This window comes from Chiloscyllium plagiosum, unplaced genomic scaffold (assembly GCF_037043375.1).
Source record: "Chiloscyllium plagiosum isolate Xiang-an unplaced genomic scaffold, Cpla_swu_hap1 HiC_scaffold_17, whole genome shotgun sequence".
NCBI classification, from domain to species: Eukaryota; Metazoa; Chordata; class Chondrichthyes; order Orectolobiformes; family Hemiscylliidae; genus Chiloscyllium; species Chiloscyllium plagiosum.
The window spans coordinates 64,842,690-64,973,794 of NW_028270155.1; the positions used below are offsets into that span (position 1 = coordinate 64,842,690).

A 131,105-nucleotide genomic window follows, 5' to 3' on the forward strand; every position below is an offset into this window, starting at 1 on the left:
GTGTAGTGGACAGTGAAGAGGGTTACCTCAGATTACAAAAGGATCTGGACCAGATGGGCCAATGCTGAAAAGTGGCAGATGGAGTATAATTCAGATAAATGCGAGGTGCTGCATTTTGGAAAAGTAAATCTTAGCAAGACTTATATACTTCATGGTAAGGTCCTAGGGAGTGTTGCTGAACAAAGAGACCTTGGAGTGCAGGTTCATAGTTCCTTGAAAGTGGAGTCACAGGTAGATAGAACAGTGAAGAAGGTGTTTGATATGCTTTCTTTTATTGGTCAGAGTATTGAGTACAGGAGTTGGGAGGTCATATTGCAGCTGTACAGGACATTGGTTAGGCCACTGCTGGAATATTGCGTGCAGTTCTGGTCTCCTTCCTATCGGAAAGATGTTGTGAAACTTAAAAGGGTTCAGAAAAGATTTAGAAGGATGTTGCCAGGGTTGGAAGATTTGAGCTCTAGGAAGAGACTGAACAGGCTGGGGCTGTTTTCCCTGGAGCTCTGTTTTTCCTGTTTTCCCAGTTGGAGGCTGAGGGGTGACCTTATAGAGGTTTACAAAATTATGAGGGACATGGATAGGATAAATAGACAAAGTCTTTTCCCTGGGATCGGGGAGTCCAGAACTAGAGGGCATAGGTTTAGGGTGGGAGGGGAAAGATATAAAAGAGACCTAAGGGGCAACGTTTTCACGTAGAGGGTGGTGTGTGTATGGAATGAACTGCCAGAGGAAGTGGCGGAGTCTGGTGCAATTGCAACATTTAAGAGGCATTTGGATGGGTATATGAATAGGAAGGGTTTGGAGGGATATGGGCCGGGTGCTGGCAGGTGGGACTAGATTGGATTGGGATATCTGGTCGGCGTGGACAGTTTGGACCGAAGGGTCTGTTTCCATGCTGTACATCTCTATAACTCTGACTCTATATGAACCTGCACTCCAAGGTGTCTTTGTTCAGCAACACTCCCGAGGACCTTACCATTAAGTATATAAGTCCTGCTAAAATTTGTTTTTCCAAAATGCAGCACCTCGAATTTATCTAAATTAAAGTCCATTTGCCACTCTCTGTCCATTGGCTCTCCAACACTAACCTCTGTCTTCCACCTTTGAGCCAGTTCTGTACCAAATGGCTCATTCTCCCAGTATTCCATGAGATCTAACCTTACTAACTAGTCTGCCATGGGACGCCTTACTGAAATCCATATAGATCACGTCCACCACTCTGCCTTCATCAATCTTCTTTGGTACTTCTTCAAAAAACTCAATCAGGTTTTTGAGACATGATTTCCATGCACAAAACCACGTTGATTATCCCTAATCAGTCCTTGCCTTTTCAAATACATGTAAATCCTGTCCCTCAGGATTCCCTCCAACAACTTACCCACCACCGACATCAGGCTCACTGGTCAATAGGTCCTTGGCTTTTCTTTAGCACATTTCTAAATTGCGGTACCACGTTAGCCAAGCTCCAGTCTTCCAGCACCTCATCTGTGACTATCGATGATACAAATGTCTCAGCAATCCCTTTCCTAGCTTCCCACAGAATTCTAGGGTACACCTGATCAGGTACTGGAGACTGATCCACTTTTACACATTTTAAGACATTCAGCACCTCCTCCTCTGTAATATAGACAGTTTTCAAGATGTCACCAACTATTTTCCCACATTCTGTACCTTCCATGTCCTTCTCCACAGTAAACACTGACACAAAATACTCAGTTAATATCTCCCCCATCTCCTGCGTTTCCACACAGAGGCTGCCTTACTGATCTTTGAGGGGCCCTATTCTCTCCCTAGTTACCCTTAAGTCCTTAATATATTTATAATAACACTTTGGAGTCTCCTTAACTCTATTTGCCAAAGCTATCTCATGTCCCCTTTTTGCCCTCCTGATTTCCCTCTTAAGTATACTCCTACTGCCTTTATACTCTTCTAAGGATTCACTAGATCTATCCTGTCCACACCTTACATATGCTTCATTCTTTTTCTTAACCAAAACCTCAATTTCTCTAACCATCCAGCATTCCCTACACCTACCATCCTTTCCTTTCACCCTAACAGGAATATACTGTCTCTGGACTCTCGTTATCTTATTTCTGAAGGCTTCCCATTTTCTAGCCGTCCCTTTACCTGCAAACATCTGCCCCCAATCAGCTTTTGAAAGTTCTTGCCTAATACCATCAAAATTTGCCTTCATCTAATTTAGAACATCAACACTTAGATCCGGTCTATCCTTTTCCATCTGTATTTTAAAACAAATAGAATTATGATTGTTGGCCCCAAAGTGCTTCCCCACTGACACCTCAGTCACCTGCCTGCCTTATTTCCCAAGAGTAAATCAAGTTTTGCACCTTCTCTAGAACGTACATCCACATGCTGAATCAGAAAATTTTCTTGTACATTCTTAATAAATTCATCTCCATCTAAACCCTTAACATTATGGCAATCCCAGTCTCTTTTTGCAAGTTAAAATCTCCTACCATAACCACCCTATTATTCTTACAGATAACTGAAATGTCCTTACAAATTTGTTTCTCAATTTCCCGCTGACTACTGGGGAGGCACGGGGGGGGGAGGGTGGGGAGGGGGGGTAGTGGGTCGATAATACAATCCCAATAAGGCAATCATCCCTTTCTTATTTCTCAGTTCCACCCAAATAACTTCCCTGGGTGTGTTCCCAGGAATATCCTCCCTAAGTACAGCTGTAATGCTATCTCGTATCAAAAATGTCACTCTCCCACTCAGCATTTGTATCCTGGAACATTAAGCTGCCAGTCTTGTTCATCCCTGAGCCATGTTTCTGTGATTAATATGATATCCCAGTCCCTGGCACCTAACCATGCCCTGTGTTCATCTGCCTTCCCTGTTAGTCCTCTTACATTGAAGTAAACGCTGTTTAATTTTTCAATCCTACCTTGTTCTCTGCTTTGTTCCTTCTTGGCCTGACTGTTTGACTTGTTCCCTTCCCCAACTGTACCAATCTCAGACTGATCTCTTTCCTCACATCTCCCTGGGGCCCTCCCCACCTGACTAGTTTAAATCCGCCCAAGAAGCTCTAGCGAATCTCCATGTCAGTATATTAGTCCTTTCCAATTCAGGTGCTTTCCATCCTTCTTGTTCAGGTCACTTCCACTCCAGAAGAGATTCCAATGATCTAAAAATGTGAACCCTTCTCCCATGCACCAGCTCCTCAGCCACACATTCATCTGCTCTATCCTCCTATTACTACCTTCACTAGCTTATAGAACCAGGAGTAATCCAGGTATTACCATCCTCGAGGACCTTTTTTTTAAATTCCTCCCTAACTTTCCATATTGTCCCTTCAGAATCTCATCCTTTTCCCTTCCTATGTTGGTTCCAATGTGTACAATGACCTCCTGCTGGTCCCTCTCCCCCTTTGGGTCATTCTGCACCCTCTCTGAGACATCCTTGATCCAGGCATCAGGGAGGCAACAGATCACTCTGATTTTTCACTGCTGGCTGCAGAAACGTCTGTCTATACCTCTAACTAGAGAGTCACCTATCAAAATTAATTTCTTGGAACCCTCCTCATTACATTAGAACCTATCTTGACACCAGATACTTGGCTGTTCGTGCTACATTCCCCTGAGGGTCTGTCATCCCCTACATTTTCCAACACAGCATACTTGTTTGAAATGAGGATAGCCACAGAAGATTCTGCACTATCTGCCTACCTCTCCTACCTTTCCTGGTGTTAACCCATCTATCTGACTGTATCTGCAGCTTTTCTCCCTTCCTATAACTGTCATTCATCACACCCCCTTGCTCTTGTAAATTCATCATTGCCTATAACTGTCGCTCCAATCGATCCATTCGATCTGACAGGATTCACAACAAAAGATATTTCCTGCAGACATAATCCTCAGTAATATGTAAACTCTCCCTAAACTACCACATCTGACAGGATGAGCATTTCGCTCTATTAAAGGCCATTTTTGCTCCTTCACAATCTACAGACCCAGAAAATAGCACCGTCATGTTTCTCTAAAAAAAACACTGCTCCAAACTAGCTTAATACTTATATTTTTAAAATTTAATCAAGAGACAGATCTCAATCAAACATATAATCAAGAAAAAACCCACTCTACTCATTATTGTAGACTTACAGGAGGGTTACACTTAAAAAGCATGCATTAATCTGTTTCTGTGCTGTGAGCTCTCCCACACAGGTTTCTCCAAGATCGGTTGTGAATTTCACTGTTTGTTAAGTTTTCCTAGGCACACTCCGATGTCCAGAGATACATGAATTCAAACAGCCAGGCAGTAACTGTGCAGATTCACTGCTGTGTCATTTAGCAATGTGGGTTTCTTTCTCTCTCTCTCTCCTTCATTGACCACGTGCTGCCTATTGTCTGTCCTTCTCTCTTTTAAAAGCTGTTATAGAGTCATAGAGATGTATAGCATGGAAGCAGACCCTTTGGTCTAACTCGTCCATGCCGACCAGATATCCCAACCCAATCTAGTCCCACCTGCCAGCACCTGGCACATATCCCTCCAAACCCTTACTATTCATATATGCATCCAAATGCCTTTTAAATGTTGCAATTGTACCAGCCTCCACCACTTCCTCTGGCAGCTCATTCCATACACGTACCACCCTCTGCATGAAAACGTTGCCCCTTAGGTCTCTTTTATATCTTTCCCCTCTCACCCTAAACCTATGCCCAATAGTTCTGGACTTCCCGAGCCAGGGAAAAGACTTTGTCTATTTATCCTATCCATGCCCCTCATGATTTTATAAACCTCTATAAGGTCACCCCTCAGCCTCCGACACTCCAGGGAAAACAGCCCCAGCCTGTTCAGCCTCTTCCTATAGCTCAAATCCTCCAACCCTGGCAACATCATTGTAATTTTTTCTGAACCCCTTCAAGTTTCACAACATCTTTCCAATAGGAAGGAGACCAGAATTGCACGCAATATTCCAACAGTGGCCTAACCAATGTCCTGTACAGCTGCAAAATGACTTCCCAACTCCTGTACTCAATACTCTGACTGATAAAGGAAAGCATACCAAACGCCTTCTTTACTATCCTATCCACCTGCGGCTCCACTTTCAAGGAGCTATGAACCTGCACTCCAAGGTCTCTTTGTTCAGCAACACTCCCGAGGACCTTATCATTAAGTGTATAAGTCCTGGTAAGATTTGCTTTTCCAAAATGCAGCACCTCACATTTATATAAATTAAACACCATCTGCCACTTCTCAGCCCATGGCCCATCTGGTCAAGATCCTGTTGTAATCTGAGGTAACCCTCTTCGCTGTCGACTACACCTCCAATTTTGGTGTCATCTGCAAACTTACTAACTGTACCTCTTATGCTCACATGCAAAACATGTTGGTAATCACTGGTTGGTAATCACTAATTTTCTAATCTTTAAGCAGTCTGAATCACCCCTCGATCCCTGGTTCTGGACATTGAACTGATGTGAAATGAGGAGGTAATAGACAGATATTTCGGGTCAATAGAATCTCTGCTTTTATTTAAAATACAAAAGATAAGTATAATACAAGAAAAATAGGCAATGTAACAAAAGAATGAAATTGAGAAACAATTAATTATACAGAGAACAGTAGTACTTTGAATTACACTATAAACTAGATTAACACATTTACAACCATATCCAACTGACATGCACAGAAAACAACAGTGTAAATTTCAGAGTCTTCAATCAGAATTCCTAGTCAAGAGTGTGGTGCTGGAAAAGCACGCCGGTCAGGCAGCATCCAAGGAGCAGGAGAATTGATGTTTCTAACATATGCTTATGTTGATTCTCTTGCTCCTCGGATTGGCTGTGCTTTTCCAGCCTCGGAGCACTTCAACCCCAGGGCATCAATGTGACTTCACCACTTTCCTCATTTCCCCTCCCCCACCTCACCCCAGTTCCAACCTTCCAGCTCATCACCGTCCCCAAGACCTATCCTACCTGGCTATCTTCATTTCCACCTATCCACTCCACCCTCCTCTCTGACCTATCACCTTCATCCCCGGCCCCATTCACCCATTGTACTCTTTGCTACCTTCCCCCACCCTCCTCTCTGACCTATCACCTCCATCCCCCACCCCCATTCACCTATTGTACTCTATGCTACTTTCTCCCCACCCACACCCCCCTCTCATTTATCTCACCACTCTGCAGGCACCCTGCCTCTATTCCTGATGAAGGGCTTTAGCCCGAAACATCAATTTTCCTGCTCCTCGGATGCTGCTTGACCTGCTGTGCTTTTCCAGCAGCACTCTAACCTAGACTCTGGTTTCCAGCATCTGCAGTCCTTGTTTTACCCTGTGCTTTTCCAGCAGCATACTGTCGACTCTGATTTCCAGCATATGCAGTCCTCACTTTCTCCCGATCAGAATTCCTATCCTGGAGGTCCTAGTGCACTGTCACCACCCATCTTCCCCTCCCTACTAGCTAGTTTGGAACTTTGGGGTCTTGGGAGTTTAAGCTCAACACTGAGGAACAGTTTTGAAGTGCACCCAATTGCCGAGGCTCTTGCCGTCAGCTGTCTTGGTTCGGAACTTGGTTCGTGTTTGGAAGCTCTTGTTCAGAAAGCACTTGATTGGGTCTGCCCTCTTGGCTGTCCTTTCTTCCAAAGATGCTCTTGATTCAGCTTTCCAATTTGGCTTCTCTGTTCAGCCCCCTGATCCAGCTTCTCTTGGGCCTCGCTTCGGGAGTTGCTTGTTGGGGGTGAAACCCTGTTGGGAAGCTGTTTGTGCAAATGCTTGTTGTTGAGAAAGGCTGTCACTCCTTAGGTGAGATCGGGGCTGACAGTTATACTGACTGTGTGAAAGTGAGGACTGCAGATGCTGGAGATCAGAGTTAAGATTAGAGCGGTGCTAGAAAAGCGCAGCAGGTCAGGTAGCATCTGAGGACCAGAAATATCAATGTTTCGGGCAGAAGCCCTTCATTAGGATGAAGGGCTTTTGCCTGAAACATCAATTTTCCTGCTCCTCGGATGCTGCCTGGCCTGCTGTGCTCTTCCAGCACCGCTCTAATCTTAATATTGACTGTGTGCCCCATTATCTCCCCTCAAATTTGTAGTTTTCTTTAGGCTCTTGATGTTCTCTTCTGAAGTTAATTGGCGAAAGATGGTTAGAGCATGTGTGAATGGGTTTTGATCGAGGTTGTATGTCCAGTATCTCTGCACGCCTCATTCCGTCCGCACTGTGTAGCCCAAGGTGTAAAAGTTTCCTCAGGCTAGAGTCTGTCAGTTTCGGTTGATTGTCCTCCTGGAGAGTAACTGTAAATTAGAATTCAAGCTGAACAATAGTCCCAGATAGCAATCTCAGCTTTGTGATTTGTGTTTGTGCATTCTCCAGCATTCATTTTCCTTTTAAAGTTTTGAAAAAATCCAGGTTTTTTGTCTGGTATTTTAGACATTGGAAAAAGGCCAGGGTTTTGTCCAGTATTTTAGATACTGGAGAATTTCCCTCCATCCTACTGTATGTTGATGGACGAGCCCACCCAGCAGAGCTGATATGGCATGGTCCTTGCACAATATTGGTCACCTTCTTTAAGGAAGGATATAAATGCATTAGAAGCATTTCAGAGAACATCATCAGACTAATAACTGGAATGAGTTGAGGTTTGGGCACTGTGATTCACTGTGGTTCTTCTAAAACAACAAGTTTTAGAAGATTAAGAGGCAACTTGTTTGAAACATGTAAGATCCTGAAGGGTTTTAATAGGGTAAATGTGGAGAGAATGTTTCCTCTTATGAGAAAATTTAGAACTGTTAAAAAATCAGGGATCACCCATTTACAACAGAGATTAGGCAAAAAAAAAATTCACAGGGTCCTGAGTCTCTGAATGTCTCTTCCTGACAAGATGGTGCAAGTAGAATCCTTGAATATTTTAAAGACAGAAATAGATAAATAAATTTTCAACCTTTTGCTTAAAAGTATCAGCAGTAAGAGGGAATGTGGATTTGAGGATGGATCAGCCATGACCTTGCTGAATAGCAGAGCTGGCTTGCGGGTTGAATGACCTGTTCCTGCTTTTTGTTTTAATGTTCATATCTAGCCTGTGTTACTCATATGTTATACCAACACATAAAAATCAAAAGACATGGAGGAGTTCTTGTGGTGCAGTGGTAGTGTCCCTACTCCTGGACTGAGAGACCCAGGTTTAAGTCACACCTGCTCCAGAGGTGTGTAATAACATTTTAAAATCAGAAGATTCTAATTAAGGGAAGTCTATCTCTCTCACTCCATTGTTTACATCAATCACCCTCTCATCACTTCCTGCCTTATCATTGGTTTTGATGATTGTAATATGCAACCTGTGTCCTTTAGATTCACACAGGGTTCAAAGTTGGCTTGGAGTGTTGTCCTGATGCTGTGGTCAAAAGGGCATTAGGTTTTGATTGATGCATGAGTTGATCTCACGCAACAACCTAAGATGAGCTGCTTGACAAAATATCAATGTACTATTGCTGCACAGCACAGAAAGAGTAGAACCACATGGCCTGTTACTCGCAGCTAAAAAGGGTTACTGACTGGGTTTAATCTTACTTTACTAAAAGGTAGAAATACTGGAGTTATACCAAGATAATACTTCCTAGGATCCATCTTCAGATGCCACGCTACAGGAAGGGCTAGACTGGCACCCTTCCTTATGGAATAGCTATGAAGAGAGGTTGAGTAGGTTAGGTTTATTTTCATTAGAAAAAAAGAGATTGAGGGGGGACCTGATTGAGGTTTACAAAATCATGAAGGGTATAGACAAGGTGGATAGAGACAAGCTTTTTCCCAGGGTGAAGGATTCAATAACGAGAGGTCATGCTTTCAAGATGAGAGGTGGAAAGTTTAAGGGGGATACATGCGGCAAGTACTTCACACAGAGGGTGGTGGGTGTCTGGAACGCGTTGCCAGTAGGGGTGTTAGAGGAGGCACGGTAGATTCATTTAAGATGCGTCTGGACAGATGCATGAGTAGATGGGGAGCAGAGGGATACAAACGCTTAGGAATTGACCGACAGGTTTAGACAGTACATTTGGATCGGTTCAGGCTTGGAGGGCTGAAGGGCTTGTTCCTGGCTGTAAATTTTCTTTGTTCTTCTTTAAGCAAAAGAGTTGCCTGGAGAGGGTTGCAAGAAGTTAGAATTATTCTTCATGTTGTGACCAGATTCTTGGAACAAGTGTGAGAAGGCAATCAATCACTGAACTCCAAAGAGTAGCCAAAATGTGTTCATACTTAGAGTCCTAGAGTCATACAGCATGAAAACAAACACTTTCGTCCAATTCGTCCATGCCAACCAAGTTTCCCGAACTAAACTCATCCCCTTTGCCTGCATATGGCCTACATCCTTCTAAATGTTTCCTATTCAGGTAACTGTCCAAGTGTCTTTTCAACTGTCCTCTGGCAGTTCATTCCATATATGAACCACTCTCTGAGTGAAAAAGTTGCCTCTCACATCCCTTTTAAATCTTTCTCTTCTCACCTTAAAGTAATGCCCTCTGGCTTTGAAATTCCCAACCCTAGGGGAAAGACCTTTGCTATGGGCCTTACAACGCATCTTAACAGCACTTACCTGTAAACAGGTTGAGCACCACAGAATGCAAACATTAGCCTAAACACACTAGATTAGATTAGATTACATTACAGTGTGGAAACAGGCCCTTCGGCCCAACAAGTCCACACCGACCTGCTGAAGCGCAAACCACCCATACCCCTACATTTACCCCTTACCTAACACTACAGGCAATTTAGCATGGCCAATTCACCTGAGCTGCACATCTTTTGGACTGTGGGAGGAAACCGGAGCACCCGGAGGAAACCCCCGCAGACACGGGGAGAATGTGCAAACTCCACACAGTCAGTCGCCTGAGGCGGGAATTGAACCCGGGTCTCTGGCACTGTGAGGCAGCAGTGCTAACCACTGTGCCACCGTGCCACCCTATTGTAACAATCCTAAAATGCCCAAATTGTAACACTGCACTCCATTGGTTCATGTCAATGCGTTTGCCCCATAATCTAATGATACAGACGCTACTTCCACATTGTTCAATGACTTAGGTAACATTTAAACGATGACTGTTCCTGAACAGGATGTTTAGAGTTGCTTTTCTTTTCTACAGCCAATTCAATACTGAGATAATCCTCACTAACCGTCACCCAACCACCACCCAATTCCAATGAGCATAATCCTTCCAGTTCATTAATATTGGCAAGAATCTGATTAAATATTTGCAGGTTAATGACTTAATAACTTAATATGAATAGTCTGAGAGGTTGAATATGTTTTTTTTAAAATAGAGAAAGAACTAGACACCAAGAAAGGATGGAAATTGAAAGTGTGGATGAAAACGTACACATGGAATGAAGCCCACTCCCAGGATAAACCTCGCTGGAGTCACAATAACCCCAGGGCTAGCTCAGCAGACACTGACCTCACAGCTTGGTTTATTTCATAAGAAACAGAATAAAAGATAGAAAGGTCTGGAGGCATTCCAACCTTGAAAATTGATAAAGGTTAACAATTCAAAAGCAGCCCTTGGTATAGTGACTCAGTGCCTTATTATAATGAATGTGCTGTGAGGAACCAGCTTGTCACAACATAAGCTGCGGAAACATACAGTCTTCCAATAATTGTATATCGGAAGATTATGGCTAAAATTGCTGGATATGTTCTTGGAATCACTGATTATTTAAATGACAAAGGTTGTTCAGAAGAATGTATATTTTATGCAGAATATTTAAGCACCATCTTTGAGGTAAGAGGCATGCCATTACTATTATGGGCAAAAACCAAGAGGAGGTCAGGGACTGTTATATTTCAAACTAATCTTTGATCTAGGTTTAGGACACCTGGAAAAATAAACTGAAACTCTCTTTGACCTTTGAACCCAGACGCAGCAAACGCATTCTTGATACAATTATTGCTTCTTAACTGTCAAAGGAAACCACAGCTGCTGTGAACCACAAAAATTGTCCACCTGCCAACGTTGTATAATGGAAAAGCAGAGCAGCTGTTAGTTAATACTTTAAATACAAGACTTGCCTGAAATAAAGCTTTGAGATTTCAATCACCATTTTCTTTCGAGTTTTCTGAAAGAAAACCCAAGTAAGCTAACAAATCCTTACATTGTGAGCTTGAGGCATATTTCTGCTTTAACTCAGACACATGCTGATGCATGCTGGGGATCTTTGTCATGCTCAGAATGCACAAATGTGGTTGGAAATTTTAGCCACATTCCTGGGGGAAATGTGCAGTCAAAGCTTTAATTTGAAGACAGGATGAATCTTGTAGTGAAAACTAAGTACAGCTTTAAAAAGCTGAAATGAGGGTGGCAAACCTAATGAGGTTATTGTGAAATAATTCCTCTTCTAAAATTATTCTTATTGCAAGGACACACTATAAAAGTTAGAACTTTCCGTTACTGAGAAAAGATGGCAGACTTATTTTTGCAAAAATGTGTGTCATTACAAAAGTTAACTTTTTACTTTTCTAAACATTTCCTTTAAGTTCTTGGTAGGTTTTCCTAATTGGTCATTCAGACTTATTTGTTTTCATAAATCTTTAATAGTTCCTCATTGACACAGTCTCGTTGGCTTCCACTATATTGATGGACATATGTTCTGTACCAGAAACTTCTAATTAGAGAAATATGTTGGCATGGAAAAGATTACTCAAAATCACGGCAGATGTAAGGTTAATGCCATATTGTTGAGATCATTACTGTTTTTCTTTTTTGTTATTTTTGGTTTGCAACTGTGAGCTGAAGTTGAGAATTGAATTTTGCACTTTGATCAGCAGCTTGTTTAAAATAAAAAGAACAAACCAACTGAGGTTTGCACAAGGAAACTGGCCTGGAAAGGTAACTGCAGGATAAATATTGTTCTAAGAACACTGAAGAATATTTCAGCACTATGATGTGTTACCCTTAAGGACTGGCAGCTAGTCAGATGTTGTATTGGTCAATCAAGGGGAGGCTCGTGCTGGACAGTGAATCACAGAGAATGTGGAAAACGAAAGAAAAACCATAGATTGAACTGGTTTTCACTAGATATTTTTGGGTAGAAGGTGTATTGCTTTGAGAGACTGGCTCCTGAGTTTTACTGTCTCTAGTTTTGTATCCTTTTAAAGGATTGTTTAATACACTGAGAAAGGAATTCTTTCTCAATAAATGAATGTTCGCTGCAGCCTGCTGGAAGCTGTTTGCATTAACTGGTGACTTCAGAATTCAAGTAAGATAAATCCTATGCTCCTGTAATGCAACACATCATTCAATGATTCTATAAAGACAAGGTACTCACCACTGAAATGGTTATCAAACTGGCAAATTACAACTCTTTTTTTTCTTTATGATTTGTCTCTTAACTATGTCTGTCTGTCTATTTGTGAGAGTGAAGGTTACAATCAAAGGAGATTGAGCTTAAATCATAGACCTTAATTAGATTACCTTATCGTTTAGCTTTGCACTGTTTAAGGTAAAGTATTTATAATAAATTGTTACTTGCTATTTAAGTTATAAACTTGATGTCTGATATCTGTTATTTTTACAGTCTGGTTAGGAAAAAATGGGCAATTTTAAGGTCATTGATTTTTTTTTATTTTCACAATATTCCAACTCCAGTGACAGTGAGGCTGATTTAGTTTGGCTTGCTCTCTCTGTGACATAACAATATGCAACAGCCCTATTGTGTTATAAGTAGATATTATTGTATCCATAATGGTGAAGAGTATATTGAACATGTAAAGACACTTAGAAGATACCTAATGTCTAGAGATGCATAAGACAGATGAAGCACATGCTTATGTCAGCTCTCCACTTTTTTCCCCTGGAACAGATCCCTAGCCTGAGGCTCAAAGGGCACAATTCTGCATCAAGCACTGGCTAACCATCTCTCCTGCACTTACCATCTGCCACAGGCACACTGGAAGGATTTGCAGATGACAATCAATTTATTTAGACATATTATGAATGGCCATTTCAGGCTACCAAGTCTTGGCAAGGGACTAAATCCTGGAGATTTTCACTCAGCGATGCAGATGCTACCCACTGCTCCATAAGACCTCAACCATCATGTAAAACTCACATCTAAAGGACAAAGACCAAATGAAAAAAAATTACATTTCTGAATCCTTTAACTCTACTCACTTCTCTCTGCAGATACAGCTTGGCCTGTTGAGTGCTCACAGCACTTCTATTTGTATAACTTTTCACTTCTTTATCTCTTGTAGTATAGTCACTTGATGCTGTGCTGCAAAACGTAATTCAGTGTTGGACAGGATTGTGCTGGAAGATGCTCATACTCCTGTAATACCATTGTTTGCCACAATGGTCACCGCTGAATTATAAAATACCTATATGCTGTGTCATTTCACCATCTGGTGGCAGAGAAAGACGACTGCAGAACTACATAACATTGCAAATATTAGCAAAATAACACAAATGTGAACTAAAGGGAACAAAACTAGCACAAACCTGAAAAACAAACCCAGGTTTATCATTTCAATCCTGAGATAACGTGGAGAAACAATTTTTATGGCGGCACATTGGCTCAGTGGTTCGCACTGCTGCCTCACAGCGGCAGGGACCAAGGTTTGAATCCCACCTCTCATCTAAAGGATAAAGACCAAATGAAAAAAAGAGATTTGGTCCCTTGCACAGACATGTGATTGTCTGTGTGGAGTTTGCACATTCTCCCCGTGTCTGCATGGGTTTCCTCCGGGTGCTCTGGTTTCCTCCCACAATCCAAAGATGTACAGGTCAGGTGAATTGGTCATGCTAAATTGCCCATAGTGTTAGGTGCATTAGTCAGAGGGAAATGGATCTGGGTGGGTTACTCTTTAGAGGGTCAGTATGGACTAGTTGGGCCGAATCGCCTGTTTCCACACAGTAGATAATCTAATCTAATCTAAAAGGCAAATATAGAATGCTGGTATACAATGCTGAAATTGAAAAGATTTGCATTTATGAAGCAGTTTTCACAAAAGGATGTGTCAAAGTGCAAAGTACAGAGGTCGGAAGTACTTTTGAAGTGTAACATAGGAACACTGGAGTCAATTTGTGAATGGCAAACATCAACTTAATGAAGAACCAATTGTTGATCAAGTTATAAATATTGGTGAATTTTCCCTGCTAGCATTGTCAGGGCAAGCAGGTCCTCTTATCCAAGAGAAAAGTACCACCAACAGTTCCTCTTGGTATTGCAAAGGAGCACTGACCTCGGGTTTTTAGGTTTAAGTGTAGAAAACTACAGGCCAGTTAACTTAACATGGATCACAGGGAAAATGTTGGACGCTATTATGAAAAAAGTTACAGCAGGGAACTTAGGTACATTCAAGGTAATCAGGCAGAATCAACATGATTTTGTGAAAGGGAAGTCATGTATAATCGATATGTTGGGCTTTTTTGAGGATGTAACATGTGCATGGGGAAAGAGGAACCAGTGGATGCATTGTACTTAGATGTGCAGCAGGCATTCAATACGGAGCCACATCAAAGTTTATTATGGAAAATCAAATCTCACGGTGAGAAGTGTAGTATCTTGGCACGGACAGAAGCTTGGCTGGCTAACAGGAATCAATTAATAGGTGTAAATGGGTCTTTTACAGGTTGGAAGATATAAGAAGTGTTGTGCCCCAGAGATCGGTGCTAGGATCTCAAACACTTATAATCTATGTAAATGACTTTGATGAAGGGACAGAAGGTATGCTTGCCAAATTTGCTGATGACACAGAGGGTGAAGGTAAATTTGCCCTTGTCCTACCAGATGATCAAGGTGGTGTCTCAGTGGAGAGAACTGGCTAGTGATGGTTTAACCTGAGGATCACCACAACTCAGACAGGGGAGTGGTTGAGAAGGAGACCTCTCATGGTAACCTCGGCTTGTGAAGAAATAGAATCCATTGGTTGGTGTCACTTTGCATTGCAAATCAGCTATCCAGCCAAAGGAGCTAATTAACCCACAACAAAGATAGACAGGAAAGTAAATTGTGAAGTGGACAGAAGGAGGTTACAAAAAATAGGTCAAGGATTGAGTAAAGATGAGGCCAATAGAGAATAATATGGAAAAATATTAAATTGTCCATTTTGGCAGGAAGATTGAAGAAGAAGCATATTAGACTATAAGACCAAACGAAATGGGACCAGAAGTAGACCATTCAGCCCATCAAGTCTGTTCCACCATTCAACGAGCTCATTACTGATCTGATAGTCCTCAATTCCACTTTCCTGCCTTTTCCCCAGAACCCTTAATTTCCTTACTGACTAACAATCTATCTCGGCCTCGAACATACTTCATGACCTAACCTCAACAGCCCTCTGTGGTGAAGAATTCCACAAATTTACTATTCTCAAAGAGGAAATTCCCCCCTTCTCTCTGTCTTAAATGGGTGATCCCTTACTCAGTTATTATGCCCTCCGGTCCTAAATTCTCTCACAAGCAGAAACAACCTCTCCGCAACTACCCTGTCAAGTCCCCTCTTACATGTTTAAATAAAGTTGCCTTTCATTCTTATAAACTTCAATGAGTACAGTCCAACTTAATCTTTCTTCATATGAAAATACTTCCATATCCAGAATAACCTAGTGAATCTTCTCTGAATTATCGATAAGTACGTCTTTTTTCTGAGATAAAGGGACTAAATCTATTTACACAATTATAGGGGTGATCTAATAAGTGTCTTGTACAGTTTTAGCATGACCTCCCTATTTTTACATTCCATTCTCTTTGAAATAAAGGCGAACACTCCACCTCCCTTCCCCAATACCTTCTGAACTTGGAAGCTAGTTCTTTTGTGATCAATGCACAAGAAACCCCAAATCTTTCTTCACTGCAGTTTTCTGCAGTTTTTCTCCATTTAAGTAATATTCAGATCCTCCATTCAGACCCTCTGCCTAAGTGCATAACATCACATTTTCCACATTATATACAATCTACTAAGAGTTTTGCCCACTCATTGAACCTGTGGAGTACATAAACTCTTTGTATCACCCTCAACACTTGCCTGCCCACCCATTTTTGTGTCACCCACAATTTGGCAATACTGCATTCACTTCCATCAACCAAGTCATGAATACATATTGTAAATAATTGTGGCCCCAACACTGATCCCTGTGGCATGATGCTAGTTAAAGTTTGCCATGTTTAAAATGCTCCCCAGTATCCAAACTGTCATCTATTAGTTAGCCAATCTTCTACCCATTACAATATACTATTGTCTAACCCAACAACTACTTCCCATGTTTTCTTTTTGACTGAATACACCCCCAATGTCTGTTTATGGCAAAGGCTTCAAACTGGAAGTTAATGAAGCAGCACATTAATTGATATGTGTAAGAACTCTCAGCAGCTTCACTCCCATGAACATTACCCAAAATCCTGAGCTTTTTTTTATTAAGTAGATTTATCTATAGGAGTCAAGCGATGCAGCAAACTTAATTCCACTCTACTCCATTCTATTGTGTGTCACATTGTCCTGAAAAGGAGAGAGCAGAATATCAATTCAGTGTGTCCCTGTCCACAGGCTTCACTGAGATGACCCTTTGGGCTTGTCATATGCTTCTCTTTGCTCTGTCTTTTCCAGGTACTTCCACATGCTCGCATATGGGGCAATTGGTTCACAATTTATTAAGCTTCTGACTTTTTGGTTTCAATAAATACCACAGCTTACAGCAACAAATGAGTGGGAAATAAACTGGCTGGCTTTATAATTAAGGTGGTTTCAACTGCAGAGAAAAGGGACAATTCCTTTCCGCTCAGAGATCCAATGGCGTCTCTCAAACATTCACACCCATAGGCTGTCCAGCTATCTGGGAGCCATTCACGTAGTTGTTGGCAGGCAGAAAGCTTGTGTCACTGACAACTAGCCACCATTTCACAGACCAGTCGGCGACTTATGGCTGGCTGTATCTCCATTCATGCGCAGCCCTTAATTCCAGTTCATCTATAACTAGACTTCCTGCACTGCTTGAACTGATCGCTGTGTAAGCAATACTCACACTGAGTGTTAGGTGGCATGCTTTTGAAAAATGCAGAAACCATATTCCTTAGTTTTTAAAACAACCTTTTTTTCCCATTTCAGACCACGATCAGAATACAGAAAAATAAAACAGCTCTGAAAAAGGGTCACTCAATCTGAAATGTTATCTCTGATTTGTCTCCACAGATGCTGCCAGATCTGCTGAGCTTTTCCAGCAATTTCTGTTCTTGTTTTCTGATTTCCAGCATCTGCAGTTCTTCCAGTTTTTAAAATGGTAAGCTCCTTACAAAGCACTCGCTGATCTTAAACATCCATGTGAGGTCAATACATTTTTATCTCTCTACTGCCAGTCGGAGGCCAGAATCCAGGAGTTCTCTAGAACTTCAGATGTCACACAACACCAGGTTACAGTCCAACAAATTTATTTGAAATCACAAGCTTTCGGAGTGCTGCTCCTCTGTCAGGTGACATCACCTGACTTCATGTAAAGAAGGAGCAGCACCTCGTAAGATTGCAATTTCAAATAAACCTCATAGAGTCATTGTGATGTACAGCATGGAAAAAGACCCTTAGGTCTAACTCATCCATGCCAATCAGATATCCGAACTTAATCTAATCCCATTTGCCAATATTTGGCCCATTTCCCTCCAAAGCCTTCCAATTCATATACCCATCCAGATGCCTTTTAGATGTTATAATTATACCAGCCTCCTCCACTTTCTCTGGCAGCTCATTTCATACACTCACCACACTCTGCATGAAAAGGTTACCCCTTAGGTCCCTTTTAAATCTTTTCCCTCTCACCCTAAATCTATGATCTCTAGTTTTGCACTCCCCCACTCCGGTGAAAAGACCCTGGATAATTACCTTACCCACGCCCCTCACGATTTTATAAAACTTTTATAAGGTCACCTTTCAGCTTCTAACACTCCAAAGAAAATAGTCCAAGCCTATTCAGTCTCTCCCTGTAGCTCAAACCCTCCAACCCTGGCAACATCCTTGTAAACCTTTTCTGAACCCTTTCAAGTTTCACAACATCTTTCCTATAGCAGAGAGACCAGAATTGCACACAGTATTCCAAAAGTGGCCTAACCAATGTCCTGTACAGCCACAACGTGATCTCCCAACTCCTATACTCACAGGAAAGCATACCAAATGCCTTCTTCACTATCTACCAACCTGTGACTTCACTTTCAAGGAGTTATGAACCTGCACTCCAAGGTCTCTTTGTTCAGCAACATTCTCCAGGACCTTACCATTGAGTGTACAAGTCCTGCCCTGATTTGCCTTTCCAAAATGCAGCACCTCATATTTATATAAATTAAATTCCATCTGCCATTCCTTGGTCCATTGGCCCATCTGATCAAGATCCCATTGTACTCTGAGGCATTCTTCTTCGCTGACCACTACACCTCTAATTTTGGTGTCATCTGCAAACTTACTAACCATACCTCTTATGTTCACATACAAATCATTTATATAAAGGACAAAAAGCAGTGGACCCAGCACCAATCCTTGTGGCACACTGCTGTGGCCATGCACTGGAGTAGTTTTGGCCTTGATGATTCACCGAAGACAACGCAGAAGGAGACAGTGATTACAGCATCTCCAGTAAGCTCAGCAAGCTCCAGCAATGACTGCACAGTCTCCAGAGGGAGAAGGAGCAAGTCAATATCTTACCAAGGATGATACCCCGGACCTACAGGTCTTGATGTCATTTTCTTCAACTGTTGAAAAAAGAAGTCCTGCTCCAACATGGGCGGCACGGTGGCACAGTGGTTAGCACTGCTGCCTCACAGCGCCAGAGACCCGGGTTCAATTCCCGCCTCAGGCGACTGACTGTGTGGAGTTTGCACGTTCTCCCCGTGTCTGCGTGGGTTTCCTCCGGGTGCTCCGGTTTCCTCCCACATCACAAAGATGTGCAGGGTCAGGTGAATTGGCCATACTAAATTGCCCGTAGTGTTAGGTAAGGGGTAAATGTAGGGGTATGGGTGGGTTGCGCTTCGGCGGGTCGGTGTGGACTTGTTGGGCCGAAGGGCCTGTTTCTACACTGTAATCTAATCTAATCTAAAAAAAAACATCACTGAAGTATGTATGGCTTATCCTCAGCTGTAATGATGTGTTGAATCAGGAGGGTTTACCCACTGAGGTGAAAGTTGCAGAGCTGGTTGAGAGTGCAGGTGAACACATGGTCAGTGCATCCTCTGATACTTCACTGGCTTTCTCCTCACAGGTTGAGCTGAAGATCTTTGGGGCTTATTTTTTTTTCTTGTGGAGGTGTGATGGGTGCCACAAGTATTTGCATAACAGAACAGGGAATTAGTTGAAGAAAATAGTTAAATTCTGTGTGAAAGAAGAATGAGTTACTGCTAGGGGTAATGTGAGAGCACTGCCACACAATGATTCTCACCAGATTGACTGCTCATTGGCAGCTCCCCATCCCCATAAGTGGTCCTGCTTGTCACCAGTCAATTCCACTATTTTCTCCTCAAAGGGAGTGAGAAGCTTGTAGCCCAAGTGGGGCTGCCAAGTGTTGTGGTATGTTCCTGCATCCCTCCAACTGATTGATTGTTGACCCGGTGTGGAGTTTTATGCCTTTGGAGCAGCAATTCAATCGAAAGGTGCAAACAAGATTCCAGAAAACCTCAGCTGTTGTGAATTTGACAGGCAGTTAGGAGGGATAATGTTCAACAATTGAGAGATCGAATGTACCACACTTCCATCAAGGCAATAACAGACCAGCCAGCTAGACTCCTGAGTAGAAAGTGCTTCCACTTAATGAGTGTCCGCCTGGTTTGTGATCACCTCTGTGATATGGATTGAGGGATAACTAATGTTACAAGATGGCGGCAGAGCAGGGTTTCTAAAACCAGAGCTCATCCACTCTGCTCATTTCTTTTCTTTTTTTTTCCTTCTTTCTTCTTTTTTCTCTCTACCTACCTCCATTTCCTGGATGGACTTGATGGACTCCAGGCCTCAAGGAAGCCCAGCATGGTGTCATGGACTCCAAGCTTCGAGGAAGCCCAGCGTGGACTCCCTGCTTTAAAAATTTACAACTGCAATGCTGAATTTTTGCTTTTATTTCTTTATTTTTCAGATTTATAACTAACATTTGTACCTAGGTATTTTTTGTACCCAGCTTTATAAGGCCAGTAATGATCATCTTTTAACTTTATTTCTTCATTTTTCTAATTTATACCTCAGCTTTATAATAATCATGGGCGGCACGGAGGCACAGTGGTTAGCACTGCTGCCTCACAGCGCCAGAGACCTGGGTTCAATTCCCGCCTCAGGCGACTGACTGTGTGGAGTTTGCACGTTCTCCCCGTGTCTGCGTGGGTTTCCTCCGGGTGCTCCGGTTTCCTCCCACAGTCCAAAGATGTGCAGGTCAGGTGAATCGGCCATGCTAAATTGCCCGTAGTGTTAGGTAAGGGGTAAATGTAGGGGTATGGGTATGTTGTGCTTTGGCGGGGGCGGTGTGGACTTGTTGGGCCAAAGGGCCTGTTTCCACACTGTAAGTAATCTAATCTAAAAAAAGCTTTACTTCTTTGTTTTTCTAATTTATACCTCAGCTTTTGTACCTAGGTATCTTTGTACCTAAGTTGCCACCAGAGGTGGTGACTTTGTGCACTTTTTGCTGTAATCATGTATACCTGTACTTGAGGACACGTGACAATTAAACCTAATTCTAACCAGGTCAATTGATGAAAGAAACATAAGAACACTGGGGTTTAGATCAGAGTGGTGCAAGAAAAGCACAGCAGGTCAGGCAGCATCCGAGGAGCAGGAAAATCGACGTTTCGGGCAAAAGCCCTTCATCAGGAAGCCCTTTTCCTGATTTTCCTGCTCCTCGGATGCTGCCTGAACTGCTTCCAGCACTACTCTGATCTAAACTCTGGTTTCCAGCAGCTGCAGTCCTCAATTGCCTAGTAAGAACACTGAGGTCCATTATAAAATGCAGCTACCTCGAACAGAACTAAGAGATGCCAGTACAAATGGATCACATGCTAACTCTGCATTTTTGCTACATCCAGTGATATTTGGTGGACGATAAGGGACACTGCAGCTAAAATCAGTTCATGTATGCAGTTGGAAGTTTATAACCACAATGGTCTGTTGCCCTTGAAATCTATGTGTCTGGGCATAAATGTGCAATGCACTCCTTTGTGATCTGGCCTAAAGAGGTAGCTAAACATTTGTCAAACACGTTTGCAAACGTTTGTCAATAAAGTTCTAACCTTTTGTAGTAAAAAATAACTACCTGAAGGAGGATATTCCACTCACATCCCCACCCACCTCCTCTGTATAAATGCAAAAGACAAGTCTCAACTATTTAGAACCGTGGAATGGCAAACTGTACAGTTGTTTAAATCGCCTTTAAAAAAAACACAATGTAGGATTAAATATGGATTTAAAATTCACAGTTCGAGGTAGAAGAGAAACTAGATTTAAAATTCAGATTGGAGTGGGGAATATAATTAAAGGTTTGAATTTGAAATTCGGGTTAAGGTGGGAATTTCGGAGAAAGAGCTCGATCTAAAACTGGGCTAAAAAGTCGGATTTGGGATTTGAATTCAAGGCTAAGATTTAGGGTTGGAATGAGTGAATGAATGACCGTGGAGGGGAGTGTGCTCGGGGTGGAGTTTGAGTGAGGGTTCACTCTGGTGCCGCGGGGCTGGGAAGACCTGTGTCGGGAGCCGGCGCTGGCTGTTCAAGCGGGATCCGCCGGGGGCAGCAGAGAGCCGGCAGCAGTGACAGGAAACTCCGCGGCTGCTCTTGGCTTCCTGTTTACGCGGGCCAAGCCGAGGCGGACCAGACCGGAGCGAGCCAGAGCCCAGCAACCGACAGGCGGCGGCGGCGGTGGGGAGGGGGAGGGAAAACAGGAGTCAACGGGGGGGTTATTCAGAGCGGCTCGACCGACACCTTGAAACGGCTTCCCCCGTCCCCAAGTCGAGGACGAGAGAGAGAGTCAAGAGACAGGAAAGGCCGAGGCTCGGTGGGGGCGAAGGGCCTGGGCCTGGGCCTGGGCGGCGCTCGGAGCCCGATCTTGCCCCCTCGCATCCACAAAAGCTTTTCACTGAGCCTCGGTACACGTGACAGTTCAGTCCAGTCCAGGTACCGACAGGGGCCTCGTACCGCGCGCGGGGGTGGGGGCGTGGGGAAAACCGGCGGTTCTCGGCCGGCAAGAGGTGGGAGGCCTTTGTCCTGGGCCCGGCGGAGGTGGCGCTGCCCAGGCCGTCTGCCGAGGTGGGGCTGGGGCTGGGGGCTGGGGGGTGGTACACGGCTGAGGTGCAGCCGATGGGCAGCGGACCGCCCCTTGGGAGCGGGCCGGCGTCGCCATAACTGCACCGCACTGCAGGCCATGTGCCAGCAGCTGCCTCGGTGTAACCTGAGCCCCATGTGCCCAGAGCGGTGGCCCCGAGAATGACTTGGCTAAATGCTGTAGCTCCATGATCATTGGCACTGCTGTGTAACCATTGCATCTTTCATGCTGTTGCCCTCAGTCGTTCTGCACTGTTGCTTCTCTATGTTTGATACTTCTGCTTTGTATTGCTTCTTGATCCATAGCACCTGAGCACACTATTGTCTTTCAGTTCCTGACATCTCTGTTGTTATTATCCCTCAATATCTGTCAGTCTTGCACACTGTTGTCCCATCTTCTTATTAAATTTAATCTCTGGCAGCTATTTGCTATTGCCTTCAATCCTTGACACATCTGCAATGTATTGCTATTCAAACCTCAGCACCTCTACTATTTTACTTCAACCCTGGCACCTTTGTGCACAATTGACTTTCGATCTCTGGCAACTAAGCACTGTTACCATATTCCTTTACTATGTATTGTCAGTAACCCACAATCCCAACAAGAATTGAGAATTTTTTGAGTACTTGACAAAAGCACAAAAAGCCTGTTTACAATGAAGTTGAGGAAAAATGGCCCCATTTTTTAAAAGTTGTGGTTGCAGAAGTAAATTGTGTATATAATACTCTTTAAAGTCAACTTTTTGTGTATAGTGTTAATCCCTATACCCCAACAATGAAAATACTTTTATTTCTGTGTTTATATTTATGGTTATAATTGTGTTTCCTTAAATTGAAACCTTGTTTGATACACCAGCAGGTAGGAAGCATTCCATGTGTGACCTGAGTTATCTACTTTGCCTCCTCATAGTTGTCTATCATGTTTATTTCAACTCTCAGGAAAATCATTTGTTGGCAAATGTAGAAGTGGTAACCATCCCCATCCCAGTGTTAGCCCGTGTGTGAGATTGTTCCCTCACTGTGTTTGGTTTCCATTTATCAAGAGTGGGACACAACTTTTGTTTCTGCTGCTAATCCCACTGTTCAATTACTTGTCAAAAGCTGTTGCACACTGGGGTTCTCTGATTTGCATTCACTTCCAGTCACGGGAAGGTGCAAATCAGTGCTTGATTGAGTAGCAGCTAACAGAAGCAGGAACTGCTGGTTACCTTATTTGACTCAGCATCTTCCAACTGGCTTTCATAACCTGCTTTGTGACCAGTAAATAATATATATATAACTCTTTTTATAACAATGCACTCTCCAAATGTGATCTTTTTCTGCTTAAAAAGTTGAACAGATAAACAGAAATATGTCATAGCATTGAAGTTAGAGCCAAAGAATCAGGTATTTTGAATTAGTGACTGCACTGAATCTACAAGAGATATGGTAACAAAATCCCATTTGAAATGAAACTCTTTAGAGCAGAATTAGAAACTTTCACTTCACTTCTACTGCCCCCCTCCCCCCAACCAAAATAAACCTAAGTGATGTAATTCAGGCTTCCTCCCAGTAGAAGGACATGCATCACATTAGATCTTGTTTAATCATTAGGCAAATTGAGTTTCAGAAAACAAAGAACTAGTAATAAATGCTTTTGTTCTCAGAGCAGTTCAGAAGGTCTCACTGCCTACAGCTCCAAGCCCCACACAATCTAACTCTCAGAATAATTTTATTGCTATAGGACCAGCACCCAAGTTGGCAAAGATGACAGTAGTACAATGGTAACAGTATTACATGAGCAACCCAAACAAACACAAATTTAAGTGTCACCTTGCCGACCAAGATATGGATTTTAAGGAATCAGAGTTTGCGGTTTTGTATCGGAATTGAAGCTGCTAACGTGTGTGTATATATATGGAAACTCAAGTCATCTATTCATGTCCTTTAGGACTTAGCACCCTTATCCAGTCTGGCCCATCTAATTCTAACCCACATACTGTTAATCTTAAGATCATTGCTGTGAGTAAATGTTCAAGGCAGTTGCAGTAGGGCAATAAATCTGTTCTTGCCAGTGTCACTGACATTCAGTGGTGTTAAGGGAAGTATTTCCAAGAAATAGATTTTACTTTTTTTTCTCTTTGGATTCAGAACTGCTCTTGTTAATAAGCCAAGAATCAGATATACTCCAGTGTTGTTAGTAACAGAAGTAAACTTTTAATACAGCTGACCATGGGCATTTTAGCATTAGTGAGATTTTACATAAAGGATGTAAATGTTTCACACCGTAAACTATTAACTCGAAAAACATGCATTAGTAAAGTTGGATTCCAATCAGTTACACAAATGGAACATTAATAGATGTTGGCTTAAAATATGTTTTCCAATGGCTCATTGGTATTAATATGCTATTGGGAAGACTCTGTGTAAGCCACTAAATCTGATGCTAATACTGCAGTGAGTTTGAAATTGAAGTGACAATTATGCAAGGGTGTGTTCACCTATTTTTCTGCACTTTAGGTTCCAGGACTTTACCAGGAAATGGTTATCTCCTTCAAAGTCCACAGAGGCAGCCGTAGAGTAGCCTATATGCTATACTCATTGAAGCTGATCTTAATCATTCTTTCAGATGCCTGCAGTGCAGTTGTTGCTTGCTTAATGCTTCTGGCCAGCGGAGGAGTCAACATCTCATTTTCTTAATTTTTCACTGTACTTTGAATAGAGTTATTTAAATAGGGGTTTACTGAAGCACATACAGAACTGCTTGCACCAGATTTTCAAGCTTTTATTCATCATTCTTTATATTTTAAAGAACACAGTCACATCCTTGTTCATTTTTTTTGTCCATTGAAATCAATGTAAACAGTTGGCCTTCAAGGACCAAGTTCTGGAACCAGTATATTCCCATTTTTCCTCCACACTGCATATTCGTTTGAATGTAGGATGTCAAACTATTCCAAATATAATCAAACCAGTAAGTTAACTAAGGTTAAAATAATCTAACTAGTTACTAAAACTTTGACATACGACCCCATTGGTTGAATCATCTTGGTAACACCTTCATTGTTGCAATTTCTTGAAGTCATTATTCCTTTAATTTAATGTCATCATATTAGGATGATGATACTTTGAGACCCCTCCCACACCCCATTGAGGAATTGTATTTAATAGAAACATTTGGATAGCCGGAGTCATTTGACACTGTTCAGTTTGCCCTCTTGCTTTCCTGTTGATATTAATGCCATGCCTGGAGTGATTGTTTGGTATTATTGAATATCATTGACTTATAATTCCACTGTCTTCCTTTATCAAACTGCCATGTGACTTATCAATTTAAATTGCATTTGTTACCTCTACACTTGCAGCATCATACAGTACATTCATAAGAGTTAGTGCAATTGGCTGGCTTTGGGCAAATTTAGATCAAGGATCTGACTGGATTTTAACCATAATGCTGACTCGCCTTATGTGACTGGCCTGTGAGGTGTTCTGGATTATGCAAAGTCAGAGCTGTATCCTGGAATGAATGCCAACTTGCTGTAATGGAGCATCTCTTCAATATCTAAACTCCACTGCAGTCACGGTGTTTTGAAATGCTACAACTAGATTACTCCCAGCATGTTGCTCTATGGAGTCATGGAATGTGAATACAATCTTAGGTATAATACAATCACAGCCCTTCTACCATACTAGATGGTAACATTTAATTACTGCCATATTATCAGGTTGGTGGACAAGGGGTCACCCTTTTACCTGTGCAATGATTTGGTAACCAATAGGTAAAATTGGATCTGTACAGTATTCATATGGATGTGCTTGATCACTAACATTCTAAACTGTTTTAAAAAAATGAAATAAGGCTGCAAGAACATTGATTTACTGCATATTTTCTGTGCAGTTTCTGGACCGACTGTTAACTTTTTGTTGAATGAATGAAACACCATTACTTGAAGTTGTTGTGGGTATGTTTGCTAAGCAGGGAATTTGTCTTGCAGATGTTTTGTCCCCTTTCTAAATGACATCCTCAGTGCTTCATGAACATGAAAGCCACTAAATGCCACAACCAGGTATCCTTAGTATCTATACACATAGACAACAAGGACCACAAATTCGACTGGGGCAACACAGCAGTAATAGGACAAGCTAAACAGAAGACAGCCAGAGAATTCCTAGAAGCTTGGCTCTCATTCACAGACTTTATCAATAAACACATTGACCCAGTCTCAATACCGACCACTGCAACGAACAATCAGAACTGGCAACTGCAAGCAACGGGAACGAAACCAAATACATTCCAACTGACACAGTACAGCAGTGCTTCACAGGAGGCTCCACAGCACTGACAATGTCACCTAGAAAGGGGATGAACTGCCTGCAAACCAAATCTCCAGCTCTGTGAACATACCCACAACAACTGCAACCAGCACCCGGGCTAGAACTCTTTACACAAACCTTGAACCATTGCTTTAGAAATCAGCTCCTGGTCCAAATTGAATTTAAGCTGGCAGTGGGGATGTTTTGTAAACTGTTGTGGACCTGACGTGAAAATACAAGATTTGCTGAAGGACATTACACTGTGATAATCCATCAGTCATGACAAGACAGGTTTTTCCAGAAGAATGGGTGGTGATCTTATTGAAAGTCATCCTCTGAGGAAACTTGACAGGATAAATGTTGAGATAATGTTTCTTCTCAGAGCGTGTAATCGAGAACTGGGGGACAGTTTAAAAATAAGAACTCCTCAGTTAAGATGGAAATGAAAATTCTTTTCACTGAGGGTCATTAGTCTGTGAAATTCTCTTCACCAGAGATTCGACATTAGTATATTCAGGGTTGAAATAGATTTTTCAATCGACAAGTGAGTTAAGAATTATTGATGGGGTTAGGGCTGGCAGCAGCCAGTAAATTGAGATCTCGCTCAGATCTGCTATGATCTTATCAAATAGCAGGACACAATGGTCCATTTGTGTTCGTAGTTCTTATATTTTGCAAATGGACCATCTGCACATATTTCAGTATCCATCATTTGTCGTCTCCTTCACTGAATGCTCCCCCCCACCACCACCCAGAATACCTCTTTCCAACTTACTCAGTTTGGTCCTTATTTTCTGGTTTTTCTTTCCTACCCTCATCTCCTTTTGTATCGTATTTTGTTTTTCAGTCTGCTCCAATTTCTCTGTTAACCTGCCAGGATCTTGTATATGCGACAATGGAAGACATAATCTGCTTCCCAAAGTGTGTTACACCTCCATTATAACTGTTGCACTTTACTTATTTTTACATGCATTCCTTTCATGCGTTTGTAGGTGTATTAAACACATTGCTTCATGGACAAATGCAGTGAGAGCAGTTTGGGTTGTTTTGTAAAATAAATTCAACTTTTTTTTCCAACAGATAAGATCGACCAGTGCTCTTTGCTCTGTGTGGGATCAGCGAGAGGCCTCCATTGTTTCACCCATTTCATCTTGGGAAGTAATTGTTTTCCAATGTGAGTCCATTCAACATGACAGAGTGTTGGGAGGAACACCCAGCCGCCGCACCTTTGGTGGAGAACTGCATTCCCCAGACCACTGAGCGTGCCCTTGAGTTTGCAATTGTGTTCCCTACTGATGGAGCCCTTCAACAGCACCAGCCTGTATCGGCCGAGAGCTCCCAAAAATGCAACATGTGTGGCCAGACAATCACACAGCTGTCAGAACTCCAACAGCATCCGTGTTTTGTTAACATGAACCGCTTCTACCAGTGCGCCCAGTGTCAGAAGACTTTCAGCCACTCTAATGACCTGCTGCAGCACCAGTGTGGCCAAGTGGAGGAGAAGCCCTTTATCTGCCATGTCTGCAAGATGGGTTTTTCCCAGTTGCTGGGACTGGTCCAGCACCAGAATGTCCACAATGAGAACAACCCCTTCAAGTGTACTATCTGTGGTGAGAACTTCCAGCAGTCATCAGAACTTATCCTGCACCAGCGGGTTCACATCGAGGATCAGCCCTTTGAGTGCACTGTCTGCAAGAAGAGGTTCAAGGACTCGTCAGAGCTGGTGGCACACCAGCAGTTCCATGCACCCGAGAAACCCTTCAAATGTAGTGTGTGCCAGAAAGGCTTTAAGAAGTCATCGCAGCTAGTCCGACACCAGTACATCCATGGTGAGAAGCCCTTCAAATGCTCAGCCTGTGAGAAGTCTTTCCGCCACGCCTCTGAGCTGCAGCGACACCAGAGGGTGCACACCGGAGAGCGGCCCTTCAAATGCAACCAATGCGACAAGACTTTCAGCCAGTCCTCTCACCTGGCACACCACCAGCGTATCCATTCGGGCGAACGGCCCTACGACTGTGGTGTCTGCCACAAGAGCTTCAAGCACCGCTCGCACCTGGTGCGCCACATGTGTGTCCATGCTGGCGAGGACATGTTCAAGTGCGTTATCTGTCATGTTGGCTTCAAGCAGCCTGGAGAACTGTTGCAGCACCAGTGCACAACAGAGCCTGAGCGACCCTACAAGTGCGGCCAGTGCAACAAGAGCTTCAAGCGCTCCTCCTACCTTCAGCACCACCAACGTGTGCACTCAGGGGAGAGACCCTTCAAGTGTACTACCTGTCAGATGAGCTTCAAGCAGCTTTATGCACTGGTGCGACATCAGCGCACCCACACTGGCGACAAGCCCTACAAATGCACTGTCTGTGACAAAGGCTTCAGTGAATCCTCACACCTCCTGTACCACCAGCACATTCATACTGGAGAGAGTGTTTTCCAATGCACAGGGTGCCAGAAGGGTTTCAAAGACTCATCAGAACTCTTACGTCACCGCTGCGCCAGGGTGGAGGGAAAACCCTTCAAGTGCACTGTTTGCCAGAAAGCTTACAAGCGGGTTTCAGCCCTGCAACTCCATGAATCGACCCATGTGGAGGAGAGGCCATTCAAGTGCAATGCCTGCGAGCGACGCTTTGCATGTTCCTCTGAGTTGGTGGATCACCAGTGCCGGCCTGCCAAGGAGAAGCCGCTGAAGTGTAGCGACTGTGAAAAGAGATTCAAATATTCCTCAGACCTGGAGCGTCATCGGCGCGTTCACACAGGGGACAAACCTTTTAAATGCATCACTTGTGACAAGGGCTTTAAGCAGAAGGAACACCTGATAAAGCACCAGAATGTCCACGCCAGAGAGAGTCAGTGTAAGTGCACATGGTGTGGTGAGAGGTTTACAGAGCTAAGCTATCTACAGGAGCACTGCCTTCAACACACCGCGCAAAACTCCTATGAAGGTTCTGCTTGTGGACAGTAATTTTTATTTTCTTTACAAATTTAGTCTTAAAAGCCTGATCTTGGTTAAACTTGTACAAACTGTGGCACAGAGAGATTTGTACAGGTTGACAGGCAGCGTTAGCCCTTAGAGCAAGGTGTCCAAACTTCGTGGGTGAAATGTGATATAATACCAGCTCACCCCCGAACCCCATCTGCATTGAATTTCATTCCAGTTTCCCATCAATGCTCTGACACCAACAGGTCATTTTTTTTCCACTTTAGGTACCCCAACCTCCAGGTCCACACAGTCAAAATGGGACAAAGCAGAAAGGATGGCATTTCAGTGCAAATAGAGTTGTCAGGCCATGTAGATCACGTTGTCAAGATTAAAAGGATGCACGTGGTCGGATTTTAAATACTACCCTGACAGAGTTACACTCCAGTTTTGACACAGCCAGTTCCACTGAGCTGTAAGTTCCACTTGAGTGACTTGGATTCTTCTTCAGTCACCTATGACTATGTCCTGTTGAGAATGTTCAGGTTTTTTTTTTGGCTGAAACTTACACCTCAGTGCACTTTCTTTTGTGTGAGTTTCATCACCAGAGAGCAATTTCCCACTTGCTTGCGCTTGCCATAGCTTTGAAAGTGATCTCCCAAGATAATGCAGGTGTACCCCTGAGTATTGCCCCTTTCACCTTCCAACCTTCCTGATCTTCTGTCATACCAATATCTACAATGTGACCAGGTAAGGCATAACAATAATACAATTGGTAGTAAAACTGATCTGAAATTTGAGGCTTATCTACTTTGTTGAAATAAAGCTCCAAAGTAGAAAGAAATATTTGTGTTTTGAGATCATGGCGTTCTGAAGTGTGGGGATATATTTTAGTGTCAGTGTTTTCCTGCAATGGTAGCAGTGCCATTATTTCACATTGTGATGTTTGATAGACTTTGCTCTGCAATTGCGCAGTTGTATTCAATAGGGTAGAGAAATACATAACTTTACTTCAGTTCCCGCTCACCATTGTAACTTCTAGAACTGTGCTCAGTTCTAATCCCATGATCTCCCGTTGTCATTTGAAATCACTGCAGAGTACAGCAATCTACTGTTTGGATGAAAAGTTGATTTATCACAACTGTTGTTTTAGTGAAAAGAAAAATAAAGAAATAGGATGTATAGGTAATATATCGATAAAACAACCTGATCTTGCAAACCATTCAGTACTATGCTAACTTTGTCTGTTCCATTCTCTGTCCTCCCTGTCTCTTGGGCCAGTCCTGAGGACTTTGAGATCGATGCAGCATTTTTGTCCCCGGCATCTACCAAGTATTTGGCTGTTAGAAAGTGCATGAATCTGGTTTTGGGGCATTATTTTGTCTCTTGGCCTTTGCACTTACTCAAAGCAAACAGCAGTGAGTAAATGTATAAACCACATTGCCTAAGCCAACAAGGCATCTGGGTTATGTTGTTATTAGCTGCACCTTAAGATTTGTAGATGAATCTCAGCCTATTTAATAATTCACAAGCAAATACAGTGGGAAATGCTTAATGGAGACATTTCTTTTGGAAAGGGATTGGATTCTTAGACTAGACAATTGACTTGGGAAAACATTGGCTGTGGGCTGAATATTTTATTAAAACCTAAAACACAGGGAATATCCTTTTTGATCAGGTTTTGCATTGGTACTTTAATCAGGAATTTTTGATCCATTTTGCTGCATGGATTTCCATACCAAGGCAAAAGCTGTGACCCTTAAGAGAGCCAGTGAAAGTTATCCCACCTCCCTAGACCTGCAGTCGTTAAGAATTTGTGAATTATTTTCAGAATTCTGTTGCAAATGTGTAATTAAAGTAGGGTTTAATTTATGTCTTTTGAAGTAGCATGAACTCCAGGTCTGCATTTTCACTGCTGTGACCTATTAGATTGCCAGTCCTGTTTTGTTTTTTTTTGTGTTATTGGTTTCAATGACTTGACAGGAAGATGGTTTCATAGCGTGAGTCCTTTTTTTTTAAAGGCAATACTTTTAACAAAAATGTTTGATATAAATGTCCTCATGTCATTTGTGGAAACGGAACCATGAACAGTGTTTTTTATGGGTTTTTTGCCATTTCAACGTCTACAGTCTTGATATAGAACAGGATGAACTGAAGATGCGGACACAGCAAAGCTCGCCTGGCAAGCCTCCTTTGAAAATGAACCTGCACCATGGAAGTTTGGGCAAGAAGTCAGCCAAATCACATCCAGTCTAAACCTTAAATACTGCGGTCTTTAAAAAGGTGGACTTTTGATGAGAAAAGTGGTATGTTGTTGCCAGTTGAACCAAGGGTGGTGTTGTTTTGTGTCATCTCCATTTTGTAAGCACTAACAGTTTGCTAATGCAGATGCTAAAAATGAAATGCAGATTAATTTTAAAAAATGTAGGATTAATACTGTCATATCGAAATAGTCCTCAAGCTGCCTATAGGATATCTCCAAGGTTACCAGTGTTTTTTTTAGGAATGTAAAAGAGCTGTCTTTCTGCTGCTGTGCATGGCTAATTGCAAAAGAAAGGATTGTGGTTAATCTACATCCTTGCTGAGTGTAAGTAGAGTGTCTAATTGTAAGCCATTGAATGGGGAACTGATTGCTCTCATCAGTGGGACCTACATAATTCTTAGCATGTTAATTCTCCATTCAGTTGGCTTACCATTGAATATTCTCAAACCACGTGTGTGATGTGTTTTTTTAAAAAAAAGTGTCACAGAAGAAAGTTTTTATTTTATTACAAATCAATTTTATTTTGTTTGGGCTACCGTAAACACCGGTACAGTAAGATGGTGAGCAATTTACTTTCAGGGTTCAGATGGCTGTACCGTAAACCCCACGAGCAATTTATTGATGTAATCAGTACCCAGAAAATGAATTGCAACCTTCATACTTTTGCCACCTGTAATTTTTTTTAATATACATAGTCTTAATAAAGTTAAATCAATGCTAATGAAAGTTAACTTGTCCTGACTGTTGTGATAGCTGCAGAATGGCATCTGCTTTATCGAAGAACATAATCCAGTTCTCAATTAGAATTATAAGGAAGTTAAAAGCAATTGTGTTGTTGGTATTTGCCACAGCTGTGGAAATAATTTCTTTTAAATGGACAGTGTCAGATTTGAACCATCTTATGCTTTTTAATAAAATCTCTGCCAGAACTATCATTAGCATCAGCTTTGTATATTCCTAATTTAATACAAATGTTCTAGAGACATAGTTTTCATCTGTAGCCTCTCACTGTGTTGATCTTTGATGGTTGCTTATTGATGTCAGTATCACCTTGATTCCTTTCTTTCTATTCCTACTTGAAGATGTTATTTCAGCTGGCTTTTCTTTATATGTAATCTATTATTCAGTCCTGATATTAGTAGGTTTTCCTGCGTTGCTGTATCTATGTTTTTATTATTCATAGAAAACTCTTAAATCACCCCATATTTCTTGAATTTAGTTTTCATATTCAGCTAGTTTGCAGAATGACACCTTAATTAATGAGCCAGGCTCTTAGCTGTATACATAAAGCTGGCTTATATAATGCAGTGATTATAAATGGCCTATTCCCATCAGACACCCAGATTGTTTGTTTGCTTGTATATACGTTTTGTTTTAATCCGATTCAGTTTAAATTATTTCTCTATTGCCAGGAAGCACTGTTTGAGGAAACTCAAATAATTGAGAATGTATATTTTGAAGAAATTGCTTCACCAGCACGTTCAGAAGTGTGGAAAGTTAATCCTCTTTTTACAGAAAGAGGAAAAATGAAGAGCGGCCTGCTGCCATTCACATCTCTGAGATAAATGTATGTGAAGAGTTTGCATGCTATGGAGACTTGTTGAATCCTCATGCTGATCTTTTCCATCGCCTACTGCATTTCCAGAATTCCTTCACTTTTGTGCACCTACTCCCTAGCCCAGTGTTTATAAATACAGAAATGTAATAGTTGTTGGAAGTTTTGTTTCATTTCCTTTGACACAGATCCCACCTTACATGCCTGAAGTCTGTGAAGTTACCTGGACAGAGATGGAACATAACCATGTCAATTAAAAAGAAATCTACTGATCAAATATGTCAGATGTGATTTATTTTTAAGATTGTGCTAGAGTTTTCAGTAGTTGCATGCAGAGGCCCTGGCCATATTTTAATAGTCAAATAGGTGTGCAAGTACCTGTAGAATCAAATCAAATTGCAATCTTTAGGCTGAGTTTTAAAAATCCCCAATATATCTATAGGTGCCTGGATTAATGAAGCTGATGGGAAGGTAATCATCTGTTCTGAACACAAAAATAGGACTGTATTATTATGCAGATAACAGCAGAACAATACATTTTTTTAAAACTATGCAGACATGTCAAATGAAATTTAATTTTAATGTTACATTTCACAGTTTGAAAAATAAACATAATGTGTGTACATATAGTCAGAACAGTCCACACAAGTTGTTCACAATATCCTTGTCAGACCACAGCTGGGGCAGTGTTCATATTTTTTGTCACCATCACACACAATCTGCTTAAAAAAGGATAAAAAGAGTATAGGTAAAGAATAACTTGAGTAGTGTTAAGGCTTTACTGTCCACAAGAAAGTGGAGGATGGAGAAGAAAAGGCTTAAGTAGAAAATATTAAATGAGATATCTAAGGTCATCCTACAGCTATAATTAATCATCAAGTTAAACCAAAATGCAGAGAAATTAAAATTTAAAATACTTTGGAAAAATTATGGATGAACAAATTCTGACCAAGTAATTGAAATTCTGTAGCAAGCAAAAAGTAAAGACTTCTTTTAAAAATATAAAATGCTTAAAAACCACAAAGGAAAATGAACTTAATCCAGAGGGGGAAAGTTTCATTTAGGTCCAAGAGTCCTACATTCAAATTTCTATCCTATTTAAAGTAGCAGAATAGACTTAGGCAAATAGGAGAAAGTTAGAGCTGGAGATCAGAGGCGAGTGTGTGGTGCTGGAAAAGCACAGCAGGTCAGGCAGCATCTGAGAAGCAGGACAATTGACATGTCAGGCATAAGCCCATCACCAGGAATGAGGAAATCAGCAAATAGAAAAAAAAACTTTCCATAATGCACTCAGGAAAACTCAACAAAAATGCTTACCAACCAATAAATGTCTTTAAAATGTTAGTTATTTGGTGAATGTAAGGCCCCCAAAGTCAAACAATTGCCTTCACATTTGGTGAGGTGTAAAGTGATTAGTCCACCACTTAGTCTGTAACAGTGACGGTCTTCAGTAATGTGGAATACTGGTTGTATCTCTTCACAAGTGTGGAAGGGGTTTGTACTGAGGCTTCAGTGGTGGTTGGCTACGCAGATACCCTGTCCAATTCGGAACCGATTTAGGAAAGACCACTGTTGCTGATGCAAATCTAAGTCTGCCTTTTGGTAAATTAGACTAGTTACAAGAAACTTGTTAATGATTAATTACCTATGTTTCCCATTCCTTGATCTGGGAAGGGTGCTAGGATGTGTTTCATTGCATTCAGTTAAAATGATGTATGTATAATGAACTATACCAGACAAATGCACAGTATTTTACTACAAATACAATAGGGCAAGTGTTGAGTTCCCAAATACTATAGGAGCAGTGGCCCATGTAGAAACAAAGTTTGGTTTCTTGGTTGTTTTTGGAGAACAAGATCCTGTTCGAGAGTGACTCTCATGTATGTTAAGTTTGGATCATGCTTTCGTTCTAACCATTAATGGAGATATGGTGGTTTTAAAGGAATTCTTTGAAATACAGTCACTACATAAATAAGGTGAGCCTGGAAAGATCCTATGAACAGTAAAAGAGGTGAATTTCTGAAAATGCAGTGAGGAAGCAGGAGACCCACTCCCAACTTGAACAAAGGCACAGTTGCAAGCTCACACTGAAAGAATGGTATCTCTTTTGAGAGACATGAGAGTGCTGACCTGTTGTTTGAAATTAAAATTCCAGTAATCCAGGGTTAGAAGTTTTTGCATGATAATAAATGATAGCAAACCAGCATATATCACGCTCCAGCCCAGAATATCATACCATATCAATTTGCTATAGTTTGGAAGCTTGCAATGTGCTTTTGAGGCAAACAGAAATCGTAAACAATGTACAAGGTTTTACCGGGGAAACACAAATTTACATAATATTGGGAGGAGATACTAAAAAGGAGCAAAAGCTTTTAGATACAAAGCACGAGAAAGAAAGGCCATTGGTACAGCATACACTGTCAAGATAAATGTTCTAGTCCGTGGGGGCAAATTACTGCAGATGCTTGAAACTACTGAAAAAATGCTGGATATCACAGGAGATCAGGCAGCTTCATGTAGAGAGAGCAAGCTAATGTTGAGTCCAGATTATTCTTTCCCCAGAAGAAAGAAGAATGGAGGATGACCTGCTAGAGATCTTTAAGATACATAAAGAAAACACATTTCCATTGGCAGGGAAAAGCAGAACTTGGTACCAATAACACATATGAACGTTAACATTAGGAGCAAAAGTAAGCCACAGCCCTTTGAACCTGTTCATTCAATAACATCATGGCTGATCCGATTACTCCATGTTCCTGCCTTCCTTGATTACCCATCACCCTCTTGCTTATCAAGAATCCATCTACTTCTCTCTTTAAAATATTCAGATTCTACTTCCACTAAGGAAGGCAATTCCAAAGACTCAAGGCACCGAAAAATATTCTTTTTTCCATCCTAAATGACAAATCTCAAATAGTTACCAATGAATCAAAAAACACATTAAAAAAAATGTTAAATGGAATCCCTACAGTGTAAAAACGGCATTTGACCCAACAAGTCCACACCGACCCTCCGGAGAGTACCACCCAGACCCATTCCCTTATCCTATTACTTTACATTTCCCTGACTAATGCACCTAACCTACCCATCCCTGAACACTGAGCAATTTTGCTCAGCCAATTGGCCTAACCTGCGCATATTTGACTGAGAGGGGAAACCGAAACACCCAGAGGAAACCCACACAGACACGGGGAGAATGTGCAAAATCCCCACTGACAGCTACCCGAGGCTGGAATCGAAAACCTTTGCTGCTGCCATTCTGCCAATTGGTCACCAAAGCACACGAGAATGATCCAGCACCTCAAACAGTAATACCGCCCTTTACCCTGAGACCTTTGTTTATTAGCTTTCTGACAGAAATTGCCTCACAGTGGAAACTTTCCTTTGATTCTTCATACAGGCAGTATGAAACTTACTACCACCTGGTGAATAGTGTAGGTGCTTAAGAGAAAGCTAGTAAACACATGGATAGAAAGGATACAAAGATATTTTGATGGAGTTAGATGATGAGGGTTTGAAGGAATATCATGTGAAACCAAATAGGCTGTTTCTATTGCCATTAGTACTTTGTAAATGCACAGTATTACAATGAAGTATCCAGCTAGACGGTTTTCTTAATGCCTGACTTAGGACTTGAACCCAGAAGCCTGACTGAATCAAAAGTGCTTCAAAAGGAGCTAAACTGGCACTCAACATTAAAAAGAACTGAATATGCATCTCTTTAAGCACAAGAGGAACAGATGACCATTACCATTGATACAAATGACCAAATACTCTTTGAGCTTATCTGCTTCAGGCAGATAAGACAAGGGTAATTACCTGTACAGTCCAGTTGATCAAGTCCGACATCTTTTGTCAAATTTATGTTGCTGTGATTATGACACCCACCCCTTTCTCCAAAAATGTAGTTCATATTATATCATAAATATTAGCTCAGATAGTTCAAGGAATGCAGCATGTTATGCCGGTAAAGCAAACAATTATGAAGGCAAAGGGCATGTTGGTCTGTTTTCAAGTAGATTGGAGTGCAAGAATAAACTAGATTGTATAGGGCTGTGTTGAGACCAGATCTAGAATACCATTTGAAGTTTTAGTCTTCATAACTTAAGAAACATATACTTGCACTGAAGCAGTATGTTGAATGTTCACTGAATGAGTTTCTGGGATGAGAGGGTTGGTTTATGATAGACTATAATCTCAGAAATTTAGAGGAATGAGAGGGCATAGATTCATACATCACAGGAGAAGCCCTTCAGAATTTGAATCTATACTAATCGACACTAATCTCTCTTTCCAGCAGTTGGCCCATAGCCTTAAATGTTTTGACATTTTAATACTCAACTATGTACTTTTTAAAAGGCTGTGAAGTTTCTTTTCACCCTCCCAGATAGTGCATTTCAGATTCCCACCACCTGCTGGGAGAAAACATCTTGCCTCAAATCCCCTCTAAACCTCTTGTGTTTCACCTTAAAATTATACCCATTACTGACCCTTCAATTAAGGGGAATATCTGCTTTTTATCCATCCTGTCATACCCCCTCAATCTTATACACCTCAAATCAAATCACCCCACAACCTTCTCTGCTCTGAAGAAAACAATCCACACTACCCAGCCTCTCTTCATAGCTAAAGTACACTAACCTAACCAATGTTTTGTACAGGCCCAATGTAACCTCCCTGCTCTTATAATTCATGGCATACTGATAAAGGCAAGTGCCCCATATGCTGCCTTAACTACCCTATATATCTGTCCTACCACATTCAGGGATCTGTAGACAAGCACCCAACATCTTTCTAGTTCTCTGAGCTTCTGAAAGTCCTGCCAATCATTGAGTATTCAATTGTCTTGTTACTTCTGTCAAAGTGCATCATCTCTCACTTTTCAGGATTCAATTCCATCTGCTACTGGTTTGCCCATCTAACCAATCTGTCTACACTCTTCTGTAACGGGAGACTTTCTTCCTCACTATTAACCAGCCAGTCAACCATCATGTCATTCTCCAAGCTTATTTATCATTTCCCTAACTACATATTCTCATCGGTAGTGTTTATATGTATCACAAACAATAAGGGATCCAGCAATGATCCCTGTGATACACCACTGATCATCCTCCAGTCTTACAAACAGCCTTTTATCACCACCCTCTATGCCACCTTTGCTAAGTTACTCTGGATCCCATGTGCTTCTACCTTCTTTATCAGTCTCCTACACAGAATCTTGTCAAAGGTTTAGTTGAAATCCATATAAGCTACATCAACCATACTACTCTCATCCACACGCCCAATCACCACCTTAACATGGATCTACTTGAAACGTACAAGATTCAGAAGAGGCTTGACAGGGGGGGTATTGAGAGATTAATTCCTTCCTGGCTGGGGAATCTGGGACATGAGGCACAAATAACTGCCAGAAGTTTTGTACATCACATTGCAACAATAGCTTTTCCATTAAAGAGTTAGCCAGGATTTAACTTCAACTCTGTCACTTCCACTCCATTTCAGAGACATTTTAAAATCTTTGATCGGATTGGTTTTCGAACACAGAAATTGACATTATCAAGGCCGATTGATGGAGTGAAAAAAATGAGTATATCTTGTCAGTTTCATATATTAGCTTATGGGAAATAGACAACGTGCTCCTTTAGAACATTTACATTCAGTTTGATATTGCAAAAATAGAACAGATGACTACAGCCATTACTGCAACACCTATCAGTTAAGATGAGATGGAGCTTGATGGCTTGTGTCTCATTTTTAAGCAGAAAAGTGAGCTGGAGAGTGCAATGTTATACTGATGGCTCATTTGATCATTTGAACTTTGAAAGGTCATCAACCTGAAAAGTTAATTTTTTCTCTCTTTGCTAGGTCTGCTATGTATTTGCAGCATTTTCTCATCCACTTATGGAATTTATTACCTTGGGTTCTTGTGTCAGAACAAATTGGGAAGGGTGCAGAAAGACAGACAGTCTCCTTCATTTGAAAGGAATTTTCCCAGAAATGCGACTACCTTCTCAATTCAGCAGTACTGTACTGTCAGCAAGGAGCTCTTCGCTCAGGGATCACTGCTTTATTCCCCAGGCAAAGCTTTCTTAAAGTCAGAGCAGGAAATATTATACTCAACAGTGTTCTTGTCTCCAAAATAAACAATTACATCATCAGCAATCTTGGATTCTTGAACACATTTCTCTAAAAGCAAGTTTCAAGTAATACCAGCCTTGGGCTGGAAGATTGTACATATTTTAACAGTGACCCAAAGCTATTTATCAAAAGTATGTGAGGCTCATTGTTCAGGAAATAAGATATCAGTACAAGCTTGCCCAGTCTGGTTTCAAACAACCAGAATGTCAAATAAATTGCTCACTGATACAATAGTGGCTGGCATCTTCATCTGGAGCTTCACGGTTCACTTTATCTGAACTATTTTGTCTCATTTACACTGCTCGTGCAAGATTATCATAGGCATTGGGTGGCATGGTAGCATTGCTGCTTCACATTGTCAGGGACCTGGGTTCAATTCCACCCTCGAGCAACTATCTATATGGAGTTTGCACACTGTTTTTGTGTTTGCATGGACTTCCTCCCAGTCCAAAGGTGTGCAGGTTAGGATGGATTGGTCACGCTAAATTGCCCATATAGTGTCCAGGGGTGCACAGGGCAGGTAGATTAGCTATGGGAAATGTGGAGTTATCGGGTTAGCTCTCGGTCTTTGGAGGGTCAGTGTGGACTCAATGGGCTGAATGGCCTGTTTCCAATTTGTAGGGATTTTATGATTAGCTTTTCCAATCAGAAACAATCACTTCCAGCTTTAATAGAATTCTTTTTCCTAGAACTGCTTGAATTTAAATCTGATTGCTTTGGGAAAGTTTAACTTAATTTCTGTAGTTTTTGAGCAGAAACACTACATTTGTACTTTCTCTGGCGATGGCAAGTACTGTATTTTTAACAAAAGGACATCAAATAACTGAATCACCTTCAAATGACTTCCTAACACCATGAAACTAAGGAGTTCATGTAAAATCCTGTAGGGACTCTATTCCATTTTCCCAAGTTCCTCCAGCTCTGTCATATTAGTTCTGATGATGTAATCAGTGCTTCTGATCAATATCTTCATATTCAACCAATCTGCCGTTATCATCCACTTTCTGCCACTATCAGCATGATGCCATTAATAGGTATATATTTTGCTTCCCTTTTCCAAAGGGATATTTCCCTCCATAATAACCTTGTTTGCACTGCAAGTGGCTCCAATATCCCCTCGTACCTTTTCTTAGAACCTTTCCATGCCAGCACCGGAGAGACGACACTTACTTAAAAAGGGTTTGATCGTAACTGCCTGAACCTGTCAGTATTCAAGAGCAATATGAGCAATTGGTTTCCAATTACAAACCTTATCACAATATTGCTCTAATTCAATATTTCTTTATTACTGCCTATTTTAACCCTTCTGATATCCAGCACGTTGGATCTCTCAAGGCTACTTTGTCTTGCTGCCTTTCTTTAATAAATATTGTAATTGCATCATGATATGCTTCTCAGTTTGTTTTAAGATTCCTGAACTGCCAATCATCACTCAGTTGAGTATGTTTTGCTATGGGACATTATGGTGCATCCATACTGTATGTTTAAATGGCAGTACAAAGCCAGTTTGGCTTCATTCTGATGTTTAATTTGTCAAAGTAAATAAGGTGTCATGATTGAATTGCCTCCAAAGTGAAAAGGAGTGAGATTACCTCCTCCATTCTGCTTTAGTGTGGATTGTGTACCAATGCCAGTTGTGTTTATGGTGTAAGTCTTCTCTTGATGTGAAATTATTTGATTTGATTTATTGTTATCATGTGTACCTATGTACAGTGAAAAGCTTTGTTTGTGAGCAATCCAGACAGATCATAATAAGCAAGGACATACAGATCACAGGGTGCTTAGAGTGAGGCATGCACGTTACATTGTACAGGAGGTGAATGAAGCAAGATCAACAATATTTGAAGTTATCAGTCTAATAAAGGCAGGGAAGAAGCTGTTCTTGAATTTCTTTGCAGCATAAGTGTCAATGCACACTTCATCTCCACATACATATCCTAGCTTATCTCAGAGACCAGAATCATCTTTTGCTGAGAATCAAATCTGCTTTCTTTTTGAAAAATAGAAAACATATGGCCTAAAAGGAGGTTACCTGTGTGTCTGCCTAGACAGCCTAGTCTCACTTTCTAGTTTTTTGGTTCATAGTTGACATTTAAGGCATATATCCAAGTACATTTTAAATGCAATGAGGATTCTGCTTTGACCACCACTTCATACTGAGATTGCTTACACATCTGTGAAACATGGGTTTAATTCCACATAATAAAAATCTGCTTCAACTTTTTTATTGAATGTGTAAAGATTTATCACAATAGCTTGATCAAAAATACTTCAAGTGCAGTATCAATACATCAAACCCAACCCTATCAAGCCCAATGCAAGGTATATAGATTGGAAAAGAAAACTGCATGTTTGTAGTGTAGTGTGCTATAGTATACACATATAAAATTATTACTGTTCTTTGGCCATAGATGTATAACACAAACATTCTGAACAGAACCTTAAAAGATCAAATTACACACAAGGCAAAAAGTAGTTGTGGACGAGATCTCTGTGCTGCTGCACAAAGCCATCACAGGCTAATTTCCTCTCTGCAGAGGATTCTTAGTACACCACTTCACTTCCTGGCTGAACTGACTTAACCAGCCTGTCGAAGTGCAAGAATTCATCACCTCCAGCCTCCTCAATATGACCGATTAAGGCAGAAGGACAAGGGGGAGAAAATGACAAAGAAGAGAAATGGTTTCCTTCAGGCAACGTCAGTGGAATCGGCAGGTGAGCAGGAACCCACAATTCTCAGGATTCTCTAAAAGGTTCACTTTACCTTTTAAGTGTAAATGCCACAGCCAAGGCATATGACTCTACCTTGTTGTGACTTGTTGCTTGGGTCCAGTTTTTCTCAGAATTCCTCCTGCCCGATATTAGTATCTGGGAAATATGTACCCGTATCCTCAGTGAACTCATAAAGGGCTGTATCGTGGTCTAGGCTGGAGAGTTCGTGATTCATTGGAAGATGTGGCTCTGGAAGAAAATCCTGTGAAGCTTGCTGAAGCTGTGGCTTCCCTAGGAATAATTGCAAAGAGATCAGAGTTTCACCAACCATTTTTACACGATCCTAAACAACCACCATATAACTGGCCACCAGTAACTGGAGGAGAGTGGGGAACACTTCGAATTATAAGTGAACATGTGGAGATATTACTTAACTTCACAGCCAAATGATGGAGTACTACAAAGAAGGAACCTGTCTCAAAATGGGATGGATTTTACTAGTCCCCTAGGAATGGGTTTGGAGGTGTGGGTCTCTGTAAAATGGGAAGAAAGGCAGGGATATGGGATCGATCATCTTTCTGCTGCTACGTCAATGGCCTAAAAAATGCGAAGGAAGTTCCTTCCCACCAAGAGGCTGACTGCAATCGAAGGCCTCATCCCATGGCATTTTACCAATAACAGATGGGCCTTCCAATATATATGGGAACCACCACATCAACTCTGCCAGCCTTCCCTATAGACTGAAAGTGTGGGATGGCTGTGTACGTGTATCAAAAGGGGAACTCTTCTATTTGGACACTCCCCAGTGACATGCTTTCATAGCAAGTGCAGTACTGGCAGCAGCCACTTCAGCTGGTGGCACTGCTGAGATATGCTGTCCCTGGGGCACACATGGCAATTCTTTAAAGGGTCAGCAGTCACTAGGGCTATCATTTGTTTGCTTCACTGGCCATGGGTCAGGTGACTGGCTGACAGGAAACCCCAACTTTGCAGCGCATTCTTAGCTCCCTCAACGTCTGAGTAAGATTCCAGCCTAAAGCTGGACATAACATTAAATTACGAGTTAATAAAATATGTGCACTTGAAAATTAAAAATAGGAATCTATCAAACAAACAACACTTTAAGAGGATAAATCCCTGGTCCAGATGGATTACACCCTCCCCATTTTAAAAGAATCTACAGAACAGATAGTAGATGAATTACCATACAAATATAACAATCCATCAGAAAATGTGTAATGCAAGGTGGCTGGGTAGAAATCTAAAAAATATCTTTACTTAAGAAGTGAATTATAGACCAGTCAGCTTAAGATCAGCAGCGAGAGAGAGAATATTGAAGTGAGAGATGTAATAGCATGGATTTCACGAAAATCTTGCTTGACCAACCTTATTGAATTGTTTGAAGTGGTAGCAGGGAGTAGACAATGGTAATGGTTTTAAAAGGCTCTTGAGAAGGTACTCCATAAGATGAATATGGTCAGACAATATGGGAAAGCACAGTGGTTAGCATTGCTGCTTCACAACACCAGCTAGTTAGGTTCGATTCTAGACTTAGGTAACTGCCTGTGTGGAATTTGCATGTTCTCCCCGTGTTTGTGTGGATTTCCTCCCACAGTCCAAAGATGTGCAGGTTAGGTGGATTGGCCATGCCAAAAATTGCCCTGTAGTGATCAGGAATGTGCAGGCGAGGTCAGGTTACAGGCATAAACTGGAGCTGGGTGAATGCTCTTTGGAGGGCCAGTGCAGACTCAATGGGCTGAATGATCTCTTTCCACACTGTCAGGACTCTATGCAGAATCAGAGGGCAAGTGGCAGAATGGATTAATCATTGGCTGCCAGGCAGAAAGTGGAGTGTGTAAATAAAGGACCGTTATTCGGAGTCCCTCTGACAGCTCATACACGCACCACCCTTTGCATGAAAAAGTTGCTCCGTGTAATCCCACTTCTTGTCATATATTCAGTGCATCCTTGGACCTTGCTCTCTCTGCTGAATGATCAGTGCTGAGCAAAGAACTCTGTTTTATTCCATCACAAACCCACCTCAGTGAATTCCAGGCACAAGACATTGAAATCTTCTTCAATGCCTTTGCCTCTGTACCCAATTATTTGGACAGGAGTCCTCTTCCTGCTTCATGGATACTTCCTTCTCTTTCTCAACTCTCCCTTCACCTGTCTGACCTACATTCCATCTCTTCGACAACTTTTGATGTGACGTTGACTACCTTACGTTCTCTGCTCTCCTCAGCCTCTCTAACCAGTCTCTCCCTTCGAACTTGCTGCACTTTGTTCTCTCAGGCCAAACCCTGACTTTATGATTAAACCTGCTGATAGGTGTGGTGCTGTTGTGGTCTGGCCTAATCGATACTGAGTGCCTCTTCTTAGACATGTGCTCCTATCTCCTCCTGGAGCAAGAACCCCATCAGTTCTGAAGAGGACTCCTACTGGGCCGGAAACATTAATTTTGATTCTCTCCACAGATGCTGCCAAGACCTGCTGAGTTTCCCTAGCACCTTGATTTTATTTCTATGAAAAATTTACACTAACAATTTAGAATCAAAACTTTTGGATATGCGGACAATACAAATTCGAAGGGGGTAGGGCTGGTAATAGGAAAGCTGCAATAATACATTTACAGAACAGGCAAATAATATAGTACACTTTGGCAGGAAGAAGAGGGACATCACTTATTATTTGGAAAATGAGAGCTTAGGTGGGTTCAAAGAATAAAGACAAATTCACCAATGACTAAACATTGTACCATAGGTTAGTAAGCTTGCAACAAAAAAAAACATAAACTAAGCACCAGGCTTCAGCTGAGGGAGGAGAAAACAGAAAAATGTTGCAGTTACGATCACACAGTGTCAAACGTTGTTTAGCCTATGACGGAAAGCATGGCTTGTAGTCAATTCACCATAATTTAACAAGGATGTAAGGGTATTGGAGGTTGTGGTGCAGTGGTAAGTGTTCCTACCCATGAATCATAAAACAGGGGTTCAAATCCCACCTCCTCCAGAAGGGTATCATAGTATCTCTAAACAGGATAATAGGGGCAGAGAATATTTCCAAGAATGCTACCAGAAATGTACAAACACACATATCAGGAAAAGATATGCCGACTGGGACTCTTATCTCAAAGTCAGAAGGTTGAGGGGTGACCTAACAAAGGCCTTTAGAATTAAGAAAGGTTTCAACAGAATTAATATCGACAGAATGTGTTCAGTCGAGAACAGCATTAGAAAGATAGTTAACAAGAAATCCAACAGAGAATTCAGAAAAAATGTCTTTTAAGAAGAAATGAAACTCCATTTTACTCCAACTTCTGCCTGTATCTACCTTGTAGTGAGACTTGAATCTGCTAACCTGACTGGTTCAAATATTGAATGATCTTCTAAGTTATAAACAGCTTCCTGCTCGATTCCCCAATTCTTGTGATCACAGGCCCTAATATTCTTTCAATAACTTTATTACTTTAAAAAGGAAGACTGCAGCAGCCACAGTGACAATCATGCTGCTCTGGCAGGAGATCAAAAAAGGGAAAGAAGCCCGAGGACAGTCTTAGCTTCCTCACACATTGCTCTGTCAGAGCAGTCTTTCTGTTCATGCGAAAAGAGGCAAAAGTCCCAAGAAGACCCAGTTGTCAAATATTTAAGTGATTTATTTTTAATGCTAACATAGCACAGATTGCATGGAAGGTTTAAAAGGGACCGAAGGAGCAACTTTTTCATGCAAAGGGTGGTGCGTGTATGAGCTGCCAGAGAAAGTGGAGGAAGCTGGTATAATTACAACATTTAAAGGGCATCTGGATAGGTTTATGAATAGAAAGGGTTTAGAGGGATATGGGCCAAGTGCTGGCAAATGGAACTAGATTAATTTAGGATATCCAGTCAGTTTGGATGATTTGGACTGAAGGGTCTATTTCCATGCTGTACAACTCTATCACTCTATGACTGTAGCTCTTGCAAAGTTCTTGCATTGATAATATTTGATGTTTGCATTCTAAAATTGAGAGCTCTTGACCATGTTGCCACATATTAAATCTGGAGGCTAGTTAATGGTGATGAGAAGGGCATTCTAGACTTAAGCCTGTTTATTTTCTGAAGTGGCTGTACTCAGGGTTTAAAGAAATCACTGATTTACCTGAGCTTTCTCCAGTTTTCAGGGCTTTGTCGGACGGTTCAGTCGGCCTCAGCTCTGGATCCACAATGAGTTTCTGAATCTGGGAAATTACAAGGAACAGACGAAAATCAGAAAGCTGGTTTCCCACTTGGGAAGGATGCATGGCACCTTTTAGGCAAACGACAATATGATTATTGAATCTTACGAGAGGTAAGAGCCATGTTTTGCAACTGGTTAACCAATTCTTGTATCAGAGTGCAGTAGCCTGGCATTAATTGCAATGCCAATACCATCCATCGAACCATGCCAGCAGTGTTAGGGATACAAACATTCTCGGTCAGTGGACATGATAGAAGCTGTCAGGGCACTCCCATTGCTTGTTATTTTAAGATTGAACATCATAGAGGTGGCTTTCTTTTTTCGCAGACCACAAAAAAGTGAAAAACTCTCAAAAATGGATGCTTAACAAAAAACCCAGAAGTGGGGGCTAATGTCTATATTTTGTAATCTCCTCCAAGCATGGTTTGTTATACCTTAACGAGCAAATACATTTAATTTCATTCATGTGTGGTGAAATCCTGCAAAGCAAAGATTTGCAGAGCAATGGGGAATGAGAAGTGAAGTGAAACAAACCAGATTGCTCTTTCAAAGAATCAGCACAGGATTTCCATTGTGTCATATTATTCTAAGATTGTTTTAAATGTAGAGAATGCTTCGATATTTAATCAGTAACGTAATCTTTCTCACCCCTGAAGAAGTGAGGATGGGTTGTCTGTTATCTTATAAATGCCCTGATAAACTATTAAAACAAGCCCTGTTCAGGTCCTGTATATAATTTAATATAACATTATAATATTGTGCTCCTGTTTGGTATTTTTAAACATCAAATTGTTAGCCAGTTCCAGGCCAGCTAAAATTCCGTTAGAAGCTAATTCGTGGATTCAAGTGTCAGCATGTATGTTTGTTGAGTGATCCTTCACTGTTGTATCACTGGTGCAAGGTGTATCCTGTATGCTGTCCAGCATCCTGAATTTTGGAAACAGAGGTGGAGGGCAACAATGCAAGGAAGTTAGATTGAAACCACTAAACCCTCCTTCCATCTCAAGTGCAGTATTATGTCACTTCTGAGCACAACACTTTAAGGATGAGGATGCTTTTGAGAAAGTGCACGAAAGCTCAATCAGAACGGTTCCAGAATTGTGGGACCTCAGTTACAGTGGACAGGTAGTTAACAAAATTGGAGATTTTCTTTCTACGAAAAGATGAAAAGAATAGCAAGAGAAATTATTCTCTTTTGCAGAAAGAGTTGATACAGATTTGAAGTTTATGGCAAAAGAGCAAACGGCAACATGAGGAAAATGTTTTTACACAGAACTGGTTCAGAAATGGAATATATCGTCTGAGAGTGTGGTAAAGGCAGATTGAATATTGGGCTTCAAGAATTAATTGAATAAGCAGCATTTTTTTTAAAGAAAATATTGCAAGACTCTAGGGGAAACAATAGAGTGGGATTAACTGGGTTGCAATCACAGAGAATAGCAGGGATATAGTGGGCTGACTGGCCTCCTTTAAGGTTACAGACATTCTATGATTCCCTAGTGGTCACTGAGCTTTGGGACCAATCTCAGCAATCACACGTTAAAGGTGCATCAGAGAAGGTCATTGGATTGATTTAATAAAAAACAGATATACCAGATAATAGAACCATAAAAGATTCTAACCATAAAAAGGTTATGAAAATCCAACTGCTGCTCACAAAAGGAATCTTGACATTCATATACAGCCTGGTTTACAGATTTCCCGAGTTCAGAATACTTGTCTACTTGATTAAAAATCACACAACACCAGGTTATAGTCCAACAGGTTTAATTGGAAGCACACTAGCTTTCGGAGCGTCGCTCCTTCATCAGGTCACTACCACCTGATGAAGGAGCGACGGTCCGAAAGCTAGTGTGCTTCCAATTAAACCTGTTGGACTATAGCCTGGTGTTGTGTGATATTTAACTTTGTACACTCCAGTCCAACACCGGCATCTCCAAATCATGTCTACTTGATGACCTCTCTCACAGAGCGAGTTGCCACCTTCACAAGGCAACTCAGGATGAGTGTCAAAAGTAGATGCTTAGTGAATATTAAAGAAAAAACCCTCTTTTTCAGGACTTTGGGGCGTTCCAAACACTTCTTAGCTAATGAAGAACTTTCAATCTGCATTCAGTGGTATAAAGCAGAGAAACCAGCAGTCAAAGTGCATACAGCAAGCTCCGGCATGTAGCAAAGTGTAAATTCTCAGATAAACTGTTAATTGTGTAGATTGAGGGATAAATGTTAATCAGAATAGCAGCAATAACTGTCCAACTCTTCTTTCACATCATGAAATTTAATCTTTTTTGTCCATCTCTGAGGATAGTTGCTTCAATTTCAAAGGTTACAGGGAGAAGGCAGGAGATTGGGGTTGGGAAACTTATCAGCCATGGATTGAATTGCGGAGCAAACTCGGAGGGCTGAATGGCCTCATTCTGTTTTAAATCTTATGGTCTAATGTCTCACCTGAGAGACAGCTCTCCCAACAGTGAAGCACTCCTACATTGTCGAAAAGTGTGGTGCTGGGAAAGCACAGCAGGTCAGGCAGCATCTGAGGGGCAGGAGAGCCGACACTTCAGGCATAAACCCTTCATCAGGAATGTGAAGGGCTTATGCCAGAAATGTCGACTCTCCTGCTTCTTGGATGCTGCCTGACCGGCTGTGCTTTTCCAGCACCACACTTGTCGACTCTGATCTCCAGTATCTTCAGCCCTCACCTTCTCTCAGCACTCCTACAGCAAATTGCTGGCCTGGAATTTGATATTAAGTGCTGGAGCTGTACTTAAGCCCACAATTTTGTGAATGAGGGGCAAAAGTATTTTCTAACACTATTCCTGACCAGAGGGGAAGAAAGGATGAATGCTTAACTGTTATTCTCCTTACTAGACCCTAGATTACTGAGATGGATTCATACACGTTACAAAGATTGAAGAGGGAGGAAATTGAATGCAAACCGTGATTTTTTTGCTTCTATGTTTCCACAAGATATTTGTTCCACACCTACCCTTACCATTGCAAGATTTGCCTCCATGTCAGTCAGGTTCAGCTCATTTACAGGAAGATTTGGATTGAAGATCTGCAGGGCAATGAGATCACTTTAGAAAATGAAGTTATCTATCCATTCATTCATCTATATTTACTTTTCTCTTACTGTGATGCCACACAATCAGGAAATCAGTGAAACCTGGCAGACTGCATTATTGGGGGGTTGGGGGGGGTCATTATTACTCGGCAACATATAAAGCATTGAGAAAGGGACAGCAAGAACAGACATTGAGGTCCAACAGAAAAATCTGCTGATGTCACAGGATCTAGTGTCTCCAAATCTAGGCAGACTGAAGGAACCAGGCATCAATTCTTCATGACAACGATGGCCTATTCCAGCAGCATCCTACCCAGGACCTGAATTCAATGTAAGAAAGGCTTCACCCGGACAAGAGCAACAAAGGTGAACACAACTTGCCACTTCTCCATCCCTTTTCAATTGAACCTGACTCACCACCCCTCCCTCCCCTGACACTCAGATCAATGTCCTTCTGAGTTGCTGATTTACTAATCCCATGGGCACATTTTACCATCTCTTACCTAATCAAACACTTGCTGTCTTCATGGTAACCATTAACAAAACTGAGTTCTCACATATTCACTTTTTATTCCCACTAGCCTCTCTACCTGATGTGGACCATCAATGAACAGTTCCCCTCATCCACTGTTGTCCATTAGGCCCATCTGCTGCTCTTTCTGGATGCTGCTGCTTTTACTTTTGTTCCTCTCCCTCCATTCAAAACACTGAAGCAGTAATGCAATCCGTGATTAATCTCTGGGTGCTTGTTCATCATGAGTAAGGCAAGAACAAAAATCAGGAACAAGCAATAATAAATGTTCAAAAACCTCATGCTGTCCTGCAACTTCCAGAACCTGACAGGAACAAAGTTGGCAGATGCGTGGGAGACGTGTGATGCCCTTGTCCATCTAGGTGAGATTTAGAGACCGCTTAGTGAGGTTCTACTGTGGATTCTGCGGTCAATGTGCATCAGCACATCAGTGGAGGAGCAGCCGGACTTGATTTAGAGTTAACCAGCACTTCAGTTTTCAGGAAGAAATATTTCACAATATTTAAAGAACATTTTAAAATCCAGTTTTGAATGCTATTAGTGTGGTGTGTTCGCCCAATACTTACATGCATAATGCTCGAATGCTCCAGGCTATACTGCTGGCTCCCAAGCAATGAATGCAAGCCATCCAGGTTCAACTCAATGCTCGGCATGTGCTCAGGCAACTCAGTCCTGTAAATCCAAAATAATTCTTTACAAAGTGTACAGTGAACTTATTTCCAATATTTGCTTCTGTTTGATTATCCATTTCCCTTTGTTTTCTTAAAATCTAAAAGATGTAGCAACCATTGCATATTGGATTTTTACTGCTGCACAGATAAAGGCTGTTTAAACCCCACAACGTGCAGGGCATGTTATAGCCCCAAGCACTGTTTCAGGTCTGTGATACATCAGATTCTGGGGTTTTTTATTCCCCATTGCAACTTGAGTGGAGGCTGTGCACATTTCACACTGGGGAAAAAATAATTAGGGAAAAGATATTTCATTTACATCTTATGGTGGCTGCACAGTGAAACATTGATGGTATGTCTTCTACTGATCATAATCACTACAGACGCATACAGAGCGAAAACAAAAAACATGGAGATGGAGGAGGAACACGTGAATAAAAGAAACAAGATATTAGAGGTGTTGTGTACATGGATTTACATTATTAAGGGATGCAGGTTAAAACAGTATGGGAGTGTTAATTAAAGTAATTTAATATAGTGTTAATATAGTAATTAAAAGATGAAGGCAGTCGCCACTGCCTGGCCAGATCATGTAACTGCTCTCTCACGAGAGAGATGACTGGTGGTGGTTTAACCTGAGGGTCACCATGCCTCAGCCCAGGGGAGAGGTTGAGAAGGTGGGACGTTCACAGTGACCTCAGCCAGTGTTGGAGTTGAACTATTAGCGTCACTTTGCATTGCAAGCCAGCTGTCCAGCCAACTGATCCCCAGGAGAAATTAAAGTTTAGCTCCACCAAGCACAGCATTTCCATCTCTGGCCATGAGTCATTTTTAACATTATAGAGTCATACAGCATGGAAACTGACCCTTGTGGTCCAACCAATCCATGCCAACTATAAACCCAAACCCAAACCCAAACCAGACTAGTCCCACCTGCTTGTGCTGGTCCATATCCCTCCAAACATTTCCTATTCATGTATACTACTGAAATAAAATAACTAAGAAATCTAGAGGTAAATCTAGAAAAAAGACAATCTCAGCAGCAGCTGCAAGATGCACACTATCCTAAGTCCACTATTTTATAATCTGACACAGTTTGACAGGTCCCACTGCATTTGAAACAATGGGCTTTAATTTATAGCAATGACTTAGCTGAAAGTATTGAGAATTGCTTGTGCACTTTCCTTGATGAGGCAAAATTTTAAGATGTTGATATTCAGAGAGATTTGTGTCTCCTTGAACAAGAAACACAAAGTTAGTATTCAGGTAACTCAGAAAATAGGAAAGCAAATAGGACATTGTCCTTTGTCTAACGGAGGCTAGAGTACAAGAATAAGGATTTATACGGGTCTTTGATGAGACCGCACCTAGAGTAATGTGTACTCCTTCTACTTCTCTCACCTTGCCTTGCCTTGGAGGCAGTGCCGTGGAGATATAGAAAATTGACTTCTGTGATCAAAGGCTTGTCATATGGTGAGACGTTTGAAAAGATTGGGCTAAATTGAGGGAATTTAGAAGAATGAAAGGGGATTTCATTGAAACTTAAGATTCTGAAGGGGCTTGTCAAGAGTTGTTGTTCAACAAAAATGCCTTCATTTAGAAAGTTGTCAATCATTGAAATCTTTGGCCTGTGGAACATACCAGCAGGAGTAGGCCATCTGACCTGGCCCCCATTCAATACAATTGTGTCGATCAAACACTTCAATGTCTTTTACGTACATTATCATTGGCATACAAGGCTTTGGGGATAATCAGAAATCTATCAATCTCTACCTTAAATATATGTTGTTTCCACAGCCTTCTATGGTACAGAATTCCAAAGTTTCACAATCCTCTGAGTAAAGAAATTCTCATCTCAGGCCCAAGTGGCATCTCTCTTATAATTAAATTGTTCCCCTTGGTTCTTGACTCCTCAACCAGGGAAATATTTACCTACATCAACCCTATAAGTATATTGTAGGTTTTCAATTAGATCACCTCTCATTCTTTAAAACTCTAGAGAAGACAGAGCCAGTTTACCCAATTTCTCTTCGTAGGACCAGCCTGCCATCCCAGAAAAAAATCTGGTGAACCTTTGTAGCACTCCCTCTGTTGCAATAATATCCTTCCTGAGAGAAGGAGACGACAAAGTGCACACACTACTTCACATGCAGTCTAAACACTGATACTAATGAAGCAAGACCTCACAACTCCTGAACTCAAATCCTCTTGCAATAAATGCTACCATTCCATTAACTTTCCTAATAGCTTGCTTCACCTACATGTTAGCCTTCAGTAACTTATTGACAAGAATACCTCGGTCCATTTTATGACTAAAAACTTTCCAATCTTGCACCATTTAAGAAATACTCTGCACATGGGTTTCTTCTCCCAAAGTGTAGAACCTCACATTTTTCCACATTATATTCCATCAACCGTGTTCAAATCCCAAGCCTGTCGTTTTCTTCACTTTACATCTCCCTCACAACACACATTCCCACTTAGTTTTGTTAATTCTGCAGATTTGGAAAGATTGCATTTGATCCCCAACTCCAAATCATTGATATATATTGTGAATAGCTAGCACTGAAGTACTGATCCTTGGAAGATAATCACCAGTGCATTGACTATCTCTACCCCTCTCATCTATCTCTATCATCACCTCCTTCAACACATTAGGAGGTGGATCATCTGGTCCTGGGGATTGATTGGCTTTCGGTCCCAATAATTTCTTCAGTAAAATCTTCTTCTAATGCTAATTCCCTCCAATTCCTCGTTCACCCTGCCATGGAATTAGGGAGATTTCTGATATCTTGCCCTATGAAAACAGATATAAAATTATCATTTAGCTTCTCTACTACTTCCCTATACCCCCAATGTAAATTATCCTGATTCTCTCTTTAATGGACTTAGATCTTACCAAACATTTCCTTTTTATGAACCAACAGAAGCTTTTATAGTCTGTTTTTGTGAGATTGCATCACTTCATATTCTGTTTTCCCTTTCTCATCAGTTTCTTAGTCTCCTTTTGATGTCTGTAAACCTTTCAATCCTTTTGTTAATAGCAATTTTGTAGGACTTTTCATCTCATACAATCTCAAACATCTTTTGTTAGCCATGTTATTCAAATTTAACACTCTTGTTTCACAAAGGGACAGCAAACATTGGATTGGAGTCACTTACAGGCCACCAAATAGTAGTGGTCATGTGGGGTGTATATCAATCAGGAGATGAGAAGCTTATAGCATGTGCAACACAGTTACCGTGGTGATTTCAAACCAACTGAGCACTGGAGCTGTGGAGGATGAATTTCGGGAGTGTATTAGGTTTGGTTTTACCTCGAGGACATGCTATTTTAGGTGTTATATTAAGTAATTAAATTGGAGTAATTAATAATCTTGTTTGTAAAATAACCTTTAGGGATGAGTAAACACAATATGATGGAATTTTACACGATGCTTGAAAGTGAGGTAATTCAGTCCGAAACAAGGCTGTTAAATTTGAATAACAACAGATGGGCATGCTCATGTGGATGTTCAACTATTATTCCAGGATATAAGACAAATAGATACATTTTTCAATCTAGGGGATTCAAGGGATTGGGGAGGAAAGATGAATTCAAGTCTTAAATCAGCAATGATGTTATCATTGGAGTCCTATTCCTGTTTTTTGGGTCTTATGAAGGGGGCATCTTTTCTGTTGTAACTTTACAATATATGTTAATAATTGTAGCGAAATGCTGGCAAAAGGACAACGTTTCACTCTGTCCAATGCCATTCAAAATCTCAACCACTGAGCAAAGCCTCACCTGTCTAAAGCAGCCATCCTTCCTCTCTTATCCAGGTGCTGCACTGTGTTGCAAGTGGGCCTGCCCTCCAAAACAGACTCCACAACAGACACTGGTAAAACTGGAGGCTCCAGACATGCACTACATGGGTTCCCCGAAACCACAGTGTCTGCTTGGACCTGGACTCCAACCGCTGGACTGGCTGGCTCCTCCTTAATCACCATCAGGCATTTCTCCCTACATAGCGAGACATTGGAAAAGTTGAGTTCAGGATCCCTTATTTAATCAGCAACACAGAAATCAGCTTACGGGCCATCAATAGCAAATAGCAGTTCTAGAGGAACTATTACCCCATCCTTATTGTGTCACATGATAAATGTCATTGTGATATAAAAAGCAGAAACTTTAATTCTATTTCAGAAGATTCAGCTGGAGTTTCATAGAATCCCGACAATGTGGAAAGAGGCCCTTCAGCCCAACAACTCCACACTGATGCTTTGAAGAATATCCCATGCAAACCCATTCCCTTACCCTAATACTCTACATTTACACATGACTAATGCACATAACCTACACATCCCTGAACACTACGGGCGATTTAGCATGGCCAACTCACATGAACTGCACATCTTTGGACTGTGAGGAGGAAACCGGAGCACCCGGAGGAAACCCACGCAGACACGGGGAGAATGTGCAAACTCCACACAAACAAACAAACAGTCGGTCGAGGCTGGAATCGAACCTGGATTCCTGGCGCTGGGAGGCAGCCGTGCTAACCACTGAGCCACCGTGCTGCTCCAAAAGTGTATGCTGCATCAGCCAGGGCTTGAAACTTATATGGCAAAGCCAGGAGGCAGGGGTTTTGTTCCCTGATATTGGTATATACAGAGATAGCGGATGTGCCAAGATCTGCACTGGCACCAAGATTGCCAATACCATCTCACACACAGGGCATTACCCTGAATCCAGGATAGCAGTCAGCAGGGCTCCCTGCCTGTAAACGGTGGGTAACTCCCCTCTTAGCCACCTGAAATGACATCCTGAGCCACACACAGATGGCTTCAGATCAGCTAAAATTTAAATAGATGGCAGAACAGGCTCAAGGAGCTAAATAGCTTGCTCCTTTTGGTATAATCTGCTGTATCTAGATTCCCTTAAATGTATATCTGTGCAGGAGCTAATTGGACCCCAAATACAGCCTAAGACGGATTGTATATTTGCATTGAAAACAATGCATGAAGTTGAAGATGCAAAAAGGCAGATGTAGGAACATAATTTAATTTTTTAAATGATTTTCAGAAAAAAAGCACTGTAGCATTTAGACCACAGATCACATGTAACCCTCCCCTTCCCACTTTCTGAATGGTCTGTTCAACTTCACACAGAGTTCGAAATCTTTCAGTATGCTATTAAAAACACAAACAAATCAATATTACAACAACTCCCTTACTTTGTTACATTAGTAAAGCTCAGGATAGAACTAATGAGAATCTTCTAGAACTTTGTCAGTTTTTAACCAGCACTTCACATAATATTCCCTGGAGCAGTGATCACTAACAGTTTGTTACTGCAGATGTTTTTTTTTAATAAGAAAGACTTGCATTTATGTAGCATCTTTTCTGACCACAGGATGTCTGTAGGTGCTTTACAATCTATGTAATCACTGTTGCAAATTAGAACATAGAACAAGAAAATGTGGTAGCCCATCTGCACACAGCGAGCTCCCCAAAGCAGCAGTGTGAAAGTGATCAGATAATCTATTCTAAGTTTTGTTTGAGGGATAAATATTGGCTGGATATTAGGGTCACCTCCTAGTTCTTCTGGAAATTAACATCACGGTACCAATGACTTCCAGCTGATGGTAGATAATGCCTAATTTGAAAGAGAGCCATGCACAGTGCAGCACTGCCTTGGTATTGACTGTCTAGATTGTGGTCCACTTTCTGGAGTGAGGCCTGAACTAACAACCAAAGCTGTGAATTCCCATTGTGTAATGGCTCAGAGGCAACAGTGCTACTACTGATCCAAATCCAGTCCCTAATTCTCACACAGGGCTTTCATTGAGTGAAGAGGAAAGGGATATTCATCCCCCCAATTTTCATCCTCCTCCAGCAAGTGCGGAACTCAATTTGAGTGTGTTTATGAGCTTTTCCATGCTGCTGCAGTGTCCATATTTCACGTCGGCAACCAAATGACCAATCTGAGCTAAGGTGCCTATTTCCATTCACAGAAATTACAAAGCAGCGCCAATGGTGTCTTCTTGAGTGCATGTTTCCACTGACTCACCTTTGCTGCTCTGTGCCAGATGCAATGGTTGCAGAGCTGGTTGGGGGCAGCTCTGTGACATCAGAAATAATTGGACCACCAGGAAGAGGACTATTGGTGTAGGTATTGGAACAGGAGGCGGCTTCTGTGGACGGCTGGGAGTAAGCAGAGTGACCAATGTAACAATATTAGTACAAATACGACATTATAGAGTCATAGAGATGTGCAGCATGGAAACAATCCCTTCGGTCCAACTCGTCCATGCTGACCAGGTATCCCAACCTAATCTAGTTCCACTTGCCAGACCCAGCCCATATCCCTCCAGACCCTTCCTATTCATATATCCATCCATCAATATTGCTAAAACTGCTATCACCAAAATAACCAGAGCCTCAGGCATGACCAAACATTATTGAGAAGGGGAACTGAAGGCTGCCATAAAGTGAAAGTGCATCCATTCAACTAAGAATGTAATCGGGTTTAGATGTGTTGTAGCACACACAGTTCCTCATTATCTAAGGTCACACAAGAAGAATAGAAACCTGGGTGCGGTAGCAAAGGACTTTTAATAACTTTTAATTCCAGCAAGCATAAACACTTTCAGGAGAAAAGCAGAGACATGGGACAGAGAGAAATTTCAATTGTTGTATAATGCAAGTCTGAGAGATGTACAGGTATATCAGGGACATATGCACCACAGTGTGTTATCGTTGTCCTTTTCAAAGAACCCCTTTGGCCAGATTAAACAGAACCTCCACACTCAGATGACCAGGCTGTTACCAAGCAGACTTTGTAATGCTGTTGCCTTGATGCCAGCCACACTTCACTTACCGACTGAATGAAATAGGTGTCCTGAAGAGGTTCTATTGATAGATGTCGAACGTATTTAGACACAGGAGGAGGAGAACTACCATCATCCAACATCAGAGGCCTATTAGAAGAACAGTAAAATTGATCAAACCCATGGTTTTGGACTGCTAGGGAGTATCAGATTGGTACTTGCACAAGCAGGTGATATTGTTTATGTGGAGGGCTATATTAAAGGGGAGAAGGTTGCCACTTTAGCATGTTCAAATTACATAACAGATACTTGCGCAAAATCCAAATTCATAATTAGTTATCCAAACAGCATAGCAAAATCACTAGTTGAGGCAATAGCTGCAGTACAAGTTGTCAAGGTACAACCTATACTTTTGCAAATAATATATGTTGGCTCCTGTAATGCTCAAGTGTGGCTTCAGTGCATCATCACACAAGGTATCACTTTTCCAAAACGCCCAACATAGTTAGAATCAATAAGGCACAAACTACTTTACATTACCAAGCTAGCAACTTCAGTTCAAGTTTAAGTTACCAAGACACAGTAAGCTCATAGTTCCTTGAAAATGGAGTCACAAGTAGACAAGGTAGTGAAGAAGGCGTTTAGTAAGCTTTCCTTTATTGGTCAGAGCATGGAGTATAGGAGTTAGGAGGTCATGTACAGGACATTGGTTAGGCCACTTTTGGAATACTGCATGCAATTCTGGTCTCCCTACTATAGGAAGGAGTTCAAAAAAGATTTACAAGGATATTGCCAGGGTTAGAGGGTTTGATTATAGGAAGACGCTGAATAAGCTGGGGCTGTTTTCCCTGGAGCATCGAAGTCTGAGGGGTGACCTTATAGAGATTTATAAAATCATGAGGGGCATGGATAGGATAAATGGACAAGGCCTTTTCCCCAGGGTGAGGGGAGTCCAAAACTAGAGGGCATAGTTTTAGGGGGAGGGGAAAGATATAAAAAAAGAGACCTAAGGAGCAACATTTTCACGCAGAGGGTGCTGAGAGTATGGAATGAGTTGCCAGAGGAAGTGGTGGAGGCTGGTACAATTATAGCATTTAAAAAGGCACCTGGATGGGTATATGAATAGGAAGGGTTCAGAGGGCTATGGGCCAACAGCTGGCAAATGGAACTAGATTAATTCAGGATATCTGGTCAGCATGGACACGTTGAACCGAAGGGTCTGTTTTCATGCTGTATGACTCTATAAATGGTTGTTACATCAACATGTTACATTTTAAGTGTTTCACGTAGATATAATTATGGTCACCAACAATTTCCAGTCTACTTTTACTCTTCTACTTTTCGATTTTTCCTACCAAAGTAGTAAATGTCACATTTCCCATTATGTTCCATCTGCCATCTTAACAGTCATTTAACTTATTTCTTTTTGTAGCATCTTCGTGTTCTCCTTGATACTTTGCCACCTACCACTGAATTATCAGTAAATTTGAATAACATTGCACTCAGTCCCCTTATCCAAGTCATTGATACAGATTGGAAACATTTGAGGCCCAAGTTCTGATTCTTGCAGAACCCGGACAGCTGCAGCCTGCCAAGGACAGTTAGGATTGGGCAGTTGTTATAACCATCATAACCTCTGTCATCTATGGATTTTTTTTTAAAACGAAGAACACAATCAAAAGTTGACTGCAGATATAAATTCAGTGGCTGCCTGGAGAGTGGCACTCTGTATGTCATACTTGATGAAGTGACAAAGAAAATGCTTATAAATTGAATTTATAATCTCTTAGTAGTCTGCCATACTTAAAATGAAGATTACCAACAGCAGTCTGGGTGAGAGAATTATTTGAATTTACTCTCCTTTTCAAGAATACAAAGGGAGCGGGTTAAAAGTGAACTTCAATAGGGGCCTGTGTGTGTCGGTAGTCTGACATCCCTGATGTGTAGACTCTTGTGTTAGGAGGGTCTCAGCTCCTAGTAAATACCCCTGCACAACAGGTAAGGCAAAGGGAAAAGTCTCTCCCTTACTCTGAGTGCTGACAGTCAGCTACTGTCAAAAGGAATCAGGACAAGAGAGTTTCAATAACCTACAAAACCAAAAGCCTTGAAACCAACTGTTGAACTACTAATAGCAATCCCACTGGCAACACCATTGCAACATAGAAGTTCAAGAAGGTAGCTCTCCACCAGTAACTCAAGAAAAGTTAGGCCCACATCCCACAAAACAGAATTTTAAAAAATTAACTGTTAGTAATGTGCAAGGTTTCCCTGATGTGAGCTAATTCTACCACCCAGAGTTGGGAGCCACAGTGAAAATTTCACCTGGAGCTTTCCAGCTCCTGTAGATAGGGACATAGCTGCACTATGGAAGATGTCGTATTTACTCTGTCGTTGTGGAACTACAATATCCAGAATGCACTATTCCAGGATTCTGGTACGTGGGAATAAGGGTGGGTCGAGAGAGATGCATAATACTAGATGGCAGTTTAGCACTAGCAGTAAGTTTCATACTGCTTCTGAATATCATAATATGATAAAAGATTAAAAGTAAATTAGTTTTAAATCCTCGTTAAAGATATTTTTAATCAGTTTGCTCACACCGCTGGAGCAGTTAGGATGTGAACTTTCTGAAATCAGTGTTACCAGAGGTAGGGACGCTACCACTATGCCACAAGAGTCTGTCCTTAGTATTATGTACTGATTATCTATTAAACATAAACGGTGTTTACACAGAAACAGAAAATAGGAACAGAATAGGCCATTCAGCCCTTCAAGCCTGCTCCATCATTGAAAGTGATTACGGTTAACCATCCAGCTCAGCATTCTGTTTCTGCTTTATTCCCATAACCTTTGCTTCCTTTTAGGTCCAAGAACAGTATCAAACTCCTTCTTGAAAACATTCAGTGTTTTGGCCTCCAATGCTTTCTGAGGCAGAGAATTTCATAGGTTTAGCACTCTGTGTGAAGGAATGTCTCCTCATCTCGGTTGTAGATGGCCGAGCCTATATGCTTAAACTGTAACCCCTGGTCATCAGGAACACCCTTCCTATGTTTAACTGGTCGAGTCTTGAGAATTTTGTACATTTCTATGAAATTCCCCCTCCTCCTTCTAAACTCCAGTGAAAAACATAGCCCTAACTGATCCAGTCTGTATGAGATTAAGGAAGAAAGAATAAGTCATTACAATAATATAATTATTCATAACTTAAACAAGTTTTCAAAAATGGTCAGGAAATACTACACCGATGAACATGATAAGGTCTGTCACATTTTTATTACAAATCTGTTGCATAATACGTTGGTGTTAATTTTAATGCAACTAGTCAACTGACAGCAATGGGAGCAGGGTTTACACTGGACTCCTGCCTGCTCTATTGCATTCATGTAACACTTTTATGTTTTAAAACAGCCTAAGCCTCTTCATTGGAAGATCATCAACACTTAACCACATAGAGAGTGGTTAGGACAGGATCAGAAATGCAAAGATGAGAAAGTTTCAGATGGGAATTCCCAGAGTTTAGCACTCAAATAGCTGAAGGGCCATCACTAGTGCAGGGATTAAAATTGGCGATACACAAGAGGCCAGATTGAGGGGAATATAGAGAACACAGGATGGTGTGGGGAGGCTGTAGGCTCCAAAGGAAAGGGGGCATAATTTCACAGCAAAGACATGCCAGCCATAGGGTGCGTACATGGTGCTGAATCACACCTAGTATATGTGTTCAAACTGGTCAGCAACAGCCAGTGGCAGCCAGGATCTAAGGCTGGGGTTATCCAGGTAAGTGAGCTCTCCTTTACTAACTAAAGGTTCACTGTGGGCCAGATAGAGCAGCTGAACTCATCCAGACCCCTCATGGACACAATAAACCTGCACTATCACAGATGGTTCCAGCCCTCCTGAATGCAGACTTCTCGTTCCCTCACCCCATCCTCGATTCCTTATCCACCTTTTCAGGGACCATGTCGGAAGTCATGTATACTTCTAGAGAGTCAGTTCTGTGCAGTGTTCCCATCTGGTGATTTCAGATGCAGCCAGAATAAAGCTTGTATAATCGATCACCATCAGTGGAATATCAATATTAAAGTGCATTCTTGAGGTTGTTCGCTACCTTCTATTGCTTTCAATTATCAAAGTTAAACATCACACAACACCAGGTTACAGTCCATCAGGTTTATTTGGAAGCTCAGAGCAGTACTTCCAAATAAACCGGTAGGACTATAACCTGGTGTTGTGTGATGCTTAACTTTGTCCATCCCAGCGCAACACTGGCTCCTCTACATCATTTCAATTATCACAAAATTCCTATTCCTCTACATCCATGAAGGGAGATGGCTGCATTTTGCATTATCTTTTGCACGTCCCTGACAGATTGCTGCAGACAGGATGTGCCAGGATATTCCGAGGGGAATGGAGGAGTTTGCTAGATGGAAAGGTCATGGTTCTCGGTGAATATTTGTAACTCACTCGCCGCTCCTCTCCTCTGGGAGCGAGAAGCAGGAGTTGGAACCATGTCAGAGTCCTGTGGCGGTACCTGGGGCAAAGAATTACTCTTTGGGATTTTCACAGATCTACCCCTTTAACTGGCACGGAGACAGACTCTTCATCTAATTGGCTAGGGAGTGGGGGGTGGGGGTGGTGGGAGTGTGGGTTCAGATCCTCTTGAAGCTTTATGGTCAAACAGCTTGCACTTTGAGAGATTCTTCATGCTGTAGGGGAAGGGAAGTAACTGACAGAATGCTTCATCACAGACATTCACTCTCACCGTCCTTTTCAAATAAGGAGTGGCTCTGGCAGCAGTCTCAACTCTGTGTGGGGAGGGATGTGGTTTGGGGTTGCAGGGATGGAGGAGGGAGAATCCCTCAACACGGCGGCCTCGTATCCGAGCCCACACCCAGGGAAATGTGGGAAGGCCCCCGGATCTGCCTGAAGCATTGGCTACTGGGTTTGGAATGGGAATAGGTTTGAGGATGGGGGTTAGGGCATGGGGGTTAAGGGCTGAAGCTGGGCAGGGTATCAGGGTGTTGGCACACCAGCTGACACTATAAACCCCTTCCATTCGTCCCTCCTAGCTTACATTCCTGCCAGAACATTTAGCCCCAGGCTTCTCAGCGTTGGGCTCTGGCATTTTAATTGTTGATCTAATCTCAAACATCACTGCTTCAAAACACAACTGAAGTAAATTGATGAGCCTGCAGCATTCGGTTTCTGAATTTCAGTACACACTGCCTTCCTCCTCCCAATACTCTGGCCGGAATTCAATAGGAAACAAAAGTTCCTCTTAACCTCAGCCCCAAGTCCCTGAAACAACAGAGGCTGAGTTAGCAGGGTTTATTGTATAACACACTGATATCTGCTCACCACAGCAGCCAGAGCTGAATGAATTGGGTCATCAGCTCTTACTCAGCGTTCTGAATCTATTCACTCAGTGTTCACATGGTAACAGGTCACCTGATTATTCAGAAGCAAGCCTGGGTCCAGTGAATGGGAATCAGTCACACTCTGCTACTGCTCTCAATACTTACAGCTTTCTCTTCAGCCCGATTGTGTTGTGGTTCGATTGGAGCTGGCTGAGCAGGAACTGAATCAGCTGTTAACAGAGATCAGAGGCAGGTGTTAGCACAGTGAGTCAGCAGATCATGACAGGGCAGGTCACAACGCCACATTTTCATGAGCTCAGGTTAATCAGCAGGGCACGGGGAGGTCAACTGGACAAATTCTGCCTCCAACCACGTACGCTTAACCAACACTGCAGTTACCTTTCCTTCCAAAACCGCCATGTGTCTCTTTTGGTTAGTTCTTTAGTCACCTCTCTTCCCCTAAACCACACACCTCAAGGAGCCCTACAGTGTGGAAAATGGCCATTTGACCTATTAAGACTGCACTGACCCTCTGAAGAGCATCCCACACAGATCCAGCACCCCCCACCTAATCTACACATCCTTGACACTATGGGGCAATTTAGCATGGCCAATCTACCTAACCTGCACATCTTTGTGACTGTGGAAGCGGAGCACCCGGAGGAACTCCAAACAGACTCAGAGAGAATGTGCAAACTCCACATAGACAGCCCCAGGGTGGAATTGAACCCAGGCCCCTGACGCTGTGAGGCAGCAGTGCTAACCACTTTGCCAAATGCCATCCTCAATCACATTTCCCCTGCAACTAAAAATAAAGGTAATGTTACCATTGTCTCAGTGGAGCACAGGGCTGCTATCTCATTGGAAAGAGTGCAAGAGTGCAAGATGACTGCTGGTTGTTTAACCGGAGGGTCGCCACACCTCAGGTGAGGGGAAAGGGTGAGAAGGCGATTCATAGCATCTCTGCAGTGTTGAAACAGGCCATTCGGCCCATCACTTTCACATGAACCCTCCGAAGAGCATCCCACACAGACCCAGTCCCTCAAGGTGACTTCAGTTGGTGTGGGAATTGAACTCGCGTTGTTGGCATTACTCTGCATAGCAAACCAACCATCCACCCTGCAACTACACATCTATCAGAGACAAATCCAGTCATCTCTCGGTCTTGATAATCTCTCTCAAACAACCTCTGTCACCTCTTACTAACTATCCAATCACCCTTCAAACAAACAGTCTCAGCTGCCTGCGTTTGCAAGCACAAACATAACCTTTGACATCACTGTACAGCATAAATAATTTTCCAGGTAAAATTACAGGCAGATTTCACAGGCCTCTGCCAGCATTAAAGGTGAAGTTGTGGACTCATATCATGAAGGATAAGGATTTCTGGTGGGAAGCTTCTATTTAACCAGGCCCCCCCCCTCACCAGCTATGAATGACCTGATTGGTAATGATGTCGTATCACCCAGTTTTCTCAGCCTGATCTTTAATAAAAGATGGTTTTACTCACTTGTTAAATTGGTAAGGTGTTACAAAACTGGGGCACAAACACAAGCCATTAAAAATCTTCATACCATTAAGTGACAGAACCACTGATGCACACACAAAATACATATGCTGTTCCAAAGGGGCACAGCCGGGATATAAGTTCAGGGAAAGACTGTGCTGGGGGGGCATCAGTCCTGGATGCAATAACTTAATTCAGAAAGATAGGGTCTTTGCAAAATACCACCACCTTCCTCACTCAGCATAGAGTAACTTCCAAGACCTCCTGTCTGGCTTTCCCCATGAAGTCCTCACCACCCTGGCACATCAGTCTCGCCATCTTGGTTATCCTTGTGTTGGTACTGCCAGGTCCAAAAGCTGCCTCACTGAGCAGGACCTGTGCACCTGGCACTTGACCTCTAGAGGAAAGGCCATTGCTACTCTCCAATCTGCCTGATTGGAAGAGTCAACATAGGTATCCCCAGCCCCTTTTGAACAAGGCATCCGACAAAACAGAAGATTCAAGTCTCTGTATTCCCCCTCCTATCTGGTTTTTGGAGACGGATTTTCAAAGATGTAGGAGCAAGTGCCTGACTAATTTTCCCAAGCCTTTATATAGCAGAGAAAGCAACAGCATTGAGAAATTGAACAGGATCGCTCACCTTGTTAATCACCTTCTGCTGCTGCATGTGTTTCTGTCGAAGAGAGACAACCTCCCGCCATAGCACTTCATTCTGACTGAAGACAAAGAGAGAGAGAGAGTGTGTTAAAGAGCTGCCAGTGGTAAAACAGCTCAAGCTAAATAAGGAGATTCTCAATGAGAGCATCTACCATCGGCCATTGCAACAGTAGAATAGCATCATGACTGCTACACTGGGTGCTACTTTTTCAACACCCAATGCCTGCTCCAGTTCACTTCCAAATGTTCCCAATGTTTTTTTTTGGGAGTAATTAGGTGAGGATACGTACATGTTGCACACAAAAAAGGATTTTACTGCTTTTCCCTTCATTGTCACACTAAACACCTCTGACATAATTAGCAAATAAGTGTCAAATTCAGGTGGACTTCCAGAGTGAAACCATATCCACTTGGGTTCAAATGAGGATTTCTCAGACACATCCCACATTATGTTTGGCAGGGAGATACAATAAGACTTGAACCCAGCACAATGTTTACCACCCACTTTGCCCAGCAGCTGGATTGAAACAGGTTTGACTCCATGGTGCGGCAATCTAGCCAATACATTACAAAGCCACCCATAGGAGCGATACTGACTGTTTCATGTCTTTCAGCCGACAGTCCATGCTCTCCTGGTGACCTCGCATCAGCTGCATGTCGTAAAGCAGTTTGCTGACATCTTCCTGACGTACTTTGGTTTCCTCACTCTTCATAACTGACACCTAGTGACGGAGAAAGCAGAGACAGAGCTGGTGATGTTCTGAACCAAAGAGCAGGAGAAAGTGAGGACTGCAGATGCTGGAGATCAGAGCTTAAAAATGTGTTGCTGGAAAAGTGCAGCAGATCAGGAGCAGGAGAATCGACGTTTCGGGCATAAGCCCTTCTTCAGGAACGAGGAGGGTGTGCCAAGCAGGCTAAGATAGAAGGTAGGGAGGAGGGTCTTGGGGGAGGGGTGCTGGGAATACGATAGGTGGAAAGAGGTTAAGGTGAGGGTGATAGGCCGGAGAGGGGGTGGGGGCGGAGAGGTCGGGAAGAAGATTGCAGGTCAAGAAGGCGGTGCTGAGTCTGAGGGTTGGGACTGAGAAAAGGTGGGGGAGAGGAAATGAGAAAGCTGGAGAAATCTGCATTCATCCCTTGTAGTTGGAGGGTTCCTAGGCGGAAGATGAGGTGCTCTTCCTCCAGGCGTCTGTGTTGCCATGGTCTGGCGATGGAGGAGGCCAAGGACCTGCATGTCCTTGGCAGAGTGGGAGGGGAAGTTAAAGTGTTCAGCCACGGGGCGGTTGGGTTGGTTGGTGCGGGTGTCCCAGAGGTGTTCTCTGAAACGTTCCGCAAGTAGGCAGCCTGTCTCCCCAATATAGAGGAGGCCACATCAGGTGCAGCGGATGCAGTAAATGTTGTGTGTGGAGGTGCAGGTGAATTTCTGACGGATATGGAAGGATCCCTTGGAGCCTTGGAGGGAAGTAAGGGGGGAGGTGTGGGTGCAAGTTTTGCATTTCTTGCGGTTGCAGAGGAAGGTGCCGGGAGTAGAGGTTGGATTGGTGGGGGGTGTGGATCTGACGAGGGAGTCGCGGAGGGAGTGGTCTTTCCGGAACGCTGATAGGGGTGGGGAGGGAAATATATCTTTGGTGGTGGGGTCTGTTTGGAGGTGGCGGAAATGACGAAGGATGATCCGATGTATCTGGAGGTTGGTGGGGTTGTAGGTGAGGACCAGTGGGGTTCTGTCCTGGTGGTGATTGGAGGGGCGGGGTTCAAGTGCGGAGGAGCAGGAAGTGGAGGAGATGCGGTGGAGGGCATCATCAACCTGAGGGGAAATTGCGGTCTTTGAAGAAGGAGGCCATCTGGGTTGTTCGGTATTGGAAGTGGTCCTCCTGGCAGCAGATGCGGTGGAGGTGAAGGAATTGGGAATATGGGATGGCGTTTTTACAGGGGGCAGGGTGGGAGGAGGTGTAGTCTAGGTAGCTGTGGGAGTTGGTCAGTTTATATTAAACGTCCGTGTTGAGTCGGTCATCCGAGATAGAAATGAAGAGGTCTAGAAAGGGGAGGGAGGAGTCTGAGACGGTCCAGGTAAATTTGAGGCCGGGGTGGAAGGTATTAGTAAAGTGGATGAACTGTTCAACCTCCTCGTGGGAGCACGAGGCAGCGCCAATACAGTCATCGAGTGAGGACCAGTTCGACTGACTGAACTGGTCCTCACTCTGAACAACTTCTCTTTTCAATCCTCCCATTTCCTCCAAACCAAAGGAGTAGCCATGGGCACCTGCATGGGCCCCAGCTATATCTGCCTCTTCGTTGGATATGTGGAACAGTCCATCTTCCGCAGCTACACTGGCACCACCCCCACCTTTTCCTCCGCTACATCGATGACTGTATTGGCGCTACCTCATGCTCCCACGAGGAGGTTGAACAGTTCGTCCACTTTACTAATACCTTCCACTCCGGCCTCAAATTTACCTGGACCGTCTCAGACTCCTCCCTCCCCTTTCTAGACCTCTCCATTTCTATCTTGGACGACCGACTCAACATGGATGTTTACTATAAACCGACTGACTCCCACAGCTACCTAGACTACACCTCCTCCCACCCTGCCCCCTGTAAAAACGCCATCCCATATTCCCAATTCCTTCGCCTTCACCGCATCTGCTCCCAGGAGGACCAATTCCAATACCGAACAACCCAGATGGCCTCCTTCTTCAAAGACCGCAATTTCCCCTCAGACGTGGTTGACGATGCTCTCCACCGCATCTCCTCCACATCCTGCTCCTCCGCCCTTGAACCCTGCCTCTCCAATCGCCACCAGGACAGAACCCCACTGGTCCTCACCTACCACCCCACCAACCTCCAGATACATCGGATCATTCTTCGTCATTTCCGCCACCTCCAAACAGACCCCACCACCAAGGATATATTTCCCTCCCCACCCCTATCAGCGTTCCGGAAAGACCACTCCCTCCGCGACTCCCTCATCAGATCCACACCCCCCACCAATCCAACCTCCACTCCCGGCACCTTCTCCTGCAACCGCAAGAAATGCAAAACTTGCGCCCACACCTCCCCCCTCACTTCCACCCAAGGCCCCAAGAGATCCTTCCATATCTGTCAGAAATTCACCTGCACCTCCACACACATCATTTACTGCATCCGCTGCACCTGATGTGGCCTCCTATACATTGGGGAGACAGGCTGCCTACTTGCGGAACGTTTCAGAGAACACCTCCGGGACACCCGCACCAACCAACCCAACCGCCCCATGGCTGAACACTAACTCCCCCTCACACTCCGCCAAGGTCATGCAGGTCCTTGGCCTCCTCCATCGCCAGACCATGGCAACACGACGCCTGGAAGAAGAGCGCCTCATCTTCCATCTAGGAACCCTCCAACAACAAGGGATGAATGCAGATTTCTCCAGCTTTCTCATTTCCCCTCCCCCTACCTTTTCTCAGTCCCAACCCTCAGACTCAGCACCGCCTTCTTGACCTGCAATCTTCTTCCCGACCTCTCCGCCCCCACCCCCTCTCCGGCCTATCACCCTCACCTTAACCTCCTTCCACCTATCGTATTCCCAACGCCCCTCCCCCAAGTCTCTCCTCCTTATCTTTTATCTTAGCCTGCTTGGCACACCCTCCTCATTCCTGAAGAAGGGTTTATGCCCGAAACGTCAATTCTCCTGTTCCTTTGATGCTGCCTGACCTGCTGCGCTTTTCCAGCAACTCATTTTTAAGCTCTGAACCAAGGAGCAGCCAACATTTTGAAATGACAGCCATCTTGGGACAAAATACTCATTATACACAACCCATCCTGACCCAGAAAATGTTGTTTGAATTCTGCTTTTCATTTAAAGCCTGAGAAAATACTTCTTCATTTGCTTTGCTCTCCGTAAATGGTGTCTTTTCTTTAAAATAGCAACCTGTATTGTCAGGTTGTTCAATTGCAATAAAAGCTGCAATTTGGGTACACCTGGACTTGATCAGTATTTTTGTAATTCATTAATTGTTCGGTGCAGGCTTTAATTGTTGCCCCTCTTCTCATGAAGGTTCCCAACATTCTAAGAAAGACAGAGTCATAGAATCATTCAAACCCTTCGGTCCAACCAGTCCATGCCAAACATAAACCCAAACAGAACTAGTCCCACCTGTTTGCTCCTGGCTCATATCCCTTCAAACCTTTCCTATTCATGTACCCTTATCCAAATGTCTTTCAAACTTAATTGTGCACACATCCACCACTTCCTCAGGAAGTTCATTCCAAAATGAACCCCCCCCTGTGTAAAACATTTGCCCTTCAGGTCTTCTTTTACATTTCTCTCCTCTCACCTTAAAAATGTGTCCCTTGGTCTTGAAATACTCCTTCCTAGGGAAAATACAACTAATATCTATACACCTCATTATTTTGTAAACTTCTATAAGGTCGCCTCTCATCCCCTTATGCTCCAGCGAAAATGCCTTTCTATACAACTCAAACCTTCTATACCTGACAACATCCTGGTAACTCTTTCCCGAACCCTCTCCAGTTTAATAATATCCTTACTATAATTGGGCTACCAGAATTTGACACAGTATTCCAAAAGAGGCCTCACCAGCGTTCTGTACAATCTCAACATGACTTCCCAACTCCTATAGGAGAAAGTGAGGTCTGCAGATGCTGGAGATCAGAGATGGAAATGTGTTGCTGGAAAAGCGCAGCAGGTCAGGCAGCATCTAGGGAACAGGAGAATCGACGTTTCGGGCATTAGCCCTTCTTCAGGAAGAAGGGCTAATGCCCGAAACGTCGATTCTCCTGTTCCCTAGATGCTGCCTGACCTGCTGCGCTTTTCCAGCAACACATTTCCATTTCCCAACTCCTATACTCAAAGCACCGAACAATGAAGTGCGCCAAACATCTTTTTAACCACTCTATCTATATGTGACACAAACTTCATTATTTATACAATGTGCACAGTCCACTCAGATATTCCAAAAAGAGTTTTAAAATCAATGAAGTATTTGGAAAGTCAATTGTTACACACTTCAAAGGTCCAACAATGAAATAAATATAATATTTGTAATAATGAATTTGTAATTTGAAACAAACATTATATTGAAATAAACATAAGCATGAATAAAAAGCTTCTGCAGTGACATCAGTGGGCATTACCTGCCTCTGATGTACATTCAGGATTATGAAACTTCACACTGTATTCAAACATTAATCTTTTCCTGCAGGGTTAAGGTATTGTCTGCCTTGGGTGCCATACAGTACTCACAGGGAGTCTGTCTCAGTGCCTGATCAAACTAAACTAGATTAAGCCAACCTATTTACACAACAAATGATGTCAAAATCACCATCAGACATTTCCCTAAGGGCAATGAGTAACACCATGTTCTCCTTCAGTGGCTTCATACAATAACCTCCAATCAGGTATCACACAAGTCAAACAGAGCATGGAACTCCCTTTGTCCAGTCTGTCTGTCTTGTATCCAATCCTTGCACACATTCTGGCAATTTCCAATTACCATAGCTGAATGCCTTCATTGCCATCTTCAGGAGATCACCCCAACCCCACTAACTGCGTTCACCTCCCCAACATCCCCCACAGCCCTCCCCCCAGCGCCCTACTTCTCAGTCCCATCCCAATGTCACAGTCTCTGTGGGTTCACACCAAGTTCAAACTGCATTTAAATCTTTCATTCCTTCATCTGGAGATTATTCTAAATCACATTTTGGTTCTTCCACCTATCAGTTGAAGAATATCCACGTGTACCCTCTCCCACAACACATTGTACAAGAGCTTGATGCTGGTCTACTGTGAATGCAAACTCCGAGTACTGATTGCTGTTGTTCTGGGGGGTGGGGAGGATTTGGGAGCGAGGGAAATGTCCCACCTTTCTCTTGATGTGTTCCAGTAGGTGCTCCTGACCCCGCAGGAAATACAAGTGCTGGAATTCAGTGTCATCTCGTTCCGGCTTCACCAAACCACTTTGTTCAATATTCACCACCTTCCGGAAACCATCTGGCCAAACACAAGAAGAAGAGAATTAAAATTCTACTTAATTGAAATGGCTTTGAGTCTTTAAATCATTTTGTTACTGTTATCTCAAAGGACGAGCAACTCTGCTCCACCGTCCTGTGTCAGTTTGTAATCACTTGCAATGATCAATGCAGTGGAATGACCCAAGGGGTTTTACCTTCTGATTCTGAATCGCGAACAGTTAAGAACCTCAACTTAACCGTGCCTGGACTGTACAATAGTGACATTGTGTGAAAAATCACTGGCAAATATCTCACTCCAGAATGTAACCATTGGATCAACTTCTAAACTATTGCACATTCGTCTATCATCATTCACTTTCTTTAATTCAATGTGGGGATAAAAATGTTAGATTAGATTAGATTAGATTTCCTACAGTGCAGAAACAGGCCCTTCGGCCCAACAAATCTACACCGACCCTCCGAAGAGTAACCCACCCAGACCCACTGACCTACTCCCTACTAATGCACTTTTCACTATGGGCAATTTAGCATGGCCAATTCACCTGACCTGCACATCTTTGGACTGTGGGAGGAAACCGAAGCACCCGGGGGAAACCCACGCAGACACGGGGAGAATGTGCAAACTCCACGCAGACAGTTGCCCGAGGTTGGAATCGAACCCAGGTCCTTGGCGCTGCAAGGCAGCAGTGCTAACCACTATGAAACTTGAAAGGGTGCAGAAGAGATTTTTAAGGATCTTGCCAAGGTTGAAGAATTTGAGCTAAAGGGAGAGGCTTAAAAGGCTGGGGCTATTTTACCTGGAGCATCGGAGGTTGACGGGTGACCTTACAGAGGTTTATAAAATCATGAGGGACATGGATAGGGTAAACAGCCAACGTCTTTTTCCCCAGGGTAGAGGAGTCCAAAATTAAGGGGCATAGGCGAAAGGTAAGAAGGGAAAGATTTAAAAGGGACTTAAGGGGCAACTTTCTCATGAAGAGAATAGTGCGTGTATGGAGCCAGAGGAAGTGACGGAGGTGGGTACAATTACAACATTTAAAAGACATTTGGATGGGTATATGAATAGGAAGGGTTCAGAGGGATATGGGCCAAATGCTGGCAAATGGGACAAGATTAGGTTAGGATATCTGGTCAGCACAGAGGAGTTGGACCACAGGGTCTCTATCCTGCAGTACATCTATATCTCTACAGGTTTCAAAATTTAACTACAGCTTTACGAGTTAGGCTTTTTAAGAATTTGCCCAAATTAACCTTTTGTAAAATACTATTTGAACTGTAATTTAAATCTATCCTTAATGTGAATGGGACCTGGTTGGTGGAGTAAGGAAAGAACTGCAACAGGACAAAGCACCAAGTATAACAGGAAAGCATATAGAGAGAACATGAAGGATGATGGGACAGACCTTTCCTTGTTTGAAAACAGAAGGATAAATAAACCGAGTGATTAGATGTGGATACAGTTCAGTTTTGATTGATTGAAGGTGAAGAATTAAATACGCTGAAGGTTTTCTGACACAGGGACCATGGTTACCAATTTCAAAATGGTTTATTTTCAGCCTCACTGAAGCAAGAAAATAGCTTTGGTACGTTGGCAAACAGAACTTTCTACTCCTGACATCAATCATTTCTCGAGGAAAGAAATATTGTAATTGACTTGCGCAGTACAACTATTCCCATGCTGAAAAATCACTTGTTTAACACACACATGGGATGTGGGTATCACAGGCAAGGCTAGCATGGAACTGCTTGGCTCTCTGAACCAATGTAGAATGCAGTTAAGATTCAAATCACATGATAATGAGCTAGACTGGACTTTTTACAATCATCGACAATACTGAATTTGGTCCTGCCTTTTAATTCTAGGATTTTACTGAATTCCAATTTCACCAATGACCATGGTAGGATTCAAACCCATATAGAGTCAAAGAGATGTACAGCACTGAAACAGATCCTTCGGTCCAACCGACCAGATATCCTAATCTAATCTATTCCCATTTGCCAGCACTTGGCCCAAATCCCCCTCAACCCTTCCTATTCATATACGCATCCAGATGCCTTTTAAATGTTGCAATTGTACCAGTCTCCACCATTTGCTCAAGCAGCTCATTCCATGCACACGCCACCCTCTGTGTGAAAATGTTGCCCCTCTTATATCTTTTCCCTCTCACCTGAAACCTAGGCCGTCTAGTTATCCCAGGGAAAATACCTTGTCTGTTTATCCTATCCAGGCCTCTTCTGATTTTATGAACCTCTAACAGGTCACCCCACAGCCACCGATGCTCCAGGGAAAGCAGCCTATTCAGCCTCTCCCTATAGCTCAAATCCTCCAATCCCTGTAATCTCAAGAGCATTAGCCTAGAATGCTGGATTTCTGATCCAGTAACATTATCACTTTGTCACTACATCCCAAACAACATTGTGGCTCTACCTACAGCACATGGACTGCAGATCAAGACGACAGCTCACCACTACCTTCTCAAGGGCCACTAGGAAACAGGCAATAAATCCTGGCCAGCCAACGATACTCATGTCCCATGAGTGAGTAAAAACAGGCCTCCTTATTGTTAAGCTACACGTACAAAAGCTTTTGGAAATTACTCCAGTTTATACCAACACAATACATATTCAGCAGCAGGTTACACATATTGCAATCACTACATTGATCATGACTGTAATTGCTATGAGGTCAGCCAGGTGGACCTTACAGAAAATGAGTTCTCTGATTGGACAAGGTTAACAGCTCCAATCAGGGAGACCTGACTGACAGATATAAACAGGAATTAGCAAATTTTGACAAGATTTGTATCTCAGGTTGAGGTTCTAGATGTAGATTAGATTAGATTCCCTACAGTGTGGAAACAGGCCCTTCGGCCCAACAGGTCCACACCGACCTGTCGAAGAGCAATCCACCCAGACCCATTTCCCTCTGACTAATGCACCTAACACTACGGGCAATTTAGTATGGCCAATTCACCTGACCTGCACATCTTTGGATTGTGGGAGGAAACTGGAGCACCTGGAGGAAACCCACGCAGACAGGGGGAGAATGTGCAAACTCCACACAGACATTCGCCCAGGACTGGAATTGAACCTGGGACCCTGGTGCTGTGAGGCAGCAGTGCTAACCACTGAGTGTAGGTTTGCTTGCTCAGCTGGAAGGTTCATTTTCAGATGTTTTGTCACCATACTAGGTAACATCAGTGAGCCTCCGGATGAAGCACTGGTGGTATGACCCGCGTTCTATTTATGTGTTTAGGTTTCCTTGGGTTGGTGATATCATTTCCTGTGCTGCCATCATTTGCTGTGGTGATGTGATTTCCTGTTATTTTTCTCAGGGGGTGGTAAATGGGATCCAAGTCAATGTGTTTGTTGATGGAGTTCTGGTTGGAATGCCATGCTTCTAGAAATTCCCATGTGTGTCTCTGTTTGACTCGTCCTAGGATGGATGTGTTGTCCCAGTCAAAGTGGTGTCCTTCCTCATCTGTATGTAAGGATACTAGTGAGAGTGGGTCATGTCTTTTTGTGGCTAGTTTTCTGCCTGTTTGTCTAAGGTATTATTTGTTACAGTTCTCGCAAGGTATTTGTAAATGACATTAGTTTTGCTTCTTGTCTGTGTAGGGTATAGAACAGGCATCCTGTTCACTCTGACAACTGGTTCTGTGTCAAGGACTTCCATCATGTAAATAAAGGATGACTTGGTGATGGGATACTGGTCTCTGTGGAGTTATTTCACTGGCAATGAGAGTGACGGATGATCCTGAAGAAATTCACCCAAACAAAAGTCATCTAAGTTGGGGAAAGCACTTCTGGCATCCTGCCATTAGTTGGGAAACTTGACTTGTTTGATCCTGCCATCAAAGACTAGGCCCAATACGTGGAAAGAATGTCTTACTTTTTTCTGGGCAAATGGCTTTGGGGCAGATAAAAAGCAATGGGTAATTCTCCTGACAGCTTGTGGGCCCACAGCTCTTTCAGTTATTAGAAACCTAACTTTCCCGGAGGCAAGAGTTGATGGAATGAGTTAAGGAATATTACAACCAAGTCGTTTCTAATTCTGATACACTATTGACTACACCCGGCAATTTGAGAACTAGGGGAATCAGAATTGGGATTTTTGACTTGGTTAAGATGACTAGCAGAGGCATGTGACTTCGGTGTAACCCTTAATGAGATGCTGAGACCCTGTTTGATATGTGGAATTAATGATACAACCATGCAAAACTGCCTACCAGCTGAAGTCCAGCAGAACTTCAGACGGGCACTACAACTGGCTTTATCATTGGAGTACGTGGAGCATGTGAGTTGCAGGGTATTCTGACAGAAATGGACATCCTCACCAGTCTGACTGAGCTTGGGGAAAAGCACTTCTGTAAAGGCAATTGCACAGCCTCACTCAAGACATATCCTGACCACGGGGACTCTAGGTTAACCCATTGAAAACCCCAAAACAAAACCAAGCCCTTGGCCAAACAGTTAAAATCTTCTTCATGATTCGGGCTGACAAGCCATTGTAGTTGCTTCAAATTATGTGGTCTCAAGCCAGCAAAAGGGTCCAACTGGACCTGAATTAAGAGAACTCAAGAGGCCAGTATCCAGTTGAGTGCACACCCTGGAAAGCCCACCTACATCTGGTTTGGGACATTTACATTTTATAGCAACATCCAAATCAGAACCAAAATGTTTGGTTGGATGGCCACCCAGTTCTAAGGTGGTGGTTACTAGTGCATCTGTTTCAGAGATCGCAGAATGAGTGTTTAACAAAATTCACTCTGGACGCCAACCCTTAAGTTTGTGCGAGACTGAGTATCTATACCGAGGAACATTTACAGATTAAAGGTACACCTTCAGTTCCAGTCTCATGTGAGAAGCAGCTGTTTTGGATACCACTGATTGCTGTAAAAGGCTCGGACCCAAGCTTAATAGGGCAAAACCGGTTGAGAGAGATCAACTAGACAGGGTCAACATTTATTGACTAGGAAAAGTCTGCCTGACTGAAGTCCTAATTAAGTACCCAGACATTTTTCAGGAAGGTCTGGGGACTATCAAAGGAGCCAAGGCCACCTTGCACATTGACCAGGAAGCAGAGTGGGAGGGAGAGTTGAAATGTTGGGCCACAGGGCGGTGTGGTTGATTGGTGCGGGTGTCCCGGAGATGTACCCTAAAGCGCTCTGCTAGGAGGCGTCCAGTCTCCCCAATGTAGAGGAGACCGCATCGGGAGCAACAGATACAATAAATGATATTGGTGGATGTGCAGGTAAAACTTTGATGGATGTGAAAGGCTCCTTTAGGGCCTTGGACGGAAGTGAGGGAGGAGGTGTGGGCGCAGGTTTACCCAAACTATCCTAGTTCCTACCTGATTATAGGATACTCCTCAGGCAACTACAGGGATAGCTCCAGCAGTGTTGTTAATGGGGAGAAGACACTGCTCCAGTTTAAATCTGATGTTCACAGACCTGGGGGTGTGACGTGTGCATGAAAGAAATAGCATTAGGAACACCAATGTGGGACAGCGGACTCCACGAAGCGAGAGAGAGAGTTTATTTCAAGGGACCAAATCTAGTATAGGAACCATGGGAATGGCCGTGCATGGGTAAGACACATGGTTGACGTAAGGACAGGTCCAGTGATATCTAAATTTTGGGTCAGTGTGTTGGTCCTGAACAAAGACATGGACCATATGAAAGCTGCAAACTCGCAAATGGAGCAAGAGGGGAGCTAACGGGCTAGTGGGCGGCACGGTGGAACAGTGGTTAGCACTGCTGCCTCACAGCGCCTGAGACCCGGGTTCAATTCCTGCCTCAGGCGACTGACTGTGTGGAGTTTGCACGTTCTCCCCGTGTCTGCGTGGGTTTCCTCTGGGTGCTCCGGTTTCCTCCCACAGTCCAAAGATGTGCAGGTCAGGTGAATTAGCCATGCTAAATTGCCCGTAGTGTTAGGTAAGGGGCAAATGTAGGGGTATGGGTGGGTTGCGCTTCGGCGGGTCGGTGTGGACTTGTTGGGCCGAAGGTCCTGTTTCCACACTGTAATGTAATCTAATCTAATGTAATGTAATCTAATCTAACGTGCACTACATGCTGCCTGTTATCCGAGGCGCAGTTGGAGAAACCTGATCCAGGGCTAAAACATCCCAGGAAAAGCTACAGAACAAAAAAAAAAGGACCAGCCACGTCCTCGGACTCAGGGTGTGGGGTGAATTAGTGATTGGAACGTCGTCAGCCAAGTGGGCCTAAGAATAGGAGTTCCCTGACTGAGGCTGTTAATCTGGTCCCATCGGGGAACCCTGGCTGATTGATATAAAGAAGAGTGTCAAACATCCTGACACAGAGCTGTCTCCGAGGGAGCTGGACTTTACACGTGTTAAATAAAGGGTTTCTTGGTGACGGGATACCAACCAGTTACTTCAAATCAATATGTTTCTCCAGTACAGGAGTCAATGATGTAGATTTGTCCAGCTCTAATAGGGGATGGTTTCTAGTGGACACAGGTGGCTCTGTTTCAGCAGACAAGTGTCCTTGAGATGGGTAGAGGCTGAAGGAAATTACTGTAGAAGGGAAGGGCAAGATCATGGAGGGATTTATAATGGGAATGGTCATTTAAAAATTGGAGGCTTTTGAAAACTGGGAGTCAATGCAGTTCAGAATGTAAAGGCATGATGTTTGATGAGATTTGATACAGAATAGCAGCAAAGAAGTGGAGGGTGAGCTGAAGCCTTCAGCATGTAGACAATGACAGGCCAACCAGGAGACCTTGGGAGGAGATGAGTCAGGAACAGACAAAACAAAGTCTCACTGGTGAATTAACTGAGTGACTGGTGGGAGCAAAAGCTTTACTAGTTAGCTTGGACTCTCATCTTCTGGAAATACATCCTACTTCATCTCAATGCATTGTACCTTATGATTTGCCACAGCCCTGCAATCCCTACTGAGCCTAAACTAGTAAACAGAAGATCAACGCATCACTAAAGAGAAGATTTAGGGCCACGACCTCTCACTCAAAAGGGTCAGAAACACATCCTTATTTGTCCTGAACGTCAACCAAAACTCATCCATTGTACATATAATCAAAACCTATTTGTAGGAAGAATGTCATAGTTGGGTCCAACTAATTATTTGGCTCTAAATTATAAATATGGAAATGTATGCAAATTATCCCTTTATCACATAGTACTTAAGCAAACAATATTGCTTCAATGTGAAACATAAGATACATGACAGTCAAAAGACTTTCTCTTCTCATACATCTCATTAGTCCCAGATAAGAATTTGTCATTTAGAGTCAAAGTCATTGAGATGTACAGCACAGAAACAGACCTTTGATTCCAACTTGTCCATGCTGACCAATTATCCTAAAATTAATCTAGTCCCATTTGTCAGCACTTGATCCATATCCCTTTAAACCTTCCTATTCATATACCCATCCAGATGCCTTTTTAAATGCTGTAAATGTATCAGCTTCCACCACTTCCTCTGGCAGCTCATTCCGTGCATGCACCACAGGTCCCATTTTTAACTTTTTCCCTCTCACCCTAAACCTAAGCCCCCCCAGTTCTAAACTCCCACACCCCAGGGAAAAGACCCGGTCTATTTATCCTATCCATGCCCCTCATGATTGTATAAACCTTGGTAAGGTCTCTCCTCAGCCTCTGACATGCCAGGGAAAACACCCCCAGCCTATTCAGTGTCTCCCCACAGCTGAAACATTTTAACTTCCACGTAAAATTGGCCTTTTTTTTGACACATGGTTTTTGAAATTATTTCAGTATGTTTGATGACAAAGATTAAAAATTTTACACTGCAATGAAAGCTCTTTCTCAGTACCAATGCTTGCCCTCAGCAATAGCTGTCTTTATCTGACAAACAGGTTTCATACAATTGGTATTGGCAACTTAATCTCAAAGTGTCTTCGGAGTGAAGTACTGACATTATTGAGCAGATGGAATAACTGCCATGATAAAGAGTCATTCAGATCGTGGGGCATAGTTTTGATCTTAGAAGGTGAGGCCATTTTACATGAGATATGATGTCACAAGTGTACAAATAAAATTGTGATGGTGGATTGAGAGCAGTGAGAGAGCCAGCTATGTTTCAAAACAAAAACAAGCAAGAAAGAGGAGTCTGACACTCTGAATTACTGGGTGAGTCAGGATGGTAGGGATCACGTTGCTATGGAAATCAAGGGAGGTATGAATCAGAATTTGAACTTCTTCCAGTCTCAAAAGTTATTCCCACCCACAATGCGAAAGATGACAACTAGCAAGCGAAGCTGGATGAAAGTGATGTAACTACAATCTGGATGCCATTCAGGACACACAAATGGACACAAATGGCATTTCCATTTCACTAGAAGAGTGTCAACACAGACAGCATGAGACAGTGATGAAAATTGGACAGCCTGTCAGAGTGCAAACATTCAACATGTTCAACAAGAGTCAGCCATATAGCAATTTGTCTCACCTCAATTGTATGTAGTGAATATGGATAACCAGCGATATTGTCACAATCTTAAACATATATGTAGACCCTGCTCCTTCACTGCAGAGAGCTGATGAGGAAGATGTGATGCCCCCAACTGAACCAGAAAACATATCAGCCATCCATCTCTGGATCATGGTGGGCAGCACGGTGGCCGAGTGGTTGGCACTGCCGCCTCAAAGCGCCAGGGACCCAGGTTCAACTCCAGCCTTGGGCGGACTATCTGTGTGGAGTTTGCACATTCTCCCCGAGTCTGTGTGGGTTTCCTCCAGGTGCTCCGGTTTCCTTCCACAATCCAAAGATGTGCAGATTGTGAGAACTGGCCATGCTAAATTGTCCATAGTGTTCAAGGATGTGTAGGTTAGGTGCATTAGTCAGGGGTAAGTGGACAGTAATGGGGTAGGGAATGGGTCTGGGTGGGATACTGTTCGGAGGATCGGTGTGGACTTGTCGGGCCAAATGGTTTGTTTTCACACTGTAAGGGATTCTATGATTCACGTTCCACAAAAAGGACAACAGATCAACATCAACAGTTACAATGGTATTAACACTCACCAAAGGAATTACATTCCCCTGTTAAAAGAAAATTATCTCCAGAATAGTCAGATATCAGGTCAACAGCCAATAACAATGCACATGCATTCCACCAGAATATCTGCTTGATTTAAAGATGGTGTACGTATCCAGTGCAGGTGCAGAGATGAAAGAAAGTATGGCAAACAAGAGTTAAAACACTGTTTTGGTTATAAATGATCATTTTTGTTATTGGCCATGTATACTGGGTAACTTGGAATCACAAATGTAAGTACATGCAACAAGTTATGTAAAGAAAGTGGGGATGTTTAGAAAAAATGCATTGTATCCTCTGATTTTCCATAGTCATGTGACCCCCGGGGTAAGTTTCGAAGGAGAAAACATCAAAAGCTTCCAATGCAACAGTGACCAGATGAAGGTGCCCAATCTGTGTTAGCAAATAATCAAAGAATTCTGGGGCCAAACAATAAGTACAAGTAGTTCTTATGGAAAAATGAATTTCTTCGACAAGACAGAGAATCAAGACATATTAGCAATTCTGCTTATTCCGTTAACTAATCTCTGAAGTATCTCTCTCTCTCACATCAATCCATCTCTCTTCATAAGTCGCCTTTAATTCTCTTCAATTTCATGGTCCTCTCTGTGGACAGTGCAATGCAATCCAAAGTTGTTGTTGAGCACAGAGTCACAAGTAACAACATTCAGAGTCAGAAGTAGAAAGGAAGATCAGGCAGAAGATGGGAACGTTACTTGGGCTGGGACAGCAGCTAAGGATTGATCAGAATCAGATGTCATGATCAATAGGAAAGGAGTGAAGACGTTTGAATCAAAGAGGTTGTCCAGTAAAACTAGAAGAGGAACTGAGATCAAGCCGCATGAACCTGAAGGAATAATGAACTCGAGTTACAAAATAGCAGATGTGTGACTATGAAAGCAAAGCAGTAAAATCAGTTCCTTAAAGAGGAAATTAAGCTTGTCAGGGGTCAATGAAACCTAACTTGCCAGGTGCAAAGAGAAAGCACGACCACCAATAAACGTAAAGGCTGGGAAGAGCAGACAACTTTGAACTCTGGAAACATATGACGGTGATGATGAAAAGTAAGTAATGCACTACAACCACGAAAGTGGTTGATCAGTTCCAGTTAAAAATAGTCTAGATTCTTGCAGCAACTCTTCACAGGATCAAAGACAACAGCCAAAACATCATCTGCTCTCTTCCACAGAAACTAGCTTCCAGCACAGCCAAAATACTGTAACACCAGTTGCATGCTTCTGAAAAGTACACACTTTCCAACTTAAAATAGTATTTTTGAGCAGATCCAGTATGGCAGTGATCTAGGATGATCATATTGCAGAGCTCCGCACTGCAGCGCGAGCAAGACAAACTTCTAACTCGCCCAACCCGGACCATTGCGATAGCCTGGGACTCTGGAAAGGTCATGGAGTCCCAGGAAACTGTGGAAAATTAGTTTACTGCGTTTTTGCAGTCCAGAGATGCCAAAGAAGGGAGGAGGAACATCCAGCCTGCAGGATCCTCAGACTTGATTACTTACTGGGCCCTGGTGAATGAGCTCACGAAACCTCGCGAGATGTTGGGTGAGCAGATAGAGGAGAAGTTGGCTCTGATCTCTATCATGCTGCAGAAACATGAACAGCAGCTGGGAAACCTGGTAAAAAGGGCTGATGAGGTTGAACACAGAGTCACAGCGGTGGAAGCTGATACCAGTTCCTCCAAGGATAGGATCCAAGCCCCAGAGACGCAAGTCCATAATTAGCGTGACCAAGTGGATGATCTTGAGAACAGGGGCAGGAGAAAAAAATAATCGGATCATCAGTCCGCCTGAGGGTAAGGAAGGTGAGCAGCTGGAGGAATTTGAGGACTGGTTGCCGAAATTCCTTAACTTGGAGGCTGGTTTAAGAAGCTTGAATATCGAGGGGGATCACCAGGTCATGGCGTGGAAGTCAGGTCTGGACCAATGTCCTCATCCTCTCGGCGCGGTTTCATCATTATAGAGATAAGGAGAAAAATCATGAAAGCTTCCAGAATCTAGGGGAAGGATCTGAAGGCCCTAATGTACGAAGGTTCTAAGATCATGTTCTTCCAGGACTTTTCAGTGGCAGTGATCCAGAAAAGAAAATCCTTTGATAGTGTCAAGAGAAGACTGAGGGAGCTCGAGATCCGTACTCTCGGAGGTATCCAGCAGTGCTTCAGATCCCCTTAGATGGATCTGTACATCTCTTTGACATGTCGAAGAAGGCAACAGACTTTGCAGACAAATTAACCTAATCTGAACAATTTAGTATGCAGAAGGAGTAGTGTTGCTTGGGTATGTCATGTCTTTTTTTAAAAAAATACAGGAAGTCCATTTGGAGCTTTTCTTTTCCTTTTTTTAATTGATAATAATTTGGTTTAAACTATGTTTGGCAGTGTTTGAGATGTGTACTTTCAATTTCTAAGTTAAGTCACACCAGAGGTTGGTTGGAGTATTTACCCCTTTTTTCTTTATTCATATTGCTATTCCATGGTACATTTACTTTCTTTTCTGCTTGTGTTTGTGGTGTAGCTCAAGTTGGGATGGCTAGATGCCTACTTAAGGCAGTTTGGGATGGGTAGTTGCCCCCTTTGGGCAGGGGGTGAGTTCCCCTATTCAGCACTGTTGGTGCTTTATATGTTGGTTTGTTTTTTAGTTTTTGTTATATATAATCTTTGATAGCTTTGTAAGTTTGTTCAATGTAGTGGTTTTAGTATATGCAGTTTTTATGTTCAATGGATCATGTGACACTAAGGCTCAGCAATTTGTGGTTCGAGTTCCTCCTCTCTGGAATTTAAATATTACTGCAGAAGGTTATGGCTAATGACTTGATTAAATGGTGTACCTGGAACATCGTGGGGAATCACTCACCGATTAAGAGGAAGAAGGTACTTTTGAGTCTTAGAAAGGAGAAGATGGATATTGCTTTGTTACAAGAGACACACTTGGATGATAGGGAGCATTTGAAACAGAATGGCTTTGATTGGGTTTACTTTTCATCATTTAATACCAGAAGTAGGGGAGTGGCTATATTGGTTAGGAGGAATCTCCCATTTAAGTTACTAGAGTGTGTTAAAGACACACACAGGAGGTTTATAATTCTCAAAGCCCTGATAAATGTGGAAGAATGTGGTGTTTTAAATGTTTGTTTCCCTCCAGCTCCTCCTTTCAAATTTCTGGTAAATGCGTTTTCTAAACTTATCAGTCTTGGGTCCCGGCATATCATTATCGGGGAAGATTTTAACTGTCTCATGGATCCCACAATAGAAAGGTTGCCCAAAGGCCCCCCAATACCCTCTGTACAAACTTAACAATTAGTGGATCGGTGTGTGGTGTTAAGATTGGTGGACGTCTGGAGGCATCTCCACCCTACAGGCAGGGATTTTACGTTTTTTTTTTCCAATCCGCACAAATGTCACACCAGGATTGATGTTTTATTTTCTGACCCCTGTAGCACTCCTGGACTTGATGACATCTTGTACGATTGGTAATATTACCATATCCAATCATGCTCCAGTACACCTGTTGGTTAAGGTTACGGATGTTACAGTGGGTTCGAGGTACTGCTGAATGGATCCCTTTATCCTCAAGGATAATAAGTTTGTGGAGTATTTCTCCAGGAATTTCAGGCATTCTGAGAAATTAACTCAGGCTCAGTTAGTAGCCCATCCATCCTTTGGGAAGCTGCCAAAGCCTATGCCAGGGGGTTAGTTATTTCCTACTCTGCCAGTAGGAAGTGGCAGAAGGGTGAGCAGCAACGGCTCCTCGAAGCACAGTTGAAGGCAGCCGAGAAGGCTTACTTTGACAGGCCCTCATTGGTCAAGTTACAGAGGATTACGGCGCTGCGGTCTGCAATGAATTCCACGATCACGCAGACAGCAAAGAAGGAGCTTACTTTTGCAAAGCAATGGCTATATGAGCATGGTGGCAGGCCAGACAAATACGTAGCATATCTCACCAGGAAAAGGAGTGCCCCTCAAGCCATTACGTCGATTGGGGAAGGGTCTGGGAACCTAACATGCGACTCCAAAAAGATTTAAGTGGCACTCCAGAGATTTTACTTTAAGTTATACTAATCTGAGGGTTGTGAGGAGGGGTGGGCCAAAATGGATTTTTTTTTTTTTAAGGATCTGGTGCTCGTGAGTGTGACCCCTGAACAACAGTCCTTTCTCAATGCCCCGTTATCAGAGCAAGAGGTGCAGGAGGCTGTGAAGCAGCTTCAGATTGGAAAGGTGCCTGGTCCTGATGGACTTCCCAGTGAATTCTATAAGGAATTTATAAACATGCTGCCGGGCCCAATGCTCAATATGTTTAATAACTCATACAGCCATGATTGACTCCCACCATCTCTGAGAGAGGCCAATATTTCACTTATTCTTAAAAAAAAAGGGAAGGTCCTGGAGGACTTTGCTTTGTATAGGCCCATTTCACTCTTAAATGTGGACTTTAAAATCCTCTCTAAGCCTCTTGCGATAAGGCTGGAGACTGTGTTATCTTCTATTGTTAAAGAGGATGAGGCTGGCTTCATAAAGGGCTGCAGATCCTCCAATAATGTTAGGAGGCTGCTGAATGTAATTCAACATGTCAACACAGTCAATACAGAGATTAGCGACTTCTCTAGAGGCAGAGAAGGCACTTGACCGAGTTGAGTGGACGCACCTTTTCTATACTCTGGAGCGGTTTGGCTTGGGTGAAGTCTTTGTAAGATGGGTAAAGGTTCTCTACAGTGAACCTCTCACTGCAGGCATCACCAATGGAGTACGATCAAGCAATTTTAACAATTTTAGAGGCAGCCAGCAGGGCTGTCCCTTTTCATCACTGCTTTTTACGTTGGTGATTAAACCATTGGCAGAGACTATTCTTGGGGATCCCAATATACCAACTCCAGAAGTGGGGTCAAAATTACATAAGATTTCATTGTACACGGACAATGTCCTAATTTTCTTTTGTCAAATCCAGCAGTTTCAGTGCTTCGCATTTGGCGTCTTTTCGGGGTTCAAGATTAATCTTGCAAAATCAGAGGCTATGCCTATGCGTGGTCTTATGAAGGTGCTAGGTCTTGAGGGCGAAGATTGATTCCCATTTAAGTGGTCACAGGGAGGTTTTGTATATTTGGGAATATTCATTACTCCAGTTCTGGATCGGACTTCAAAGCCAATTTTGTCCAATTATTTGACAAAATCAAACAAAACCTTCAAAGACGGGAAGCACTTCCAGTCTCATGGTTGGGTTTGATAGCACTTAAGATGAATATCCTCCCCCGTTTGTTATACCCTATACGGATGCTCCCCTTGATTTTCAATAAGCAAACATTCAGGAGGCTGCATGGCTGGTTTAGCTCTTTTAGCAGCCCCTCATTAAGTTAGCTGAACTGCAACTGCCTGACAGATTGGGGGGGGGGGGGGGGGGGGAGTGGACCTTCTGGACATTAAAAGCTACCTAAGCTCGCTTTTATCCTATGTGAATGATTGGGCCTGTGGGGACCCTCTTTCAATATGGTTAGATATCGAAGCCTCCCAGGCAAGGTGGCCCAATACTATCTTGCTGTTTCTGGACAATGTGAGGACAGTTAGGGAATACTGCCATAACCCAATAGTTATCTATACTGTTAAAGCATGGAGGGCAATTCGACAGAGGGAATAATACTGACAAAATATCTTCTCTCACACCTATAGTGGATATGCCAGGTTTTTAGCCGGGGATGTTAGATTTGGGATTCAAACATTGGGTATCTAGGGGTGTGTCTTGTTTGGGTGAATTTATTTGAGGGAGACACAATTTTATCCTTCGAGCAGTTAGCACTGAAATATGAGCTATCTAACAGGGATTTCATTCAAGTTAGGGATTTTATTAAAAAAAACACTTGATTGATCCCGACAAATCCAACATAGAGGGGAGGGTTCTCAGTGCTAAGAGTACACTTTCTGTCAGTACTTTATATCATCAGTTGGGAGGGTGCCCCCTTAGATGAGTTTGATCAACTCTGCAGGGTGTGGGAGAGAGAGCTGGCTGTTGAAGTTTCTTCAGAGGCATGGGAAGATATTTGGGAAAACGCAAGAAAGATATCAATTTGCAATAGGACACATGCTTTACAGTTGAAGATTCTCCACAGGGTCCACTTGGCTCCGGACCGTTTGTCAAAGTTAAAACGAGAGGTATCTTCAGCATGTTCCAAGTGCAAGGTCTATACGGGCACTCTTACCCATTGTCTCTGGTCTTGTGGTAGGCTTCAAACATACTAGAGTGCTGTGGCAGGTGAAATGGAGAGGATTTTGGGTGTAAAGGTGGAGAAGGACCCGATCTCTCTTCTTCTGGGCCTGACCAATGTGCTTCCTGCAGATGCGCATAAGAAAAAAATTTTTCAATATCCTCACTTTCTGCGCAAGAAAAGAATATCTTGCTAGGTTGGGTATCAGAAAACCCCCCAGGCCTGTTGAGTTGGCGGAAGATTGCTATGGAGCATATCTCCTTGGATTTGCTCACAAGTATGGTACACCACAAAGCTGAGAATTTCTATAAGACCTGGCAGCCCTCTTTGGAATGCCTGCATACAGGTTTATCTGCCACACTAACAAGGGCTTTTATATAACCATAACGACTGAGGTTTCAGAGTCTAATATCCAGGGAGGAGTAACTGTGAACGTATGAGTGTCTTGTTGGGCTGAGTTGAGTTATTACTACCTATTAGTTTATTGTTGGTTATTATTTTAGCTAAATAGTTAGTTGGGTTTTTTATTATATATTTTTCTATATATATTTATACATGAGGGTAGGTTTGGATTTATTTTTACTTTTGTGTTCTTTGTATGGTTTTGTATTTATTGTAATATTAAAAAAAATCTATTTTCAATACAAATATATTTTAAAAAAATGATATTTCAAGAGCTCTCCATGAACCTCCACTATATATCACAGGGCCAGCCCTGACTGCGCATTATGATATGGTTGTGTTTTAAAAAAGACTATTTTTGAAGTCATCAATGATAGCTTATCATCTATGACAGATCAGATCCCATGGTATGGCATTGGAAATGGCCTCAATACAATGAACACTTTCAGCAAACTCCAAGATTTATTCAGTTAAGTAATGCATCTTAAATCTAATTTGTTTTGCAGACAACACATCCTGAAGCACTGGTAACTGTATTATGCATGGTTCAAATATGGATTATCATCTCTAAATTCCAGCAGCTTTGGCCAGAAGTTTCCTCAGAACTGCCCCCACTCTGCTCCTGTAACTTTGTCAGAATTACAGCAGAAATCTATTGCAATACACAATTGGGAATTCCATCTCCCATTCAACCAAGTTTCGGCAGCAGAATGAGAGATACACAGAGGGAATTACTGATTCGTGTGACATTTTAAAACAGGGAAGAGAGGTGATGGAAGAAACAACAACAATTTATCTTTATATAGCATCTTCAATGTTGTAACAACATTTGAAAAGGAGCCATCTATGAAGATATTAAGACAGATGAGACAGAGGGGTGGAGATATTTAGGGAGGGAATTCTAGACTTTAGGGCCTAGGAACCAGAAGGGGAGTAATAGGATTTTGGTACATAGTGAGGTACACCAAATTAGGATACTTGTTGCAAGTGGATTGGACTTAATGACCTGATTGTGTTGTAACTTCTATGCAATTCTCCAAATCCAGAACCACCCTATTTATGTAAAACCTGGTCACAGGCATATAAACAGAAGGAGTAGAAGTGAAAGAGCAGAACCTGCAACAGAAGTTGAAGACAAAAATTCAGTTTTTTCTGAAATTACGCAGTGTGTTCAGGTGAATTTAGTGAGGCAGGGTTTCCAACGCCACCTATGGTTTACAGGTTTGGGGGGGTGGGGTCGCAGAATTGGTACTGCAGGTTTAATCCTATTGAGAGTGACTCACCATTAAGGGTGTCTGAATTTAAACTTCTTCTATTTATTCAAGGATGTTGTCCTGAATTTTACAAATCAGACTTTACAGTCCTTACAACAATGAGCTGTGGTAATAGGAGACTCCATAGTGAGAGGAACTGACCGGGGTTTTTGTGGCAGCAGACGGGACTTAAGGATGGTGTGGTGCCTTCCTGGTGCCAGGGTTAAAGACATCACAGAGTGCAGGAAATCCTCAAGGACGAAGGTGAAGAGCCAGAGGTGGCACAAATGATTTCGGGAAGAAGAGGAGAAACATACTACAGCGGGACTTCAGAGAACTAGGAAGAAGGCTGAAAAGCAGGACGTCTAATGTGGTTATCTCCGGTTTGCTTCCAGTTCCTCGGGCTGGTGAGGCCAGAAACAGGGAGATAATGGACTTGAACGTGTGGCTGGGGAACTGGTGCAGGAAGCAAGCATTTAAATTCTTGGATCACTGGGGTATGTTTTGTGGCAAGCATAAATTCTACAAGAGAGACGGTTTGCATCTGAATAAGTTAGGGACCAGCATTCTGGCAGGCAGGTTTGCTAATGCAATACAGCTACGTTTAAACTAAGTAGCGGGGGGGGAGGGGACAAACTGGATGTTTAAGAAGGAAATTGAAGGGAAAGTTAGAACAAGGGAAGTCAAGAAAGACAACTGTATCAATGAAGCAGAAACTCAACGGGATCATGCTGTAAGGTTGAGTGAAATAGGAGTTGATGGGAGGGGTGAGAACAGTAACAAATTAAAAATACTATACATGAATGCACGAAGCATTAGAAATAAGATGAATGAGCTTGAGGCTCTTTTGGAAATTGGCAGATACGATATTGTGGGGATAACTGAGACGTGGCTTCAAGTGGACAGGGCCTGGGAAATGAATATTCAAGGCTACACGTGCTATCGTAAGGACAGACTGTCGGGCAGAGGGGGTGGGGTGGCCTTGTTGGTAAGGGATGATATTCAGTCCCTTGCGCGGGGGGACCTAGAATCAGGGGATGTAGAGTCAGTGTGGATAGAGCTGAGAAATACTAAGGGTAAAAAGACCCTCTTGGGAGTTATCTACAGGCCCCCAAACAGTAGTCTGGATGTCAGATGTAAGTTAAATCAGGATCTGAAATTGGCCTGTTGCAAAGATGTTCCTACAGTTGTTATGGGGGATTTCAACATGCAGGTAGACTGGGAGAATCAGGATGGTATTGGACCTCAAGAAAGAGACTTTGTGGAGTGCTTCATAGATGGATTCTTAGAACAGCTGGTGCTGGAGCCGACCAGGGAGAAGGCAATTCTGGATCTGGTATTGTGCAACAAACCAGAATTGGTCAGAGACCTCGAAGTGAAGGTGCCATTGGGGAGTAGTGATTGTGTTGTAACTTCAATCTGCAATTTGAGAGGGAGAGGGTACAATCGGAAGTGACAATATTTCTGTTGAATAAAGGGAACTATGGAGCTCTGAGGGAGGAGCTGGCCAAAGTTAAATGGTGCAATACCTTAGCAGGGATGACAGTGGAGGAACAATGGCAGATATTTCTGTGTATAATGCAGAAGTTGCAGGATCAGTTCATTCCAAAAAGGAAGAAAGATCCCAGGAGGAGGCAGGGGTGGTCGTGGCTGACGAGGGAAGTTAAGAAACATATAAAGTTAAAAGAGAAAAAGTATAACATAGCAAAGATAAGTGGGAAAATGGAGGACTGGGAAGCTTTTAAAGAACAACAGAGGATTACTAAGAAGGAAATACGCAGAGAAAAAATGAGGTACAAAGGTAAACTGGCCAAAAATATAAAAGGAGGATAGTAAAAGTTTTTTTAGGTATGTGAAAGGCAAAAAAATGATTAAGACTAAAATTGGGCCCTTGAAGACAGAAACAGGAGAATATATTATGGGGAACAAAGAAATGGCAGAAGAATTGAATTGGTACTTCAGATCTGTGTTCACTTGGGAAGACACAAGCAATCTCCCTGAGGTAACAGTGGCTGAAGGACCTGAACTGAAGGGAATTTATATTTGCCAGGAATTGGTGGTGGAGAGACTGTTAGGTCTGAAGGTTGATAAATCCCCGGGGCCTGATGGTCTACATCCCAGGGTACTGAAGGAGGTGGCTCGAGAAATCGTGGATGCATTGGTGATTATTTTCCAGAGTTCGATAGATTCGGGATCAGTTCCTGCGGATTGGAGGGTGGCTAATGTTGTACCAGTTTTTAAGAAAGGTGCGAGAGAGAAAGCAGGAAATTATAGACCAGTTAGTCTGACTTCAGTGGTGGGAAAGATGCTGGAGTCTATTATAAAGGATGAAATTATGACACATCTGGATAGTAGTAACAGGATAGGTCAGAGTCAGCATGGATTTAAGAAGGGGAAATCATGCTTGACTAATCTTCTGGAATTTTTTGAGGACGTAACTCTGAAGATGGACGAGGGAGATCCAGTAGATAGAGTGTACCTGGACTTTCAGAAAGCTTTTGATAAAGTCCCACATAGGAGGTTAGTGAGCAAAATTAGGACACATGGTATTGGGGGCAAAGTACTAACTTGGATTGAAAGTTGGTTGGCTGATAGGAAACAAAGAGTATTGATAAACGGCTCCATTTTGGAATGGCAGGCAGTGACCAGTGGGGTACCGCAGGGATCAGTACTGGGACCGCAGCTTTTTACAATATATGTTAATGATATAGAAGATGGTATTAGCAATAACATTAGCAAATTTGCTGATGATACTAAGCTGGGTGGCAGGGTGAAAAGTGATGAGGATGTTAGGAGATTACAGGGTGACCTGGACAAGTTAGGTGAGTGGGCAGATGCATGGCAGATGCAGTTTAATGTGGATAAATGTATGGTTATCCACTTTGGTGGCAAGAACAGGAAGGCAGATTACTACCGAAATGGAGCTGAAAATGTGTTGCTGGAAAAGCACAGCAGGTCAGGCAGCATCCAAGGAGCAGGAGAATCGATGTTTCGGGCATGAGCCCTTCTTCAGGAATAAGGAAGGTGTGCCAAGCAGGCTAAGATAAAAGGTAGGGAGGAGGGACTTGGGGGAGGAGTGTTGGAAATGCGATAGGTGGAAGGAGGTAAAGATGAGGGTGATAGGCCGGAGTGGGGGTGGGGGCGGAGAAGTCAGGAAGAAGATTGCAGGTTAGGAAGGTGGTGCTGAGTTCAAGGGTTGCGACTGAGACAACGTGGGGGGAGGGGAAATCTTCATTTACCTCTATTGTCTATTGTCTAATGCTCCCATTCATTGTTATTGCTGAAAGTCATTGTGGTAGAGAGAGGAATGAGGGATTCGTAGGTGCAGTATTGTTGCTTCTTCAACATTACAATGATTACAAGGCCCTGACTGGCCTTTCAGTCTGAATTTCTTCCTTACCTCGACCAGGTGAGTTTGTGTTAGCTGAATAGGACCAATTGTTTTTGATAGTTTTGCAATTTCTCAAAAACGTACCCTTGGAAACATTAGCCTTCAGAAAACCTTTTCTTATATATATATACACAAAATAAAATCAGTGGCTCATTTATAAGGATTTTGTTGCTACTTTGCAGAACAAAGTCAGTTTTTCACCTTCCTGGAGTTGGATTCGAGATTTTCACCTGGGGTTTCGGTGAGGTGGGGGGGGGGGTTCTTCCAAACCTCCACTGACATTTCAGCTGAAATTCTAATCAGATTCAGCAAAGTGATCCTGGGGATAAACCTGGTCCCCAGCACCCCACAGATTAGTTGCCCAGTAGGCAACCACATTGCTGTGGGTCTGGAGTCACATTTAGGCGGGACCAGGTAAGGATGGAATCTCCATTCTCTAAAAGGGCACTGGTGAACCAGATGGGATTTTTGTGACAATCAACAATGGTTTCATGGTCATCATCAGACTCTCAATTCCAGACTTCGATTGAATTCAAATTCCACCATTTACTGTGGTGGGATGCGAACCTGGGTTCCTGCATTCCTGGATTAACAGTTCAGTGATAATACCATTAGGCCCTTGCCTCCCCGCTATTTAAAAGGAAGGGAATTAGAATCATGGCAATTAGCTGACAAATCTATTATCACTGGATCATACCTCTCTCTTTTTGTGACTCTTCCTGACTCTCTGTAACTCCACCACTGACAATCTGTATCAGATCCAGCATCTGCAGTCATTGTTTTTACCAATCTGTATCAGATTTCTCTCCCTCGCTCAACCCTGAGTTACTGTTGGTCTCATTCTTTGTCTGGATGCGTGCTTTCTATTTAAAATGAAAGCTTCTGTTGCAACTGAGAGACCTCTCTATTCAGAAACTTACTGCATAAAGCAAAATAGCAATCCCATTGCGTTTGCTGCTTCTGGGAGCTTCCTTCTCCCCTCTTATCCCAAACCTGGCCTTTACTCCCACTTCCGTATCTTTGGCTATCATGCTCCTCCCTGTCCTCTGCAGTTAATTACTGCTGTTTGGCAAAGGAACACTGCCTTGCTTAATTGTGGACAGCAGCAGTCTTTCAACAACTCGTGCTTCGGGACCATAAGCTTTTTAAATGATTGCTTTTCCTCCTACAACATCACACCTGCAAAAACAGACCTGTCGAAAGGGCAGAGTAAAAACCAAATACGGCAGATGCAGGAAATCTGAAATCCAAACAGAAATTGCTGGACAAACTCTTCAGGTCTAGCAGCACCTGTGGACAAAAGAACATAGACCTAACCCTGTCTCAAATGAAATCATTCAACTCAATGTTAACTTTGTTACTCATTCCACAGATAGTCAGACCTGCTGAAAGAAGCTGCACATACAGCATTGTGGTCATAGTCTCAACAATGAGGTTAATCAACATTCATATGCATGGAGATGGGCTGAGAGTCTAGAATAAAATGTATGATGTCCCATCCTTTAATTGTCATGCCAAGACGACCCTTAAATTGGAAGATACATTAAGTAGTGGAGATGAGATCAGGAAGTTAATAAAATAGATGATAATCACAGAGACCACAGAATCCCTCTAGTGTGGAAGCAGGCCATTCGGCCCATTAAGAGTGCACCTACCCTGACCCACTCTCCCATCCTCTCCCTGTAACCTTGCATTCCCCATGCCTGACCCTCCTAGCCTTCACGCCCCTAGACATTCTGGGCAATTTAGCACTGCCAATCCACCTAACCTGCATATCTTTTGACTGTGGGAGGAAAGCAGAGGAAACCCACGCAGACACAGAGAGAACGTGCAAACTCCATACAGACAGTCAGCCGAGGATGGAATCAAACCCAGGTCCCTGGTGCTGTGAGGCAGCAGTGCTAACCACTAAACCATGCCATCCTGATGGATTACGTGAATGGTCAAAACCGTGGCACATGGTTAGAATGCGAGAAAATTTGAGGTAAACAGCACTGGACCTAAGAAAGATCCATCAATCTATTTCCCAAATGGTGCATAGGTAAGGACTGGAGCTGAAGAAAGATATTTAGGTGTTCAAGCACAAAAATCACAAAGCCAGTGGAAAAAAAAGGTACAGACGTTAATTTAGAAGATGAATAAAATGTTGATCTTTTTTCCCCAGGGGCTGCAATGCAGGAAGGTGGACATTATGCTCCAGCTAGTTAAATCTTGGGTCAGACCCTATCTGGAGAACTGCACTCAGTTCTGGGCACTACATCCCTGGAAGATTATTTTGGCCTGTGCAGAACAGTCTTCTGCACCCCGCAATTGGAAGCTGTATCACTTACACATGTTGAGCTGCCTCACGAAGCTGGCCATGTTGTTGTGCTTGAAGTATTTGGGCAGTACTTCCTTAGCAAACCTGCCCTGATCAAAGACATGGAAACTGGTCCCACTCTAGAAATAAGATTAAAAAGAAAACACATTGGTCACTTCACGGAATTACAGGGCAACCAAGAGAAACAAGATTCAAATTGAAGCATTAATGTAAACATTCCTGCTGCCCTCCCCTTGACAGTGTGAGGATTAGCAAATCCCTGTGTTTGTGTGACAGGTTCCTCCTTGTGCTCCACTGGCCTAAGGAACAGACTGACCAGTAACTTTATGAATCAAATTATTATTGAAATGGTGGGTGTTTTGTGATCCTCTAACCAACAGTCAGTACGTCCTGTTGGAAGGTGAATCGTCCCACGAGCAGTCTCATACATGACCCTGTTGTATAAGTGAAGTGTTGTCTTGATAAAAACCCACATTATGGGTCTCCCAATGTGAATGTGACACGGGGGGTGGGGGAAGGATCTTAAAAAGACCTTTGGTCATACATTGAGCTTTTACTACTCCAAAGAAGGTACAAGATTGGCCACAATATCTGCTGAGACTTCATGGCCTTAAAGAGACATTTTGCATTTCCCACACATTCGCTGTTAGCAGAAGAATAATCCATTGTGTACTGCAATGAGGATACTGATTAATCTTTCTAATTCTACTTGTGACAGCCCCCATATATAAACACAAATACAGAAGATAATGTCACTAAGTGACTGCATTACCCGATGAAGGATTTAGCGAGACTGAAGAGGAGAGCCTCTGAAAGCCAAAAAAGTAACCACAGGAAACATCAAGAGGAACATGAAGAAAGCTTTCAGCTCTGACAGAATGTACTTCATGAAATCAGTTCCACTCAACATTATATTGTATCTATATAATGCTATCATCCTGTTGCCATAAATACATTTGGAAAAGGTTGCAAGCTCCAGTTTTTATAACTAATGACAATCTACTGCCAAACAAAGACATTTTGTGATGTTGGGAAAGTTTATTTCAAGATGGGCAGCTGTTCAATCTATATATAAAAATGAATAGAAATAGAATACATTCAGTATGTATTATTGATATATAAATAATTTGGAGATAAATGTAAATTATAATGGATAACATAGAGCATATATATTAATGACATTTGGACTAGGTGGTGAGATAATGTGCATCTATGAAATATTCTTACATACTGCTTGGTGAAGGCTTAGTGAGGAAGTACTATTTGATACTGAGACAAATGGAGCGCAAGGTTCTCTGATTTGATTCCTATTTGTGCCATTAGCTGAAAATCAACTGACTGGACACTAAACATGATCCTGGTAACCAGAGAGTAGGAACAGAGAAAGAAAACTCCCAAGTCAGTTTCTCAGTCTCAACACTATCCCCATGTCACGAAGTACATTTGCTGTGATAGTGAAATAGACTGACCAGTGAGGAATGACAAATTGAATAAGATATTGCAGGCTTGTCAAACTACTTCCCCAACACAAGGCATTGCTTTCAGGAGAGAAGCAGCAAAGAATTAAAGGTACATGGGAGTTTCGATAGGCGTGAGATAGTGCTCTCTCTGTAAATAACTCGCCTTTCCCAGCACAAAAACTCAAATACAATAAGAGTAGTGATTTGTAGTATCAAAACAGAATGTAGTCAAAGCTACACAATTATTGCCAGCCACTGCCTCGTCCAGAGAAACAAAAACAGCAATGCTTCATGAACCCACCACAGCATCCAATAAGATCACAGCTGATGGACAGCAATTTTGAATTCCCATGCTATCTCCAGATTCGCTGATTGACAGTGGACACTAAGACCTTTAATCTCTGTTGAATATATTCAATGACTGATAACACACAGCTCTGTTTGGGTGAAACCTTTTGAAGATTGTCAAACCTTTCAGTATTAAATGACTGACCTCTTATTCTGATGTTTAGTTTTAAGAGTCTCCAGAAGGAGAAACATCAGCCCAGCATCTACAATTGTTTGTTTTTCCCATTAGCAATTTTATGTGTTTCGATCATATTCTTCTAAACTCGAGTGAATGTGGACCTGATTTGCTCATTTGCTCTTTATCCCAACATTAGACACTCTGGAGGCAGGAAACATGTTTCCGCTGATGGGTGAGTGCCGAACCAGAGGACACAGCTTAAAATTACGGGGTAGACCATTTAGGACAGAGATGAGGAGAAACTTCTTCACCCAGAGAGTGGTGGCTGTGTGGAATGCTCTGCCCCAGTGGGCAGTGGAGGCCCAGTCTCTGGATTCATTTCAGAAAGAGTTGGATAGGGCTCTCAAGGATTGTGGAATCAAGGGTTATGGAGATAAGGCAGGAACAGGATACTGATTAAGGATGATCAGCCATGATCATATTGAATGGTGGTGCAGGCTCAAAGGGCAGAATGGCCTACTCCTGCACCTATTGTCTATTGTCTATTATACCCAGTTAATCTTCGTTGCACTCCCCACTCAGGCAAGTAGATCTTTCTTCAGGTTAGGAGACCAAAGCCATACTCAATATTCCAGGTATATAGTCTCACCAAAGTCCTTTACAATTGTGATAAGACTTACTTAGTTATTTATTCCAAGCCCTATGTAAATAAATGTAGTGTTTCTAATACCACTTCTTTACTTGTTGTTTGGTGTAACTGGAAGCTAACTTGGTCGTTTGAGTACAAGGTCACCCCATGTCTCTCTAAATACCAACATTATAAATGATTTGGATGTGAACATCATAAGTTTGCAAATGACACAAAAATTGGTGGTGTAGTGGACAGTGAAGGTTATTGCAGAATACAACAGGGCTGTCATAAGTTGGGCTGATGAGTGGCAGGTGGAGTTTAACTTAAATAAAATGTGAGGTATTGAATTTTGTCAAGGCAAGTCAGGGTAGGACTTATACATGTAATGATAGGGCCCTGGGGCATTGCCAAATAAAGAGACCTTGGAGTGCAGATTCATAGTTCCTTGAAGGTGAAGTCACAGGTAGACAGGATAGTGAAGATGGCATTTAGTATGATTGCCTTTATTGGTCAGTGTATTGAGTATAGGAATTGGGAGATCATGTTGCAGCTGTACAAGGCAATTGGTAAAGCCACTTTTGGAATACTGTGTTCAATTCTGGTCTCCCTGCTATAGGAAAGATGTTGTCAGGATTGAAAGGGTTGAAAAAGGCTTCAACCTTTGAAAGGGTTTCCAAAGTTGTTGCACAGTTGGAGGGTTTGAATTATAGGGAGAGGCTGATTAGGCTGGGGATAGTTTCCCTGGAGCATCAGAGACCGAGGGGTGACCTCATAAAGGTTTATAAAATCATGAAGGGCCTGGGTAGGGCGGATAGCCAAGGGGCGGCACGATGGCTGGGGGGGGGGGGGGGGGGGGGGCGGCACGGTGGCTCAGTGGTTAGCACTGCTGCCTCACAGCGCCAGGGTCCCAGGTTCGATTCCAGCCTTGGGTGACTGTCTGTGTGGAATTTGCACATTCTCCCTGTGTCTGCGTGGGATTTCTCCGGGTGCTCTGGTTTCCTCCCACAGTCCAAAGATGTGAAGGTCAGGTGAATAGACCATTCTAAATTGCCATAGTGTTAGGTGCATTAGTTAGAAGGAAATGGGTCTGGGTGGGCTACCCTTCAGAAGGTCAGTGTGGACTTGTTAGGCCGAAGGGCCTGTTTCCACACTGTAGGGAATCTAATCGGTCTTTTCCCTGGGGTGGGGGAGTCCAAAACTAGAGCGCATAGGTTTAAGGTGAGATGGGAAAGATTCAAAAGGGACCCAAGGGGCAACTTTTTCATGCAGAGGGTAGTGCACGTATAGAATGAGCCACCAGAGGAAGTGGTGGAGGCTGGAACAATTACAGAATTTAAAAGGCATCTGGATGGGTATATGAATAGGAAGTGTTTAGAGGGATATGGGCCAAATGGGACTAGATTAGGATATCTGGTCAACATGGATAAATGGGACCGAAGACTCTGTTTCCACGCTGAACAACTCTTACTATTTGGAGAAAGTGAGGACTGCAGATGCTGGAGATCAGAGCTGAAAATGTGTTGCTGGAAAAGCGCAGCAGGTCAGGCAGCATCCAAGGAGCAGGAGAATCGACGTTTCGGACATGAGCCTTTCTTCAGGCCCTTATTCCTGAAGAAGGGCTCATGCCTGAAACTTCGATTCTCCTGCTCCTTGGATGCTGCCTGACTTGCTGCGCTTTTCCAGCAACAAATTTTCAACTTTTACTATTTCCCAATCTCACCTTTTAAAAAGTATGCTTCCTACTTAAGTGGATAACTTCAAATTTCTGCCACACTGCATGATGGATGCTTCAGGTGTTCAGAATAATGCACAATGGGGAATAAATACTATTTTACCCAGGCTCCCAAACCACATTTTAAATTTATTGTCATTAGCGTAAAGATATGCCCAAAGCTGCTTTACAAATAGGAAAAAGGAAACAGATGTTAAATGAGGTTCAGATAGATCAGGAGGCAGGACTGAAAGGTTGGTTGGAGATGGGTTTTGAGGTTTTTGTTAAAAGGGTGGAAAAGTTGAAGCAGGAAGTTTCAGGATTAGGACCAAAGCCTCTGCAAATCTGCCCCCCCCCACCGTGAGGTTAGTCAGTGAGGTATGGGGAGCCAGATAATACTGTCCCATTGTCAAGGTGTCATTGTCCTTCATTTCATTTCAGGGCAGGATTTGACGAAATGACTGACCACAGTATAACATCCTACAGCATGTAAGATTTTACACTAGGGTTAGCTCAGTATCTCTGACTCAGTGCTGGAACTTCCAAATTTCACTCCACAAGACTTGAGCAAAAAATACAGGTTTATACTACAGGTGGTGGTAAAAGATTCGGTGGCACTTTCCAGAGAAGAGCTAGGGAGTTCTGCCTGGTAGCTCAGACAGCATCTAACACTCAACCAACATCCGAAAATTAAATCAGAATGATCTGATTATTTAACTCATTGCTGCTCATGGGTTCTTGTTGTATAGTAATGGTCCTCCATATATCCTACATTACAATGGAGCTATAATTTAAAACTACTTTATTGATTGTAAAGTGCTTTGAGATGTCATGCAGCCTTGTAAAGCGCTTTAAAAATGTGAAAATACATTTCTTTCCAGATTTTCTGATCACCACCACCTTAACTGGCATGGTGCTTTGTAACCACCTTAAAATGAAAGGCATGTCTAACTGATTTTGGTGCAAGTGGGCAGCTCACCAACACAGTTCAAAGCGACAGTCGGAATGAAAGTGCTGATGTCTGGAGCACAAGGAAGTGCACTGTAAAAGCAGCTGTTACTATAATTGACTGGTCCAAAACCCATCACTCATTGCCATTCCACCTTGCTTTAATTCAAACCCAAAGACTATGCAGTTAATTGCCCAATTGGGAAGTCCCTTCACTTTGAAGAAGGCAGAAGAGAGGTGGAGATTAAACCATGTAACTAAAACTAAAGTGTTAACGTCGGCAAGATCAAAATACACTGAGTCAGCAAAACAAAACAATATCCACCACAACTGCCTGCGATTTTAGTCAGCTTTCCTGTGCTAAATCATTGCCGGTAACTGGTTCGCATTTAGTTCAATGGACTTGTCACTTATCACACAAAGACACTTTACCAATAACGTGGAACTAAAATTGGATGCTGCACACGTAAAATAAATAATTACTTTACGCTGAAATCCTTGCCAGCAGTAGACCGTAATCCATTACAAGTGTTACTGTGACCTTCACTGAATACAGACTGTGATAGCCTAACTACTTAGATAATTACTTCTTTATGGTAGCCTGGAACTGTTAGGGAAAAATCAGGACAATAAAAGTATTTTATCTCTCAGAAGAAAACTAGTCCCAGATTAGTTAAGCCAGTATTTGGACATCAAGTAGTGATTTCCAAGTGATAACATACAGCTCCTTTAATGAGGATAATATTTTGACGGGAAAAAGTCCCCCATTATAACACAAATCAGCATTTACAATCTAGAAACAGCACCTTTAAATATACTTAATAGCTCAATCCATTTAACAGCCTTCGAAAAGTCTGTTCCACTGAAGATGTCCCACTGACACAATCATGCTCCTCACAACAGTGGTTCAGTGAATGCAGCAAACTGATAAGTCACATTGAGAGCACATATTCATGGTTCATTTGAAGCTAGAGGGGCTCGTTTACATGCCATAGTTTTCTGTTTTGGTTTAGAACCTAAACTATAATCCATTCCTCACCTTACAGTCTAAGTTCGAAAATCAAAACTGCTGAAGTAGCAGCTATGCCCATTTCTTTGTTTCCTACTTTGATGCATTTTGCACGCTCAGTCAGTACTGGAAATGAGACACTGACTGACCACCTTTTGACCATTGTTGGCGTCTTCAACTTGAAAGTCAAGTATAATTATGAGATGTAAAGTACCCCTTATTCAAGGCAAACAGGTTAGATAACGGGGTGGTATCGCTGAAAATCAATAGTACTCACTAAACAATCAGACTTTGTTACATGGCATGTCCAAAGATCACCTTCTCCAGCTTACACTACAATCTTTTAATCGTGTGAAGATAGTTTGAATTGTAAAACCAAGAATTTTTATCTATTAGTGTATGTTGGGGATTCGATTTGACAGAGGACATTTATAATTTTGCCTATACAAAGTGTTTCCAGACTCAGAGATACAACCACCTTTGGGGAACTGAATGAGTTGTAAAGGAAGGTTTAATGAACTCGTTCTTTTGAGATGTAAAAGTGGCAAATTCTAAACTCCACAGGTTAAGTGGAAAGTTGTGCTAGTTAAAAATGCACACGTGCAACAAGGTCATTTTGACATTTTGTACCTCCACCCCCTTGCAAAACATAGGCTTTAATATTCAAGTTCCTTGGCTTGTTTAAGATATTTGAAGCACTCAAATGAATTAAACCTCAATGATGTCTGTTGTCTAAGCAAATTAAACAATTATGAAGTCCATAACCAATTACTCTGGGCAGGGGATGAGAAGTAAAAGCTGCTGGAGTAATATGAAAATGATCTTTAAAAAAAAAACACATGATACCTACAGTATCCATCTGAAAAGACTTAAGAACTGATTTGGAGGAAAGTACTTGTGTGATTGCAGTCCTTGTTGCCAGGCCAGATCAAAGCCCCATTTTTCTTTTAATTTTCTTTTGCAGCAATTTTATTATTTTTAAAAAAATATATCTGGGATCCTTGCAATATGTTTTTCTACTTAAAATTGAGGGGAGCCATAACAAACAAACAGAGAAACAGTGAAAAATATTCATGAAAGTAGGAAATGTATAAAACAGGCCTGTTGTTAGGATGTCAAATTTTCAGAAATAATCAAAAGTATATGGAGACAACAGTGCGAAAAAATATGCAAAAGACAGAACAAAAAAAAAAGGAAGAGTGAAACTCAAAAAGAATTAGAGATTGCAGGGCAGGCAGGAAACCCCCAATTTAATTTCTAAAATTACACTGTACGTGTAAGACTATAGAAGGGAAGCATTCACCTTTTCAGTTCTATTCTCACTCCTATTTACCTTCATTTTTTGAAACAAACAATCCTAATATAAAATAATGCCTTACGGTCTAACTCAACTGAAATATTTCAAAGTATTTCACACAATGCATGATCTTTGAAATGGGCGGCACGGGTTCAATTCCCGACTCAGGCGATTGACTGTGTGGTGTTTGCACATTCTCCCCGTGTCTGCGTGGGTTTCCTCCGGGTGCTCCGGTTTCCTCCCACAGTCCAAAAATGTGCAGGTCAGGTGAATTGGCCATGCTAAATTGCCCATAGTGTTAGGTAAAGGGGTAAATGTAGGGGAATGGGTGGGTTGCGCTTCGGCGGGTCGGTGTGGACTTGTTGGGCCGAAGGGCCTGTTTCCACACTGTAAGTAATCTAATCTAATCAAGAAAACCCATAAGAATGTACAAAATAGAACTGGACCATTCAGCCCCTCAATCCTGTTCCACCATTCAGTCAGATCATTGCTGATCTGTATTTTGAATTCTACATTCCTATCTGACCCCTGATAACCCTTAATTCCTCTGTCTAACAAGAATCTAATCACCTCTGACTTAAAAATATTCAATGAACACACTTTCATCACTTTCTGAGGCAGAGCGTCAAAGCTTCTGAAACAGTTTTTATAAAATCTCATCTGTGTCCTGAGAGGGTGACCCTTGATCTTTTTAAAAAAAAGTACCCCTTCAGTTCTTGACTGACCCACAGGGGGAAACATCACCTTCACATCTATCTTGACAAGACCAGGATCTTATGTATGTCAGGCAAGTCACCCCTTACTCATTTAATGTCCAATGAAGACAAGACCAGCCTGTCCAAACTGTCCTCAGAAAACCTACTCAGTACAGATAAAAATCCAGCAAACCACCTCTGAACTGTCTCCAATGCATTTACATTTGTCCTTAAGAAAAGAGACCAAAGTGGAATACAATATTTGAGATGTGGTCTCACCAATGCCCTATTTAACTGAACCATAACATCCTTACTTTCACATTCACTTCCTCTTGGAATAAATAATAACATCCCATTAGTCTTCTTGATTACTTGCTGTCATTGCATACTAATAGTTTGTAACTCATGCATCAGAACAGCTAGATTCCTCTGCAACATTTTCCATTTAATCTAGTTATTTTAAAAAAAATCCTTCCTGCCAAAGCAACTTCACATTTTCCAACATTATATTCTATCCACCAGATGTTTGCACACTCTCAACCTATTTGTATTCATCATCAATTTCTTATGTTCTCTTCACAACATATCTTTGTGTTGCCAGAATATTTGGTTACCATAACATCACTCGTCTCAACCAAAGCATTGATGTAAATTGTAAAAATTTGAGGGCACATCACAGACCCCTGTGGGACCCCACATTAGACAAAGACCATGTATGTATACTGTTTTCTGCTAGCCAATCTTCTATCCATGCTAATATGTTACCCCCTCCATTCATCCATAGATTTTATTTTCTGCAATAAGCTTTGATCTGGCACTTTATCAAATGCCTTCTGGAAATTCAACTACAGTAAATCTACAGGCTCCCTATTATTCACAGCACGTTACTCCTTCAAAGAACTTCAGTAAATTGGTTAAACATGATTTTCATTTGGCAAAACCATGCTAACTGTTAGAACTCACAATGGCAGTGAAAAGTTTACAAAGTTGCTACTTGTGGCACCATCTTAGGTACAATGACATAGGATCTTAGTAAAAAGTTAGAAACTAAAGAAAAAAATTAGCATTTCAGTGCTTCATGGCAACTTAAGAACAAGGTACCCAAGTACAAAATCTTAATAATAAATCAGAAACATTCAGAATGCCTGATTACATTGAGATTTTCTAAGTGCACAGCAATAATCTCTTTAAAGATCAATTCTAAAATGCTTACCATGGCAGATAACTAGCCTTTGGTTCCTGTTTCTGCCTTCTTCCATTCTTAATTGGAGAGGATAAATTTACTCCTTTTTAGTCTGATGGTAGCTTTCCCAAAACAAACCAATAATTCCCCAAAACATATGGAACAAAATATTTCCATTCTGTAAATATGTTTCTCAGCCTTCAACATTCCAGCTTGAGGACTGGCTTCTAATTATTTGAAAACTGACTAGTGACACAACCAAACATATTCCCCAAATATGATAATTAACAGTTATAATCACAGATTTGACCTGTTCTCACTGTAGCTGCACACTCTGTAATGAACAGTTCAATTCCTGATAACCAAAGGCACACTACCACCTTGTCACGAGTAATGCAATATTCTCCATTTAAATAGGTAAGGGGCAACTCCAACAATGTCCAAGAAGCTCAAAACCATCTGATGAATCAGCAACCCATCCACTGGACTAAAGATTCACATGCGCCACCTTGAGCACAACACAATTACAATGTGTTCTGTCTACAGGATGCACTGCAGCACTTCGCAAATCCACAACTTGCACTACCTAAAAGGACACAGTCTACTGATGCATAAGGTAACCATCACCTACAAGCTACCCAGCATCTTGACATGGACATGGACTGTCCATTGTTCTTTCAATATTGCCAGGTCAAAACAGTGGGACCCAATATCAGGAGGGGACCAAGAGAGACCAAGGGAGAATAGGGAGCAATGAAGACAGGTTGAGAGAGATAGGAAGGAGATAAGGCTTGATTGAATGCAAAACTGAATCTGGTCACATGATGAAGAGGTATTCTCATCATACAGCCAGTCTAGAGGGAGACTTCATCTTCTCAAGGGCAACTTGGGTTGGGAAATAAATGCTGCCATCAGAAGGCTTGTTCACTCCAACTTAATAGAAAAACCTACTATGGTTTGAGGAGCAAGAAGGAAGCTGAGTTTTCTGCTCAAGCTTTAGATCTGTTCCATTCTCTTCTCTTATGTTTGCAGCTTTTACCCTGCTTCGATTTGGGTACTTTTCCCATTTGAATGTTTTTTTTAAAATTTAACTGGCATCTGCTGTCCAAGGTCTGAGAGGAATGACTCACATCGCTGTTGTTGTGGTCAAGCTTGTTGGCTTGAGATCATTGTTTGCAGTCAATAGGAGGAGAGATCCAAAAGGAGGCACTAACCTGTGAATGAGTATTGTTCTGGAGCAGCGTGGGGTTGAGGAAGGGATTGGAGAAGCCAGGGCTAGAATTCTAACAACTGGAAAGACAAACGGGGAAGACTGGAGACAAGCCAATGCTATCACTATGCTAACAGATACAGCAGAACATGGGAGTGTTTGGAACTATCAGTGTGGTTCAAAAAAAAAGCAAATTTACATCTTTCACATCCTCAGGATGTCTCAAGAAACATAAGAACCAATATAAACACTTGTGAAGTCAAGTCACAACTGTAATGCAGGTAAACGGTTGGTAACAAAGGCAGAGATGACCTGAAGCTAGACAGGAGACTGACAGAAATCTCAAAGATTGGGTGAAAATGACTTTGACGTAACTTCTCTGGGGCTTTGATTTGGTTTGCTGTACATGTTCTTCACATCAGGCCTCACAATAAATCAGACTAGGCCCAAGAGCTGGGAGTACATTGAGACTGTGAGGTGATTAGAAGTGAGAAAGAGTGGATGTTTGTGGGACTCGTTACAGCTTTATTTTGGTGACTTGCTGGATGCCTGTGAATGAGATAATAAAACATTTGTTTTTAAGAGGAGATAGTGGGCTAGGTCACTGTCCATATGCCAGAACAGTTTGGGCATTATGATTGCATGATGGTTCCTGGGATCGGGTTGATCCCTGAGATCTGATTGATCCCTGATGATATCATTTCAGGAATAATTAGTTTCTTGATTTACAGAGATTCATAGAGATGTACAGCATGGAATCAGACCCTTCGGTCCAACGAATCCATGCCGACCAGATATCCCAAATCAATCTAGTCCCACCTGCCAGCATCCGGCCCATATCGCTCCAAACCCTTCCAATTCATATACCCATCCAAATGCCTCTTAAATGTTGCAATTGTACCAGCCTCCACCACATCCTCTGGCAGCTCATTCCATACACGTACCACCCTCTGCGTGAAAAAGTTGCCCCATAGGTCACTTTCATATCTTTCCCTTCTCACCCTAAACCTATGCCCTCTTGTTCTGGACTCCCCGACTCCAGGCAGAAGACTTTGTCTATTTACCCTATCCATGCCCCTCATAATTTTGTAATCCTCTATAAGTCACCCCTCAGCCTCTGACGCTCCAGGGAAAACAGCCCCAGCCTGTTCAGCCTCTCCCTGTAGCTCAAATCCTCCAACCCTGGCAACATCCTTGTAAATCTTTTCTGAACCCTTTCAAGTTTCACAACATCTTTCCGATAGGAAGGAGACCAGAATTGCATGCAATATTCCAACAGTGGCAGAACCAATGTCCTGTACAACCACAACATGACCTCCCAACTCCTGTACTCAATACTCTGACCAATAAAGGAAAGCATACCAAACACCTTCTTCACTATCCTGTCTACCAGTGACTCCACTTTCAAGGAAATATGAACCTGCACTCCAAGGTCTTTTTGTTCAGCAACACTGTCTAGGACCTTACCATTAAGTGTATAGGTCCTGTTAAGATTTGCTTTCCCAAAATGCAGCACCTCGCATTTATCTGAATTAAACTCCATCTGCCATTCTCAGCCCATTGGCCCATCTGGTCAAGATCCCATTGTAATATAAGGTAACCCTCTTTGCTGTCCACTACACCTCCAATTTTGGCGTCATCTGCAAATTTACTAACTATACCTCTTATGCTCGCATCTAAATCATTTATGGAAATGACAAAAAGTAGAGGACCCAGCACCGATCCTTGTGGCACTCCACTGGTCACAGGACTCCAGTCTGAAAAACAACCACCACCACCATCCTCTGTCTTCTACCTTTGAGCCAGTTCTGTATCCAAATGGTTAGTTCTCCCTGTATTCCATGAGATCTAACCTTGCTAAATCAGTCTCCCATGGGGAACCTTGTCAAACGCCTTACTGAAGTCCATATAGATCACATCTACTGCTCTGCCCTCATCAATCCTCGTTGTTACTTCATCAAAAAACACAATCAAGTTTGTGGGGCATGATTTCCCACGCACAAAGCCATATATGGTGCCGTGTGGTAACCAATGAAATAACCATCAGCCCAGACACTCAAATTGCTTCAAAACAAAAATGCAGCAGGTCTGACAGCATAATGGGAGTGGATAAAAGTAGCAGATTTAATGATTCTGGACCCAGAGACCCTTCTTCAGAATAGATGTGTCTGCTTATTTAATGATTGTATGTCACATTTGAAATAAAAGGTCCATTTGATTCTTCAATTCCACACCTAGTTTCTTGTCTTACATGGGATAGTATTAGTGTTACTTTCTCAAGCGAAATAGCCCAAAATCAGATCAATTCACAAGTGGCAGATTGCAAAGAGAGTATCCCCAGACTGTGATTCGACCAGCTCACGGGCCTGGGATTACTGCAGAGCGAGGTATTCAGTGGACACTATATACACGGGATCATGGAGCCGTCAACACACACCGGGGATAAGGAGCGAAACAGAACCACAACATCGATCAAGTACCCTCGAACCAAATGGAGGTCTGGCTTCCGTTCTACGTTTAAAAAAAACCTCACAAAAGCCTTCTCGAAGTAGCAGTAAACTGAAATCCTAAAACATAATAAAGATTTCAAATGTGGTCGAGCTTTGAACAACCAGTAAAAGGTAAAAGTAATGATTCTCTGATGGGAGAGGTTAATATTTTAGTGGGAGGGGGCGTAATAAGACCTGCCCATTGCCCCTGTAAGGGATGGATTGATTCCCACTCATGTGAACTTGTTCTCCCCTCTCCACTCTGGCAGCGCCACCCCCTTTCTCCCGAGTGCACAGGCTCCGGATCTCACCTCACTCCAGCTGATCAGTTCATTGCTCTCGGGGTCCTCCACCAAAGTCCACAACTTGGTGAGGAAGGCGGGCACGTTAGCGCTATATCCATCCATGAGCCCGGCGCACAGTCCGATGGGCTCCTCATCCCATCCCAACCCAAACCAACTGGCCCACAGCATCAGCAGCTGACCCCCTGAGCGGGGCACTAGCTGCACAACATCATCTGACACCGAGCTCCAGGATCACACCATCCAACCCTGACAACGAAGGACAATCGCCAGCTGACACTGACCCGTGTACACCCCGCAATGACAACAGGAATGCCCCTCTTCCTACACAGTCACCCGGACATTACAATAGCCCCCATTATAAACACTGCAGAGAGTCCACACAGCGCTGGACCCACACACAAAATACAAGCAAACGCTGCGTTTCAGTTTCACCCAACCAACTGACAGCACAACAGCAAAGGACCTCAAATACTTTAAGTGGTTTCACCCAATATTACCGTATTTCTGCTAAATCAAACCGTCCCCAAATTCATGGTTGCAGTAAAAACCCATTTAAGTCTTCCATCTTCAAGCAGGGGAAGCTTGTTTGTGCAAATTATATTACCAGGCCATCCTATTTTGGTTATCTTAATTAGCCAATTAAACCAGCCAGCTTTTCACAAAATGGAGCCTAGTGAAAGCTGATAGAATGGCTTTCACCCTAAACACCCCCATGCTGAACTCTTCACAAATGTTCATAAATCTTTAAAATCCAAAATGAGCACAATAAGTTAATCAATCCAGGCTTGATCTGAGAAAGCTCACTCCAGTGCAGCCAACAAAGACAGCACCACTCCATTATCAGCATGCCAACTCATACAGGATAGCTCTCTCTCAAACTCTACAGTCCTGCATTTGGCTAGCGCTACCACTGGTTATTTAACAGAAGAACTGCAAATCAAAACACCAGAAAAATTTCCACCCAATCTTTGAGATTTCTACCAGCCTCCTGTCCAGCTTCAGGTTAGCATTTCACTCAAATGAGAAAAGGTTAATTTGTTTCTGCCAGGAATATGGGGAAATGGATAGTTATTATTGTGGGTGTCAGCTGCTCCCTTTGATCCTACTGTTTTCCCGCCATACCTCAATCTTGCCCCTTTTAACATCACCTCCACTTAAATAGAAGATTGAGGCCAACATTCAATATTAGTCTGAGGTCTAGGCTTGGACAGCAGTAGCAATAGGGAAACTATGGCCTGGTGGTATCATTGCAGTTAATCCAGAGACCCAGGTAATATTTTGGTGACCCATGTTCGACTCTTGCCACATATTGTGTTAAATTCAACACAAATCTGGAATGAAGATTTTAAGATGACCATGAATCCATTACTTAGTCAGAAAAATCCATCTGGTTGACTAAGGTTCTTTAGGGAAGGAAATCTGCCATCCATACCTGGTCTGGCCCACATGTGACTCCAGGCCCACAACAATGTGGTTGACACTAAACTGCCTCCAGGCAATTAGGGATGAACAATAAATGCGCACCTAGCCAGCAACGCCCTTGTCCTGTGAATAATTCTTTTTTTTAGAAAAAGCAGCTTCCTTGTCAAGCTGATGGAAAAGAAATTGTGGACTAGATGTGGCCCAATTTTAAAATTTCTGTCCATTACCTTGTGAATCAATGACTGAAGTGTTTCTCCAAGCCAGGTGAGATAACTTTGGGACTCCTCTTCCTCATGACTAAAATGCCACTACAAGCCCTGTTTAACCAGCACTTCCCCACCACCACATGCAGCTGGAACATACCTTCAACAGACTGATGTGTTTCTGATTGCTATCTGCTGCTGCTGAATTGCCATCAAGTCAGTTCGTGAATCTGTTCAGAACTCTGCTGGCCATTCAGATTAGCTGGGCCACCATACTCCTGATGTCCACAGTTTGCTAACTGCCCCACCTCTACCACTGTTGAACTGACCTCTATTACCAAGGTTCAGAGCAGCAAGATAATGGAATGCCTCAGATCAGATCTTAACCCATTCACTTTACACAGAGTTAAGTTGTTTTCCAACTCACAGATTGTCAAGGGAAATATATTCCTTCATTCATTGTTCCTTCAATCAGTGTTCAAATTCAATGCTCCTTCATTGTCATTGGATCAAAATCCACGAATACTTTGAAAAGATGGGACAGAAATTTGGCTGAGTAACAGGAATCAGACAGTAGATGTTAATGAATGCTTTGTGGGCTAAGGGAAGGAGTTCTTCAGGGGTCAGTATTGGGACCAGGGTGTATACTTTTTTGAAATGGAGAGAATTTCCAAGGATTTGCTCAAATTTTGGGGAATGGGTTCGAGAAGGAGGCTGTTAAATTTCTTCTGAATGGGGACCACTTCAGGTGTTGCTTACTGAACACTCGTTTTACCTCAACAAATATCAGCAGGGCTAAGCAACACAATGTTGAGGTCATGAATATTATTGCCCGCAAAGGCCTGAACATGAACAGACGCATGGTGTGCAGGGTTGTATGACATCATCATGTCCACCTCTCCATCATCCAGCATATATATCCCTGACCCTGGTCACCATAGCAGCCCAAGCGTTTTCTTCCATCAGCCGCTCGACTCTGTATTGGTGGAGGTACAGATTCCTGAGTAGTGGCTCCCAGATGACAGCATGGTGAGGGGGAAGCTCTGTTGGGATGCAATCAGGGCCTCAATATGTATGTGAATAAGTCACAAAAGGTCATAGGACAGGTTGGGAGAGCAGTCAAAGCATCCAGCAGCATAGGCTTTATTAACAGGGGCAGAGTGTACAAGAACAAGGGAATTATGTTGAGCCCATATATTAATTTGGCCTCAGCTGGTGTATTGTGTCCAGTTTTGGGCACTACACTTTAGGGAGGATACAAAGGCACCGGAGGCAGTCCAGAAGAATTTTATAAGAACAATTCCAGAAATTAGGAATTTCACTCATGAAAACAGATTGGAGAAGCTGGGACTGTCTTCCTGAAAAGAAGACCGATAAGAGATCAGGATAAAGTACTCAAAATCACGAGGATATATGGACAGAGTAAATTGGGAGATCTTTCCACTCTAAAGAATTGAGAGCAAGAGGGAACAGATTTAAAGTTATTGGTAAAAGAAGAAAAAGTGATCGAAGGGGGAACTCTTTTCCACAAGAGGGTGGTCCGGGTCTGGAATGTACTGCCTGAGCCTGTGATGAAAGCAGGTTCAATTGAGGCTTTCAAAAGGCAATTGGACTATTATCTAAAAGGAGAAAAACATGTGCGGTTACAGGTGGGGGAATGGCACTAGGTTAGTTGCTTATTTGAAGAGCTGGTGTAGACACAGTGGGCCAAATTATCCCTTTCCTCAGTGTAAAAAATGAGTGACCCTAAGCTGTCCCACTCTTTCCAATCAAAGCTCCCCTCTTCTTTAAATACAGGCAGTCCACTTTGGCCAATCTTGTGAATGAATAGCAAAAGCATTTCAAAATATAAAAAGGGTGGAGAATCCTCAGTTTTAACAGCTACTGCACTCAACATCAGTTCTTTGGATAGTCAGCTCAGCAAAGCAAATTCTTGCCTGCGTTGTCTTCCTGTGTAAAGGTGGGATCCCCATTGATAAACAGGTGTGTAAGTATAAACTTCACAATTCATCTTACTTAACCCCATTGCAGAATGGTTCATAAATCCAGCAGATACAACTGACATGGGCGAATACACCCTCTGTATTAAGAGCTATATTGTATGCAAAAAAATTCAAATATTCTTCCAAATATATTTACTCATTTTATTGATACAAAGTATATTCATAGATAGAGATATTCCAGCATCTTCAGTGCACACAAAGAAAAGGCTGTCACCATATTGATACAGCAGGTCAGGCAGCATCCAAGGAGCAGGAGAATCGACATGTCGGGCAAAAGCCCTTCATCAGGAATATTGATAGTGCCTTTGTATTAATTCAGTCTTGAGATTAAAACATTAATAACTTAAACAATCAAATCCAACAGAACAAAAATGTCCGATTTACACTTAAAGAGGCCCAATCCAAAATCAATGTCGAAATTAAAATAACTTAGCACAGTTCACTGAAAGATATTTATATAGTAGGTACAACAAATGTGCTACAAACCAAAATCTAAATGATTGGGAACTAAGGAATAACTATCTCTTCAAGGAAACAACAAATAAAATCTGCAGGAATTCCGCAGGGCAGACTCCTGGGTCCAACCATTTTAGATGCCTCATCAATACTTCTCCTTCAAATCATAAAAAATATATGCTCAAGAGCACATAGTATTAGAAATGAGATGTAAGCATCAATAGAGGATTGGCTAACTGACAGGAAAGAGAGTGAGGAAAGTGTATCATTTTGAGGTTGGTTAACTAACTGATGGAGTGCTGCAAGGATCCATGCATGGGATCTCAACTAGTTGCAATCTCCATTAATTACTTGGATTAAGGGTCAGATTACATTATTGTCGACAAATTTACTGACAATTGAAAGATAGATCAGAAAATAAACTGTAAGAAGGATACAAAATGCCTGCAGAGACATGTAGTTAGGTTAAGATAGCAAAACAAAATGGCAGATGGCGTAAAATGGGAGGTTGTCCACTTTGGCAGGAAGAATAGAAAAGCAAAATATTATTTAAATGGAGAGAGACTGCAAAACACTGTGGTACAAAAGGTCTGGGTAGGTATTGATGACATTGGTGTGACGGCTGAGACGGCACCTGGACAGTTTTAGTCTTGATGAAGGATATATGTGCATTGGAAGAATTTCAGAGACAGATGGCTAGGCTGATTCCTGGCATGAAGGAATTGTCTTTGAGACGATTGGGCTTACACTCGTTGGAGTTCGGAAGAATGAAGTGATCTTACTTAAACATGTAAGATTCTGAGAGGGTAAATGCTGAATGTTTCCTCTCATAGAATGAGGGGAGTAATTTCAAAACAGGGCAATTGCCATTTAAGATTGAGGCAAGGAGAAATTTCTTCTCTCAAAGGGTCATTAGTCTTTCAAATTCCAAAGGGCAGTGGTAGCAGAGCCATTGAATATATTTAATGCTGAGTTCAACAAATTTTTGATTAATAAGGAATCAATAGTTCAGGGAAATAGGTAGGCAAGTGGAGTTAAAGCCAAATCAGATCAGGCATGATCTTACTGAATGATAGAACAGCATGATGTGGTCAAATGGCCTATTCCGGTTTTTATTTCTTATGACAAGATCAGAAGGATGTTGCTAATGAATGTACGAGATCAAACTCCCAGTCTTGTCCCCAGTGCAGCAAGACCTGGACAGCATTCAGGCTTGGACAGAAAACTGGCAAGTAACATTGAAGCCATATATGGTGGGAGTAACTATGACTCTTTTAGACACGTCTGTTTTGGGAATCTTGCCTGGCTAGTTCCTGCTCAGTAGTTTTTACACAATTTTGTCTGCTGTAGCAAATGGCATTCCTCCTCGAGGTTCCGGCTGGAAAGAGCACTCCTCTCGGCTATTGGATGGCTAAATATGACCTAGAAAAATTGCGAGACGGCTGTTTGGTCTGCATGGATCACAACTCTTATCCTCCAAGTATCACACACAAAAAAGACTATACAAGATGGAGACAGTTAAAGACTCTCATCAGTCCCGTAGGGATGTGTCTCGGAAGAAAATAACCTCCCGGCAGGCTTAGTGGTAGTGACCTGTGAAAAGTGCAGATACCACATTAGAAGAGAATCCATCTCCACCCAAACACAGGAGATGGCAGAGAGACCCAGCGTATGCATCCCCATTAACTGTGTGAGTCAAGGTCGGGTCAGGCCGATAGGACCTAGAGTGGCCATAGAAGACACAAAGCCTGTCGTAGAAGAGAATGTGAGGGCAGCCCTCCCTATGGATCAGGTTATCGCAACTCAAATCTTCTACAACAGAAGATACAACAAAAGGGCTAACAAGATATATGAGCTATTGGACACAGACATCGGAGATGACGACTTATATCGATCCAGTCATAACTGAGCCCTCATTTGACAAAACAAGGAGGTCACGATCCACTATCCTACAGATGGTCTGTTTTGTGTAATCTGTAACTCCCTCCTTCCAACCATAGGGGCATTTAGACAACATTTAGTCAAGATACATCAGGTCAAGAACATTCTTAAAATGCAAGAGCAAAGAATATCACGCTATCGAATGTCACTGCATGAAATGTAATGGCACTGGCCCTTCTAAACTATCAGGAGCCTTCACATGCTCAGGATGCAAGTTAACATTCACATCCAACACTGGCCTTGGCCAATACAAATGCAATAAGCATGCAGAATATCACAAGGAGGAGCACCTAGAGTGCCTCAAGACAACAGCCAGACCAGGAAATGGACGGAAGAAGAGACAAACCTTGTCCATTAGTTGGAACAGCAGTATGCAGGTTGCACCTTTATCAACAAAAAGATAGCCAGTATCCTAACTACAACACACTTCAACAGATCTCGGACAAGTGTAGGACACTGCAAAATAACAATGAGGGACCCCAAGCCACAGTGACCAAACCTCCAGAGACCACCCTAACAGAAGACTCTGAAGACAAATCCTCAGGTGTCCAACAGCAAAAAAAAAAGTCAGACTGCCCACCTGCACTCCTAAACACCAAGATTTGGATGACTAAATTACACAGAAAAAGAGAGAAGTGGGAAGTTGTGTATGGACGCTGTGGAGATCGGAGAGGTGCTAAACAAATATTTCTCATCTGTTTTCACTCAGGAAAAGGAGAATATTGTAAAGGAGAAGAATTAAATACAGGATATTAGACTAGAAAGGATCGAGGTTTGTAAGGAAGAGGAGTTATCAATTCTAGGAGTGAAAGTAGACAAATCCCCTGGGCCAGATGGGATTTGTCCGAGGATTCTCTGAGAAGCTAGGGAGGAGATGTTGGAGCCTTTGGCCTTGATCTTTGAGTCATCATTGTCTACTGGAGGATTGTAAATGTTGTGCCCTTGTTCAAGAAGGGCAGTAGAGATGACCCAGATAATTATAGATCAGTGATCCTTATGTCTGTTGTAGGAAATGTTTTGGAAAGAATTATAAGAGACAGGATTTATAATCACCTAGCAAGTAAAAATTTGATTGTAGATAGTCAACATGTTTCGTCAAGGGCTGGTCATGTCTCACAAACCTCATGGAGTGTTTTGGGAAGGTGACCAAGCACATGGATGAGGGTAGGGCAGTTGACGTGGTGTACATTGTCTTCAATACAGCCTTTGATAAGGTTCCACATGGTAGGCTGTTGGAGAAAATGGAGAGGCATGGGATTGAGGGTGATTTAGCAGTTTGGATAAGAAACTGGCTTTCTGTAAGAAGGCAGCAAGTGGTGGTAGTCTGGAGTCCAGTTACTAGTGGTGAGCCACAAGGATCTGATTATATTAGATTAGATTCCCTACAGTGTGGAAACAAGCCCTTTGGCCCAACAAGTCCACACCGACCCTCCGAAGAGTAATCCACCCAGACCCATTTCCCTCTGACTAATGCACCTAACACTGTGGGCAATTTAGCATGGCCAATTCACCTGACTTGCACATCTTTGGACTGTGGGAGGAAACCGGAGCACCCGGATAGAAACCCACACAGACACGGGGAGAATGTGCAAACTCCACACAGACAGTTGCCCGAGGCTGGAATTAAACCTGGATCTGTTTTGGGACCACTGGTATTTGTCATTTTTATAAATGACTTGGACACAAGCATAGGTGGATGGGTTAGTAAGTTTGCAGATGACACTAAAGTCAGTGGAGTGGTGGACAGTATGGAAGAATTTTGCAGGTTGCAGGGGGACTTGAATAAACTGCAGAATTGGGCTGAGAGATGGCAAATGAAGTTCAATGCAGATAAATGTGAGGTGATTCACTTTGGTAAGAATAACAGGAAGGCAGAATACTGGGTCAGTGGAAAGATTCTTGGTAGTGTGGATGTGCAGAGGGATCTTGGAGTCCATGTACATAGATCCCTGAAAGTTGCCACCCAGGTTGGTAGTGCTGTTAAGAAGGCATACAGTGTGTTAGGTTTTATTGGGAGAGGGACTGAGTTCCAGAGCCGCAATGTCATGCTGCAACTATACAAAACGCTAGTGCGGTCACACTGTGTACAGTTCCGGTTGCCCCATTACAGGAAGGATGTGGAAGCATTGGAAAAGGTGCAGAGGAGATTTATCAGGATGTTGCCTGGTCTGGAGGGAAGGTCTTATGAGGAAAGGCTGAGAGACTTGGGTCTGTTCTCATTGGAAAAAAGAAAGCTAAGAGGGGATTTGATAGAGACATACAAGATGATCAGAGGATTGAGTAGATAGTGAAAGTCTTTTTCCTAAGATGATGATGTCAGCTTGTACAAGAGGGCATAGCTACAAATTGACGGGTGATAGATTTAAGACAGATGTCAGGGGCAGGTTCTTTATGTAGAGAGTGGTAAGGGCATGGAATGCCCTGCCTGTCAATGTAGTTAACTCAGCCACATTAGGGACATTTAAACAATCCTTGGATAAACACATGGATGATGATGGGATAGTGTAGAGGGATGGGCTTAGATTAGTTCACAGGTCGGCGCAACATTGAAGGCCGAAGGGTCTGTTCTGCGCTCTATTGTTCTATATTCTATGAAATGCACATCAAATTATGTTTCTGGCCATGGCAAACTAACTGGGGCGGCCTGTTGGCTCTGCATTTCCCATTGCACAGTGGCTGCTTTAGAAGATCATTGCTGGTGCATTGGCCCGGGATGTCCCTAGTCCCTTCACCCTTAGATACTCTGGCTACATGGAATTTCTAAAACATCAACAAGTGACATTAAAACTTGATTATGGCAAGTGTTCAAAATTGCAAAGCAGTGAACACCACAAGAAAGCAAGAATCCAACCAGCTCCCTTTGATGTCCATTCCCATTGCTGAGCTCTCCACAATCAACATCCTGGTGCTAACTATCGACTAAAAACTGAACTGGACCAAAAGCATAAATACTGTAGCTACAAAAGCAAGTCAGACTCTCAGAATTCAAGGGAGTAACTCATTTCCGACACCTCAAAGCCTGTCCACACTCTACAAGGCACAAGACAGGGATATGCTGGAATTTTCCTAATTCTTTGAATAAGCGCAGTTCCAACAACACTCAAGAAACTCAACACCATTCAGTACAAGGCAGCCCACTTGACTGGCACTACATCCATCACCTTAAACATTCACTCACTGCATTATCATGCAGATAGGTATGTATTATACATAAGATAAACTGCATCAACTCAACTAAGCTTCTTCAAACAGTACTTTGCAAAGCCCTATCCTATACCACCTAGAGAAGGAAGCACAGTAGATACATGGCTTAAAATCCTGGAATTCCTTTCATAATGGTATTGTGGGTGTAACTGGACCAAATGACTTAGTGGTTTAAAGAGGCACTCACCCACACCTTCTTAAAGGCAGCTAGGAACAAGCAGCAAATGCTGGCCTTGCCACAGACACCCACAATTATAAAATAAGATCATCATCAAAACAGATGTGTCACATGCAGTAATGAATCATTAATGATAGTGGAGTGTTCTAATCACAGCATTCACCACTTGCATCATTACTGACTAATGGAATTGTAAAACATTTTCTTTATCATTTCGCATCCCAAGGCACTTCACACGAGTCTAATCAAACAAAATTTGATACTCAGCCACAATAGCAATATTAGGGGAGTTGACCAAAAGCTTGATCTAAGAGGTAGGTTTTAAGGGGCATGTTTGAGGAGACAGTGCAGTAGAGGTGCAGAGAGAGAGAACTCAGGTAATTAAAAGCATAGCCACTGGTGAAGCAATTAAAATTGGAAATGCACAAGAAGCCAAAACTGGTGGAGTTGAGAGACTTAGAAGGGCTAGTAGGCTAGAGGAGGTGACAGAGGGAGGAAAGGGTGAAACCCTTATTTGTGGATCAGCATCCTGAACTACAAACGTGTCCAGAATCACCGAATCCCCCACTATCAACATCCTCACAGTTACTATTGACCAGAAACTCAACTGAAGTCGCCACATAAATATAGTGGCTACAAGAGCATGTCAGGTACTAGGAATACTGTGGCAAATAACTCATCTCCTGACTCCCCAAAGCCTGTCCACCATCTACAAAGCGTAAGTCAGGATTGTGATGGAATACTCTCCACTTGCCTCGATCGTTGCAGCTCCAACAACACTCAACCAGCTGGAGATCATCCAGGACAAAGCAGCCCACTTGATTTGCATCACACCCACAAGCATCCACTCCCTCCACTACTGATGCTCAGCAGCAGCTGTGTACACTATCTACAAGATGCACTGCAGAAATCCACCAAAAGTTCTTCAGCAGCAACTTTCAAACCTACGACCCCTTCCATCCAGAAGGACATGGGCAGCAGATACATGGGAACACCACCACCTGCAAGTTCCCCTTGAAGCCACTCACCATCCTGACTTAGAAATACATTGGCGTTCCTTCACTGTCGCTGGGTCAAAATCCTGGAATTCCCTCCCTAATAGTATTGTGGGTCAACCCACAGCAGGTGAGCTACAGTGGTTCAAGAAGGCAGCTCACCCCCACCTTCTCAAGGGCAACTAGGGACGGGCAATAAATGCTGGCCAGCCAGCAACGCCCACATCCCATGAATGACTATAATGAAAAGACTGGCAAATAAAACTTCAATGTTCTTCGTGGTAAAAAGAACACCTCACGGCATGATGCTTCTTTCTCACCATCAAGGTTGTCAGTGCATAAGGAGAATATGAAAAGATAACCCAGGGAGATTTTCACTGGTACAGCAGACACATAAGATCAAAGAAAACAGCTGTGTGATGGAGTAAGGCTTTTCTACTGGTCATATCCCCATTATACCAAGACAAGAGAACTTTTCTAGTTTTGCAAGGCTCCACCTTGGTACTTCCTGTACAAGAGAATATTCTTGAGTCTAGTGATAGAAATTAAGTATTTTAATTTTATTAAATAGAGAAAAAGAAGCCTTTGCATTTAAGAGGCATGAAGTGACTTTAATTCTTATTGCAAAGTTATAGAAAAAACAGCTTATAGATTTTCGTTCAGCTCTCTGTACTGTTAACAGTGATAATCAGGAACAATACATTTTACAAAACTGAAGATTGTGGCAGTGCTGACTGTACTCACAGCTCTGCTAATACTTCCAAAAGATCACCAAAATAAAACTTTTCAAAAGATAGTAGTGTCTTATGTTTCTGAAACAGAAAGGGACTTTTTTTTTTAAAAAAGTACAGCCAATGCCCACACTGAGACATGCAATTTCTGGGCACTGCTGATGTGTGTCCGGACAAATCCTTGTACGCTTCAAAATTAAAAGTTAATGAGAAAGGCAAAGATGCCAGGTGTATAAGGAGAGAGTGAAACTTTGAAATATGTAATTATAAATACCACAGGAATTTAATCTAGTCACATCTTTGTATAAAAGTGGCTCGTAACTAGAGAATTGAGTGATGCAGCAATCTACCTGGCAACCCATGTGCTGGTTAGGTCTGTTTTGCTGTGTGTGTTTTATACTGTCCTGCCCCTCTGCTTTCCCTTATACCCTCTGAAGGCTGTTATGTGAAAGAGGCTTCCCATATGTACAGAAACCAGCTCCTTAGTTTCCAAAACAGCTGTCCTCCAGTGGCCTTGTAAAGGAATACCAATAGTGAAATTAAAACATGCAATTTATGGGCTTACAAAAATAAAAGGCTGAGCAGGCCCAGTGTGACCTTGGGGCACAATGTAATTTCTCATTGAGATGCAAATACTCTGATGAACTCAAATGGTTTGGTGTGCTGAGAAGGTTCATGAGAGAGTTTGCTTACTGAACAGGATGCCAGAGTGTAGAATGGGCCTGACCAGAGACACTACCATGTGTAAAGTGTCGAAGGGTTGGGATTAAGAAATAATTGTCCATCAGTTGTGCACACTACAATGATTTTTAAGGCTGTTTGTTTTGCAGAAGCTGTAAATTTTCCATTTGCTAATGCCTTTCATTCCATCACGTCTTTTTGTTTCAAGTTGAGACCTTTCCATTTTCAAAATATTGAGACCTCTCCTTGGAGGGTGCCCTGTGAAACAGGGCCTGTGCATATTCTTCAAGTTGAAAAGAACAGCATTAATAGATGATTATTCACTGTCAGAAGACAACTTTGGTCATGCAGCTCAACTCCCAAGTTCATCGGAGAATTGCTGGGAGCCATGGGTGTGGCTCTTTGGAGGTTTTCAGTGTGTACTTGCAGAGTCTGGGACAGTGGAGAATGAAAGCTTGCACAACATCTACGGACACCACACAGTAGCAATGAATCTCTTCCAAAGACAAGCAGCAAGATGCCAGTCTCATCAAGGCCCGGTTCAGTTCTCCAGAGGACGTTGTTTGCAGAACAATCCTTTTTAACGTGTTGTGATAGTTCTGAGAGATAAAGTTGACTTGCTCCACCATAAACGTAAAGGTACTTAATTCTAGGCTGGCCACTGGGATAGTAGGCTGCAGAATTTGGGGTATTTTCTTAGCAGGGACTGTATGGTCCAGCTCGATGTCCACAGAAAGAGTTGGGTATCTCTTCGCCAGAGCTTGCCACATCTCAGCTGAGATAGTTGGATTGTATTTATCCATGCGCTCGCAGTGTAGCTGAAGGAGTTTGAATGGTGGACGCTTGGCATTCAGGAGCTCGGCCACGACATTTTCTGTCAGGCTTGCATAAAACAATCCCAGAGCAGACAGGTTCGGGCAACTCCTCAGGGCCTCCTGAAGAGTTTCAGAAGTCACCTTACACACAAACGTCTTGTTATTGATGAAGAGACTCTCCAGAGAGGGACTTCTGCTGGTGACAATTTGGATGATGCCATCATCCAAAGTGAACGGCATTTCTCGGAGGTCAATGTGCCGGAGATGTAGATAGGAGGCTGCTTTAAATACACTTTTGACACTTTGCAGCAAGTCTTGCCCGGAATAGAAGTAAGGGTTTTCACCAATACACACAACGGAGAGGCCCAACAGATCCGTTGCCGATTCCGACAAGTTGTGTAGAATTTGGATAAAGTTCTTGCGATTTGCTTCTAAAGACTGATTGCACACGATCTTCAGATATTTGATATGACACTGGAACCGTTGGCATGCACGCACATTCTGGTCATTTTCCGCTCCAGAGTCACACCTGACAGCAAAAGTACAGCAAACAGTCAGTACAAAGATATCACGTGAACAATGCACAATCCAGAGACAAAATGGTGAATTAAATATCATCCTGCTGTAAGCCTGGACTACATCATCCTAAGACTATGTGCATTTGCTGGCTGCTCTAGCATCGACTGCTGTGAACAAGGATCAAATTGGAGCTTAGTAAGGATTTAATCATCTCAAAAATGTGGTTATAGACAGATAGCAGTGTCATTTCAGGATCATGCACAAGCACTGATCCAGCATGTTGTATGTGAACATGGAATGAAAAAGGATTAAATGGAGCCACAGATACAGACTTCACTTCACCCAATGAATACTCCAACTTTTCCCTCTGGACTGACACCAAAAAGCACATAATTAAACACAATAGCCACATGTACCTAGAATGATGCAGCCTTTCAACTCATCATACCTGTGCTAGCCCCTGAAAGAGCTATCCAATTAACCACAGTCCCTTGGTTTCTTAACATTATCCATTATTCCCTTGTGAACAGTACAATTGAATTTGTTTCCACCATCCGTTTCGACTGTGAATTAAACAGTTTTCCTTTCATGTTGCCTCTTACGTTTGTTTCCATCGTTGCTGATCCTTCTCCCATTGGATGCGGTTTCTTCAAATTTACTTTATCAAAATTGTTCATGATTTTGAACACCTGTCAAATCTTCCCTCAGTCTCCACCGCTCAAAAGATAATATGTCAAGTCTCTACTGAAGTCCCACATCCCTGATGGCATTCTAGTACATCTCTTCTTCCAGCTCTCCAAGTCTTTGCTACACTTTCTAAAATGCAGTGAATAGCATTGAACAGATATTCCAACTGGGGTTTAACATTATTTTACAAAAGTTTAACCTAAATTGTTGCACAAGCACTCTATTCTTCTAATTATAAAGCTAACCGTGCTGTATACTTTCTCAATCCGTCCAGCCACTTTCAAAGATCTGTGAACATACACCAACAAGCCTTTTTGTTTCTGCAACTTCTTTAAAACTGTCCCATTTGTTTTAACTATTTTCCTTGTTCTTCCTGTCAAGATATAACAACTTACACTTCTCTGTATTAAATTTCTTCAGTCCATTTAATCAGTTTGTGTTTCATACTGAAGTCTGTCACTATCCTGCTAGTGCTTCCATATAAACCTATTGGATTATAACCTGGTGTTGTGTGATTTTTAACTTTATACACCCCAGTCCAACACCAGCACCTCCAAATCAAGATTATCCATCTCACTGACTACTACATTTTCAAGTTATGATTCATTTCTAAACTTTGAAAATACATCCAACATACCGAAGTTTAGAGAAATGCTGACCCCTGGGGGACAGGATGGTACATTTCCCTTCAAATAACTATCATGACAGTTTTGAAAGTGGCTGTTCAGATTGAGAAGGTATACAGCACGGTTAGCTTTATAATTAGAAGAATAGAGTGCTAGCTAATATTATATCCACCACAGCTACTGCTCTTGTAATCACACACATACATTTTGCCAGAAATTTTATTATGTAGTACTTTACTAAATGCCTTTTGAAAATTCATGCACATAATGTCAGCTGTAATGCTCTCATCAACATTCTCTGTTGCTTATCAAATAAAGCAAGACAGTCAAATACAATGTGCTTTTAAAAGTCTATACTGATTTTCATTTTATGTTGTGTAGTTTTCCAAGTCACTTCAAGATCCTGGATTATAACCAGTGTAAGTTTCACCACCACTGCGTTCGCCGAGCTAGCCTGTATTTGCTGAGCTCATCCTTCTCTTGTCTAGCATTTGCAATCTTCCAGTCTTTTAGTAGCTTTCCCGTATCTAAAGGGGCGAGAGCCTATGCAATTTCCACCCTTACTTCCTTCTGTAAGCTAGGTATTTCCTATCTATTCTGGAGAATTTTCTATCAGCACTGCCAATCTTTTAAGGACTTCCTCTTTAACTGTTTTCATCATGTCTAGATTTCTCTATCAGCCTCTGCTTTATTGACAACTTCTTTTGTGAACGTAGATACAAAGTGCTTAGATAATATTATAAGCCTCCTTTATCAGTTTCATTTTAAACACCTTATTTACAATTGGCACAGAGCTCTAGCATTGGATGCCTTTCCTTTTGTCCCTCATGGGAATGTATTTAGTCTGCACCTGAACTAGCTCCTATTTGAAGGTCTTCCACTGCTCTTTTACTATTTTTGTTACCTGTCCTTTGTTTCCAATCCACTTGTGTCAGATCTTTCTTCAAATCAATACCAGCTATCCATCAGTTGAGTACTTTCACATGAGATTCTTCCCTGTCCTTATTCATATTCTGGATATATTAATATTGTGACCACTGCTTCCTAAATGCTTCTCCACCAAAATATGCAGGACTCGATCTACTTCACTCTTGACCCCATACCCAGGTCATGTTAGGATAATTAAAGTCTTCTATTAACACCATTCTAAACTTTTTGAAGCTTTCTGCAATTTATCTCCTTCCCACTACTCGGTGGCCTACAGCAAAGTCTCAACTGGAGGATAGCCCCTATTTTGGTCCTTAAAGTCTAACCAAATAGGTTTGTCATTGAACCCTCAGATACATCATCCATTACTTTAATGGTTATTTTAATCATTACTTTAATGATCCCGCCTTCTCAACCTTGCCCCTTGCTTGTGGCACAGTAACCCTCAGGTTAAAACTCACCACCAGTCATCTCCCTGGTCCTACAACAGCTTTTTACCTGACATGATAATCCCTTGTGTAACTGCGCTGATGGCTCACTGACCTTATTTGCATGCATTCCAAACAAGTCTTAATCTGCTCTGCATTTCATTCCAGTCTGAACCCTCCTATTTCTGAACTACTCTTTATTCATGTGCTGTTTGTCTCTTCTAAAGCTCTATAGACTTGGTATTTCCTCGCTAAGTTTACTTGACATTACTCGCACTTCATTTAAAAATATTCCCTTTTTAAACTATTCCATTTGGGAGCAGCAATAAATGATGTGGAACTTGCAAAATTTCCAACCGGAGCTCTCAAGCTGCACCTCTGCTGTTTGCTGAAACATTCATCAACTTTTTTTTTAAACTTTCAAAACTTGCAGAACTTCTCAAACCAATCATCTGCCAAACCAACTTGTTGCATGCTTTTACAGATAAGCTTTGAAACGCAGAGTGGAGTCAAGTGAAATTGTCCTTACTTTACTGCATTCCTAAGATACACCCTGGAGGTAAGATCATGTAAATCACTCCATTTCACTGAATAGTCACTCTCCTTTACATTACTACCAAACAGCGTAACTGCAATTTCCCTGGTTTATTTCACTTTCCTCAAGTCTGTAATTTTTAATGAACAATGTCCACACGATGCCCCCATCACGCCCATTTTGGTTACCACTCACCTGCACACAGCAAATTTGAAAAATAATTTTACTAGAATATTTTTGAGCTCAGCAATGTCAGTTGTATTAAGGTGTGACAGTTTCAGGTCCTTGAGGCTAGAAAGCTCAGGGTAGATATTCCAGACCAAGCAGAGGGGACCAGGTCACGGTATATACATTGCACACATCTTTCCTAGGTAAGAGTTCCCTTCAAACAAATGTACATTCACCTTAAGGCTGCCCCAGGCACAGGCAGTATGTTAACTTGCAGGTGTGGGTGGATCAGAGGGTTGAAGCAGTAACTCCTAATGTTAGTTGCAATCAAAACAGCAAAACTAATATTTGCATTGTTGAACAAAGAAATCCACAGTGATTCAGACGGATTTGAAAACGCTGCCTTTGATGTGCTGCTACACAAGGTGTTTGGTGCCAGGGCCACCTCAAGATGCCAAATATGACTCAGTGATAACAGTCCCATTGCCAAGTTGGAATATGCCAGGCAATTTCAATGAAAAAGCTGCTTTTTTATAGATGGTGGTTTGGGCAAACAATTTCCAGGTTTCAAGGTGAGACTGAGGCATCAGGTCAGAGTCAGATCTCCCTAGAGGCTGGTCAGTACCTGTAGAACCTACCCTTCCAACAGCAGCAGGTAGCCAATTGACATTATCCCGTGCCCACCTTCAGGCTCATTGGGGTCAGCACTGGGATATACTAAGGAGGTAGATGTGTCCATCACTGACAGCAAAGTCTGGTAGGACCCTGGAGGCTGTCAGCCACTGGCGTGGCCTAGGGCTGCTAGGCCTCCATCACCAAACTCCCTCTATCCTGAGCTGCAGCTAACAGCAGACCACAGTTGCTGCCAATATTTTAAGTACTTCCTCTGAAGTGGCACAGAAATACAAGATATAGGAACAGGAAAGGAGCATAGAGCCCAGTGAACCTGTTGCATCTTTCAGTGTAACAACGACTCACTTGAGACATCAACTTTCACCCACGGTCCATTTCCTTTGATTATATGAGGAAATCACAAATCTGTCTATCCCACTCTTAAATATCATCTTCCTCAACTTTCTAGGATAGAGAATTCCAGAAATTGAATGAAGAAATCTTTCCTCATCTCAGTTTGAAATGATTGACCCCTCAGCCTGAGCCTGCGCCACCATGTTCCCCAGTCAAGTGGAAACAGTTTCTCAGTGCCTACCCCTTCAGAATTTTCTATATGTTTCAATGGATAATCTCTCATTCTTGTAAACTCGAGAATATAGACCCAATTTTCTCAGTCTCTTAACAAGACAATCGTCTCACTCCTGGAACCAACCTAGTGAATTTTGACTGCACTACATTCAACACAGTTATATCCATCCTGAAGGCAGGTTGATTTGACCCATCTCCACTTTTCCAAGAACACAACAAAACTTGTTCTGGCCTGGAATGCCCTGTCTAAAAGGGTGGAGTATGCAGATTCAATAGTCACGTTCAAAGGTAATGGGATGCAGATTTACATTTCAGGACTATGGGGAAAGAGCAGAAAATTGGACAGTTTTTAATCAAAAGTTGGCGCAGTTACAATGAGTCGAATGGCTTCCTCCTGTATTCCATCTCTCCATATTTTATCCATTTCGACAAAATGACTACATATAACTAGCTAGAACAACTATGTAAGTCAAATGCCAGGGTCCACAAATCCCCAGCCACTAACTCAAAGTCCATGCCCCAATGTTATTATTCAACTCCAATGAAATATTCATGCCCAGCACTGCAAGGATTATTTGCAACAGGTACTATAAGCAATGGCTACTACTCATCAGACAGACGAATGCAACAGAATATCTACTCACCTCACTACAGTGTAATACCACACAGCAGGAGAAGTAACAGCCTCCGCCCATTTTCTGCAGACTTGTGAGGCTGAGTGCCTTTCACACACCAACAGGTAGGAAAATATCAAGGCCAAGACCTCCTCAGGGATTTCCATTCATTTGGTTTAGTCTTCCTGCTTGTTCAACACAAACTTGACTTTTTGGGAGGTAACAACGGTGCACGGGAGTACCTTATGACAACAAGAACATTAATTACTGCAGAACTGTTTCCCAACCATGTCCGAACCTTTAATTTTACTAGAGAAGACTTTCCACAGAGTAAGAAAGTAAGTTTGCACAGACAATTTCATCCAGTCTAAAACACCCAGGACTAAGCAACACCTACTAAGAGCAGTTGGCAGGTTTTAATTCAGTTGATGGGTGCTATACATTCCTAGCTGACAGGCACATTGTTAGACTCGAACAGCATTTTTGCAATCTGCTTGAGGTTGTCCTGAGCCCTATTTATTAATCTTGTGACTCTTCCATGAGTGTTATCCACTGTTGAATCTGATCCTATATGAATGAAATGCAATAAGTACCAGACATAAATAACTCAAAGCCAAAAAGGTCAATGGTCTTACTTTATCTGTGCTCATGTGACATATTTATTCTGATGATGAAATCGAGAATGTTTGTTGCAAAGTTGGAATTTCGCCCTTTGTGATTGGCTATTGGAAACCAGAGATGTGATCTCATGATCTTCTGTCTAAAGTTCATCAACAGGGGGTGTACACAGATTTTCTGAAAATGGGCCCAAAGAACAAGTTTCCATCCTGGTAGCACACATTCAGGAAATTACACATTGACCAATTTCAGTTCAATCTATTCCTTAAAGATTAAGATTAAACATCATCAAAAATCCCTGTGTGCTATCTCTCCAAATCCAAGTGGCTGCACTTTAACGCGACACCTTTGTAGTTGGCAAGTTACTATTTTATACCATCCAAATTTAATTTAATATAAATACAGCAGCACAGAACAGCATCTGTGAAAAGAGAAACAGAGTTAATAATAAGTTAAATAAAAACAAAACATGCAGATACTGGCAATCCCCGGCATTTTCTGTTTTTATTAATGAGTCAAAAAGTGTGGTGCTGGAAAAGCACAGCACCACACCTTTTGACTCTGATCTCCAACATCTGCAGTCCTCACTTTCTCCTGTTTTTATTAATGAATTAGATCAGTTTGCATCAGACTTTTACAAGTTTGTAGCAGAATTAAGCATCTAATGTCTGAGTTCTGAGGTAGGGTCGCTGGACCCGAAACATTAACTCTGATTTCTCTTCACAGATGCTACCAGAACTGCTGAGTTTTCCCAGCAATTCATTTCTATTTCTGATCTCCAACATCTGCAGTTCTTTCTGTTTTTATTAAGCACCTAATGTTGTTAGTGCTTGGTAAAACTAACAGCCACTTCAGGCGTCTGTGTGTATGCGCAGCTAAATGCAGAAACCTGAAAGTTACTGTCAATGATAACTGGCCTCTCCAAAGCCTGTTGTGCCGGAGTTTTTATTTATTGCATTAATACAGAAATCACTGTGAAGATGTCAAAATAAACTAATTACCTGCGAGTAAGGTCAATGAAACATTTAAGTCTTGTTCAACCAAGATCAAGTACAATTTAAATAGTTCCCCATAATTAATTAATTGTTGAAACTCATTGGTACTGAAAAATTAATAAGCATGATGTTTCATTCCCCAAGATTAATTATTGTGAATTTTAAGAAAAAGAAATTTAGTTTATTTTAAACTTCGCCTTTAACCCTGCGTGTATGTTACAGCTTTTATATTATTCAAGATAAAGTAATCTTATTTCTTTTTCTTTGGCTTTACCATTTGCAGTTTGTGAGGATTCTTCAATTTGAATGGTGCTGCATGTCACAAACCCCTCCAGAAAATACCAAATTCATACTAGCAGCAGAGGAGGAAAACTGTACTCCAAACCCAGTAAAAACTTGACAGCATCTGTTCTTAAGCTCAGCTGCAAGTACCATCTACTGCTACATCTGGGTTGATTTTTAACAAACAATTGGATTTACTCAAGTTCTTATTATGTCCACTTTAATTCTACACATCGACTGTCAATCAGACCAACTTTCAGGTCAGGTAGAATAGTCCTACTGTCGCGGAATTCAGAACTATCAATTCAGCAATATATCTTCCTTCTCAATAGAAGGTTAACGGCACACACCAACACTACAAATCCAAATTCAGTTCAATAGCTCCATCAGAAACCGTTTAAACAACATCCCTGACAAAAACCTGGTTCTGAGGTTTCAGTTTGCTCCACCCTTCCAGATATTCAGGGCAGCCAACACAGTCTTTGTGTATTACAAGTTTTTTTTTTAAACACTCTGACATTCTGATTGGCATGCTGGCTTGATCCTGAACAGCAACCGTGGCCTCTTCTGTGCACACGTTGTCGGAGTTAGATGGCTCCCCTTTGGTTAATTTTACTGCTCGGTTTGAAACACCTTTCAGTATCACACGTCTGATGTCTCTATCTTTCATGTCTCTATCTCCACTAGAGGTCAGTAAATCACTTCTCCGGCTCTCCAAAGCCAACTTTGTATTTCAGCATGGATTCCAGATATCTTCCTGTCTCAGAAAATTACTTAATAACTGGATTTCCTTTAAGTACAAAGGAAACTCGATTTTTTCTTTTGACAGAGTATGGAGTCCATCCCATGCACACAGCTCATCTGAAATGTTTCCATATCCAAGAACCCGGGTGCCACATCTCCAGGCGGCAGGTCAGCAAATTGCTTACCATCATTTCGAACATTTTCAGAACTCGCTCCAATCCTGAGTGGATTTAATTTAGCATCCTAATTACTTGCGCATTTCCAAACCAAATGGCATTACTTCAGCATTGTCACTCTTCTCTGACAGTGTGGAACTACTGGACCTCCTTAGTGTGTCACCAGGAAGCATTTCCTCATCGCCCTCACAGACAACTTTACAGTACTGCACATTATTCTCGGCAACTCTTTGAATCAGGTGGTTTGCAATCACTTTCCAAACCATTTAATTTGGTCAAACTGGAAACAACAAAAAGTCAATTTTCAAATTAGCCACCATTTTTATTCTTTCTGCTTGATATGTGTGTGTGGGGAGGGTGATGGTGCAATTACCTCATTTGGCTAGATTGCAAGAATTTGATGCAAAATGCTACCAATGGAGTATGTGTGATAGTTCATGGAGGCCTGTCTTGTGCCTTGCTCATGCAGCTACAGTGTTATGTAACCAGATCTGAGAGAGAGAGAGAGAGAGAGATGCCAAAGGTCCCCCTAGACTATGGTTAATTACTTTATGATATCCCATTAATTTTTGTACATGACATCCTGTCCTGGATTTCTTTTTGATGAGTCATTTTGGCAGGTTTACTTTTGTAATACTATTGCTGGTTTGTGCATGACCTTCTTAACCTCATCCGGACACTTGTCAAGATGACCATCAAGTTATGGAACATCAAGTTTTGTCTTCAGTAACTTGCCAAGGAAATGATTATATTGGGACAAGTCTGAACCCGGTCAATTCTTCATTTGCAGTACTGGAGTAAAGGTCTAGCCTCAGAGAGTTGAATGTCTATGTATTTAATTACTTCTTCGTTAATTCTTCATGTCATCCTAGTTCACTTTGATACCTTTTCATTTGCATTGCTTCACAGAGTTCTCCAGTTGCTGTTGTCCTGGTCACCCTTAATCTAGCCTCAAGTTAGCCGTCACACTTGTAAAATTCGCCTAACTTTATTCTAAAGTAGTTCGTGCCTTTTGGCATATTTTGCCTTTTGAAAATTGTGAGCTTTGCCGATTTCACAGCAATGTTTCCTCCGAACAATCGTGTAATAGTAGACAGACAGCTAACAAGGCAAGCAAAATTCAATTCTTTGGGATAATGATGGCAGTTGTTAGTTTCGTCAGAATACTTGGTGTGGCTGAAAGTGAGGACACTGTTACCTAGTTTTTTCATTATGATTTCCTTTTGTTATTATTGAAGATGTCCAGTTTGTTCAATGCGTTAACGTGGACTCCCTGGACATGTTATGACACATAATGGGACATGAGCCTAGACCTTTCATTTGATTCTTGGATCAAGTGCCTTTGAACTGTTAATTGTGTGTAATTACACACAGATAATGGGACTTATAACTGAGAGGTATGTGTTTTCATAAATATAGGAGCAGACTGAAGCTTAATCTTCCCTTAAAACTCTGAACCCTCACTCACAGTCTCTCATCGCTCTTCTGCTCCCATAGCTTGTTGGCTCTCCATACCCTTCGATCACTGCAATTTTTAAAGTCTCAGTAAGGACCACATTGAGAAAAACTTTGGGAAGCACTCTGCTAAACCATGCAGGGGTGATTGACAAATCTATGTGAGGCTGATAAAAGATATTAGTGAGAAGTTTAAAACCTGTACTTTAAAAGTAAGTATGAGAAGACGCCACAATGTCTCATTTTAACCATCCACTGACAATTGACTTACACAAGGTAGGTCCCACATATCTGAAGGTTAGGACAAATATATTTTGTCAAATTGGCAACTAGATTTAGTATCTTGACAATGATACCTAGAAAGAACAAAAGCGCTATCACTGAGATGATGATGGGGAAATGAATACGAACTAGATTTGAGCCACCAGGTGACGTTCTGACTGATCGTGGAAGGTAAGTTGCCAGTGATGAGTTACAAGACATGGGTGAACACATGAAATTTGTGGCCCTAAATACAGCACTTGGAAGTCCTTTCAGCAATGGACTTTGTGTAGGAAACATGCTGTGACCAATGAAATCCTGCATAAAAGAATAATTGACTAATGCGACTACAATTTGAGAAATATCCCAGCATGGTCCATGCAAAGAATTAACTCAAGATTGTTGAAAGATATTGTTGCCATTGATTAGATTATGGACCCAATCCAAATTTGCTTTCATGTGTGTGATGGTCCTCCTGTTTTAAAAGCTACTATTAGTTACTGTTCCTCCTGCATGTTTGAATGCTTTATTAAAAAGGGCATGCTTCTTCAGGGCTGGGATCCTTGGGGAAAAAAAGTGGCACCCACTCAGGAATTGTTTGAGGCCATCCAAAAGAAATTTCACTTCAGGAACTTTCAATTGGCAGCCCTTCAAAGTAAGGAGGATGCTAGCCATGTAGACAGAGGAGAGAGAGACAGAGACCGAGAGAGACAGAGACCGAGAGAGAGTCAGACAGACAGACAGACAGACAGACAGAGTCAGACAGACAGACAGAGTCAGACAGACAGAGAGACAGATGTAAGAGAAAATGGTGCAGTTAGCGCAAGTTACAAAAATAATTTTAAAATATGTAATTGCTCAGTTGTTGGTCAGTCCACAGTAAATGAGGGATTGTGTGCCTTTCTTGAATTTTCTTTTGGCTCTTGCATCTTCAGTCTCCATTATTCACCCTCTTTGAAAACTTACTGCTGCTTTGTCAAGCAGGTCTCACCCTCCCGGGCATGCCTTTCCAGCACAGAGGTCAAAGCCAACCTTCTTCAAGTGCTTTGAGAATATTGTGCATGATCGTCCGAGGACAGCTAAGTGTATGGCTAGAGCTTTCTCAGGCATTGGCAACATATCACTCAAGTTTGGCAGTCGTACAGGAGTGCCGGAAGGACTTCGAATCGGTCTACAGCTACTGGTCAGTGTAGACATATTTGAGCAGTGTCCCAAAGTGGACAATGTATTCTGTGTAGGATGTCCGTGCTGATGGTTGCTGACTAGGACACATGGCTACTGAGTGAGCAGAAGTGATCAACTGGTTGCTGCCAGTGATCCTCAGTGATTACTCTAGGTGGATTAGGAGCACGCCCTGAT

At 42.3% G+C, this 131,105-nt stretch overlaps 2 protein-coding genes across 4 annotated transcripts; one reads left to right on the forward strand and one right to left on the reverse strand.

Annotated features, from left to right (window-relative positions):
• The first annotated feature begins 21,776 nt into the window (after positions 1 to 21,776).
• Positions 21,777 to 32,616, forward strand: LOC122558524 (uncharacterized). 2 transcript variants are annotated; one of them, XM_043707206.2, is made up of 3 exons: positions 21,780 to 22,060; positions 27,581 to 29,349; positions 31,544 to 32,616. In XM_043707206.2, the coding sequence occupies exons 2-3, from the start codon at positions 27,690 to 27,692 to the stop codon at positions 31,552 to 31,554; spliced, it is 1,671 nt and encodes a 556-aa protein (XP_043563141.1). In that variant the 5' UTR covers positions 21,780 to 22,060; positions 27,581 to 27,689; the 3' UTR covers positions 31,555 to 32,616. The 2 variants fall into 2 exon arrangements, with proteins under 2 accessions (XP_087852138.1, XP_043563141.1); XM_087996012.1 differs by having other exon boundaries at positions 21,777 to 22,060; positions 27,581 to 32,616.
• Positions 32,617 to 41,582: 8,966 nt separating this feature from the next.
• On the reverse strand, positions 41,583 to 107,293 carry hsf4 (heat shock transcription factor 4). 2 transcript variants are annotated; one of them, XM_087996014.1, is made up of 13 exons: positions 106,889 to 107,293; positions 93,489 to 93,597; positions 70,759 to 70,886; positions 65,498 to 65,622; positions 64,884 to 64,959; positions 62,902 to 62,966; positions 57,430 to 57,529; positions 56,620 to 56,753; positions 54,355 to 54,570; positions 50,463 to 50,568; positions 49,293 to 49,358; positions 46,223 to 46,301; positions 41,583 to 42,376 (listed from the first exon to the last, which is right to left on the reverse strand). In XM_087996014.1, the coding sequence occupies exons 1-13, from the start codon at positions 107,048 to 107,050 to the stop codon at positions 42,213 to 42,215; spliced, it is 1,530 nt and encodes a 509-aa protein (XP_087852140.1). In that variant the 5' UTR covers positions 107,051 to 107,293; the 3' UTR covers positions 41,583 to 42,212. The 2 variants fall into 2 exon arrangements, with proteins under 2 accessions (XP_087852140.1, XP_087852141.1); XM_087996015.1 differs by lacking the exon at positions 106,889 to 107,293 and adding an exon at positions 102,909 to 106,864.
• Positions 107,294 to 131,105: the final 23,812 nt, after the last annotated feature.

Coding starts and splice junctions, on each gene's coding strand:
- hsf4 (XM_087996014.1), bottom strand. CDS start 107,050: ATGCTGTGGGCCAGTTGGTTTGGGTTGGGATGGGATGAGGAGCCCATC. Junction 70,887..93,488: donor CGTGAGGCAGCTCAACATGT/GTAAGTGATACA, acceptor GTGTTTGGCCAG/ATGGTTTCCGGAAGGTGGTG. Junction 62,967..64,883: donor AGCAGAAGGTGATTAACAAG/GTGAGCGATCCT, acceptor CTCTGTTAACAG/CTGATTCAGTTCCTGCTCAG.
- LOC122558524 (XM_087996012.1), top strand. CDS start 27,690: ATGACAGAGTGTTGGGAGGAACACCCAGCCGCCGCACCTTTGGTGGAG.